This window comes from Spermophilus citellus, assembly GCF_964194105.1.
Source record: "Spermophilus citellus genome assembly, chromosome: 4".
In the NCBI taxonomy this organism is placed as follows: Eukaryota; Metazoa; Chordata; class Mammalia; order Rodentia; family Sciuridae; genus Spermophilus; species Spermophilus citellus.
This window is the reverse complement of record NC_138185.1, coordinates 219,042,108-219,186,286: the sequence shown is the minus strand read 5'-3', so window position 1 is coordinate 219,186,286 and position 144,179 is coordinate 219,042,108. Positions and strand designations below refer to the sequence as shown.

Genomic DNA, 144,179 nt, shown 5'->3' with positions numbered 1-144,179 from the left:
AGGCTAAAATTTGGTTGGACCATGACCCTTTGACACAATCACTGGATCAATCACCCAACCACCAGAGACACTGATGTGATCTGAAACCTTAATACCAGCCCAGAACCCCAATCAAAAAACACAATCTTGCTCAATATTTCCCAGTCTCAGGGCAAATCCAGCCCCTCTGGATCATACATATCCCATTTAATTATGCACCGTAATAAAACTCTGACATTAAGCTCAGGTGGTGCATCTCCCTCCTGATCTACACCCTGCTGAGAGCTGGTATTTTCACCTTTCACTTTCCAAGACAGTTCTTCCTCTCTTCAATAAAGCCTGACTCATAGATTCTTTTCTGCAATGGATTCAAGAGCCTGGAAGTTCTGAGTGAAGGTCTCCTCCAGATGACCTCCAGTACCCTTATGGCGACATTATAACTGGCACAATTTTTTCTTCCTTGGTAATAGATAAACTATGAGTATCCTTTAGTATTTCATATATGGTGAACTATGGAAACTCTCATTTCAGAGTCTGTGTTCAACAGGCTAGAATAATCTTTCAATGACTATGTAAAGCCCCAAACTAAAGGACTTTTCCAAGTTATTTTTACAGAGATGCCTAAATCAGGTGGTCTCCACTTTCCTTTTCCATTCAAGATCTTGAGGCTCCAAGGGGACCCAAGAGGTCTCCAGCCCTCCTTACCAGGGCTTTGATTTTAAGGCTCTTACTTCGGTGTTAGTTGCACATGCTGTTATTATTCAACAAACTCACTTTTCAAACACAAAAGGACTTACATCAGAAAGATCAAATGCTAAGAAATCTTAAAAAAAAAAAAAAAAGGAGGAACAATGATAGAACCCAAGCAGAAGATCGCCATTAAAACTGAGTTCTAGAATAAACACCAGAAAGCTAGAACAATTCAGATTAAACAAGCTGGAGGTTCACTTCCATGTCCAGTGAAAGAAGACCAGAGGGTGGCAATTCCAGGCTGTAAAGGCAGTTCTAGAGTCATCCAGGCTCCTCCTAGCTTTCTTACCCAACCTCTGGGCGCCTCATTTTCACCCTCGGCGTTATCTCCTAGTCCAAGATGGCTGCTGGAGCTTCTGTCACTACGCCTTCCCAAACCGAAGAGAGAAGAAAGGCTGCTGGACAAGACAGCGCGCCTTCCCGGCCTTTTAAGAAGACCCCACAGAAGCTCCGCCCAGCAACTTCCGCCTGCATCCCATTGGCCAGCACTCTGTCACGTGACTGACTGAAGGCGCAAGGGAGCCTGGGAATGTGGCATTGGCAGGTTGCAACTTTGCAGCCTCCGGTAGAAGAGGGTTAGAGGGAAGCTGGGTGCGAGCGTGGGGCAGGATAGAAACCCAGTCCGGGATGATTTTCTCGGGCTTACCGAGAGCCTGGGGCCGGGAGTTTCACCAACCCCCGGGGCGATCACGGAACCCCTCAGCGAGGTGCCCTGGCCGCATGCAACGGACCCAGAGGGAGGCCGGGGTCAGGGTTCCGGTCCTATGGACGCAGCGGGCCTCCTTCCACAGCTGCAAGTGAGGACCTTAGGCCCGGTCTCCACGATAGGAGAGCGGCCCGAGGTGGCAAGCACAAAGCTGTCGAAAGGCGCTCTGCTTTCTTCTCTGGACATGAACGCGGGCTCCCGCTCCGTGGCCTGGCCTCGCACGCCCATTAGCACGCTCGCGGCTGCGGGAGGCGAGTAGGCCTGGTTATTAATGCACTTTCCAGGCAGGAGTTCCAGAGTGGGCCCTTTTCATGGTCACTGGTGGTCTCTGCGTCCCACCAGCTGTGCAGGAATCGGGCCACTGCGAAATGTTCTTAAAAGAGGAAAATTACCCAGAAAGCGTCTCCCAAAGAAAAGTGGGCTTTCAAAAAGTTTGTCGCGCGTTGCAAAGCATTATCTTTAAGTCCTCCAGCTAGGCTAAAAGCCTATCCCATTCCTCCCTGGGATTTCTAGTGAATTAATAATGCCACTGATGAATATTCAAAAGTAGGCAGCTATTGTGCCTCCAAGCACATAATTAATTATTCATTACACATTTTTATTCACTGAATTAAAAAACACAGGGTGCTCTGGGAAATGAAGTGTACTTCACTGCAGGGGCATGAAATTCCACACTGCCCCTTTAAGGACTATTATTCTCTATTTGTGGTTACCAAGCAACATAAATGCTGGGCAATTAGATCATGGGTTGTCCCTGAAGACTGATGGGATAATAAGCAGTAGTTAAGTATTAAGTTGACCCAGTGAAGGTCCCATATGAATAAACCTGGGTAGGACCACAGCTGGTGTCTTTTAAATGAAACTTTTACATTAATACCATACAAAGGTGATTTTGTTCCAGGAACACGTGGTTGCAAAACTCACTCGTCCTCAAACCCTGCACGGGTTGAGCATGTCATCTCTCTGACACTGCTACACTTGCAAAGTTGTGCAGGGAACGTGCTGCCCACTGCCAATGGGCCAGTGACTGACCTCCAGGGGCTGACCCATTTGAGAAGTCACATTCAACCTGGCTGAATCAGTTGAGGGACTTGCAAATAGAGTGCAGGTGAAAGTGAGGAGAACCGTTTCTCTCTGGGAGGAGCAGAAGTCAGACTGAAGCCCAGCCCTGACAGCAAAGGACCGCCCAGGAAGGCACTGGTGGCTCCCTGCTCAAGGGCACTCACTTCTGGATTTCAGCTACAGAAGGGCCTCCCTGTCCTTGACCCCAAGGCAGAGTCCCAAGTAGGCCTTAGGGGAGCTGGAGCTCCAGCTCTCTGCAGCTGCCTCTCTCCTAGACTCCAAACCCCTCAGGGACTGAATGCAGATCCAAGTTATGTCTGTGTCTTCAGAGAACAGCACATAGAAAGCAGTAGACAAATGATTGGGTTTGGGGTGCTTTTCTTATTAGTTGCTGTTTGATTGTAAAGCAGAGCTTGGGCTAATGATTGCAGTTAGCTGTTTCTTTATGTACTCCAGTGTTTGCAAATGTCTCGGTGCTTTTCTTAAATGTTTATAAGTGCTGCGAGCAGAGATGCCATACATGTACAGGATGTGCATGGCACGGGGGGGGGGGGGGGGGGGGGGGGGGTGAGTAGATCCTGAAATCCAGCCTGTGGTCCAGTCATGCACCTCTCCAGGGGAACACCTTTTTTCAATTCTCACAAAGATATTGAATGGGCTGAGAAGGGCCCTGGCTGCAGTTAGAGTGTGGATGTAGCAGAAGAAGTCAATGGCTGTGAGGGAATGGAACCCCAGGTCCTGCTGAGGAAGAAAAACTGAGCAATCAGGATAAGCAGAGGCCTCAGCCCGGGAGACTGTAGGCTTCACTAGTGTAGTGTGAGAGAGAAAGGTCATCAGGTAGAGCCCGCTGTCTCTCCTCTCAGTCCCTAGTGGGTGACTGTGTACAGCTCAAGGACAAGCCAGAAGCCCTCAGATTATTCTCACTGCTGATTGAGGGATGTGAAGACACAGCATGAGATACTGGCAGTGAGACCTGCTTAGAGAGAAACCGGGCTATTCTTATTAGTTGAATCTCAAAGCAGCCCTGTGCGATGTACATCCTCACTTGCAGGTGGGGAGACTGGGGCTTGGAGAGTTTAAGTAACCAACCCATCATCCCCAGAGCTGGAGGGACAGGGGTTTCCACCCAGTTAGGCTGTGTATCCCGGATCTTAACCATGCTGATACTGAAATAATTAACACTCAGTAGGATATTAGAATAGGCAGCATCGTTGGGCCAGAGCAAGGACTTGGAGGCCCCTGCTGGCCAGAGTTAACCCCTCAGCCCCTGGATTATTGGGTGGCCAAGGTAGTGGAAGAGGGTCTGCCAGGTACCAGGCAGCAGCTGTCTGCCAACTGGGATGCAAACATTTCTGTGTTTAACAAGTGGGACAACCATGCATGTGTCCACCTGTCCAGTGTCAGCCCACCCCACAGGGTCCCATGATTCTGGAGAGAAGCATAAGGGGGGTGGCCGGGAGCAGAGTCCTGAGCAGGGGTTGGAGTCTGGCTTTAACAGGTACAGATTGGGCAACAAGAGTCAGCTGGCCTGGGGAACTTCAGCGAGAGCTGGCTGGTACCTCCTGCTCAGGTGAGGGAGTAGACTCACTGATGCAGATTTGAGGAATGGAAGCCAAGGCTGATGATGGAGAGGCCAGGTCTAGGACCAGGCAGAGGCAGAGCCAGCACCCTTGGACACACCTCCTGTCTCCCCACTGGCAAAGCACGGGCTTTGAGCTAGAAAATCTCCCAGGAATGCTCCAACAATATTTTATGATTCTATATTTCTAACAAATGCAAATGCTATTGAAGGAAAAGAAAAAATAAAAACATCTTCACTTTCTGCCATTGAGGTTTTGTGTTATTGGATTTAAAAAAAAAAAAAAGCTCAAAATGTCCTGTGATCCCCACTGGTGACAGGAGATGATGGTTTTATTGTAGTTGTGGATCATTAATTTTGTAGACAAAAATATGAAAACACAGCTTATCTCTGTCTGCAGACACTTTGCTATGCCAGAGCCTGAAACAGTTCTCAGTTGAAGATAAAGAACTGCTGTCTAGAGTTTTGTGATATAAAGCAGGGAAGACAGTCCCCCCAGAGCAAGTGGGCTGCATGTTAGACGCGAGAGATACAGCTGCAGGGTCTCTAGGTAAGGACGGCAGGGTGTCAAGCAGTAGCAGGGACAGAGGTTGAAGAAGCCACAGGAGAGGCTGGAAAAACGTCCCTCTCGGCGGCACTTCCACCAAACCCTCCCCTCCTACCCGGTCCTGTGCAGCCTCTCAGCGCTGCTGTTGGGCCACTGTCTCCACAGCTTCCTTCCTCCCTGTGCACGTTTTCTGGAGAGTAAAGTTATTTGGTTTTGGTTGTGTTCTCCGAACTTCCAGAAAAGTGCCCGAGATGCTGAACGCTCGATCAAGTTGTGATAAATGAAAGAATAGATGGAGGGAGAGATGAATTCTTTGTAGCTTTCTCTCTCCGTTCTCAAGGGTCAGCATTATGCAAATGTAGGGGCTTTACTGGAAGGTTCCGTGTCATACTGTCCTCCAGGTCTTTCTATGCCTGCACTTTTACCTCTGAGCCCTTAGAAATCAAGGCCAGCAGAACTTTCCGGGATAACAGAGTGAGGCGCCATGATAAGACTGGATGAAATTGTCAAAAACAGCCATTGCGGAGATCTGTAAATCAACCCAACTGCACACCCAGTTGAGAACTGGTTATTTATGATGAACTCCCCTGCCAAGGTCTGTTCTCCCAATGTGAGGCAGGTCCTAAAAACCAGGAGCTTTGATGCCAGAGAGACCTGGTTGATTTGGGAGTGGAGCATTAAGACCCCCCACACCCAGTGGCCTTGTCAGTAACAGTCACATTCTCCCTGGTGAATGATCAGGGAACAGCATCGGTTAAAGCAGCCTGAGGTTGTGGTTCTGGTTGGGACAAGTGAGATCAGCAAACTAGCCAGAGGTGGAGCAGGGGGATGTGGGAAATGAGGCAGCAACAGGGAGACTTGAAAAGCTCTCAGCACATCCAGGCAGGAGACCCGAGAGGGCCAGGCTCTTGGGACATTGCAGGCTGACTGTGACCCCACATGCGTGCACTGAGTAGGGAAGAAAAGGCCAGAATAAACTTTAAAACTTGACAAAACATTCTTCCACCTGTACACACTGACCTCTCAGTCGCCGAAGCAACCCTTACTTGCTCAGGGTGTTGGAACACATGGACCAGTCACTGGCTGGCCAGCAGACTGGAGGGCAAGCCCTGGGGAACTAGCCTGCAAAACAAAACTAACGGGAATCCTTTTGAACTGAGTGGAGACATCTGCACCAGGTGGAGCTTGAATGAAATAGGACCCACTTCTACCCCATCCCTGGCCCACTTGACCCTTCAGCTACCACAAGACCAACCCAGCAGGCAGTGCAGACAGACGTCCTATTTCTTTATTTAATGGGAAGGGGTCAGGACAGTTTAAGAATGAGAATTCCAAGTCAGAAAGGGCAAAGGGTAAGGTTGAAAGATTTGGGGATCTCCTTTAGACTTGCAAGAGACCCACACCCATGTCCCCCAAGTGCCATTACCCCTCTCCCCCGCATGTGGTCTTCCTGAATCCTCAGTGCTTCCTTCAGCAGCTGCCAGGCCTTGTCCCAAGGGAGTCACCAGAGCCAGGGTGGACCCAAGCTCCAGATCTGTAGGGAAGGTCTGCACACCTTCCAGTTATGCTGCCCCTAATCCCTCTGAGAGCTGGGACCTGTGGCTTCCTTTTCCAGCTGACCATGGCAATATGCCCAGTTCCCCAGGGCAGAGGAACCTCAAGGGAAATCCATTCCTCCTGTTTGAGGTACAAGCCAACTCTGGGCACCTTTGGATCTCACCGTGGAGCTCAGAAGATGCGAGGTTCTACCTCCTCCTGGAGACTCACCCCGCAGGTGCCAGCAAGAGCCTGCCAGAGAATGTTCGTGGCACTGGCCCCTGCGGGTGCTTGACCAAGGAGCCCAGGTGGAAGGTTGGAAAAGGGAGACTTTGTTGAGTGTACTCAACCAGAGTGCAGGGCAAGGACATCAGAAGAAGGTGCTGCAGGATGGCTCTGGGAACTGTGGCTAAACAATGCCCACACCAAGTCAGGCTGGAACACCAGGACTCCTGTGGCCTCTCACACAGGGATTGGAAGGCTGAGATGGGATATGCTGGAGGAGGTGTGCTGTAGGAGGTCAGAAAACGCACCAGATGGCTATGTTCCTCGGAATGTCCTGGGAGACATGTCATTTACCAAGGCCATAGTAAACGGGCTGCTGAGGGGAGCCTCAGCATCAGTACAAAGCTCGCAGGGGACTCCCCTCTGCAGGCCTGGGCTGACGGCCGTAGAAGATGCCATGACAGGTCTCCGTTCCCAGGTAGATACAGCTGCTGTAATGAACAATAGGATCAGAATGGGGATGCCTGCTGAAACAGATGGCAGATCTATTACAAGGAGGCCAGCTACAGATTGATTACAGCCCACTCGGGGTGGCTTCAAAAGTCAGGTGAGAGAAAGGCCACCAAAGAGGCAGTGCTCAGGTGGAGGACCTGGCCATTCACTCTGTGGCCTCAGGTTAGACCATAACCAGTGATGAAGGGCAAACCCGGTAGAAGGCTGGCGGGGGGTCAGAGAGAGAAAGATCAGATGACCCAGCTGGGGAGGTCTGGAAGAGACCTGTGGATGGGCAGCTGGGAGTGGGCACCAAGTGTGGGGGTACAATCATCACCCACCACAGGAGCACTACACACCTCATGCCTTGGCCGGTTGGCATCAGCCAGACTCTGTCACCAGCCACCCAGGGCTAGCACAAGGGCCACATGAGAAGTGGCCACGTCCATGTGGCTGGCAGAGACTCTGTGTCTAGTCACTGCCACCACCCAATGTCCAACCCAACAGAAATAGACTAATGTTGAGTCCCCAAAGCAGCACCAAGTGGCACTTGGCAGATGGGCCTGGCTGGCCCTTTTCCTGCCTGCAGGGCTTAGCCTTCGCCTCTGTCCAAGAGCAGATGGCGTGTCAGAGCCATGGGCACAGGATCCAGGTCCCCTTCATCAGACGAGAAACTTGCTTTATGGCCAAGGAGCTCCAGGAGGAGCCACGCTCATGGATCTGGTGGTCACATCGCCCCCACTCAGTATTCAAGCTGCTCTTGAAGGCACAGCTAAAGCCCCAGATTGAGTTGGGCTTTCCAAACACGGGGTGTCCTCCTCCAGGATACAAAAGGCTGTTTAAACCAAAGGCCTTTGTGTGGTGCTGGGTCCCCAACAGAAAAAAAATGCATGGGTCAGTTCACAGCTAAGGGATGGAGGATGCAGGAGTCTGTTAGGGACTCGGTTGTGCTTCTCAGCCAAGTTCATACGTTGAAGTCCTAACTTCAGTACATCAGAATGGTCCCTGTATTTGGAGACAGAGTCTTTTGAAAGGTGATTAAGGTAAAAATGACATCATTTAACCTTACTAAGGAGGTGGTAAGCCCTACTCCAATGTGACTGATAACCTTATAAAATTAAGATATGGATGTACACACAGGAAAATACAGGGACAAGGAGGCCATCTACAAGCCAAGGAGAGGAACTCTCCCTTTGTCTTGGACTTAAGGAAATTCATTTCTACTGTTTAGGCGATCCAGTCTGTGGTACTTTGTTATGGCAACCTAAACAGGCTGTGCCTATTGTGACTTCTATGGCCTCACCTGCAGAATTTGTGCTTCCTGTCCCCACAACTTTGAACACTAAACACAAAAAGGTAGAAAAAAGAAAATTTCTACCAGGGGATTGGCAGGAATCCTGTTCAATTACAAGCTGCACGTGCTGCCTGGAGGCTTCAGGGTCCCTGAACCAAGAAGTGGACTGGGCTGTCCTGGCTGAGCTGATTAACCCTAATCAACAAGAAAAGTGGGGTGGCTGTCACATATTGGAGGGTAGGAGGAACACATTTAGCTCCCAGATGGACCATTCTGGGGACTTGCCCAGCTATGATTGTAAATGGTAATGAGCAGCACCCTGGACCCAGGAAGGGTGTGGTGGCTAGGAGTCAGACCCCTCAGGATGAGGGTCTGGATCATGCAACCTGCTAAACGTAGAAGAAGTGCTACCTAGAGCGAGGTTACCTAAGGAGCTAGTAGAGAAGGAAATGAGACAGCAATTTCCCTGTAGTGGCCCCAGAGGCCAGCTGCGGCCCAAAGGTCAGGGTCCCATGGCCTTCCTCCACTCATTTTCTCCTAAGAGCAGGGGTCCACTGGGGGCCTCGAGGAGGGGCTTCCAGGACAAAGAGGCGGATCCCAGCAGTGCAAAGGCAAACTGTACTGGTCACTGTGATGCACCATGAGATTTCCTTCCACAGGACTTTTGACCCCTTGGGACTGCCATTGCAGACAGACTTCAGCTCTCAGATCCTGCAGATATTCTCTCAGCTGCATGAGGCTCCCAACACAAGGTCTCATCTCTTCCAAAGCAGCCCACAATCAACCACTGATCCATGTGGAAATACGCACAGCCTCCCCCTCGGCCTAGCTCAGGACAACTAGGAAGGGCCATTCTGGTTCAAAGGTCACCGCACTGTCCGTCCATGGGCCTGCACCAGAGCCTGACCTCTGTGCCCGATTCTGTTCCTTTCTTTCCCTCATAGGTTTTGATTGCTTTCTCTATAAATGTATTTAAACAGTCATTGTTTATATACCCAAGCATTGTTTTATAATTACAGATAATAATATAATTCTCCCTTTAATTCAGAATGCACACCAAAGTTCTAAGCTTTATCCACCTCTGTGCCCACACCCACTCATTCCCCCGACTCCACACTCTAGATCTCATCACTCTGGGAATTGACAGTAGCAATGTGGCTACCGTGTTTGAGTGTGCACTTTATTCCAGGCATGTCTCCTGCGTTCTCTCATGTTCTCACACCACTCCGAGGTAGATCCCCGCTTCTTTCCCTTTCCATGAAGACCCTGGAGCTCAAGGCTCAGTGGCCACCCAGACACCTGCCTCTGCAGCTCCCCACCACTACTCCAAGTCCTACTTCAAAAGGACACCTGCATGGTGGTTCCAGCTGGCAGGAGGATGACCAGTGGGTGGACATGGCAGGAAGACAATTTTAGGTCAATGAAAGGAGGAACTTGGGCAATAAAATGGGCTTCTGAGAGAGACAGTGAAAACCCTGTAGTGGGAGAAATAGTGACTGGGCAACCAGAAGGGCCCCAGGCGACCCTCAGAAGAAAGAGTGATCTCATTCCACACGTGACATCAAATCCCCCAGCACCAGGCTCCCTCGAAGGTTCCAGGAGGGGCAGAGCTCTGACTGACAAGCCCCTTCACCCAGATGAAAGCCCGAACTGGCTCTGGAACTCTGCCAGAGATGGTGGCTGTCCTGAACAGCCCCAACACAGGAGGCCAGTCTGCATGACGACCAGAGGTCCCTCCACACCCTCAGCGTCCTTGACTGTAGTCGGCCAGGTGCTTAATGGATGCTATGGAGGTGCATGGGGGTGAATGCCAATCAGCCTCAGCGGGCAACCCCGGTGGAGATGCCAGGGAGGGGCACCATCTTCAGCCCCTCCCCTCCCATGCTTTCTTCCCAGACTGTAAGGGCATGTGGGCCACATCCCAGCAGGCTGCGTGTCACCTGCCCATCAGCACCAGGTTCCGAGCATTATCTCTGCTCCACACTCCTCTTTGACTCACCCCTAGGCATCAGACACCCAGAGGCCAGGGGAGCCTCCTGTTCCCTGAGTGGTGACCTACTATTGCCACTCCATCCTGGCCACAAGTCTGGATTCTGGAGCCATTCACAGGGGTTCCTGGAGGAAAGCTCGGCTCTCAACTCAATTCCCATTCTCTTCGCCACCTCATCCAATTGGTGTGAAAACCAAGAGAACATCAGCCTTCAACCCAACACTGGATTCACTGGGAGGTCATACTGGAACCCAGAGTGCATTTATTCAGTCAATGAACAGGCACTGAGCCAGGCCCTCTGCGCGCCCAGGCAGGGTTAGCATGCTTTCTGTAAAGGGCCAGATGGCCGATTTTCAGGCTCCGTGGACCAGTGCTTCCCTGTCACCAGCACCCACCCTGCCGTCCACAGACAGGATGTGAGCAAAAGAGCGAGGCTGCATTCCAATAAAACTTTATTCACAAGCCATACAGCAGGCAGATTTGATCCCCTGCCTTGTCTTCCAAGCCCACTCAGAGACACACAGAACAGACACATCTGTGGAGGGTGGCGTGGTGGGGGGATGGCTCTTCCTAGTTTCTGAAATCTTATGAAACTGGGAACACAAGCTTTGAACTGACTGACGTTGACATGCTGCAGCAAAACCAAGTCACTGCCAATGAACGACCTTTAACCCCAAGCTCCTGAGAGCACTGGACAGCCCGGGACAGGAGATGGGCTTGAGTCTGCCGTCAGCCATGTACCAGCACCAATGCCACTCCCACCATCTTTCCATTTCCTCCTCTGTAAAAGGAGACTATTAGTACATATGTGCATCCTGGGATTATTATGAGGATAAAATCAGATAATAAATGTGGAAGTGCTCCATAAATTATAAAAAGCTGTGGGACTATAAGACATTGTCATAATTCCCCCCCAGCCTCATGCCAGGCTTACGATTTGGACGGTCCCTGTCCCTGACGAGCTGTCAGGGGGGAACTCTGGACCAGCCTTCTTTCCTCTCTTCACCTCAGCTTCCTCGGTGCTGGATGCTCAGAGGAGACCAGGGAGGTGCTGTGGATGGTGTCGGATGGGCACTTTCTACCCTGTGGTCTTGATCTCACCACTAGATAATACCGATCATAATCAACATTTGGTATCATTGCAATTGTCTTTGTTTTCATCAGAGCCTTCCCTAGATATTTTTGTCACCATGTGTATGTATACCTTACTGCCAAAGCTTCTGAGTACAGTCGTTCCCCCAGTCTCCACAGGGGACTGGTTCCAGGACCTCCCACAGATACCAAACTCTGCAGATGCTCAAGTCCCTTATATAAAGTCTGCATATAACCTTTGCATATCCTGTGCACTTTAAGTTATCTCCAGATTACTTATAATACCTAACACAATGTAAATGCTATGTAAATAGTTGTTACACTGCATTGTTCAGGGAATAATGACAAGAAAAAAAAAAGTCTGTACATGTTCAGCAGAGATGCAATTTTTTAAAATTATTTTCAACCTGTAGTTGGATGAATCCGTGAATATAGGACCCATGGGGACAGAGGACCAGCTTGTAGTTTCTTTGCCCCTTTCACGGAAGTTGACCCTCCTTATTGCTTCCCAGCCAGGATCAGGACACTTCTCTATTCAAAAGAGCATACAGGGACTATCTGTGTCTGTCCCTCCCCCTGGACTGTGAGCTCCTTGGATGGGGGAGGGGAACCTCCTTGGACTCACCCGTGTACCTGGCACCTGCCCCAGGGCCTCCTGCATGGCAAACCCTGTTCAGTCCATCCAAGGAGAGCCTCTGGATCCATCTGGCCAGGATTTTCTGATCAGTCTCCTGCCGGCTGTCCAGGAAGACGGCCCACACCCACCACCTGCCTGAGGGTCCCAGAGGGAGATGTCTACTTTCCATGTTATTTTCTTGTCAGGGCCAGGTTGCCACAGTGCTCCTGCCTGGCCTGGTGCTGTAGCCAAACCTGTCTCTCAGATCACTCACAAGGACAACCTGAGGGCCCTGCACCTCACCTCTCACCCACCCCAGACCACCTCTGATCCTGCTGGAAGCACCTGGAGGTGGCCACATGACTGTAGTGAGCCACTCACAGGGGCCCACAATTCTGGGGCTTTGAGCTCATGTCTGACGGCAGCTGCTGGAGAATGTGGGCAGTGTTCCCTGTGAAAACTGAAAGTTGAAGGCCCTTGGGGCAGAGCATCACCACCAGGAACGAGGCTTGGTGGACTAGTTCTGTTCCTTCCCCAGGACACACTGTCCAAAGCTGCAGTAGTTCGCAGGTCTCCTGAGAGACACCTGCAAGGACAGGTGGCCACAGAGCTTCTCTGGGGCTCATCGCCCCCTGCCTTAGATTTCCTCTGCCTGATCCTTCCCTCCTGCTTCCCGAAGAGCCTGCGCATCAAGCTCATGTTTCAGAACGGATTTTCTAAGTCAACGTGGGCTACAACATGAGAGCCCGGGAAATGCCCACTTGGTTAACGCCATCTGCTCTCCACCCTCTGGATGGAGCCGTCCAGAGCCTGAGGACAGGGAGGGAACACAGCCAGCATGTCCAGCTCTTTCTGGAAGCTTCATCACAGCAGGAGAGGGGACAAGAAGAAAGTGGCTTCTGGCCACAGATTCCACAGAAAAGAGTAGTTCTTAGGGCCTCCCGCCCTCTCTCTCCTTCCCACGCAGCCTAGACACCCCCAGGACCCCCTGAGCTGTATCCATCCTCAGACTGTAGGGCTGTAGCCTGAACCCCATCTTTGTGCTCCCCCTCATCGCTCCGCAGATTCTGGCTGTGCAGGCAGTCTGGCTGTGAGTCTCACACACGACGGAGCTGAGGTCTTAAGATCCATCCACACATCTTCCCCTCAGACCATGGAGCCTAACCCCCACCCTGAATGTGGGCCAGACTTAGTGACAGAACGTGGTGGAAGTGGCGGTGCATGACTTCTAAACTGGATCTCACGATGCCCCGCAGCTTCCTTTTCTCCCTCGGGCACTTGCCCTTGGACTAGCCCACTGCCCCGACCTGTGGAGAGGCCCAACTGGCAAGGAACGGAATTGCAGCCCGAGGCAGTCCCCACGACACCTTGACTGCAGTCCCACGAGGGGCCCTGAGCCAGGACCCCCAGCGAGGCCACTCAGATTCCTGATCCCAATTCTGTATGTTGCTTAAAGCCTCTGAGCTTGGGGGTAACTGGTGATCCAGCTGAAGATAATTAACATGGAGGCAACCCGTCCTGTCCTCTGCCTGTCTTCAAGGCTCCCCTCCCAGTTCCCTCAGCTAACCTCTACCTCCTGGAGCACCCCCTAATGCCCACCCTTCCGTGCTCAAGGAAGAAACTTGTCTCCCCGTGTGGGGGCTGGAGGGGGGGAGGAGTGGCCCTGAGGGTGAGCCCCCTGTTGCCTGTCCCATGCCCTCCATGAGGGAGCCTGCTCCACAGGGCCCCCTGGACCGCCTTCAAGCCTCTCCCTTGGGAGGAACCCGTGACCAGTGGCACTTTCTCCTCGCCCCCTCCTGCTGCAATGAAGCACCCAGAAAGAGCAGGACACGCTGTTCCCTCACTGTCCTCAGCCACAGAAGGTGGCGTCTGCCCCTCCTCGCCAACATTCCTCCAGCCCACCACCAGGTGCTCCCGGCTGCCAAGCCCAGAGGGCACCTTGTGACACCAGGCGCTGCTGGCCACTCCCTCACCCTCCCTCCTGCCCCCTGCCTTGGCTATGTGCTCCCTCCTGATCCCCTGACGGTGAAGGTGCAGTCGTTGCCTTGGTAGACCCACCTCCTGGCCACTGCTCAGAAACCCAAGACCCTCAGCCCATCCTCCTCTAGGGGAGGCCAGTGTCAAGTTTATCCCAGAAGCTCCTCCCATCACCCTGTCCAGAAAATGTAACGCTGCGTACATCTCACCTAATGGCACCTCTGCCCCCTGACCAAAGCCCCAGAGCTGGACTCAACCTGGCATCCTTGCTGTCTTGCAAAGTCTCATCAGGTCCTAGCTCTCTCTCCCCAGATGGCTCTTAAGTGTTCCCTTTGCTCTGCCCCCAGGGACTCCCTGTCTGTGCCACACCTGGTCTCAGACCTGTATCACTGCTATGGCCCGCTGCTTGATCTCCTGCTGACTACAGACCAAAGAGATTCAGATCAGTTGCTGCATGCTGCAGCCACAAAGAACCTTCCAGAACGCTGATCATTTTGCCCTTTTCCTAAAACTCTTCAGAGACCACCTTCACCCTGGGGACCCTCCCCGTGTCAGTCCAACCATCCTCAGCTCCCGCTGCTGAGACTCGCACTTCTAATCCGTCTTCTGTTAGTCACATCCCACGAGGGGGACCTGGGCCTTTCCCTCATCCTCCGCCACCTCTGCCCTTGCACCTTTCTCCACCAGCTCACCCTTGGGTCCCCCAAACCTCAGCACCATCCTCTCCCAGCTGTACTGCAATATGACCACACCAAGGTGCAGCCTTGGACAAACGGCAGTCACCAGGACTGACCGGAGGACAACAGGGTGCTCCACATGGGGCCCGGCTCTCCCTAGTATGCCCTCACCACCAGGGCCCAGCCCCCATGGCTCTGCACTGCTTCCTGCCTTAACAGGGAGTTGGCATGGCAGGATGAGGTGGCCTTGCCCACCCCGGAGCCTGCACAGCGCCTGGCTTAGAGGAGGTGCTCAGCAAACATGGGCTGAGCAGGATGAAAGAGCTGAGGACCGAAAGGCAAGGCAAGAAGCACCTGTCCCCTTAAGGAGCAGTGTAGATTCATGGTCCACACGCGGGTCCCCTCCAGCTCTGTCACCAGTTACCCAAGCGCCCTGGTCAGATGATTCTGCTCTCTAGGCTTTGGGTCACCTGTCCTAAAGATGCAGGTACTCCTGGTGCACAGGAGGCTGTGCACCGTGGACACACTTGTCCAGGCCACCAGGAAGGGGCTGCAGGGGAGGCCCTGTGCCGAGGCCTGGACCACCCTGTCTGGGCTGCCCAGGCACAGCGGGCTCCTCTCCCTCTCCTCCTTCCAGGCTGGCCAGGCGGCTGGGAGGCCCCGGGGCACACATATGGCCTGCAAACTTGCTTTCTTGGAAAGGAGGCGTCACTTTGTCCTTGTGGTTGCCCGTGAGTGCCTGCAGACAGACTGTCTGGCCAGGACAGGGGGCTGGGGGAGCTGGGGCCGGGGCCACCCCCACACCAGGGTGCCCACTGGCTGCAGTGCTGCCTCCGCCCCTGTCCCCCTGTCCCCCGGCCCTCTCCTTTCCTCTCTTCCATCTCTTCTCATCGCCTCTCCTTTCTCTCTCTCTCCTCCCTCCTCTCTCTGCTTCCTGTCCTCCACTGTCCCTGTCCCTCCTCTGTCACTTCTGGGTCTCTTCCTCTCTCCTCGGCGACGGTTCCTCGTCACACATTCCCCTCTCCACTCGCCATCCTGTGCAAAGAATTTTTCCCCTGCTGCCTCCAGGCAAAGTTGGTGGAGAAGAATGAATTTTTCATTTTTTTTTTCCATTATTCTGCTCCTGTACCCAAGAAAGTGGGACTCAGGTGCCTCTGTGTATGACTAGAGAGATGACACACCTTGATCTCTGTGTTTTGTTTTGTCATTTTCCATAAAAGTAAAACCCACTCAGAAAGCCAGGTGCCAGGCCCCGGGAATCAGAGCAGCAAGCCCGGGGGCACTTCCCTGGCCTTGGCCCTGCTGGCAGCCCTGGGAGAGGGGCAGCTCCCCTGACTCTAGTCCCCAGGGAGAGGACCTACTGGAAGATCTTCTCTGAGTGTCTGGAGATGCAACAGCTGACAGTTGTTTCCAGCCAAGGGCGCCAGCAAAGGGACAGAGTCGAGCAAACACATGTCCCCGGTCCCTGCCCTTGGGGACGTCCTGTGTAGATCTCACCCACACCCTGACAAGAAGACTTAGTGGCTCAGAGTCTGGAGCCACAGACTTCCCGGGTGAGCTGGCCCTTGCTGCAGTTGCAGAAGAGACAGAGTCAGGATCCGGTCACCGAGGTGTGTTGACCTTGAGGACGGCATGTCCCCTGCTCCTCTACTTCCCATAACATGGCCAGGTTGGGTAAGACCAAATCTGTGTCAGACAGGACTCCAGGGACACCCAGAGCTACCCAGAGGGACATGTCACCCTCCTGGTCTCGCCTTACCTGGCTTCTCCGGTGGAGAGCCTCCTGGGCCTCTCCACCGACCTGGGCAAGGGACTGGCCTCCCCGATGCTCTCCCTCCACTTAGACTCCAGTTTGTTCCCTTCTTGGCCCCCTCCCCCCATCAACCTATGGCTGTTGGAATCTTTGTGTGACTTGTTGCTGTATCCTCCCCAAAACACAAGCCCCGCCAGACAAGGGCCTGGCCACTGTTGCCACCATGGCACAGTGCCTGGGAAGGGCAGGCCCCAGCAAGCATCCACTGTGTGAATAACGCGTGGATGGATGGGTGGGTGGACTGCCTTCTCCAAGCTCCTGCTGTTACCTCTGATAAGATGGGGGAGGCAGCAGAGGGGGGTGAGGAGCTATTGGCCCAGGATTGCACATCCAGGTGGGCACCTGGGCAGGTTGTGAGCTGTCTCCAAGGCCCCTCCCAGCACCCCCACCTGCACCGCAGCTCTGAGTCCTGGGCTTCTCTCGGGTTCACCAGGGGTGCTTCCACAGAGCGTCTCACCTACCGGCCAGCTACTCGCTGAAGCCGGCCCATATCTCCATTGGAGTAATAATTAAAATAACATATTCACCAGCTGTTTTTTTTTTTCTAGATGTAATCTGCCCAGGCTCTGATTTGCATATTAAAAGCACTAATTAGCCCCTCCGAGTGCTTGGGCACGGAGAGTGCAGTAACTGGTCACGTCGTCCCGGAAGACCCAGCCCCAGGGCTCTGGGCGAGGATCCGGATGGCGGCCGGGCCCTGGGCACGCGGAGGCAGCCTTTGTTTCCCGGCATTCGGGGACTGGGGTGTTCCTCAGCTTCGTCCTCCTGCCTCGTCTTCTCTTTGAAGTGTCGTGTTTGATCTGTTCCCTGGTCTGTCAATTTTTGTTTTAACTCCTTTGCAGTGTCTGTTTTAACCCTCCTGGCCACACAGGGGCTCAGAGCCCCAGAAAGTGTGGGCAACCTTCCACCGGTATGCAACCATGAGCCCCAAGCCCCCTGGGGGAGTGGTCCTGGGTCCCTCCCCAAGGTTCCCCCCCCCCCCGCCCCTGCCTCCCAAGAAGGAGAAGAGGCGATTCCAGCCTGCCGGTCCCTTTAAATCATTCCTTTGCTGGAACCATACAAAGGAATAGCTAATTGCTGTTGTTATTATTTCTTTAAAAATAAAATCAGGGAATGTGTGTGAGGGAGGACGAGGGGGGCCGCCCATAAAAGCTGTCAGCCCGTGAAGTGGGCTTCTGAGTGTGCTTCCAGCAGACGGGATGCCCAGAGGTAGCATTCAGCATCCCCCACGACAGCTCGGATCTTCTGCTCCCCCTGGGCGGGGACACTAGATGGGGACCTGCCTGCCCCACTCACAGCTCTGGGGGGGAAACCGAGGACTCAGTCTCACAGGAGCTGGCAGACGCCACCAGGGACCCGGCTGGGGAGACGTCCCAGAATGTCAGACACTGCAGCCTGGCATCCCACATGCTGGGCCCCAGACCCCAGGCTCTCACAGGCAAACAGCCCCTCCCGGCAGGCCTGGGAGCGGCAGGGGCTGGGCCAGCACAGAAGCCAGATGGCGGCTGTGGGAGCCCCAGGGGGCAGGGCCGAACCCTGCAGTGGGGAGCATGCGCTGGCAAGTGCACCTCTATGTCTGAATCCAGCTCCAAAGCCTGCAGCGTGGGGCTTCTGGGGAGGTACTGGTGTAGAGTCCTGACCACAGGGCCCCCTGAGGCTCCCCACCTTCCCAGAGGGATCCCAGCCCTTGCACCCTCACCCAGGCCACTAGAACACCCTGCCTCCCTCTGGGTCAACCAGAGATGCTCACAGGTCTCTGGTATCCATCCCAGCATGGGCTTCTAGGTGCCCTCAGGGCATCTCGCCCACTTTATAAACATGAGAGCCAAGATTGAGACAGACATCCAGGAAGGAATGTGACCTTGACTCTGTCTCCAGCCACCAGCTGCCCAAAGGAGGCAGCCTAACTGGGAGGCTGGCTGGCTCTGAAAGGGAAGTGCCAGGCACATAGACAGGAAGCTTCAAGGCCAAGTGGACACCTTACAACCAGCACCAAACTATGGGGAGAGGAAGGAAGGCGGAGGCGGCGCTGGGCTGTGCTCAGAGACAGAAGACAAGACCGGCTCTCGGCTCTGGGGAGGCACCGGAAACCCAGGGGAGCGCGGGGTCCATTGAGGAGTCAGGTCTGGTGTTGCAGACAGGGGTGGGAAGGGAAGAGCCAGCAGACAACAGAAGCCTTAGGTTAGGTGGCAGGAGAAGAGCAAGGCAGGAGCCTGGGGAGCCAGCTCCACCTGCAAGACAGCCTCAGAGGCACAGTGCTGGACACCAGGCTGCCCGGGCACAGGGCAGCTCCCCAAGGGCAAGGAAGAGAGACTGCAGGAAGAGACACATGGCAAGGGGAGGAGGGTTCTTTGGGGGCCTCAGGATCCAAATGCATGGAAGACCTGCAGACGGGCAATGCCGAGGTCTAGCACAGAAGCTGGACCTGGAGCGTGACCACACTCTTCCTTGACACACTCAGCCCCTCCCAGATACACCTGCTAGAAAAATCTATTGTCTATGACCTAAGATCTGTACCACCTCCCACAGTGGATCACTCGGGGATGCCAAGGGCACTGCTTTGACCTGAGGACCAGTTACCCGGGGCCACCAGAAAAGGTCAGCTACCTGCCAGGGGACCTCTAGGCTCTAGGAACTGGTGGTTATTAGGGGATGCACATGGGTAAGTGTTCTGAAGGGGCCTGAAGGTCCAGGAACCGTGAGGAGGTGGGACACAGGGACAATGGTGAGGGGGTGGGCATTGCCCTTCCTTTTGGACTTGTTGCAGAAGCCAGGTTAAGAGGAAGCAGACTCACACCTCATTTGACCCTCGGGAGAGTGGGGGTCTTCAGTTCAGAGAGAAACAAGAAGGCCCGGCCACAGGCAGAGGCCCAGATGAGCACATTTAAGCATTTAAGCTTGTGTCTAAGTAAAGCGTGAAGACCGGGTGCACAGGAGAGACACTGAGTCATGATTTTAATTTCTTCAAATCAACTTCAGAAAGTAAGAGCTCGACAGCCCCGGCTGACTTCCAAACAGAAGAGAGCTCTGAGCGCCCTCTTTGCCAGGCGGGCAGATAGTTTGGCGTTTCATGCTGTGAACAGTGTTCTGCGCAGTGTCACAATTACCTACTGTAGACGATGAGACCTGGGTTTTCTTGAGGGGACACCTGGCCAACATGGGGGTGGGTGGAGACCTAAGCCTAGTGTCTCATGGCCTTGGGAGAATGTCCAATGGACACAGCCTGGTGGGTCTCAGGGCTTCTGGGGCAGCACTGAGCTGCACATGAAGGGCCCCAGGGGCTGCGCTTCTCGTTGACTTGGACCATGATAGCTTTAAGGAGCTGCAGGAAGGTCAGAATTTGGACTCCCAAGGCACATGTCCTCTGGGATGCCCCTGGCCTCCCTCACCAGAGGTGATTTATCCCCATGCCTGACTGATTCCTGACCTGGTGGCCCAGCAGCTGTGGGGACGGTCGTTGTGGTCCCCTCCCCAGCTTTCCCAGGGAGCACCGAGACATCAAGGACTTGTTTGCAGAGAGACCCCCTCAGGAGCAGAAAGGCCTGGAAGGCCTAGGAAGGGTGGAGTCCTTCCCCCTTGACGGCCTTTGCTCCAGCCTTGCCCACCCAGGAGGAGAGTGCACGGGAGGAGACCCGACGGGCTCACAGAAACGGTTTTTCTCTTTGGGCCTCCTTCTTCAGGTTAGATGGTTAGTCCCAGGAGATGCTGCAGGTCCCCTGGAAGGGACCTATGGAAAGGAACCTGGAACACAGCCAAGAAGAAAGGACTCCATTGCAGGAGGCTCTGGTGGGCCGGGCTGGTGACTTGCTTGAGACCACATCATTTGACACAGCTCCTGTCACCTACTGGAGGTCGATTTCCCATAGGTGGGGATGGGAGCTTCAGGGCGTCCCTAGGCCTGGATCCCCCGAGTTACAGGCACTATGTCTGTCACATCTGTCGGTCAAAACAGGTCACAAAGTCAGCCAGGATGCGGGCGGTGGGAGTGGCTCTGCCTGTCCACAAGAGGAGCAGCAGGACCCTGTGGCCATGTCTTCCATCCCCACGTGTAGGCCTCAGCCCAGCAGTTGCATGTCTAATGTATATTCCAGACCTAGATACTCTCATGCAAACTGACAGGTACAGGAACGTTCATTAAGCACCACTGTTACAGCAAAGCCACAAATAAAAATAACCATCATCAGGAGAGTATATAGATGAAAAGTGGCAGGTGTGCGCTTTGGAAAACTAGAGAGCCATTTATTACCAGAACTAGATCTTGCTTTGCAACTTGGATGAGCAAAAGGTCATGTTGAATGGGGACACCTAAGTTGTAGACGCAGACAGTATGATGCAATTCTAAGGAAGTTTTATTGCTAATGGACACAATAATTGTACAGATTTGTGGGGTGCCACATGATGGATCATCAGCCCATTTCTGTGTTGTGTAATGATCAAATCAACATCATTAGCATATCCATCACCTCAGACGGCTATCATTTATTGTGGTGAAAATGTTCAAAATCCTCCCCTCTTGCTATTTAAGAAAGACAGTACATTATCGTTAACTGCAGTCACCTTGCCATGCAGTGGGCCACCGGAAGCTCCCATTCCACTGTAGCTTTGACCAGCCCCTCCCCATCCTAGCCACCCCCTAGTCTCCCCACCTCTGGTAACTGCTATTCTACCCTCTATTTCTGTGAGATCAACTTTTTTCGATCCCATATATGAGTGAGACAGTGCTGTACTTGTCTTCCTGTGCCTGGCTTGTACCAGATGTTATTTGCACATGCATATGTATGTAAAATGTAGAGGCCGACTGAGGGGAGCCACATGCATGAGATGAGCTTTAGTGCTAAAGGGAGTGGAACGGCAGGGGGGTGGGATTCGGGACTGGACCAAGGATAATACTGAAATCTCTAATGAAGAGAAAGATGAGCCAACAGCTCAGCCCCATTCATGCCCCGAGATCCAACCTACATAGAATAATTTCAAAATAAAAAGAGACACTTGAGAAGAAGGAGCCATGATGGAGGGAGATCAGGGGAGCCACCCATCAAGGGGGATTGGGACAAACTTAGTGACGCCCGCCAAGAGGGAACCCAGATTCCCACGAGACAGCCCACAGGCCCACAGCTCAGTGCTTTTCTCTTTTTAATTGTTCTCATTTCTGTTTATTCTTTCAGTGTGTCTGCTTGGTTCCAAAGGCCAGGCTACTGGTCTCCGTTAGCCAGAGAAGGTTGGTGTTGGCCAACCGAACCGTGGGAATGGTTGACTTCAAGCAGTTGCTGTTGTAACCCAAGTGGGCGGCTCGGGCTAAGTCCATTCACTCACTCAAGGAGCATGGACTGGGCCTGGCATGTCCCTGGAGCCATCCTGGCCTTGGGGACAAGCCCATGACCAACCGTCATGGCTCCTGCCACCATGGAGCTCTCACACCAGTGAGAAGTTGCTCCTGAGTCTTCCACCCCTCTCCTGGATGATTCCGTCTGCTGTGGCTTTATGACCATCCTATCCTCCCCACGGGCAGGGTCAGCACCCGAGGGCCTGGGCCCCGCTCACAGCAGGCAGAAGTCTGGGAGGTCAGCCGGCCTCCTCTGCTGGGCCAGGCCATTCCTGGGGGTCTCCCGCCCACTGCCTCTGACCTCGTGGACCCTGAGCGCACCTGGCCGAGAGCCACCACAATGATCAGGCTCTGCCTTCCCTTTTGGACCCCACAGCCTCAGGAGTTCCTTTCCCTGTTGTTTTTCTAGATCGTTCTGAGGGTGGGATTGTTTTCAGTCATTCTCTTAATTGGCCTCTCTCCAGGGACCTTGAACTGGGCCCTGCTCTGGGCTTTCAGAGGTGCAGGGACTCTAAGCAGGATAAAGATCTCAGGGAGGCCAGACCCCCCTGCCCTGACTACACTCTTCTCTCCAGTCAGACCCCTTGGCCCTGCCCCTCCACGCTCTCCCTCTTGGGTTTTGGCCACTCTGAGCAAGTTAAAGGAATTACTCTCCACCTCGGAAACTAAGGCCAAGTCTGAATGAGCCTCCTCTGAAGAGCCTCCATGACTCATGACCTTCTCCCCAAGCAGATCCCCCCCACCCCGTGCTCCCCAGTGCCGGCACACAGCCCCACTCCTGTGGCTCTTGGCCCAGCAAGATAGCAGATGGGCCTTTTGGTCCCACAGGTCACTCCCCCCATGTCACCACACAGATGCAAGGAGAAAGGGCAGAATTAACATCTGGTTCACAATGGAAGAGGGAGGGGGGAACTGTGGGGAGAATGAAAAGGGGAGGTGACACTGGCTACTCAGTGCAAAACCCTCAGGAAAAGATGTGACTATGCTGGGCCCTCATAAGTCTCAGGAAACAGAGAGGAACCCCATGACCATGCTCACACCAAGATGGCCCCCTAGAGCATGGCAGACTGTGTGACTATCAGCAGGGCTGTCTTGGTCTGTTTTCTGTTGCTGTAACAAATCTCCAGAGATTGGGTACTTTATAAAGAAAAGACATTGATTTAGCTCACAGTTTGGGAGGCTGAAATTCCAAACAGCATGTCTCCAAATCCCATGGTGGATGGCATCACAGGGGCAGGAGTGTGTGAGAGAGATCACATGGTGAGACAGGAAGCCAGAGAGCCGTTCAGGGTGCAGGCTCACTCTCTTCTAACACGCTCACAGGAACCAACCAGGGTCCTGCAAGAACTACCTTCATCTCTTTGGAAAGTGGAGCCCCAGTGACCTCATCCCCCAGGCCCCACCTCTTACATCTCACACTGCCCCCAGTGCATGCTCTCTTGGAGGACAAGCCACCCCAAGGATGGAAGAGGCCTGTAGCAGAGAGGGATTTCCGTGTGGACCCTGTGGGGGGGCAGTTCTCCCTGGATGATGCTGTCCGGCTTCCTTCTGTGCCTTTGCTGAGGGACTAGCCATGTCCAACAGCGGCAGGGCCAGGACCCTGCTGGGTTCCTTCCTACAGGTCAGTGCTAGGGCTGCAGGTAGGCGACACCCAGGTTGTGGAGCCATGGACGAGTTTCCTAACTTCTCTGAGCCTCAGTCTCCCTCTGGAAAGTCAGAGGATCCCTTTGCCCACCCTCTGGTGACACTGAGGATCAATAAAACCCGCGTCACTGGAGCTGTTTGATCTCACTGAAGAGCCAGGCTTTGGTCCCCACTCTTCTGTCCAGCCCTGTGGCAGCCCTGTGCTCCGCCACCCACTGCCATCTGGCTGTGCCCCACCCCGGCCCAACCCACAGCACACACACACTCAGGCCACCTTGTTGGCCAACCCAAAGCCTGCTCTCAGCCTCTGCTGAGCCCACCAACCTCGGGCTCCTGAGTCACCAGGACGTGCACCTGCTGTTCTGCGGCTCTCCAGCTACTTCCTCAGGTTCCCTGTCACCTCCTCCAACCCTGAAGGGCCCTCCCTCTTCTGGGCCCCACCCTAGCCTCTCTCTGGGTGTTCTCAGCCATGCTTACCCACGCCCGACGCCCACATCACTCCAACCTCGGCACCTCTACCAGGATGCTCACGGCATCTCAGCAAAGTACCGGCCCCCCCTCCACAGAAATCGGCTCCCCCAAAACAGAAATCCAGAACCACCCCGGGTGCTTCTTTCCTTTTGTCTCACATTGGAAGAGTGGCCAGGTCCTGCTGATCCTCCTTTCTTGGTGCCTTCTCTATTCGTCACCTCTTTTCCCTTTCTTCTCCTCCACGCTCCTCCACCCTCTTCTCTTGCCTGGATCGTTGAATTCTGATCCAGTGTCACGTCTTGCTCCGAGCCCCCTGCCTCCAGTGCTTTCCCACCCGGGGGTTGATGATCCAGGGTGTCTCTCCCTGTCCTATTCCGTGAGCACCCACTGAGTGTGTGACACGTGGCTGCTGTGGGGTCGGGGTATCGACGAAACTTGGGTCTCCCGAGGAGCGCCACGTCTCACGGTCACAAGTCAAAACTGAACGGCCAGATCCACTGGGGATCACAAACCCAGAGCTGATAGGGGACAGCCTAAGCAAGGGCACATGGGGTCACTTGGCATTCCCAAGGGGTCATGCCAGACTTTTTGGAGGGACTGATGATGGAGAGAAGTGAAGTCCCCCTCCTGGTCACAGGCTAGAATCCAGCCTGTGCAGTTGGCCCTTAGGCACCTCCTCATCCTACCCGTCCCCAGCTCACACACACAAAGAGCTCCCTCCAACTGTGCTCAACACCACGTGGCCGAGGTCGGGGGTCCATCTCCCTCCCATTCGGCCTCCGTACAACATCTTGCATCAAGGATTGTGTCAATTTGTGAGCTCGCCAATCGGCGCTTAGCTCGCGTGCCAAAGTCCACAATCCTAAGTTTCAGTGGCAGAAAGACATTGCTGAAAATAATTGTGCCTGGCAGCATTGGGGCCGGTTCCAAAGGCCGCGCGATGGCCTGGTGCCTGCTGCATCTCCGACGCTCTACGCTGCAGCCAGATGCCTCTCTATCCTGCCCGATTAATCTGGGACGAGTTGGAGTGGGATCGTGTGCGTCCACAACAGCCTGCTTCTGAAAGGAGGACCGCAGAGCCGCTCGGGGGGACCCTTCCCCTCTCCACTGCCTCCCCCTTTCCTTCGCTCACCTCCAGGGCCCTGCTGCCTCCAGCCCCTACAGGTAGAGGCACCAGCTTGTGGCAGCGAGTGACAGCCCCACTGGCGAGCTGGCAACAGAGACCCCTACTCCACCAGCCATTAGCCATTGACTACAGTCCCGCTGGCTCGGGCAGGCAAGAGCTGCCGACTCCTGCCCGCGGCCTCTCTTGGGAGCAGGCTGCGCGCTGAGCCCTTCCCTGGAATGTGGCTCTGGCCCATGTCGTGCGGATGGAACTCCAGAGGCATTCTCCAGGCCTGGCTTCTGCAGGCAGGGGCCTGTTCCTGCCCTCCCCAATGCTCCCCAAAGACCCAGGGAGTGGGAGTCAAAAAGGTGCCCAGAAGCTGCTGGAAAGGAAGGAGGAGATTTGGAAGAAGGCACCCGAGTCCCGGCTCTCGCTGGTTACCAGCTGCAGCCTCTCAGGGTCTCTGTTCCCCCTTCTGTTTCCCAGAGGAGGTGAGCATGTGTGCAGGGCCACCAGAGCTCAGGTGAGGCCCTGACTCCATCACACCTCCCTGCCCGCATCCTCCAGGGCCCCCATCACCCTGTCCCTTCACCAGCGGGGCAGACCAGACCTCTATGGCCTGATCAGGCTCTTCTTCCTGTCTCCCCAATTCCTTGTCCCCTCTGTTCCAAGACCCCACGTTCCCCTCCTTGAGATCTCAGGGTCCCCTTCTATGACATCCCAGTTCCCACCCCCCTCTCCTCATCCATCCTTGGCTATTCTTGGAGCATAGGGATGCCTGGTTGCAGAAAGGCCTTCGGGGCCCGACAGATCGCTGCCAGTGTCCCACAGCTTGCAGGAGAGTTGTTCTTAGAAATAAATGGCCCAAGAAATTTAATGTGGTGCTTGTCTTGGGAACTCGGAAACATCAGTGAACTCTCCCTCCTGGAGAGGCTGTGACCAGGGCTGTCTTCGGGTTCTTCCCTTTCTTCTTTCTCCCCTGACCCTCCGGGGTCAACACCCAGACCAAACAGCCCAGGGCAGCTTCCTTCTCTCCACGCCCACGTGACACGTGAGGCCGCACCTCTGCCCTGGCCACAGCACATGCCCACTCCCCCACCCTACGGCACCTCACTTTCCAGGGAGAGCCTCTGTCTTTCGGCACCCACCTTTTGACCCAGAGAAATACCCCTGTCCACCTCCCACAGCGCCTGGAGTCGCAGGATTTTCTGGGCTGTGCAGAAGTCAGGAGCAAGGAGGAAGCTGGGAGGGAGGCAGAGAAGGAAGGGAAGGCGATATTTAATTGTCCCCCAAGATAAACAGCATCAAAGTCAAGCAAGGTTTCAAAGTCCGGACCATCAGCTGGCTCTTGGCCGCCCGTCAGCCATCCAAGAGCCAGGGGGCTGGCCCATGGCAGGCCGCTCTGGCACGAGGACTCTCCACTCTCGCAGAAAGTCACTCCAACAATTAGGCTTGGTCCCTTTGTTTCCCCTCCCCTTCTTTTCTCTCCCTCTCTCTCTCTCTCTCTCTCTGCTTCCTGCAAATGCCATGTCCCACTGTGCGGGGTACTGCAGCCACCTCCCTGTCAGGCCGTTTCGCAGTAGTACTGCGGCGCCGTGGAGAGGAGCTAATTGGATTTGTTGTCACCTCCTGAAGCTGCCAGGAGCTCACGTCTGCTCTGGTTACAGATGAAGACATCACGGTGACAGGCTCAGAGACAGCTCAGCTGGCATCCCAAGGCCACTAATAGAGCCATGTTGATTTAATGTCCGAGCGGAGAGGTGCAGACAAGCTGTTCAAGTTTTCCCTTCCAAACAAAGCAGGGATACACCATCCGTCATCTGTGGATCAGTAAATAAGCATCCGTGTGCCTCCAGGAGTGCTTAGCCATTGCCACCAAAGAATGACAAACTATTTTAAACGGGAGACGGGACTCTGAAACGGAGCATCTCTCTGGTTTATGCTGCCCTCAGGGAGCCCAGCTAATTCCACCAAACGTAAATTTTACTTAACTATGTAATTATGAATGAATCCTATTAGCCTGAGCGTGGCTGGCTCGCCAAAGGTGGGCCCCGTGCACGAGGTCCTGGGTACGGGTGTGCAGAGACACTGGCAAAGTGAGGAGAACCATGTACTTTTGGTGAACTCATTCATCCCATCAGTAGACACTTACTGAGCACCTACTATGCACAAGGCACTGGGTGATGAGATATGGGCTTGCATAGGAGAGACTCATGATGGGGTGCAGATCCAGTGCCAGCCCAGGACAATGAGTGCTGTGAAGGGGATAAAGCAGGGACCAGGGGCGCCCTGTTCATAGTGACAGGCTCCCAGTAGAAGCACCCAAGCCCAGGGTCTGCCTGCAGAGCAGTAGGGGGTGCAGACACGACCCCACCAAACGGACCCTCTTTACCTTTACCGTGTGCAGTGGGGTCTATGATGGGGGACACCTGGGCAGCCACTCCCTTTGCTCCTCAGTCTGGTCCATTGAACCAGGGATGGACAGTCCCTTCCCTCCAGTCTGCTAATGGCCCATGGACCCCCCTTGGGCTTACAGATGGCTGAGGGATGCCAGGAGGTACCCTCATAGGGTGGACAGGAGATATAGTTCATGAGGTCTGGGGGCACAGGGAGTGGGTAAGCCCTGCACCCTGTGGGACCCGGGTCGAGAGCTCCGCCTGCCCGTGCAGCTCACCACCACCCTCTTCCCCACAGCTCTGCACATTCACACCACACCCTCCCAGGAACTCTCCTCTCAGACCCAGCACGTGCTGGCACCCACTCGTCCCAGTGAGGGGCCCAGGCAGGGGCTGTTGAGTCCTCTAACAGTCAGAGTGGGTGATGGCCAGTGCTTCCCATCAGCTGGACCTCACACTCGGGCCCAGAGACCAACTGCCCATCCCTAGCCCCTTCCCCATCCCTGCCCAGGCCCCAGGCTGTCCCCCGGAGCCCACACGCCACCTCCTTGTGCCCTGGTCCTTAACAGCCCATCAGCAGCAGAGTCAGAAGGAACCCACAGGGCCAGGGAAGGACACTTCACCTTGGAGCCAACGGAAGACCATCAGGGAAGGCCTGCAGCCCCAGCCCAGGGCCGACGCTGGCAATAGACAGACGAGTGGGGCCCTGCATCCTGAACTGTCCCCCACACGCCCTGGCCACCCCTAGGTACAGAGAAGTGGGCAGAATTCCACAGACCTCAGAAAGAAGACAGACTGACCTCAGGTATGGTGGAAAGGGAGCCAGGGGTCACCCACACACCGCGGGAGGACACCAGTCCATCCCAACACGGCAGGGAGGTCTGGCTAGAGCTCCCACACCAGGAACAAGAGGAGAGAAGGGGCGAGGCAGAGGCCAAGTCCAGTAGAGGGCCTGACCACAGGGTGAGTCGGGGCATCTCAGCTCCCCGGAGGGAAGACAACTCCTCGCCATCCAACAACCAACGGCAACTCATAAAACAAGAGCCAAACACAGGGAGCGAATCCATGGAAAGACGGAAGGGAACTCGCTCAGACCTGGGGAGCGGCCAGGGCGTGGTGGCAAGAGGTAAGGGGGCTGGGGACATTGCTCAGGTGGAAATTGATGACATACGGAAAAGCCTGAGCAAGTGAGTGGACCCAGAGGAAGCATAGAGGTTGAGGCCAGCAGGGGTGAGGGACCCCAGAGAACTGGCCGGGTCCCTGACGTGACGAGGCCAAGGAGCAGCTTGCCCTTAAATGGAGGACTTCCCCCACAGGTCAAAAACATGTGACAACTGCGTTCCAGAAAAATGGACAGTCGTCAACACCGAGACGCCACCTGGTTAGAGTATAGGACACCAGCACTCAAAATGAATCCGTGGAGGTCCAGACCGAAAAAGCCAATCACCCACAAGAAAATCTGCCGTTGGCCCAAGACGTCCCTGCAGTGACCATGAGCACCCGGGAAACAGCTCCAGAGTCCCAGAGTAAGAAGGTGTGACCAAGAGCACTGAACCCCAGAAGGTGCCACCCGGGTACAAAGGCAACAGAAGATGTTCTCAAACATGAAGCCAACCCAGGAACACAGCACCCAGGCCCTGAGGATGTCACTGGAATCAGTAAGTTCCAATGACGAACCACTGAAGAAGAGAAGACACAGGGCTGGGATTGGGACCATTTGGTATGGAACTAAAATTCAACTGCTGTGGAGTTAACATTGGAGAAGCGACTTATATCATCAAGTACTCAGATCTGGGGGGTGAGGGTGGCAGGAGGCGGGAGCCAGCCTCAGGGCCAGGAGTCCATTGGTAGCAGCTCCATCCACAAAGGGCTTCCGGGAAGCAGGAGAGGCGAGACATGGCGCCCTTCCTCTGAGCTCAGGAAGCCCACCTCAGAGAAGGGAACAGAACAAAAGAGCTATCCACCCGGGAGACAGAGCGCTCAGGGAAGACAACCCAGCAGATGAGAGATGTCAACAAAATTTTGGAAGATGGGCAGTTAATGGATCAGTGGTAATTGACTTGGCAGAGCAGACAGCTAAAGCTTAATTGATTTCAAGGGGTGCTGAGGAGGGTGGGCAAAAGGAAGCAAGCCAGTGCTCCCCTCCCCCAATCATAGAAAGGCTGAGGAGCCAGGACCAAGGACATCAGGAGGCTGGAGGTCAGAGTAGGGCTGAAGATGAGGATCGGTGGAAAGGTGGCAGGAGGAGCCAAAGACCACCGGCTGCGAAGACCCACCCACCTGGCCTGCCTGGGACTGGGACTGCTGGGGAAGCAGGACTTGAGGCTTTAGAATCAGGGCAGTAGCACCAGAACGAGCTGGTCACCTAACACCAGGGCCTCTCCTGACCCCAGTTCTGTACTCCTATGACTTACACCTCCTGTCCCAACTGAAGATGGCAACAGAGTTTACTCAAAGTCAAATGCGTATTCTACAACCCCAGCATAGGGGAGACCCTGCCACAGACAAAGGGTCAGGAAGTCTTCACACATAGAACAGGGGGGAGGCCCCAGCCCTGCCTCCCGGGGCTCAGGACACCTCACCCACCCGCCCCCCCACCCCAGCCCCAGTAGGAGATGGGGAGATCCTCCTTGGAGGAAGCAATTTGGGAGAGGACTCCTGAGAGAAACAATTAGTTATAGGTACTGACATTTAGGGGACCCCAAGGCAATGACCACCAAGTCACCCTACAATGAGAAACATCAGTCCACCAGCCCTGCCCATGAACAAAAAGTCTCCTACTCTGGGTTTCAGTGTCTTGCTGTTAAATATGGCGGGCAGCCCAGGCTCGCCAGACTCCATCGTCAGAATTGGAGAGAAGCCTTTCATAGAAAAGCAGAAAAGAAGCCTGGATTTAGATGAGGTCCTTTTTCCTTCAGGTGCACAAAGGAGAAGAGCCACTACCCGCCTGGGAGCCACCAGGAACTAGATGGTGGTCCCTTCACATAGCAGGGGAGCACGGTGACATCTCCCGCACTCGGGGAGGGTTTCAGTCCAGAGGCTCAGCCGGGCCCCTCCCCTGCGCCAGGCCCTCGCTAGCACTGGACAGGGTCTGATCAGTAAGAGCAGAGCACTGGGTCAGACCGTCCCCAGCCCCCACGTCCGTCCCCACGGGCAGTGGGACCCCGGGAACCCGGTGGAGGGGCTCCCATTTCACTGATAATTCTCTGGTGAGAGGTATTTTGAAAAGATGACAAAAGCAGAGGACAAGGATGACCGTGGTCACCTTGAATAACAAGAGCCTGAGGAAGACAAAGTAATGGTGGAAAGTATTGGTGACAAGAAGGCCTGTGTCTGTCAGTGTGCCTGCAGGACTCTCAGCCTCTCTTCAGCTCCCAGCACCTCTGCGGAATGCACATCCTTCCCACCAGGTAAGGCTCTTGCTTCCCGCTGGACTCCCAGAGCCTCCTCACTAGTCTCCCTGCCATGGAGACACCTGGACCTCGGGATTTTCTTCCACCTGACACTACTGGCTCTATCCAGAGACCAGAGCCCATTCCCAAGTGGACTACACACAGCTGTAAATCTGAGACAGAGCAGAGTCAGAAGATGGCCAACCCCACCCTGACCAGGGTCCCCACACCTTCCAGCTCACCACAGCAGCCTCTCTCTGAGGTCCTAGCACAGACGCTCAAGAAGAAAGAGCCCCTTAAAGTACTAGAGCAGAGGGTGGACCAGATCCTCTTCCCTCCTGACAGGACAGCGAGGGGCTCCCTGCGCCCAGGAGGGAGGAGCAGGAAGAGGGGGTGGCCTCCTGGGGGTGCTGGCCTCACCCAGGGTGAGATGTCTTAGACATCTCCTTGCCTTCTAGGTGACACCATAGAAGAACTGTCATTGTTCTTCTTGGGGACTCAGTTTCCAGCTGTGGTCAGCTCACAGGCAACATGGCTTCTGTTCCCAGCCATCTCCCTCCCCTTCTCCTGACTCCTGAAGGCTCCTCTGTAGACGAGCTGCTTACCCCAGTGCGTGGCGAGATTTGGGGTGGTGGCCCCGGGGCAGGAGGGCTCACAGTGCTTGGCTTCCACTGTGGCCCAAGGCCCCGTGTTCCTTTCCACTGGCAGCCAGAGCCCCCGTGGTGACCAGGATCCAAGAGTGAGCGTCCCAGGAGAGCCCCACGGAAGCTCTATCCCCTGTCAGCGCAGGCTCGGAAGGAATGTCCTTTCCACCAGAGTCACAAGCCACCCACATTCAAGGGGAGGAGACACAGACTCTGTGACATGTGAGGAGCATCAGGGTCACACTGTGAGAAGAGCACGGGCACGAAGATGTACCTCTGGTCAGTTTGGGAGTGGATGCTGCCCCACCACGGCAGGTGGCAGTGTGCCGTGGAGATGACATGGCTTCAGGGACAGTTTAGAGGCCACCACATGTGTGGCTGGGTAGGGGGTAGGCGGGGGCGAGTAGAAGCAAGCAGGAGGGTGCAGTCGACTGGGGGTGGGCTGCCCTGGCGCAGCGGTGGTGGGGAGCGCCAGGAGATGCTCATTTGGGCTCAAGAGCACTTACAATGGCCACCTCTGAAACAGGCCCAGGTGGGGCCTGCAGGGCATGCTCTGGGCTCTGGACTTTGTCCTGGGGCTTCGGGCACCCTCTGAGGGCTTCAAAGCAAGGAAATCACAGGACCAGGACTGTGTTTTAAGGGAAACCCTCAAAAAATACCGAATTCAGGAAAGATTCGCCATCTGACCTGCATAGTAACGGCCCCCGAGGCCACAGTAACCAGGTACTGCCTCAGCAAGCGCAGTAAGTTCACCAAAAGCAAGGTACCGTGCACTTTTGCGTAAGCCCTAAGCCAGGCATGGGTTTTTTGTTGTTGTTGTTGTTGTTGTTGTTGTTGTTGTTGTTGTTGTTTTTGAATTCACAGAGCTTTGGGGGACTTACCACCTGGCTGCCTCTCTGGGAAATGAATTTCGTGTCTGCCTCACCAGAAACCACTCCCTGTGTATCAGTCAGCATAAGTGTGGTGTGGGAGAAACAAAGAGTTCCCACAGTGAACGACGGCAAACACAGCTCTGGCACACACTTCATGGTGACTTCATTAGCTGCAGCTCTGCTCCAGGTGACTTCTTCATATTTGGGTCCAGGCTGAAGGCGCAGCCTCTGTTTGAGACCGTGTCTCCTGGAGGCAGAGGGAGAAGAGGAAGAGAGCTGCCAGCCCCCTGGGACATCACCTGATCTCAGACGCAGAGCACACCACAATGGCTCACTTGCCATTGGCAGAGCAAGTCCCGCACCAAGCTCAGGGTCAGTGGCCCTGCCAGTCATGCAGCAGGGGAGGAGAGGTGTGGTCCTCCCACAGGGGAGGAGATGGAACCTCCGAGCAATGACGCAATCTATACCCACTTCGTCCAGGAACCCCCTTGGCACTGGTTTTAGACCAGGGATTTGCATGTGATCCAGCCAGGCCAACTGAGTGCATGAAACTCAGTTCTAACCCTTCTGCTTAGGCTAAAGGGAGAGAGAAGCTTGAATACCCACTGGTGCTTCTGAGAAGGTGGATGTGAGCCTGAAATCTCCAGCAGCTGTCTTGGCACCAGGAGGAGGCAGAGCCCTCCCAGAGACAGTAAGCCCAAAGCCAAGCCCTCAAGACATCCCTTGGCCCCTTTAGCCAGTGATGGCAGAAATCAGATCCCTTGGTCCCTTGATCTATTTGCTTACAAGAATCTGCTCAAGCCATTTGAGTCGTGTTCTGTCTCTGGCCACCCAGAGAGTCCTGACGAACACCATGATGAACAGACTGAATGCCCCAGGGATGCTTCGCCTCCTCCACTAGACAGACGCTCTCAGGATAAAAACCCACAGCACCTGCTTCCAAGCACCCTGCGTGTCCAACGCACCTTCTGGGACACAGCCATTCACCAAGCACCTACTGTGTGCCAGGCCTTGGGCTGGGTGCCTTTACACGCACAACGCCATACCCTGAGGGAAATGTTATTGCCAAGATTCAGAAAGGCGAAGCTCTGTCCAGCGTCACATGGAAGTTAGTCCCGGCTGGAACCAGAGCCCACGTTTGCAGGGTTGTTCAAAGGATTATGTCCTCGGGCTTCCATACCATCTCCTAGGTTTTAAGTGCCTTCAAGGACAGGAAGGTGGGAACACATCATCTACTGGTGACCAGGGCTAACATGAAGGGCAGCTGGGTAGGTCTGGGATGCGTCCACAACAGGTGAGCTCCCTGCCTTGGCCAGTGGCCCTGTTGCTCCACCTGGTTGCCCGGCCCAACTGGACCTCAAAAGCAGGCACTGAAACCCGTGTTCTCCCAATTCCACCACCTCTAAATCCAACCTTGTCCTTGTGCAGCCTCTCCCCTCCTCCCACAGGCCTTCCAGGCTGAAGCCTCCTTCCACCCAGATTCTAAGCCTGTGCCAAGACCCCAGACCACTGTGCCCGTGCCGCCCAGAGTCCTCTGCCTGCCTCGAACTCCCTATCCCCTGCACCCCACCCTCCTATCCAGAGATTATTAAATATAACCCCCATTTGCAGGAAATATGCAAAAACTGTTTATCTTTGGAAACTAAAATATATGAAACTGAATCATCAGGCAAATTATATGCACCAGTAAGTGATAAATGTTCGGGGCCAGCAATCCTGAAATAACCAGGAAAGCCGTTCTGCTGCCTCTCTGTTCTGCCTACAGAGCACTTTTGAGCAAAGTTCAAAGCTGGCAGGACAAAGTCGAGGCCCAGAGAGGCTCCCACTTCAGTCCTGCTGGGGGCTCCAGGGCGAGGAAACCCTAGAGGGCCCTGTCCCCGCCATGGTCTCTCATCTGCAGGGCTCTGGATGTGGCCCCAGGACCCCTACAGTTTGGCAGCCTGGGATTCCAAGTCCAATAAATGCTCCTCCTTCCCAATATCTCAGCACACGAGCATCTCCTCCTTCGATATGGCCCCTCTCTTGCTCTGGCCCAAAGAAGGGGCACAGGGTAGCCAAATAGCCCAAGATCCTGTCCCCCTGAGAGGACACAGCTCTGGAATCTCCCTTTGCAGACGGAGTTCTCACTCTCCCTTTCTTATTCCTTCCCTCCCAACGCACACACCCAGCACCTCCTCCCCTGGCCACACGGCTTCTGACCATGTGGGGGTCCTGCAAATAAAACACAAAGACCCTGCACCAGACCTGCACTGTCAGGAAGCAGTGTAGCTTTCTCCACCTGGAACTTGTAAGGCCTCCATTCGAGGCCCCTGTCGGCCCACGATGGATCCTCTCTTCCTGAACGATTGCTCAGGGGAGCCCAAGGACAAATGCTCACTCATTCACTCAACATACTCCAGTGCAGCGCTGACCGACAGCCTGGTTTGGTGCTGCCGGAGAAACTGAGGCAAAGTCCCACCATGAGCTGCTGGTAGTCCAGGGCCTGAAGCAGCACCTGGACAAGGTACCTGCTCAGCTGTGGGTCCACATGCTGCCTCTCTCCTGAGCTGGGCAAGAGCTCTATTCCATGACCTTTATTAGTTTCCCTTCTGGATGGAGAGAGCATAACTTTTAATTCAGAATAATGATTAGAACCAAATTCCAATTCAGATGCCCCACCTTCTTTCCTGTGCCCCGGTCTCTTCACCTGAGAATGTGAATAATAGACAACAACCTTCTAGGGATACTGTAGCTATTGAGGTCAGGCATGTGTTTGGTATACAGTGAGTGGTTAATATATGCTGGGGTTGTCTTGAGAGTCCTCCCCGTGACACCCCTCCCACCAGGGCTGACCGTGGGACAGCAGCTTGGGAGTGGCTTCAGTTTCACTTCCCAGGTCAGGGCCCACCCCATGCTGCCCTCCAGCCCCACTCCTGAGTTTGGCTGTCAGCTCTATTCCCCAGGTTGCTCTCCAAGTCTGGAGCAATGTTCACTCCTCCCCAGCTTCAGAGCAGCTTTGGGGTCCCAAGCAAGAGCACCGGAGCCTGCGGCCTTCCTACGGTGCCCATCTCCTGTAAAAGCAGCCAGCCATTCTGCACGTGCAGACTCAGCCAGACGCCCTGGGCTGCAAGCAACAGAAACACCAACCGGCCAGTTTTGCACATTAAAATGTTTGTTTGCCTTTTCTTCAGAAGCAGGGTAGGGAGGGAGGGGTGAGGTTCCCATATACCCTTTCAAGAGCACATCCCCAGTGACCTAATTTCCTTGCACTAGGCCTCACCTCCTAAAGGCTCATCATCTCTTTTGCTTCCCAGCAACAAGAGGTGAGCAGCTCCTTCTCCATGAGCTCCCATCATGAGGTACTACATTGCCACAGGCCCAAAGGCAACAGGACCAATCAATCATGAAACTTTAGGAACCATAAGCCAAAATAAACCTTCTCTCCTTATAAGTTGAGTATCTCAGGTACTTTGTCATAGTATTGGAAAGCTGACTAACACACATATGCAAACTTCTGTGGCTGCTATTTTCAATTAGCATATGCTTTCAAGGTTTAGGAACTCTGTATTGACTTTGCAACTTTTCCGTAAATCTAAAATTATTTCCAAATAAAAAATTTATTAAAAAAAAAAGAAAAAAAGAAACACCACCTGGCAAGATGGAAACCATGGGGGTTTCTGTGACCTCTTTCACACAAGCCCCTGAGGTGGGGCAAGCCTCAGACCAGCCCCAGCAGCAAGGACAAAGGGAACCTGAGACCCACCACCTCTCACTCCTCAGAGCTGGAGGTGGAGCCTGCCCTGAGCCTTGGCAGCTCACCCTCTGCAGGTGGGGAGGGTGGGGAGTGTCTGCCATGCCTGGTACACAAGAGCTTCCAGTGAAACCTCAGTTAGGAGAGCCCAGTCCTGACCTCAGCACTTCTCACCAGAGGCACAGGCTCAAATCAATCAAAAAAAGTAGCGACCATTGGTGGCCCATCATCCCAGGCCTCTGTCCCTCATGGAAAAGGCCAGCCGAGGATTACAGCTGACTGGCAAAGGCGTGGTGCATGGAGGGGGCCCAGGCACTGGGGAGGGCAGATCGCCTAGTTGGACCAGACCTTCCAGGACCTCCCCGCCTTCCTCACACCCCATCTGCTCCTGCTCTGATCCATGCCCACAGCACCCTCTTGACCCAAGTTCCTGCTTGCAGTCTGCCCTGAGGCCCCTCTGAGACCCACACTTGCCAGGCCTTGCTGGAATCCTGACCTCAGTCAGAGGACAGGGGTCAACTTGGTGTGCTGGGGCTCCATGGCGGGGTAGGAACGCACAGCCCAGCCTTAGCCTCAGGAAACCCAATCCTCATCCCTGGGGTGAGCCACAGCAGCTGTCACTAAGGCCCCTACTCTGCAACCAGCACCCAGCGGACAATCTGGGAGGCTACAGGACTGGGCACCCAGTAAGGACCCAGGACCTAACTGGTCACCATGGTTACAGAAACGGCAGCTTCCCAGGGCAAATGTAGACTGCACTCAGGTTGGGCTCCCCAGACCCGGGGCCCCTGACAAGCACTGTGGTGAGCATGGGGGCAGGGGCAGAGCAGGGAGGTCCGTCCTGGCCTCAGGCCCTCTGGGGACAGGTGCACATTTGTACCGCACAAAGCTGCAGTGAGCACACTGTGGCTGGCTGGCTTTCTATGACTCCTCGAGAAGTAGCCCCCCATGTAGGGGCAGACCTCGAGGACCCCCACTCCCAGGAAAGACTCCAGCTGGTTGGCCTAAGACTGCACCCGATCCTGGGAGGGGGCACGTGGTTTTACCAGAACTCTGGGTGGGGGGGGGGGGGGGCTGGAGTTGAAGGCCAGGCCCAGGAGACAGCCAGCAGCTCCAGCTGCCCAGTCCCCATGGTGACCAGCTACTGTCCTTCCTGTGACAGCACCCCCTCCACCCACAAAACACCTCATTTCCTGCCATTCTCTGTTGTCAGATAAGACAGAGTCACTTTCTGTTGCTTGCCACGGAAATAATCTGAGTGACGCAGAGGGCCTCAGCCACACCTCCCTTACAGGCCTGTGGTCGAGGCCCTGCGGCCACGTGACTGCCAAGTCAGCCCAGGGACAGGACTGACAGCCTGAGAGAGCGGGCCCCTGGGCATCACCCGGTCCTCTTTCTGACAACCCTCCTGGTGCTTCCTAGACCCGTGGGACTCCATCCTTCCCGTGACCTGGGCTCTGGCTTCACGGAGTTCCCTTGCCCAGCGACAGACCCCGCTGGAGAAAGCAAAGGCCACGTGCTCCCAGCAAGCCAGGCATGAGATGGAGGCCGGCGGGGAGACACGCCCACTCCCGCTTGGGCACGTGTGAGGCCCAGGCTGTGGGGCTTCGGGATCTGCGGGGCCTCAGCTCAGCTCTGCCACGTCCCTGGCTCGCAGGGACGTGGCCCCCAGATGGAGTGTGGGAGAAGCCGGGCGAGGCTCAGGGCGTGTTTGCGGCTCCCTTCGCTGGAGGAGCGATCCCGCTCGCGGTAGTACATCAACTCTTGGCAAAGTTGGGTTTTCCATGCTTTGCTGAACTCCTGAACACAGATGTCCCATTTGTGTTTCATTAGTGCATCAGCCGCTCTGCGGCTTTCGACCTCTGCACCAGGCAATAATTACCTGGCTCGGGCCCATCCCCGCACCAGCTGGCCGGGGACTCGCTCTGCCCGACCAGGGCTGTGTCTGCTGTCAGCCCTTTCCAGGCAACTGGACAGCTCCATCGTCACCAGGGTGTCTCAGCGGGCCTGCGTTGGCGTGGGGGGGGGTGGGGTGAGACGGGGCTGTGTTAGCTCCGTGAATGAGGGGGCTGCGGTAGCATGGGGGTGGCCTATGTGATGGGGGCTGGGCTGCGTGAGATGGGGAGACTTTGCAGCCCAGCTACCCGTGGGCAGGCCAAGCCAGAAGGAAGGGGAGAAGCGAGGGGACAAGGGGCCGAGCTAGAGGAGAGGGAAAGAAGGGGGAGGAGGAGTCCACAGAGGGGGACGCAGAGCGGGAGGAGGCCAAGCAGGCCCTGGAGCAGCAGCCTCATGTCCACGCTGCTCACACGGGGGGGGGGGGGGGGGGGCTGCAGGCTTAGCCTGGACCCCATTCCACATGGTTTGGCTTCAGCCATGGGTCAGGTGGCCTCCGCCCTTGGCAGAGGATGCACAGGGAGGCTCTGACAGGAGTCTGAGAGCAGCCTCACCAGCAGACCAAGCTCTTTAAACTGCTCTTTTTTTTTTTTTTAAAGTGAACATATACAAATGTATTTATATCAATAAATCCAGTTTCTGGGGGTGGGGGCGAGGCTCAGTGGTGGAAATCATGTTTTGTATGAATGAGATCCAGACAAGGGTGCTGGGGCTCAGGACACCCATCCTTTCCACCTCCACCCCCACCCCCACCCCACTGCATCTGCAGGCTCCGCTCCTGTTGCTTACAGAAAGCCAGGAGGGTCCCACGCAGGGGGCTGCCCGGGCCCTGAGGCACACAGATACTGTGGCCCCCACGCCCTGTGGGTGAGGGTGGATCAAAGGGGAGGTGCCACCCAAGCTTCCGGCCTACTAGAAGGTGCAATTTTGCAAGAGGGTGCCCTAATTCTACAAGCTCCAGGATCCCCCAAATTGGATCTGGCCCTGACATCAATGTTTGGCTTAAAACTTGCATCGGCACCGGGGATGGCCTGCGTTTGTTCGGATCAAGAGACACCCTGTGTCCTGACCAGGAAGACATGGCCTGTGGGAGGACCCATGGGGAGAAGACGCAGGGGGCCGAGGTGGGGAGGGGGCAGGAGGAGGGCCCACCTTTACCAGGTGCCTGCCGTGTGCCGTGCCAGGCCATGACCTCATTTCATTTTCCAATAATCTGAGGAAAGACTGCTCTCTTGTTTTGAAGATAAGAAGGATTCAAAGAAGTAACTGTCCCTGGAGTGGAGTCGGGTTCACATTCAGGTCCCTGGGCTTCCTGGGCCTCGCGTCCTGCTCAGGGTGGGCTCTATGTACGCAGGGGCCCCCAGGCTGGCGGTGTTGGTGCCGATGGTGTCTTAGGACAGTTCAAGTCACTGTTTTTCCACTTGAAAGCAAATTTCATTCAGTAGAAAACAAACTTCAGACTGAATTTAGGGTGCTCTCTGAGGCTGGTGATATCGGCTTGATCCCCTCCTTGAAGGTGGGCATTGGCAGAGAGCCGCAGCATCTAGTCAGCCCGTGATCATGAGGGGACACTGCCCACACCACAGCAGGCTAAGAGGTGAAGCTGAGACCCTCCATAGCGAGGTGCAGGGACACCCTAGGGTGTCTGTGATTCACAATGGACTTACTGCACGTGATGTCATAAGTGGAGGAGCATCTGGGTAAGCATTTTGTGGATTTAGTTGAACATTTCTCAATTTAAATGAATTTGGAAATTAACTGAGTGGTACCCTTCGCTACTTATTTACATTTGAAATGTCTTTGGTCGTCTCTTTAAACTGCTCTTTTTTTTTAAGTGAACATATACAAATGTATTTATATCAATAAATCCAGTTTCTGGGGGTGGGGGCGAGGCTCAGTGGTAGAAATCATATTTTGCATGAATGAGGCCCTGCATTTGATTCCCAGCACCGAAAAAATACGATAAATAAATACATAAACAAGGTTTCCTATACGATCTTGCAGACTTAATCTTGCAGGTTCTTCATCCACAAATCCTCTCTTTAGGGGGCTTTCAAGACCAAACCACCACTGTCAAGGAGAGAGCTGACACAGCTCGGATGACATTTCCACTTTTTTTGCACCAACTCTTGTAGGTTAGCAGCCACTTCCTGAAGCTTTGCTGGTAAGTGTTGGTCAGTCCCTGGGAAATCAGAGAGGAACTGGAGGGCAGCCCTACAGCCACAAGATGAGTGGGGTGTGTGGTGGGGTGGTTAGACTGAAATGCCCCCCACCGTCCAGAAGCGGGGTCCTCCTACCACACAGGCCACAGGCACCTTGTTGAGCTGGGACAGCCCTGGCCACCCAAGAGAGATGCCCAGGGAGGATGGAGACAAAGGGTTCAACCCTGGACAGCATTGGCATCACACCCTGGAGGAAAGTCGGCAGGCTGCCTGCCATGGTCAGGGGTCGTGGACAGGGGCTTATAAAGCAAGACTTTGTGACTCCTGCTCATGCAGCAGATTCCAGAAGCTGCCTTTCCCCAAGTCTAGAGGAAACATGGGCTGAGGCCTCCGTTCAGGGAAGGACAGGGGTCTGCGGGGGGTGGGGGGCCGTTGCAGCAGAGCAACAGCTCAGAGGGCTGGTGGTCCTCCAGGAGGGTCCTCGGGAGGCACACTCACTCTGGGCACAGGATGGAAAAGGGGCCAAATGCAGGACAAATTAAGATTTCAAAGCAAAAAAAAAAAAAAATAGAATGGGACGAGCCCAGGGCTGGGGATGTGGCTCAAGCGGTAGCCCGCTCGCCTGGCATGCGTGCCGCCCGGGTTCGATCTTTAGCACCACATACAAAGAAAGATGTTGTTTCCGACGAAAACTAAAAAAAAAAATAAATATTAAAAAATTCTCTCTCTCTCTCCTCTCTCACTCTCTCTTTAAAAAAAAAAAAAAAAGAATGGGACGAGCCCATGGTACACACAGTATTCACACCTCAGGGAAAGATGGGCCTCGCTGATTTTCCCCTTGCCTTGGGGTCCGTTATGGCTTGGTGTCATGTCACTGATCCTGTATTTTCTAAAAATGTGGCTATTTTGTTCATCATGGTTTTTTTTTCCTATCAATTTTGAGTTTTAAACGATGTCACTGAAATACTGTTCTCTTGATGACTGATGTCTCCGGCACCCCCCCAGGGCCTCCCTCTCCTCACCCAAGTCTCCGCTCGGGAGGCTTCTCCTTCCTGTCTGCGCCGACCCCCCTGCCTCTGCTCCCAACCTCTGTGGGGCCCTCAGAACTCGTCCTCCTACTTTCTCACAAGCCTTCCTGCACCTGCCTCCAAGCTCAGCGCTCATCTCCCAAGGCCTGAAACTGACATGGCTCTTGGCGGAGGACCCCACAGTAGCCGAAACAGGAATACACACGAGGGTCCCTGCTGCTCACACCAGGCTGGTCTGCCCGTCCCTGCCACCACGGAGGAGCCCCACCAGCCCAGAGGAGGCAGAAAGGCTCAGGTCCTAAGAACTGAGGGGCTAAAAACCAGTGGCCACTACACAAGAGCGTGAGCTCAGGTGCACACGGCCATGGGTGAACTGGGGAGGAAGGTCACCTGCACAGCTCCCGTCCCCTGGGTGGTGACTGCCCGCTCCTCTGCTTGGCCTCTAAGAAGGCGTGGTAGACTCTGGGCAGGAGGCTGCAGGGCTCCAGGGGTGGTTGGAGGATGAAGGGGTGGAGGAAACCCTTCTTGCCTCTGCCCCTGCAGCTCCACAGACCCCCATGAGCTGAGGTCAGCCGGGGAAACAGGTCTCAGGTCACTGAGTGGTTGTCTACAGTTAGTGTTTGAAGTTTCCACCATAAACTAACAATGACGACGATGCATCAGCTTCCTTAACCCAAGGCACTGGGAAAAGAACAAGTTAAAAATCTTGTTTTCTTGTGAATGAGGAATAAGACCTGAGGGCCTGGCTCTGGGTCAGAGCCAGGGGTCCCAAGCCAGGCCCACAGGGCCAGCCAACAGTGCCCCCGAGGGAGTGGCAGGTTGGGCTGGGGCTAGTGAGATGCCCGTGCCCAGCCTGATGCCTGGTGCAGAGGGAAGTGGAGACCCAGCTTCTCAGGTGACAGGCCCTGGTTGTCCAAGGTGGACAAGAGACTCAGAACTGTGAACCACTGTGCTCACACAGATTTGCCTCTTGCAACCTGCTGCAACCTCCCTGTCCCTCCCGGGCCTCCTGTGGAGAAGGGGAAGCAAAGCCCAGGACAGGAAGGAGCCTCCAGGGCCCGGGGCAGGTCAGACCCGGCTCTCACCAGGTGCTGTCCCCCTGCCCTGGCCCACTCCGGGCTTTTCCATCCCAGAAGTAGAAGAACCACTCCAGAAGAAGAGCCAATGGAACCAAGAAGAGCAAGTGCCCAAGGACAATTTCTAGGAAAACCTAAGTTGTGCTTTTGAATCCAAATTTGGTAAGAGACATGGGGGATCAAAATTTGGAGTCAAATGTTTCACCTATGGCTTTGCTGTGTGGGTTTGTCTGGCAAGTTTTTAAAGTCAGCTTGGCCTCTGTTTTCTCCTCTGTAAAATGGGATCATACAATTAATTTGCCATTTTCTGCATAACATCTTGTACATGGTGATCTCAGAACGTGTCGCCTTGGACAAGCAAGGAGATGCCCCAACGTGTTGCAATAACCACTCTTCTGCACAGTGAATTAAACGGAAATAAACCAAGCGTCCAGCATCCAGAGCTGAGCAGTCTGCAGGCCTGGGCTTCTGAATCTCTGAACTTTCAGAGACATTTTCTGAAGTGAAGAACAGAACACTGAAACCTGGGAAGTGATGGAGAAGACGCCCGGTGGTTCCAGTCCCATGCAGAGGTGGAGGGTGCTGGACCCTGTGCTCCCTGCGTGGGCTCCAGGCAGATCAGGCTCTCCTCCATCGGTAGCCGCGTCCCTGACACCCTGGGACATGTGGGGGTTCAGAGCTGCCAGCAGGCCAGTGAGGGGGCAGAGCCCTTCCCCTCCCCTGCTGGCTCCCTGGGCCAGGACTTCCGCAAAATGGGAATCGTGAGGTAGGACACTGTAACAAGGGTCCAGAAAACGTATGGAAACCTGGAGGAATTCTCAGAGGCTCATAATTTGCCCAAGGTCACACCGTGTCCAGGCTCAGCCCAGACCTGGGCCTTGGGTTGCCAGTGTGGCGTCTGTCCCTAGGGTTGCTCTCTTTGTGGACTGACCCCATCGCTGTTTGATGTACTAGGAGGACAGTTTTGGTGACAGTTTTCGCTGCATTTCAATTGTTTGAATCTTTTTTAATGGGAAGTTTCACCTGGAATCATCGAAGATCTCAGGCTCCCTTGAGATGTCATGACCTCTGCTCATGCTGGGCTTGACCCACACGTCTCAGTCCCACCTCAACTTACGCAGGGCCTCGTCACCTGTTCCTCCCCTAGCTGGCCTTGTGGGCACTTGGCCGTGGGACCTGTGGCCTTCAGGAGGGAGCCTCGCAGCCTGAAGACGGCCTTCCCTAGGCCACAGCAGGCAGATGCCACAGCACCCCCTCGAATCAGGTCCTCAGTGTCGAGCAGCTGGGGACGTGATCTGTGCAGAAGGTGAACACAGGCAATGTGTTGAGCTTGGCCACAGTGGCTTGGCAGAGAGGCGCACCGTCCCCGGGCCTCAGGAAGGAGCAAGCTACGAGAGGAGAACGTGGAGCCACTCAGAGAAGCCAAAGCTGAGCCGTGCAACATTCCTGCTGGATTATCGGTGGAGGACCGCTAGGGTGTGGACGCCTGGACAAAGGGAGGGCCAAACACCTCTCCTGTTTCTGCCTGACCCCCCAAAGGGCACCTGTCACCCCTTAGGTACCTGCCACACAGCTGCTCTTGAGCACCAGAGGAAGTGGACCCTGGCACAGGGGGTCAGGTCACCAGCTGTTTGGTCTTCAGAGCAAAATCAGGTTCCTTGGAGCCCCATGTACCCCGACATCAGGGATGGCGGGTCAGGTCTTGCAGAGGGCACCGTGGCCACAGCCCATGGACAACGGGATGGTTCTGGAAGCAGACCTGCGAGATCCTGCTTTTGGAAGGCAGACTGGTGGGTGGTGTTTTAGTCAGGACTCTGGTGCCTGTGACAAGGACAGCAGTGGGCCTCCATAGATGATGGAGTCAGGAGCAGTGCTGCTCTGGGCGTGGCTGGATCCAGGCGGGCAGCCGGCCTCATGGGACCTGGTCACCCTCCACCCTCTCACTCTGCTTCCTGGAGGTCAGCTGCGCTCTGAGGCAGACCCTCCTGTGTGGTGGAGAGATGGTCAACACGCGCTCCGTGCTCACCTCCTGGGGACCCCGGGACCAAGGAGACACAAATCGCTGCCCACGTTCCAAGGTCGACTCTTACTAGACCAGCTCTGGCCCACACCCCACGCTCACAGTAACTGATTATATCTATCCGGGGGGTGTGATGCTGGGACTGGCCACCAGTGTACTGGGCCCACCCATGGCACTCGGGCCAAATGAGCTGCCAGCTCAGGAGGGCTTTCCACAGGAAATGAGCACACTGTCTCCAGGAGTGGGAGGGGTGGGAGGGGTGGGTGGGGCTGGGAGGGCGACACACAGGGCAGGCTCTCCCAGAGTCCCTGGGGCACTCGGTGGGGCCCTGAAAGACAACCAGAGGCGGCCAGGCCTCACGCTGGACCTCAGGACCCAGAGCCCCAACTGCCCCGAGGCAATGGGACTGTTTGTATTCTGGTCACTTGGTAGGGACCTCGTGAGAGCAGCAGGAGCCTGCAGCTTAGAGAGTCAATGCCCATGGCCCAGGAGCTCGGGGGGTCTTAATCCAGAGTGCAAAACCACATATCCTGGGCACTCGGAGTGTCGCCCTCAGGGAGGAAATGGATCCCATTCCCCTGGCCAGTGACTGGCACAGGCATTGGTATGTGATTGAGTTCCAGTCGATGAACAGGGAAGGGAGTTGAAACGGGAAGAGGCTGGACTTTCAGAAAAGGTTGGTCTGGTTTATTTAAATTTAAAAAAAAATGAAAAGAAGGTGGGGTGGGGAGCAAGGTAAATTTATTTGAAGAAATTGTCCATTTCTACATGTGGACTTCATTATGTCTGGATAGCATGCCTGAGCAGAGGCACCCACTTTGCCACCATGAGGGGAGACAGCCTGTGGATGAACTGATATGCTTACACTGGCCAGGGAGAGCCAAGTAGTCAGTGTATTTAAAGATGTTGCAGAGACACTGAATTAGCCAACCTGAGGCTGTCCCCACCACCACCGGGGAAATCCCATCACATGACACACTGTTCCTACTTTCTAAGCTAGAGGAGCTGGGGTTCCTGTCGCCTGCAGCTGTAAGCAGCTGGCCCCACACCAGGACCCAAGGAGGCCCAGGGCAGCGTAGCTCTGTGTGGCTAGGGACCTTGACCATCGGATGTGCATTCACTGGTCAGTTTCTGCTGCGAGAACTGCTTTCCCCATCATCCCCACCACGAAGGGAAAATTGATGACTTTAAAGAAGTCTTGCTTTAAAATGGCCAGAAACTGACATCTCCTTTTCACAGTCAAAAAAGAAAGCTCCCCTCCGAAGTGTCCATCAACAGGGGGTCATTAAATTCCTTCAGCTACGGCCATCTGATGGCTGCGTGCACAGCCACTGGATTGATGGTCAAATAATGCCGGCCGACGGAGAGAAGCTCGGTGGGCACCGCTAAATGGAAAACGAAAAAAATAAACAAAACTAAGCGCGGAGCAGGATCCCAGTTCCACATCTATCTCCTGCTGCCTTCCGACCAAAGAATCACGCGCACTCGCACACACACACATACACACACACACACATACATACGCACACATACACACACACACACACACACACACGTAGAAAAAGACTGGAAGGAAGTTCATAGGAATCCGGGTGAAAAGTCAGTAGTAAAAGCTCCGGGTGGCAGAGTTGGGATGAGTTTAGCTTCAACGCTGTCCTTCATATTTTCTATAATGAATACGCGCTGTGATCACAACCCCCCAAACGAGAGCAAAGACCGAAAGGAAGCACTTGGCACCACACTCCAGGGGACACAGGAGAGGAAAGGGAAACTGCCCACATGGCCCTCAAGGTCCCAGCAGGTCCACAGGGTGGTCAGCCCAGGTGTTCCTAGCAAGGAAAAGCCAGAGGGGCACAGGACCCTGGGCCAGGCCTTCCCTCTCCCCCTGCGTCCAGTCAACTCTGTCAACTCCACCTCCCAGCAAGTGTCTGGGGTTCTGTCCCTGAGACCAAGAACAAGCAAAGCCCCCAGAAGTGACCAGGTATCCAAGCCTACCTGCACAGGCCGGCTCCTTGGGAGGCACCACACTCGGGGAGTCTGGCATGTGGGAGGTTAATTCTCTTATCAAAACTGTACAAAATCCTAATTTTGCAGAGTGGCAATTTGGGGGGAAAAAAACCTCAGCTATGGGAGAATGTTGGTTATGCAGCACTAGACATTCAGTTCCCAGGGGATCAATTATAAAAACACTCATTCAGCTATTTCTATTCAAATGAACACCTGAAGAGGAGGCCTCAATGGTTTTAAAAGTGTGTGGATATTACTGGATAAATGTTAGTCCAATAAAAGAGATCATCATCCGCTATTTGTGTACATTTAAGTTGACACTAAAAAGATCTTTGTGGAGGATCTGCGGCGGCTGCTTTTCCACATGCATCTTTTTATCTCCTGTTCCTTAACACTTTAGCAACTGAAGAAAGCGGACCAAATGTGGCTGGTCACGGTTGGGGTGTTTGTGGGTTTTACTCCCATCTTCTTCCTCCTCCAGGATGAAGCAGACCTGGGTGTTTCCCGTGGCCGTGAGAGCCACACCTGAAGTGGGCAGCCAGGGTCCCGGCACTGATGAATATGTAATGTCCTGCTTGGGGACTAGTCACAGACTCCTAATAAGAATGCACGAATCTGTGTTTGAAAACAGACATTTGCATTTGCCCTCGGTCACAGTACACGGACCATTCTTATTCAAAAATTTATTTTTCTTCTTTTTTTGAGGTCTGGAAATATTTCAGACCCCAGCTCCCCATCAACGCGCGCGCGCGCACACACACACACACACACACCTTTCTATGTTCTCTTTAAACAGAAATTAGGAGAAGGAAGCCCAGATCTCAGGGAGCCCTTTTCCTGTAGCAGCTGGGACCTGGGCCGGACGGGCAGCTCCAGGAGAATCCCCACCCAAATCTCCCAGCAACAGAGCCCTGTTTGCACCCAGGAGGTTGCTGGGTGAATGAAAGACAACATTTGAAGAAGGGGAGCAAATGTCGCTTACCTGCCCCTGTGACCAGAGTCAGGATGGGGCCCACGCGGCAGCTGCAGGAATCCCCCGGCCCAGGGCTGAGGGCTGTCCCCCCGTGGTTGGTGTTTCCCGCCCGGCAATAGGAAAGATGACCAGGGGCTGTAGTGTTACAACAGCACCCAGAGGGTACTTTCCAAAACAGCTTCTAGAGGGGCCTTTTCATCTGTAGCTCCCGAGCCTTTGAATTGCTATCTGTGTCTAAAGGGGCCAGGCCCCTGCCCAGAGTCCCCACCCTCCCACAGGCCCAGGCACTGGCCCAACTCCATGTGCGCCCCTTTGAAGGCCTCCCTGGTCCTCCCTGGGCCCAGCCTACGGTCAGCGATCAGCGACACCAGGCCCGCCCCAGCTCCCGCCTGGGTGGTCACTGAGGTTAAATGCAGATCCCACAAACACCCCCAGTTTTGAGCATTTCCCATAATTGAAGTCATGCGGAGAGCCACTTGCTCTCCTAGTGAAAACGGTGGCTCAGTATTATCTTTATCTAGGGACAGGCGACCATCATTGGGCTGTGGGCGGGCAGGGAGACAGTGGGAGAGAAGGTAGCAGAGGGACCCGACGGGGGTCCCCTGCGGCCCTAGCCACTGAGCTGGGTAGGCTCCTTTGTAGTCGGCCCAGGGCCCAGCAAGGAGCCCCCACTCCAGGGCTAACAGTGACACCTGCAGTCCAACCTAACACATGTCACTCTGTAGGCCCACCACCTCCAGCAGGGGCCGGGGGGCACCCAGCCGCTGCCCCGCTGCAGCCAAATGGGCCAGGCAGGCTGCCAGTGGTCCCCAGGGATAGAGACGAGGACACCCCCTTGTCTGGGAGTGCTGCTGGAGCCAGAGAGGCAGAGACTCAACTGCCCCCCTGTAAAAAGTGTGCAGGTCCACGGTCTGAAGCCTCCGGGACAGAGTGCCAGCACCGGAGCCCCTACCTGCTCAGCCACCAGCTTGGCAAAGCCACGGTCGGGAAGCAGCAGGGACCAGGATGCCAGATGCCACAGCAGCAGCTACCACCGACCACCCGCTGAGATCCTATTGTTTTCCACCTCCCCCAGGCCCTGTCCACCACTTAGCAAGGTGAGACCACCTAGGTCAGTGACTCATCTTACAGTCCAGGAGACAGGATCACAGAGGGGAGGCAGCTTGGTCAAGGTCGCCCTCGGCAATGGCAAGGCTGGTCCCCAGTGCTCAGGACTGCCATGGGCCCCTCAGCTCTTGACCAGGAGACCTGCCCTTCCCGGGAGAATACACGACACTTCTCCATAGAGCCTCTCCTTGACACCACCCCCACTCGGTGCAAAGACACGCAGTGCCCAACGGGCGCCCACACACACGCACGCACACAGGCAGGATGGTGCACCCCAGGAAGTCACGGCCAGAGCAGAGCTCCTTTCACTCCTCGGCACCCGGCTCTGGCGCTAGAGCCTGGGCTGCTTCCCGAGTACACTCACTTGCAAATGCCTGCGAGCCAGGACACAAGGAAAATGAACCGATGCAAAGATTTCTTTATAACTTTTCTCAATATTCTGCTGATTGCTAGCTCAGTAGCAGATGTGGTATGCTTAATGATGCATAGACAAGAAGCAGCCCCTAATCCCTAAATGAACTTCTCATCTCTAAATATATACAGGGGAAGCTATATAAACTCGTTTCAGTCCCTCTGCTCTTTCAGCTCTTGGGATCCAGAGGGAGAAGGGGGTGCCTAGGATCCCCGGCAGGGGTAAGGGGCAGTGGCCGCAGCGACAGCCAGGTGGAGCCCACCTTCCTGTCCATTTCCCCCTGAGGATCTGAAGGACTTCCTCCCGGGACAGACTCCAGCAACAAAATCCTACAGCCGCGATCTCTCTCCCTGTTTGCTGGTTTCCCTTACAATGGCCTTGACGCTCCCTAATGTTGGCCTTTCTTCCTAATCTCAGTCTCTGCAAAAACGTGCCATAGAAGATGTGGCACGTTTTTCAGTTTTTGATAAAGAGGGTTAAGAGTGCAGTGGCTCTGGGCTGTCCGCACTCGGTAGCCACTGCGTACAGTGCCCAGGGCCCAGCAGGACAGACATGACCTCCAAGGGCAGGTGCACATCAGAGGCAGAAACACTGCCCAACAGGAACGTAGTGGGGACCCTGGACCCTCCTGTCTGTACTGCCCCCTCCCAGAGTACCAAGAGGGTAGAAGGAACAGCAGGTGCTGAGGAGCCAGGAGGCAGGTCTGGGGTGATGGAGGCCTGGCACAGAGAGTGTGACCTCCATCCTGCAGGGAGTGAAGGGGACCCTCACCTGTCCCCGCAGGTGGCTGCTGACACAGAGAGGTTCCTGCTGCCATACTGAGGGTGCGTTTAGGTTCAAGATTCAAGTCCCTGAGATACCAAGACACTTCAAGTAAATGTTCAGCCCAGACGGCCTATGAATCTTGAAGGAACCCCCAAAGAAGCACAAAGAGACACAGTGAGAGTGAGATCTTCACCCACAGCAGTTGAAGGAGAGCTCATGTATATGCACGAGGGCCCACTCAAAGGCCTTCCATTAGCCATGTGGAGAAGCCGTGGCCGGGCTGGGGAATCTACATTCCACCTTAGGTTGCACACAGCTGGGTTCAGGCTGGCACCAGTGCTAATATGCAAACAAGGCCGTATCTGTATTCATCAGGACTCTGGGAAGCCAGAAGGGCCAGGATCCTTCTCTTCCAGAGCCAGCAAAGACAGGTGGGTGGGGTGTGCCAGGGGTCTGGCTGGTAGGCCAGGGCTGGGTGAAGAGGCCACTGGACAGCAGGAGAGGCCAAGTCTTTGTGAAATCGGTTTCGGGAGAAACATTCTAAACAGGGGAAACTTGGCCCCCAAAAGGGGCTTGGGGCTGTAGGTTCTTCCAGGAATCTAGCTTAATGGCCTCATTTTACTGATGGAAAAACTGAGGCCAAAAGTAGAAATCCGAGAGCCACACCCCACACTTGTAGTTTCTTGTTCATATGCAAACATGGTTGTTTGATTTTTGTTCACACAGGTGCAGACAGATCCAAGAGATCCTTAGACGGCCATTCACACCCAAGCCCTGAGAGCTGGGGCCACTCTGCATGGGGAACGTACCCAAAGGAGCCTGTGGCATAGCCCTACCTTCCAGATGTGTGCAAAGACCAGCTCCTGCTCCACACTCCGCAAACAGCATGACACCACAGGGAATGAGAAACCAAAGGATGCCACAGCACGCGCTGGAGGGCAGCAGCACGGGGAGCGAACCCCACAAACTGAGCTGGAGCAGGAAATCAGGTGCGGGGCCATTCCCTCAGAGACGCAGAGACAGCCGCCTCTGTAGGCCTGCACCTTCTTTGGTTCCACTCGGAGACCTGTTCCTGGATCCCCTCCCCAGATCCCCTTCTTTAGGGTTTGGGATGCTGTTTCTCAGGCTGGACGAAGTTCCAGTGAATCAAAGTGTATGGCTCTTGAGAAGTCAGTTGAAGGCTGGGGTGGGGCTCAGTGCTGGAGTGCTTCAGTAGCATCACAAGGCCCTGGGGTTCCATCCCCAGAAATGTACACACACACACACACACACACACACACACACACACACACAGTCAACTGAGGCCAAAAAGCAACTCTCCTTCCACCCCACCCTAATTAGCAAATTGATCAGCAATGCACTATCTACACTAGACCTTTGCAACCTTCAAGCTAGACCCCTCTTATCTGAACTAGGTTCCTAATTTGTAAAATACAGTTAACAAGGCCCATTTGGGGGAAGACTAACTGGGATCATGTGAGTGAGGACATTTAGCCTCCTACCATATACATGAAGCTAGCTGAAGTTAAAGGCATGTAGAGTAATCTGCTGTAAACTATGAAAACATGAATAAACTGGAGCTCCCAGCCGTGTACCCGAAGAGGGCATATTTGACCTTGGAACATGGGCTGTGTGACATTGCTTCCCAGAGCCGCTGGCCCTTCCATTGAATGCTCCATTCAGATTCGGAGCTGGTTCCAGAAGGAGAGACTCCTGCAAGCCAGACTTCCAGATAAATGTGCTCTCGCCTGGGGCCTAGCCTGTCTGTCCCCCTTCCTGTGTCTTCCCTTCGCCCTTTCAAATGCCAACTCCATTTGTACCCATCATAGGAGTTACTCTCAGGTCGGCCTGCGCTCGGAAGGACAAACTGTTAAAGCTGAACGTGAATTTGGCACTGCTCTCCCTTGAATTCTCTTAGCAACCAGCTGAAGAAATAAGAATTGGGGCAGTAATACCATATTCGTTTTTTATCAAAATGAATTACAGGCCAAGATTGGTTTCTTGAAATCCCATGAGCTACAGCTTCATCTCCTGGCCCAGCCTAATGCTGCATGTGCTCTGGCCGCACTCACAGGTATGCCCCGCCTCTGCTTTTTATCCACAGCACTGGCTTGGAAAGCGAGGCATTGGAAGACTGGGTAAGCAGCAATGAGTCCTAACAGAAGGGAGGGGCTTTGTCAGTGACCACTGAGATCAATAAGGACCTAGCTCCCAGCTACATCCCCATTAGCTGAACTCTGTGTCATAGTTTATGGATAACAATAAGAATTGGCACATCAGCGTCTCTTCCCAGCAAAGTGGGACAGACCACAGGCAGGTAGCTCCTGTCTCAAGGCCTCTTGGTATTCAATCAGCAATACCTGAATCCTCCCTTCCTGTCTGCTCAGATCAGGTCAGAGGTTTCAAATCCTGGTTCCACTGCTCCCTAGCTGGTGCCCTTGGACAAATCCCTGACTTTCTCTGAATTCTTCAGCGCCAGGTAATGCCACACCCTCTCAGGGCTGTTAGAGAACTGAGACAGCAACTCAGAAAGTGCTGAGCTGGGCCTCAGGCTGTCAGTGCCTTCCTTCTCTCGACCACCCTCCAACAGTCCTAGCAGAGCAACTGGCTCCCAGGCCTGGAAGGTGCGGGGCTTAGCAAGTGTTGAACTTCTCTGGGCCTCAGCTTCACCAGCTCCAAGATGGGAAACAGCTATTTCAAAGGACTGATGGGGGATGCAATGAGACGGTCTATGAATGGCATTAGGCACCTGTCTGGTACTTGAGTCTCAAAGTGCACTGATATCCTGCGGTGGGTCGGGAGTTCCTGGGGCAGGGCTTGGTCCTTTCTTCACTCTGTGAACTCACTGCCAAGCGTCTACCACACCCCCTGCCCTGTGGCTACAGCTGCAAGGCACAGGCGCAGCTTTCCAAGCGCTGTTTGGCAAGTGCTTGGAGATGTAGTCACAGAGTGCTCCAAGACTGGGGGACTCTGACATCAGACCCCTCAGAGATGAAATGCAAATGGCACCAGTGGGTTGAGGGATGGGTATTGAGGAGCTGGGCACGGGCTTCCAAGTATACCCAGGACACGCCATGGCCCACAGGCGGCGGGTGGCCCACTTACTCATTCATTCACCCCAGTAGAACTCAGCCAGGCACCAGGACCCAGGGGTGCTGAAGGAGCGAACGGCATACCTGCTGTTCCTGCTGTCCCCCTCCCTCCCTGTGGCTGCAGCTTCCTGGGAAGAGTTGTCCACTCCCTCAAGCACATCCTAACCAGCTCAGGGGCGGCCTGAGGAGCCAGGGGCCGCAGTGCTGCCGTCTCACTGGACACAACTGGCCAGCCTGCCAAGGAAAGCAGTGCCAGCCTGGGGACCCAGAGCACAGGCTGGAGTCCCAAACACTGCTGCAGAGTGTTTTAGGCTAGGTCACTTAGCAGGAGGGGAAAGGGCACCCACCCCTGCTCTGCTGGTTCTGAGGATGTGGGGGCCAGGAGGATACAGGCCATACTCCCCTTGCCTCTTTCTAGCAAAACTGTCCCAAATTTGTGCTTGTTTCTTCTCTTCCCCTGCTCCTGCCCCGCCCCCAAAACTCTGCTCCCAGCTGAGTCACTGGTGCCAGCCTGTGGTTCAGAGCCACCCCTTCTGCCTTCCATGAGGCTGTAAGCAGAACCAGCAGTCAGGAGTGGCTACTTCCCTGAAGCCTGCAGGTTGTCTTCTAGAGGCTTCCACTTGGGCCACAAGGGGTCAGGGGAAGGGACAGGGGGCGCCTGTTGGTGGAATGACAGCCTCTCAGACAAGGGGAGGGCAGACGCGTCTCACTTGGCCTCCAAGTGAGAGGCGTCTGTGCTCGAGTTTGTGAGCACAGAGCAGAATCCAGCCTAGTCTTCTGAATGGTGGGTGGGGACTGGGGGTCACAGCCTGAAGATGGGTGGGGGCTAGGGCAGAGAGGTGGTGGCAAGGCCATGTAGGGGGGTGACTGCGCAATGAAAATATAAAGAGGTTTCTGGCCTTACTGAAATAAAGACTTTTACACACTCCGCCCAACGGTGTTGAGCCCCCACAGTGGTGGCTGTCGGGCTGGGAGGCTCTCTGTGGGAGGACTCTGCAGAGACATGGCCCCACAGGTGTCAAAATAGAAAGGGCACACTGCTCACAGCCTCTTCTGGCTCTAGGGACACACCAAAACCAAATGCACTTGTGCATCAGGGATCTGGGCCCGTGGCAGCCAGGACTGAAGGGCTATTAGCACAGTGCAGGGGTCCCAGCCAGGTGGCCAGGTAAGTGGGAGGGGGGGTAGCAGGGCAGAGGAATAGAGCACAGGCCCGGATGGCATGTGCAAAAGCCCACGCTTGGGCAAGCGTGTTGGCACGCTGGATGGACCCCCACTCCACTAGTACCCCAGGATCTATGGCATCCACCCTCAAGGACTGAGAGGAGCTCTGGGAACACTTGGTTCAAAGCTGGCACTCATGGTTGGCTTACTCTACATTACAGGGCAGGGCGCTTTGTCTCCAAACATCCAGATCACAGGGAGGTTGGGAAGGCGGGAGAAACCCAGAGTGGAACCTATCACTGCTGAGTGATAAGTGATATGCACAAGCCAGGGGCACGGTGAAGGGCCCGCAAGCAAGGGAGTGATCGGAAAACCCTAGCACGTGGGGTGGGGAAGGATGGGGGTCCCACACACTAGCCAGGGAAGCCAGTGCTGGAAACCCCTGGGTAAGCAACAGGGAGTCCTGACTTAAGGGGGGCTTTGCACACATCTTGCTCAGGATGCCTGAGGCTGGATGGAGCAGGATCAGGGAAAAGCTGGAGTGACTGAGCCGCGTCTGGTCGCTTCCCTTTTCTCTGCTGGTTTGTAACACCATGAAGAGCTTGGACCAGGTCTTGGTCAGGGTGACCCTTACAACCCTTCAGGGTCGAGCTGTGACCTCTCTCTGGTCAACCTCCCTATCACTGCTGTCACTTCCAACTACCCCTCGCACTAGCCTGGCCGCTACTTTGCACTCGGTCCTTACATGTTCCCATCTGCCTTCGTGGGCACCCAGCACACCACCTGGAGTGCTGTCCCCAGCTCCTCCAATGCCTCAGCTGTTTCAGAACCATCACCAAATTATCGCCGACTTCAGGCATTTTCAAGGCCACTGGGAAGCTGCGAGCTCCCTCAGCATCTCGGGGTTGCTACCATCACACTGTGCCACGACCCCAGCTCCCAGCTCCTTCAGGAAAGGTCATCCCTCTCTCTGGGAACCCTGGACTTACACAAGGTGCTATTGCCAGTGTGGCTCCCCACCGGTAGCCAGGCCTCGTTATGACTGCGTGTCCTCGAACGCAGCTTCTCACAACTGGGAGTCGGACAGGTCCAACTCATGGCTGGACCCACTGCTTCTTAGTGACCAGTCATCACAGCACCTGAGTGTGATGGGCTCAGCACGAGCGCATGGCAGATCAATGACCATTTGTTGAATGAATGACCCCTCATGGGAAGCAGAACGGGGCCTGCTAGGATTACTAGGCTTCCAGAATGTTGTTTCTTGTGAGCAGCTCCAATTTCAATCTAAGCAGTTGCTACAGTGAGCCTCCATGACGGGCCTCCCCACGTCCATCCAGGGACCCCACCGTGCAGCCTGCCCTCCTCTCCACACCCCCCTGGGCCAGACAGCTCCACCACCTTTCCTCAAGGCCCCAGCGGCCCTCCAGAGGACAGGCTGCCAGCTTACGGAGGCCCACCAGGATGTTCTGGAGGTACTCACTTTTCCTGTTCCACAGACATGACAATTTCTGGGGAAATGATTGATATAAAAATGACTTAGTACAACCTCAGCTATGTATTTTTTTAAAAAGGGGTATGAAAGAAATAGAAATGATTTTCATTTCCTTCTATTTATATTGCTATTTTTCAAGCACTAAAACGAGTCTGTTTCTACTATAACCAGAAAAAAAAATCAACAAATTTAAGGTAGTTTCGTATTTGTTTAAAACAATTCAAATAATGATTTACAAAATAGCTTTCACCCACAATCCACATCTTAATATCTACAACTTGAATGGTATTTTATAATATAATGGATGAAGCCCTCCCCCCAAAATTCATTTTTAGATACTTTGATTTTTGAACATGAAGTATGGTTTTCATTCAATTCCTAAAGCATTTCTGCTTTAATTTCTTGTTTTTAGGGGGCTGGGGTTGTGGCTCAGTGGTAGAGCACATGTGAGGCCCTGGGTTCGATCCTCAGCACCACATGAAAATAAATAAATAAAATAAAGGTATTGTGTCCAACTACAACTAAAACAATAAATATTTTAAAAATTTCTTGGGCTGGGGATGTGGCTCAAGCGGTAGCGTGCTCGCCTCGCATGCGTGCGGCCCAGGTTCGATCCTCAGCACCACATACAAACAAAGATGTTGTGTCCGCCGAGAACTAAAAAATAAATATTAAAAAAAATTCTCTCTCTAAAAAAAAAAAAAAATTAAAAATTTCTTGTTTCTAATGAAAACTTATCAAAACCAATACCTTCAGCAGGTGCAGTGGAGACACTCGTAATTCCAACAGCTCAGGAGGCAGAGGCAGGAGGATCACAAAGCCAGCCTTAGCAACTTAGCAAGTTCCTAAGCAACTTGGACCCTGTCTCTAATAAAATACAAAAAGAGACTGAGGATGTGGCTCAGTGGTTAAGTGTCCCTGTATTCAATTCCCAGTACCAACCAACAAACAAAAAACCCCAATATCTTCCCATGTAAAACAGAGGCAAAGCCCCCCCCCCCAAGCAGAGCAGACTTAAGGCTTTTTTGTTCTATTTCTATATGCTCTACTCTTGAGCAGGTTAAAACTTTTGGGTATTTTTTTTTTTGTACCAGGGATTGTATTTAGGGAAACTGGACCACTGAGCCACAGATTCCCCAGTCCTATTTTGTATTTTATTCAGAGGCAGGGTCTCACTGAGTTGCTTAGCACCTCGCAGTTGCTGAGGCTGGCTTTGAACTTGTGATCCCCTCTTCTCAGCCTCCCTAGCCACTGAGATTACAAGCATGCACCACCACCCCCAGCCAAACTTTTGGCATTTTTGAAGGCATTATTTAGTCTGTTTTAATTGGCTTAAAACATGCTAGCAAGTACTCTACCTCTGAGCAACAACCCCAGCCCTAAAACTACATTTTTAAAAAATCCACATCTTTGGCAAATCTACTGCTAGGTGAATTGGGTGTAAGGTCAGTTCACTCCAAACCAGCAAAGGCCTGAACCTTCCAGGACTAATAATACAGTATTCAAAGTCTCGCCAAGTGCAGCTGCCCAAAGCCATTCACCATGTTTTTGCAAGCCTCTCCCCCTCAGCTCTAGCAACCACCTATAAGGGCATACAGACAGGAAGGCTGCATTTCAGCTGCTGCAAAACTGTGAGCACACACAAAGAACTACCCTGGCCTTCACAATGACAGCATCCAGAGAGACATGAAGGTGCACCACCAGTGGAAAACACAAGGTCATAGTTCAGCATGAAATTTTATTAGAATGAAACAGAACTTGACTAAAATCCAATTTAGTGTGAGACCTTGGGCAAGATACTTTGCCAAACTAAACCTGCTTCCTCATCTGTAAATGGAGACAGCATTTACGACGTCAATTAGACCTACTGCTAGACACCCAGAGTGGGCTTACTCATCCGAAGTGGTGCACTGCAGGTGTCTTGGCAGTAAGGCAGAGCAAGCTTCCTGAGGAGGGGTTAGCATGCTTCCATCCCATCTTAATTTTTAAAAAGAAAATAAAAGAGGGCTTTGCCTGACCCACTACTCTTGTTCTGCCCAAATTTCACAGTAGGAAGGTAGCTCTGAGAATTAGCAGGGGTGGCTGCCAGATGTTCCTTTGAGGTGAGCAATTTGCCTCTTCTGCCTACTCCTGACAAGTTCAGACTAGGTTTATTCTAACACTTAAAAAAGAAAAATCTAATTCTCTAAACACATTGTCTACTTTCTAATCCACATAAAGTCTCAGCAAGAGAGCTTTGTATAGAGTAGGAAAGTGTTGAACAACTTACTTATGGTCACTAGGCCCTGAGTGGGGGGAGGGGATCTGTCCTTTCTGAAGGCCAGGGCTTTTTCTTCAATCTGCTGGACTAGACCTTCTTATCACTAATCAACCGCTACACCCACTGCAGTGGCTTCAGAAGCCAAGGCTCAAGACTTCATGAAAACTGGAATACAATTAGCTAACATTATCCAATATTCAAATGATAAATCAAAAGAAATTATCGAACAGTATTACAACATAGCCATAACGTAGAACAATGAAATTTCTCTTTCCAGTTGCGCTGCATGCCACCCCACACCCCACAGCTGGCTCATCTGTGGCTCCTTCTCCCCTCTCCCTCCATCTTTCTTCACTGACATCCTGCAGGAGTCCCCCACATTATCACATCTTCTGCTCCTTGGTTGTCTTTTCCCTTCACTTCCACTATTATCTAGAAAACTTCAAGTGGGGAATCTCTCCAACTACAGATACAAAACTTCCACAACTAGTTGGTGACAGTCTTTGGCTGAGTGTTTACAAATAAGACCATCAGGTTGTCCTGTCCGACAAACTTCTCAAGCTCAAATCGCCACTGGTCATTTTGGCTAACTCAACTGAGAAAGAAAACTTTCACACCAGTGAGCACTGCAGGGTAAACACAAAGAGCATCATGTAATAGTGGAATAGAGCTACCTCAAAGCTCCTTGCTTGCATTTGGTCCATACAATAAAGGAATGAACCTTAAAGAAGGTGAAAACGGCACTACACCAAGAGCTGAACGCAGCTCTGACTTGGAGATATTCTTTCCACTACACAGTCGTTGGCTCAAAATTTTAATTCAGTCAACATGTTAAGATGGATGCTTGATGGGCAACTTTACTGAACACTGTTTCTACCATGTGGCAGAACACTGTTTCTACCATGTGACAGGGATGATAGTGTGTCTCATAGAATTCAATTCTTACACCAGAAACTACCCCCCCTGCCCCCGCACAATGCCATTTGCACCAGTAGTAAGCATCAGCTGTTCCTGGGACCAAGCTTAGACATTTCATTTTCTCCCAATAGGCACCGTGTCTGGCATGCTTCATATACCAAGGCCAGACTGCTCCTGCCATCTTGTGAATTAAAGAATTTTGCTAAATTGTATGGTTCAGCCACTGTAGCACACACCTGTGATCCCAGTGACTCAGGAGGCTGAGGCAGGAGGATTGCAAGCCTGGGCAACTTAGCTGACACCTTCTCTACCAAAAAAAAAAAAAAAAAAAAAAAAAAGGAGCTGAAGATGTAGCTCAGTAGTAGAGCGCCCCTGGGCTACACTCCCAGTACACAAAGAGGGGAATAACAACCAAAAAGAATTAACTTTCATTGTAATCTAACTTCCTCCATGTCAGCAACTAGAAGTGTCCAGGCAGACAGAACCTGAAAACATCTGATGAATAAACATGTTCCTTTCTCTAAGATTTGGCCTCAACTTACCACCCCTCCATTTCAGCTGCATTACCCTTCTAAAACCTTCTATATCGGTAGTTCAAACTTTTAAGCCATTTAAAACCCTTGTGAGATGAAATAAGATTTTTACACTTTCGTGTTTCTAACCTTTTGAGGTATCATCAGCCAAGTCCAAAGTGCTTCACAAAAATACAAAGTCAAAATGGAGCTTTAAAAACAGGGGCATCCTTGCCGACTCACCTTCCTTCCACCTGTCCCAAATGGGTAGATATTATGGTTTGTAGTCTGTGGTGAGAACATCCCATTTTGAAAGCCAATTCTGCAAAAGCGTGGCTGAGGAAATGCTCCTGTGCCAAGGCCACCTTCCTCTGGAGAGCTTGGAGGACCAGTGCCAGGCCTCAGAGTGCACACCCTCCCTGCAGCAGTCAGTCCCGAGTGCCCCAGGGTATTGCACGGTCCACAGCCAGGGCTTGCTGTAGCCAACAGCTACTCTCGAGCCTGGCAGATTTGACTCCTTAAGGTTTTAAGGCAGCCACTGTCTAAAATAAATGTTGGCTCTCTACAAAAACTGTAGTCATATTTTCAAAATAAAACTTTTAACTTTACTAAGCCAAATTAGGACGAATTATGAGTACGTATAAGAATTTGCAAAAGTAATTATTTTACAGTTGGGAAGCGTGTGTCATATTTGCAAATATATTTGTTCTGAGCATCTCGTGAACTTAGGATAAAAACGAGAATTTGAAGCAAGCTCAAATTAAAGGGAGATGTAGTCATCTAATAGTGCAGTGAAGCTTCTAATAGTCTTGGCACAGTGTCCCGGCACGGCCGGTTCTCGGCTGGGGGCGGCTTTCTTGGCTGTGAAGGCAGATCATGCCCTCTGTCACTCACGGGGAGCAGTTCTGCCCAACTGTCTCTTCTCGACAACTTTATCATCAATCTCTTTATTAACAGCTCCACTGCAGTCACAAAACGCAAACAAGGACCAATTCTCATGCCAGATTTCTGGAAATCACACAGCACCAGGCACTACACAGTGTGAAAGTTTGTGAGGAGGGTGTTGTGCCAAGAGACAGACAGCATCCACACGGAGTAAGCACACAGTTGGGACATTTTACATTATTATGTTAAAATATATATACCTACTTCTTTATGCCTAAAATTGGAGAACCCAAATGCCCACCCTTTTGAATATGGAGATGTCAGAGGGGCACAGCACTTTACTCTCTGGAAATAACTTTTGTTATTCTGTACTTACAATTCTACAAAAATTGTATTAGACTCCTTCCAAAAATTTCAAGCTTTAACTATTTTAGGACTACATGACATTATTAGAAAACACACAAGACTGAGATAAATGTCTGTAATGAGTGTTAAGAAACCCAAAAAATTGAAATGTTTGAATTATTCAAGATACATATTTTCAGCAAGAAATCTGTTGGATCAAAAATAACGTCTTATAAATTAATTAAAGGAATGTTTCTAAAGGCTTGTGAAATATTTTTAAGAGACTCATTTATATAAAATCAGGTCATAATCACACAATATGAACCAAAACCTATCCATGCTAAATTAAAACCAGGCATATTATGGAAAGTTCAAAGTATTGGGAGGAATAGTACTTGGCCTACGTTAGACTTCATCACTTTTACTGTTGGTTACATAAAGTCAGGATTTATCCATAATACTCTCTCTGTATTGCTTTTGTATTTCAACCTATTATCTTAAAAAGAGACATGTATCAAGGGTACATTAAGCAGGGTGTGAGTGGTACATGTGTGTAATCCCCAAAACTTGGGGGTCTGAGGCAGGAGGATTGCCAAGTTCAAAGTCAGCTTCAGCAATTTAGGGGGGCCCTGTCTCAATAAAAAGGGGGAGCTGGGGTTATGGCTCAATGGTAGAGCACTTGCCTGGCACATGTGAGGCACTGGGTTTGACCCTCAGCATCACATAAATATTGGGTCTATCTACAACTAAATAAAATATAGCTCATTGAACCTGGGTGAACTGGATTCAATGTATTGCTCCATGACTATAAATAAAACATGTGCCGAGGCCTCTGATATGCTGAATATACACTGTTCCAGAATTGCAATTTGCTGAGACTGTGTGGACTGAGATACCTGTGTTCAGGAGGAAAGGCCCATTGCTAGGACCATTGTTGTGGTAGTGGCAAGCTCTGGCTGCTAGACACACTGTCCATTCCATGACAACAAATGAAACCAGCACAACCTCGGGCTTTCCCTAGCCAACTTGGGGACCAGTGAAGTGTGTGCAGGGTTTAGCATAATCCACTCTCACCACTAAAAAATAAAACACACAAGACATTAGGCTAGGTTGCACAGAGCATTGTTCAGTATATACAATGTTTTGGGGGCTGGGATTGTGTCTCAGTGGTAGAGCGCTTGCATAGCACTGGTGAGGCCCTGGGTTCAGTCCTCAGAACCACATAAATAAATAAATAAATAAATAAATAAATAAATAAATAAATAAAATAAAGGTTGAATTCTTAAACAACAACAAAATAAATAAATAAATAAATAAATAAAATAAAATAAAATAAAAAAAACCCCGGGCTGGGGATGTGGCTCAAGCGGTAGCTCGCTCGCCTGGCATGCATTCGGACCGGGTTCGATCCTCAGCACCACACACAAAGATGCTGTGTCCGCCGAAAACTAAAAAATAAATATAAATAAATAAATAAATTGTTAAAAAAAAAACCCACAAAAACAACACCCCCCCCCGAGTGTTTTGATTAAAGCACACACACACACTGTACTTGTCTTTATTTGAATACATTTCTCATCCTACTGGTGAGATGGGATTCAAAGACACCCAAATCAGAGGGAAAGTGATAAATACAGCCGTATTTACATTAAAAATGAGTATTTTGAAAGTTAATGTTTTAAATGGTAGATGGTTAAACTCCATAAATACTGTATCCTTTGTATATATGATTTTTAACTACATAAAAATATGAAGTGTAAGGAAGGATAATCAGAGAAAAAAGGGTAATAATTACAGTGATGACCTTCCACCCATCTGTGAATTTCTGAACTGTAAACTTGAGCGTGGCCTTAATTCTACCTTTTCAACAAAGATGTGTGAATTGGGAGGGGATGAGTAAAGAAAAAAAGAACTTTAAAATTCCATGCCTTTCAACAAAATACTTTTGTGGTTTCCTCAGCTGCTAGGACATTCCCAGAATACTGAGACAAAAGCATGTCTCTGAGGAAGAAAAGCAGAGGCAGAAATGATTTCCCAAGTATGTGAAATCACTTCTAGAATGAAGTACAGTCACTTCTAAAACACATGGGTCAGAAATATTTATGCCACCTTTCTTACCTGGTGCCAATAAAGCTATATGGAATGTAACAAAAATTTTTAAATGGGTAAAAATAGAGAAAGGATGAATTGATCTTACAAACATTAGAAACACAGAATTAAACAGTCCACTTCTCTCCGGTAACAGAAGGTCATGTTTATTACAGAACGTAATACTTCATTTACCAAGTTCAGCATCCATTTGTGATTTTTGGCTTGAAGAAAAGCTAACAGAAGAGGAATAATGTGGAGAACTAAAAAACAAAACAAAACATACAATTCAGGATAAAAGTTAACTAATTTTCCTTATTCTTCATTTTTTATTAGACTTAAAATGGGCAAAAGATCCAAAGGATTATTCAACGCCTTTCTAGAAAACAGTTTATCTTCCTACTTAAATGCTTCAAAGTGCACTAATGCTATTTCCAAGGCTTGGTCTACAAATTTGTGTATATTAATTCATATATCAAATACTACATGGAACTGCTGATCATTTATTGCTATCTTGAATGCTGCTGGAATTAATATTACACTGAGCTTTAAAACATTTTTTATGTACAGAAAAAAAGAAGTGTTAATTAGAAAAATAAAAACTATTCCAGAGTTTTACCCAGAGTCACAAAACACACAACTTTCAATAGTCATTTTACTAATTCAACAAGATGCATGAAATACAAAAAGGCAGTAAAGCTGACAAAATTCAGAAATAACATTAAGTCCCATGGTTAGTTCTATCAAGGCAAAAGAAGTATAGCAAGCTTAGTTCTAGAAATGTCAAAATGGAGGCAAAGATAATTTTTACAATGTTTTCCCTCTTGCTGAATAAGCCCAAAAGTTGAATTTTACTTTAATAAAAAATAATCCCACACTGCAGTCATACATATATTGAAAGCATTAGAAATCTGAATCTTAAGAATGCAATGTACACAGCAGTGTGTCCCTTAGAATAATGGATTTTACATTAAGAGATCCATCTCTTCAATCAAAACACTGAAGACAACCATACCCAAGAGCTGGCCATCACAAACACAGGGCAGCTCCCTCCTGATGCATCAGTTACGTCTGCAATATCAAGCAATTGGGGGTTTGAGAAAAGCAGTATCTGATTTGGACTTAGTAAAATAAGAAACATCCTGGCTGGCTGTAGTCTGTAATTCTAAATTTACTGAAAAAACAACAGTGCCACCTTCTGACGTCAGAGATGAAGTGCTCTGAAGAGGCAGCACAGAGGACACTGTCCACCTGCACAGAATAAACACACAGATGACGTATGGTGTCTACAGAGTGACTATTTTAGGACAGGAGAGCCGAAAGGGAATTATTAGTAACTACATTCATGCTTTCCCCTCTAAAGATCAATTATATGGAAAAAGAAAAAAAAAACACCAAATAGCTGATTATGACATAAAAAAACAAAGAGTCAAAAGAAATCAGCCAACTTTGGGATTGTGCTGTTTTTTTTTTTTTTAATTTTATTGTGTTTTCAATGGAGAAATACATCATCTGTTTACAAAATAGCTCTTGAAAAATACAAGGAGTACAGATACTATAAAACAAAGCAAACTCCAGTCATGAGACACTACATATATCATGCGAAAGCAACAGTCTGATCTCCAGGTTATGAAAACTAGAATTAAAAAGTCACTACACAGAAAAGGTCCAAGTTTCCAGCCTGGCAAAACTTGGATGCAGTTACATGAAACATTTAATAAACTGATTTTTTTTTCCCCCAATGTGTAAACAAAATGACAAGACTAAATCTGTGCCTGGCAATATCAATCTAACTCTGAAGCTACACAAAACACAGACACCTTGTACACTTCATCTGTTAGTTGACCATCTTTTTCCCTTAGGTGGTGGGAGGAAAGGCCAGGTGACTGTGCAGAGCAGAGATGTGGGAAGTGGAAATGTTGTCTACTAGACATTATAAAGTCATGGTGAAAGGAAAGCCTCAATTAATGCATAGCCTAAGGGCAAAGACTACACTCCAACTTTGGAAAATTAATTTAGAAGGACAAGGGAAGAGTTTAAGTAATTGCGATTTAACATGAAAAATGCACATGTGATAAGATGGAGCACGACGGAGGATTCATGAAACATGCTCATCAGAAACATCTGTTAGACTGCTCTGTCCAGATAAGAAATCGGAAGCTTATCAACATCCGGATCCCTCATTCTTCATAAAGATGGATGTTCTGCTGCTCAATTATGAGAAACTATTCTTTAAAGGAAATTTCTAATCTTTTGATACAATAAATCAAAATAAAAAAGGAGTACAGGGCTGACTGACTAGATGTCAAGTGCTTGCTAGAAATGATTTTCAAAATGTTTCTGTATGTAAAATTTACTGACAAATTTTGATAAACCAGTTAAAAATAAAAATCAGTTAAAAATCTTGAAGAAAATGCCTTTTTGCCCACGTTTAAAATTGAAAATCAATTTACTATAGACAGGAACAGGAGAGTTCTGTGGAGTGTACAAAATTCCTCTTATTTAGAGATCGAACAGCCATCCAAGATAGATATCATGTTTCACAGGCGTTACTTTTAGTCAACCTAAAGTTTTAGCCATGGGACCAAAATTTAGTGTTCTGTGCCATGTAGCCACAGGGTCACTGGTTTCACATCATGGCTTAAGAAAATACTGGCATTTTGGTTTTTGTGAATTAAGCCCTACTTTGTGCATATAAGCAAAAGGAAAAATAGAAAAGAGGGAAGGCTTAAAAAGCTTTTTAAATTTGTTTTGAAGACAACAGATTGAAGGCAAAAGAATACAGAGCTTCAGAGTAAGCTCAAAGAAATATATTTATTGGCTGATCGCTGATTTGTATGCACTATAAAACAATTCTATAAATAAAACCAATATCATTTCTTAATCATAACCCCATCAAAGCCAAGTATTTCCTCATTATTCTTTCAATGTCAAATGTATGCCCTAGAGTTGACATTTCATTGTTAGGGTCACAGCTACCTCACAGGGACTGAACTGGATGTCCTCCTGTTCTTTCTCTGAAGTATGATGATACACCACTGCACAATGGTATCCAATGTGAAGATTAATGTTAAAGGAAATTCTTCAGGAAAAAACGAAAATCCATCAAGCTGAAAAATCTAAAATTAGTTCTACTTTCTAATAAAAAATACATAAAAGTGCATCATCAGAATAAGGAATTATGCCAGTTTGTATTGCAAATTTTCCAAACAATGCATCAAACATAAACCCAATCCAGATGTCAATTATGAATACAAATATAGCTTGAGGTGTTTTTTTTTTGTTTGTTTTTTGTTTTCTTCTTTTTTTTTTTCTTTTCTTATTTAAAGGCAGTAATTTTTTTGGAAATAGTTAATGCAACTGTTGCTAACACAATAATAATAGTACTCCTGGCTTCACATACTAACCTGGACTTCGGATCAAGTGCTGATTAGCCCAGTAAGGGAGGTCACCAAAAAAACCTAAATCCATTTTCAGTCATGTCTAGTCTTGTACCCTCCATTCTCCTTTTTTAGCATTTGAAGACAACAGGTTGAGTTGGCAGATATTGTTTATGGACCCCTGAGGTTGTTTTTACCGATTCAATCTCAGTTTTATTGAATTCTTGATAACAGGAATAGGATTTGCAGGGAGAGCAGGGATATCAGAAAGGTCTGTACTTGATGTTTTCTGAGAATGAAAGCAAAGAACACATCATCGTTCAATGTACTACAATTTAGCAATGAGATGTACTTTCCACTGCTTTACTTCCTAAGAAATGATGGAACCTTATCATAAGAAAGTATTAAAAATGTAATGCTCAGAAGTGCTGTCAAAATGCAATACAAATAAACACAACTATTATTATCACATTATTCTATACTCAGGAATTTTCAAATAAGAATATTTTTTAAAAAAATTTTTATCGATACATAGGAAACTCAAGTAAATTTCAAATGAAACTCTTAAAAGCATATTCCTCTAAAAAATCACCTACTATATAATTATAAGGTAATGTTAGACTGCATTTACTTGTAACACCCATAGCAGTAACATTAATTGGTGCTGGAGCACCCCCATGTGGGAGAATACTTAAAGTTCACCTTACACACAGAAGCCAGCATTCGTCCATAAACTTACTATTTTCTGACACTGTACATTAAAAAATGAAATGCATACAAATGAGCAAAACTTTATCTGAAATTTTATAAGTCTTTTCTTATTACTTTAAACAGATTAAATCACAAGCTTTTAACATTTGAGAATAGACCAATTATTAAATGTTTTATTCTGAAAAATTCTAAAACATACACAAAAGTAGAGAGCACTACATAATGAACCCTGATGTATTCATTATCCAGCTTATCCAGTGTCAAAGAAAGCCAATCTACCATCCTCCCACTGTTAGTCCCTAGATTATTCTGAAGCAAATCTTAGAAATCCTATCTGTAAATATTTCAAGATTTACCTCAAAAGAATAAAAAGACTCATTAGTTAGATATCACCACCTCACCAGAAATAAGTATATCACTAATATCAAAAAATAGAAGAATGTGTTTCTTTTTTAAAGTCAACATCATTTGTTTTCTAAGTGCTTTTTCTTTTATTGGCTTTAAAAATTTTTCACTAGAAAAAAAATTCTACTCAGACTAATACTTTAAAATGGCTCCTAATTCTATAGAAATGAACTCAATAAGACAAACTATGAAAATATTTCCAGAGAAAGTATCACAGCAAACCAAAAGGCATGTAATCACAATCAATGTATACTTTGAGCTTGATAAACAAGTCTATGTATCAATATTAAGTATACCTTCTAAGGTTGTTTTTATTTACATCTCCCAAAAGTTTTTAGATAACAATAAAATTTCAAAACTAAACATAATATGTAGTATATGTGTCTTTAAAGACTCTGGAAATTAACATCCTATAAAAGTACATTTTTAAATGATCACATTAAAACAACTGAACCACAGAGCAAAGCATCATCATGTATCAGTACAGCAACATCCCTTGGCAGCAACTGTCCAGTTACCTTGTAGAAGTTATTCAGTTTAGTATCTACTTAAAGAAATATTAACTTTGTGTCAGAGTTTGACCTATCTGGGATTGATTCAATTCAAGGAATTCAAGAGAATAGTTATTTCCCAAGCAAAACGAAGGTTTGCAAATCAATGAAAAAAGACCCCAGATGCCTACGTACGTAAGGAACTGTCACAAGGAAAATTAATGGTAAAATTGAAAAAATAATTCTAAAGAAATACAGATTAAATATCAAGTAACTGAAAATCAGTACTGAACACAGAAACAAGTTTTAAAATTATTAGTCTAACAAAAAAAAATTTGTTTTTAGTTCTTTTCTGGCTTAAATTTCACTCTTTGACCTTTACACAAACCTATGAATATGACCAGTGAGGATTCAAGTGATTTATAAGAGACAGAGCTATAGTATCTCCCCCCTACCCCCATCCAAATGAGATGGGATCTACCTCTTGCTCTGTTGCCCAGGCTGGTCTCAACCTGAGGGCTCAAGCCATTCTCCCACCTCAGCCTCCTGAGAAGCTAGGACTACAGGTGCATGCCACTGTGCCTAGCTAGTTATTCTGGTAGCACAAAAGCTCTGTTCCATCACATCCAGTGCCCTGTCTTTAAACTACAATAAACACACCCACAGGCTTGCAAGTAATTATTTTCACAAAGATAATTTTAATAGTCTAATATGAATGCCCACTTTAATTCAATAAACCAACTAATCTTAAGAACATGAACAAAATTCTCCTTGCTTGTTGTACTTAGTACCTGAGAGGCCAACAGAGAAGACGCTGTCTGAATAGTTTCTGATTGAGTTGTACTTGTCTCTGTATCAAGTTGTTCCTGTGAGACAAAGAGGATGGGGAGGGGGGAAAAGAGACTTAACAAAGAATAAAAGAACATAACTGGGTTTGGTGGCTAATAAAGAAGACAAACTGGAAAACAGGAGGGATCAAGAGAGAGATGTGACTATATTATAAAATCGTTTATTAAGTCTTGTTATAGGTTATTTCACCATTTCAAATGTTCATAAATTTCTATTTGCCTACTTAAATCTTCTGAGGCATGGTTAAAGTATCTCCTGACTTCAAATAGCTCCAACCCGGACAATTTTAAGCAAGCAATAATTGAAGACAGTGGCCTATTAAGAAATGTTGCCCAGGCAATAATTAACAAAATATAAACCCAAAGAAAGCTCTTAGCTATATGCAAAAAAATAAAAATTAAAAATAAAGAAATAAAAAAATTCATTATTATTTAAATTGTTCTACACCTTTAATTAAAAGTAGAAAATATGTCTCTGAATGAGAACTGATTCTACTGAAAGGCAAGGCAAACCATTCGATACTTTTTCAAAGCAGTGCACAAAAGAAAATAATACATGTGTGCACATATAAATGAAAATAAACTTAAATTTTTAAAAAACATGCATGCAAATATAAAACCATGAAATATCAGTTTTCTCCCAAGAATCTGAGAAAGGCAAATAGGATGTAAGACTAACAATGGAGAACACACAGCCTTTCTGGGCACAACTTGGTGTGTATTCAGAGTTAAAATCAAAACATACTATTTGCCATAATAATAAATCTTACGCTAGTTTATCCTAAATAAATGGGAATGGGTGGCAGGTATTTATTTAGTTTTAGTCAATGCTACAGCAAGAAAGTTCAACTTTTTTTTTTTTAATGGAAACAAGTGCTAATGACAGGAAACTAGTTGAATAAAATAAGGCAATAAATAGCCTTCCATGAAGTTATAACAATAATTTTGTAGATTTTTAGTAACATAATGACATGAATATGTTTTCTTGATTTACAAAGTGAATTAAAATTAGGAAGCAAAAGGCATTGGTATATGCTTACATGAGGGCACATGCGAAAGATGCCAAAAGAACACTTGTTAAATATCGATCATGGGAATCTGAATGGGAATTTGGGGAAAGGAGAAAACTTTCTAACTTTTCTATAACAAATAGGAATGACATTAATAGCCTTCAGAATTTTTCAATTTCTGAAGAAGTAACATTCCAAGTCTTTAATGTTTGGAAAAAAAACAAACTCTCCACCCTACCTATTTCATCAAAGTCTCATATACCCCAGGTTCTAGCCAAAATCTTCTGTCAAAAACAAGTCCTCTGTACTACACTCTTAAACCAATAGTGAGATGGCCTAATAATGGAAGACAGCCCCAAATCCTATACATCACCCAAGGACCATTTCAAATTCTTCCATAAAGCCTTTTACTATCTCTGGGGTCCAAAATCAGTACCTTACTCCTCTTGACCCTTCGCCCCTGGCCCTCAATTACTTTAATTTTCTTTAATAATATAATTACTTACATCTACCTGCATGTCTCACTCACCACTATATTCCCTTCAGCTTTAGGCATTAATTAACATTAAAAAGGAACAAATACTTTACTAAAAACAATACTGGAAAAAAAAACTAGCACAAAATATAATACATTATTCTACAGACATTTCTATCACATCTTCTGTACTCTTAATTGTGTATGTATTCTAAAGGCTAAATTAATATACCTTTGTTTCTGTTTTATCATGTCCACTCAAAGCAAGACAGTTAGCATCTTCGCTTGTTTCATCCTGTTTTTAAAAAAAAAAGCTTTATTCTCTAAAATGAAAAAAATTTAGATTATTTGCCAATCAATGCTTCAATTTATTATTTTTCCAAAACTATAAAATAATCAACCTATAAGATCAGCTATAGCCTTAAAATAGATTCAGGACTCTGTATGAAAAGGATTCTTTGAGATTAATTAATTTAATGTGGCTTCAGTAGTAAACACTAATTTTTTAAAAGCATGAGGAAAACTGTTTTTGCAGATAATCACCATCTAAAGTACATTCCCCAAACCACTAAGTTTCTAAAATATTTTTTGTAAGGAAAGAAAAAGCTAGTTAATCAAACAAGTTTAAGAAGTTGGAGTACTGTCCTTCCAGCTGGAGGAAACTCACACATGTGTGATCATGTAAAACGTTGATGAAATCCTGAAGAACACCACATCAACTTTCCTTGAAAGGATGATTAACATCACAAAGAATGCAAAGTTTAAAATCAACATGCCCTCCTAGAGTCTTAAAAACTGTATTGAGACTATTTTCTCAGTTGTGTTTACTGAACAGAAAATTTTATTTTTTAAAATATTTTTTAGTTGTAGATGGACACAATACCTTTGCATTTATTTTTATGTGGGGCCCAGGATCAAACCCAGGGTCTCACGTATGCTAGGCAAGCGCTCTACCACTGAGCCACAACCACAGCCCCTAATTTTACATCACAGCTTTTAAAAAAAGACATAGAAGCCACAGGCTAAATTATAGATTAAAACAGATTTAATACAAAAAAAAATCACTAATTTTAATAAAAACATCAGTTGCGTTCTGCAAATAATTTTAAAAATACAGATTTATGTCACAAACTCTGCAAACATGAACACTGAATATGTGAACACTATAAAATTAATAACATTAGTGATAAATGTACTGCAGTATGTTTTTTGAAGTATTTAATTTTTAGATACACACTGAAATATTTCAGGCTGAAACAATATGCCTAGAGTTTGCTTCAAAACAATGGAGAAGGGAGTGAGATAGTACTCACATACCAAAAAGGCTGGCTGGGAGTTGAATGCTGAAGATAGGTGATGCAAATAGCAAAGCTCATCATACTTTTGTACGTGTTTGAAATGTCCCCCCACAAAAGAAGTTTTTATAATATAGACAGCCTAATTTATCCATACAATCCAGAAGAAAGAGCAAACTTTTCTTCTAATTTTACTTTACATTATCATTTCTATGTACTGAAAAAACTTCAGAATATGATACTTTTTCAACTGCAGTACCATGAGATTTTGGGCTCAATTCTAAACCTGCCTCTGACTAAAATTAGCTTTATATCTGGAAAAGCCAATGAGCCTCAAGTTCCTCTGCTAGGAAATGCAATAAGCTTATGAAATAAACTAAGATTCATTTCTTTACCTTAAAATTCTGTATTTGTTAATCAACTCCATGGAGATACTATAAGCAAAATCCTAAGAAAATTATGCAACAAAAATATTACATGGGGGAAAAGAAAGGGAGAATCTGTATTTTAAAGGCTATCTTAAGGGGCTGGTGTTGTAACTCAGTTGTAGAGTACTTGCCTAGCATGTAAGAGGCACTGGGTTCGATCCTCAGCCCCACAATAAAGGTATTGTGTCCACCTACAACTAAAAAAGCTATTTAAAAAAAAAAATTTAAGAAATAACTTAAAAAACATCAAATAATTTTAACACAGGAATCTTATTTAGTTCCATATTTAACAGAGACTATTAAAAAAATCAAGTTGATCAAAGACATTGAGCAGTCACTAGATAGATATTTGATGATATTAATGATCTATTAGTTTTGGAAGAGTGACTCATTTTGTTTATGCATTCTTTTATAAATGCACGACATAAAAAATTCTATTAAATGATACCTGTCAGACTTTTGTTTCTAAATAATTCAAGGACATAGGGGGAAATGCAAATGTCTAACAGAAATGAGGGTACAGAGATTGGCTAAGCATTCATTATAACTGTAACTAAGTAATAGGTATATTAAGTGAGCGTTACTTTCATATATATTTTAAATTTTCCATACTAAATTTAAAATTTTTATATTCCTACAGCTTCTCTACACTTTACAGGAAACATGATCATTATTCTACCAATAGAAGTCTTAACAAAATTACAAACATTGTGCCGGTATACATTTATTTACTAACAGCTCCTTGGGTGCCACTTACAACATTAAGGAAACCAAATGTTCAGTCTAGAGTTACACTTATCCTTTACTAGGGTATAAAGAAACTTGCATTCTGAAATACACTGACAACTCCAAACAGCATGAATAGGCAGAATGTGTAATTTACGCCAAACTAGTACATGTAATCCTGAAGAACACAACATCAACTTTCCTCTTAGGTTGCTTCACAACACAATCATGTGGTAGAGAGGCTTCTAATAAGATTCCTAGGCCTGATTCCTTCAATGGTTCTCATTCAAAGTTATCTGGAAGAGGCCTTAAAATCTCTACTTAAGGGGCTGGGGCTGTAGCTCAATGGCAAAGTGCTTGCCTATCATGTGTAAGGCACTGGGTTTTGATCCTCAGTACAACATTAAAAAAAATATAAACAAATAAAGGCATTCTGTCCATTTGCAACTACAATTTTTTTAAAATCTCTAATTAAAAAACAAAACAAAGATGTGTGTTGTATAAAAGAATAAAAAAAAAACCGAAAAAGTAATTTAACAATAAAAATCATTGTCTTACTAATGACAAAATGCACAATATTCATTTTTAGTTGATCATTTGTCTTAACATGTCTATTTCAAGACAAGGGTCAATTAGAAACAATTAAATTTTCACTATTACCAATCAAAACACAAAGGAAACCATAAGAAACTCAGATTCTTTTTTCCATTCTAAAAATCCTTTCAATTAAAAAACATTTGATACATATACACACACACACACACACACACGTGCAGATAGATAAATATATCACAGTGAAATTGATATTTTATCCTATCATCTCCAGGGCAATGGTGACTGCCTCACTAATATGAAAAGATGAGAGTAGCTCAAGAGAGATGAAATTGTTTAACAAGACAACTTCTATTGTCTTGTTACAATAGAAGGGGCTAAGGGTGGAGCTCAGTGGTAAAGGGCTTGCTTAGCATAACTAAAGGCCTGGGTTTAGTCCCCACCAATGCAAAAAATAAAAAAAAAAAATGGAAATAAAAGACTGTTGGGGCAGGCCCCCAAATGGCTGTAGTTAGGCTCCCAGGCAGATACTTTCAAAAGGCTTTGTTAATGTTTTAGTGTGTAGTCAGGGCTGGGAACTAGCTATGTTATGGTTAGTCAAGGCCAGAAACACTGTGATTTCACGGATAGACATTAACTTCTGAACATGTACCTCCCTACCCACGTGTAAGCTGCTGGTAGTGTACCTTCTTTGTCTTGCATATTAAAAAAAAAAGCCTATGGAAATGGGCTAGAAAGGGCCTAAAATGGAACTGGCTGAGAACTGGAGATGAAGCTGGGAGCCAGCTAATGGCTGTGGCCACCACTGAATACAACATGTCTACTGTCTTAACTGTCTTCTTTCACCTGTTGAACCCTGAATCTGTTTCTTGAGTCAGAGCCCCTGCACAACAAAGACCAAATCAATATGCACATTTGAGAATGCAATATAGTAAGCCAACTACAGTTGTTATTTTTAAAATAGAAAAAATAATTAATGTTAAAAAGCTTCCTGAAGGTTGTAGGAAGTAATCATTCAAGGCTGCAAAACTAATGTGACTTTGCAACTTTGCTCTATTATTAAATAAGAAGCACCTGAGGACTGGTGGTGTAAGCTAAAGCATGCACAAGGTTCAAATTCCATACAACTGCCCCAAGAGGCCATGAAGAAATGAGTACAAATAAGAGAGAATAATAAATGAAGATAACATGTAATTCTGTGTTACAAACTACAAACATGCTTAAAAAGTTTCATGGACTGGGGTAATTATAGCTCAGTGGTAGAGGGCTTGCCTGTCATTAGTGAAGAGAGGCCCTGAATGCAATTCAAAACACAGGGCTCTCCTTACCCCAACCCCTGCCCCAAAGTCCAGGCTTAAACAGAAGAGATAGTTACTAATGAGAAGGAAAAGGTAGCACTAAACCAGGAAATTGTAGCACTAAACCACTACAGACATACCAAACGCTTTTTCAAAGCTTCAGAACTCATTTTTGGCTAACAAATGATTTTTTTCCACTGCATTTAAGAACAGGCAACCTTGTGTTGCCACAGCTAACTAACATGTACATGTCTGCATGTGTGTGGATTTAGGGGTGTATGTGTGTGTGAGAACAGATAGACAGATATACCTCTTCTGTTTTGGTTTTCTTGGGACTCTCTTCTTTATGAGGTGACGATGTCCTCTTGACTCCTACTATAGGGTTAGGTATTTTTGTTGTTGCATTTCCTGAAGGTCTAGGTGGTGGGTTTACCAGACGTGTTGAGGAAACAACTCTGGAGACCGTAGGCTTTGGTGGTGGAGAAATGGCTGGTTGTGTGGCAGTTTGAGGAATGCTTTCACTTGATGTACCTAAACAATAAATACATGAATACATATAAATTAAAATAACATCAACATCAAGTTCAGGGAAAGCTTTTATCTCTCAGAATTTGATTTCATAAATAACTTTACCTACAAATAATAAAACAATATTGAAACCTGAATTCAAACGATTTAATCAACAAACTCATTTTTCTAAAATGAAGACTAAAACTAATTATAATGTAAAAGTTCTCAAACTTGTCAAATCAATCTCCTTACCCCCTGAGCTTTCACTGGAATTTACTTGTGGCGTAGAAACTTCAGTAGCCTGTATGTTGGTCACAGATGCTGCTGTCACAGCTGGAGCAGGACTGTTTCTGCTAAACAAACAAAAAATTGAATATTAAATAGTCTATAAAGCAATACTGACCAACAGACTTTTGTGGAACAACAGAAATGTTCTTTCATTTATGCTATTTAACACTGTTGCCACTACAAACATGTGGCCATTCTAACCTTCAAATATAGTCAGTGAAAACTGAGTACTTAATGTTATTTCTCTAATATTAAATATTAGTTAAATTTAACGCCACATAAAGATAGTAACTACCACAGTGGATGAAATAGTTCTAAAAGATCTGTTCTTAAGTGATGTGGATGCATCAGGTGCTATTAAAAAAGAATAGGAAAATGGTCTGATAAACAGAAATAAATTTCTGCACATAAAATCTAAGGGTATACAAAACCCTAAAAGCCCATCCAGTGGCCAAGTTAGCAACAAAGACTCTCAAGTAACAAGAGGATATTTTAATATTTTACTTTAGAAATAAGTGATTTTAAACCCTCCTTTGTGCCTCCTCAAAATTCTCTCTGGTGTTTCCTCTGTTTTCACAGGCCAGTCTTGGCAAATGACCTATTTCTGAACTCACAAACAAAGCCATCAACAATAAGGAATTAACCAAAATTTCAAGTATAAATATGAGACATACCTGCTTCTATCATAACCCCTCTTCTTTCCTATTCAATGAGATTATATTCATTGTCTCATTATTTATCAAAGCCCAATCCATTCTTCTACATTCTGGACCCCAGTACCTCTTAGAAGTAAAGAAAACTCACCACTTCTTTATTCTCCTATATCCACTTTTCTGTCTCTAGTAATTATCATAAGGACATTTAAATAAGCTAAAGTTTTTACTCTCTCCTGAAAGAAAAATAAAAGCAAAAAATGCTCTGGTTACCTACTCTCCTTCGGCCATAGCTCACACCCTGAAGCTGAGGAATTATGGAGCCATGAGGACAAGGTGGGCAACACTTGGAGCACTTTTTTGGGGAGGGGTTTCTGGTATTTACATGGAACCATAGAGCAGTCCACTTTTTTAAGCTATGGAGCTTACAGTGGTGTGTGATGGCACACACCTATAATCCCACAGCTACTCTGGAGGCTGAGGCAGGAGGATCCCAAGCTCAGGACAGCCTAGGCAATTTAGCAAGACCCTGTCTCAAAATAAAACTTTAAGAAAGGGCTGGGGGATGTAGTTCAGCAGTAGAACATTTGCCTAGCATTCCCAAGGCCTTGGGTTTGATTCTCAGCACTGAAGAAACAAAAAAATTTTGGTGTTTGTGAGGATATGTAAGTAAATGGAATTAACAGAAAAGGTAAAACCACTTCCAGAGAGATAAAGGACTGAAAATAGAGCCCTGAAGGGGATATTAAATGACTAAAAATTTTATTTTCAGACCTGGGGAGTGTTACCTAGGATGTTCAAAAGTCCTGAAGTTCAATCCCCAGTATTACCTACCAAAAATAAATTTTTACTTTCAGAAGGAATTTAATATTACTTTAAGAAACTAAACTGCAAGACTGAATTTGTGAATTCATGTACTTGCACTAAACTCAAATTACACAAGATTCTTATTTTAAATATTTGCTTCTTCACCCCTCACCAAAAAAAAAATTTTAAATAATGTAAGTATGAAAGTTAATGCTCTAACAAAATGAAATTTGTTTTATAACTCCAAAATTTATAAGACATGTTCAGGGTTGAAGTCTTTGGATTATATATAATTAGCTTAAGCTTTAAAAAACATGCGTGCCAAGTCAAAATGAAAAAAAAACTCCATGAACTCATCTGTGCATAGGCATTTTCTATTTCACAGTTTTTCAGAAATCTTCCCCAAACTGCACCTCTGCCAATGACTGCATATTAACTGACACTCCAACTTTTAAGGTTTCAAGTTTGTCAACTTATTAAACATAAATATGGCTTTACTGTGTTCTAATTTTCACTACCACAGATATGTTCTTCTTTCAAAATATTTTAACCGTTTTAAAAGAAGTAGCTCTTCTTAAAAAGGTTTTTCTATCTGAAACCACTCTATGCTGGACCTTTACCCTCTTCAGAAGTTCACAAATGGATTCACAGATAAGCTCTCCTGTTCCAAATAAGCAGCTCTAGGATAGAAAGGTAGTATCCCTTTTGTCTATTCTTCTTAGCATACCATATAGCATCCTCTATCAGTAGCTGTCTAAATATATAAATCTAGAAGGATGAAGGTGCTATATTCATTCATAAATCAAAGACATACCAGTTCCAAAAATGAAATGCAAATATACGCTAGGTCAAAACTAAAAACTGTCTCACAACTAGGGAGTTAAATTGCTATTTTTTAAAAATTAGGGAGTAAACATTAACAGATTACTTTAATGCCACAAGAGAATACATTTTAATGTGTTCAGCAAACAGCTAATCTTTCCACTTCTACTTCCCTTGTTTCCTTACCCCTGAGAGCTGCCAGAACTGTTCAATGGACTGGTCTTCATAGCACTAGTAGGTGAAGGCACAGACATGCTGTTATCACTGTCCATAGACAAGTCAAGGCTGCTGTCATTCAGAGCTGATAATTTGACACCTTCTGTTGAATGCTGCAATCAACAAAATATTTAATTAAATATATCTTTATTTCACCCAGATCTTTGAAACATGAAAACTCTTAACTGACATACTTTCTACTAAAAAGCATAAAGCAGCTAAGTCTGTAGAACTCTTAAGTGTCGTGCCGAATATAAAAGGCAAAGATATGGAACTTATATATGCCTTGATTGAACTATAGTTCCATGTGATAAAAGAGGAGAAAGGAATGCTACATTAAGCATGTATACTAAGACCTAATGCAACTTAAATCACTATAATATAAAAATACATCAATTTTGAATCAGGGGACTATAAATATGAGGAAACACACATAAAGAAAAAATGTCTTAATAAATATGATATTAGCAACGACTATCTGGCTAGTGGATTTAAAGTGATTTTTCTTTTTTGCAGTACTGGAGATTTAACTGAGGACAAGCAAGGGCGATACCCCTAGCCCTTCTACTTTATTTTGATACAGGATCTCACTAAGGTGCCCAGGTTGGCCTTTAACTATTCGATCATACCGCCTCAACCTCCAGGATAGCCAAAGTTACAGGCAAATGCCAGGCTGACTAAAGAGGGTGGGTTAAAATAATTAATTTTTAAAAAGTGTGTTTATATATGTGTTTATATGTATATAAAATAAAATATCTATAGGTATATATAGATATAAAATATTTTTAGTTTTAGATGGACACAATAACTTCATTTTTTTTTCCTGTTTTGTTTTTTGTTTTTTTTGTGGTGCTAAGGATTGAACCCAAGGCCTTGTGCGTGCTAGGCAAGCATTCTACCAACTGAGCTATATACCCAGCCCGTTATTATTTAGTGTTTATTTTTATGTGGTGCTGAGGATCAAACCCAGTGCCTCTCGCATGTGAGGCAAGCGCAGTTCCTCTGAGCCACAATCCCAGCCACTATTATTTAGTTTTTTTATGTGGTACTGGAGAATGAACCCAGTGCCTCACATGTGGGGGCAAGTACTCTACCACTAAGCTACAAGCCCAGCCCCGGTTTTTTGTTTTAAGATAGGGTTTCACTATGTTGCTCAGGTTGGCCTTGAAATCCTGGACTCAAAAGAGCCTCCTGCTTCAGCCTCTCAGTAGTTGGGACTATGGGCATATATACAACAATTTATTGATTTCTAATTATTCCATAATGAACATAAAAAGTACACAATTTCAAACAAAAATAAAATCTAGTATAATTTACTGTCATTTACTATTTTAAAAAAAAGGAACCCTCTAAAAACAAAGAGTTCAGCTGCTGTAATTGTAATTTAGATTTTGATATGGTATATTTACTTTTGTATATAAACTGTCCTGAGAAAAATAAAAGCAAAATTAATTTTCTGAAAACTAAACCCAGTAACCACATATAGAACCCCAATGTTGGTTCTGCTTCTTAAAAACAAAACAAATCCATCAAAATCCCTCTAAAATAGATAATGTGGGAAAAAAGCAAAACTAAAAACAGTTTTATGGGATTAAAGTTGATTCCTGAGTGGCAAAGTTTTAAGTATTGCTAACAAAGCTTATTCATTAGGCTAGTTCACTCAGCTTCATTTTTCCCCCCTTCAGATACATTAAACCTTAGTGTTCACTTATTTACAGGAATTTTTTTTTAAATACAGTGCTGGGATCAAACTCAAGGCTTCATGCACACCAGGCAAGTCTCACCAGTAAGCTATATACTCTGCTCCCAAAGAAACATTCTAATGAAAATAACTTACACTGTTGACAAAATCCAAAACCAAATATATGTATGTGGGTGTGTATGCATGCTCTGCTCTCCAGTTCCCCAAATGACAAGACATTCTAATCTTTGATTTATTACTAAGAAAACAACTTACATAAATAAGTAAAAATGGGTCAAATGGGGAAGACAAGATCTTATAGTAGGGAGAAGAGAGTGTAATGCCTTTTGCTTATAAAACCAATTGTGAAACAAAAATATCCAGTATTCTAAATGAGTATATTTCCATTCAAAGATACTCCCAACCTTATTCTACCAGACACGAGAAAGATTTGTTCAGTAAATAAATTATATTCAATTCCATGTAGTTACCTGCCTGACTAGGTAACCACACACATGGTAACCCACCACAGGATAATTTGTGAAAGTGAATATTTTAAGTGGCTGGTCTGACACAAAACAGTATTAAGCTACTTTTCATTTACATCAAGTGTGATGGCAAAACACCTCAAAACCAAATAATCATAAATATTCCATCAAAATTTTCTAATAAAATATAAATAAGACAAGAGGATACTACAGAATAAATACATGTATACATGTCAGTCAGATCTAGATTTAATTCACATTTTATACAACATGAAAAGTTATGTTGTATAAAGAGACACGTTTCTTAACCACTCCATTTCTTCTATAAGAGACAATATCTAGGAGTTGCTGGAACAGTAAATACAGAAAAAGACTGGTACAGTGCTTTGTAAACAGAGATTAATAAAAAGAAGCTATTAGAGTCCAATGCAACCATTAAAGAATTCAATACTCCCAGATACTTATAAAAACAAGAAAGTACTACTTTAATAAAGGAAATTAGTAAAAATCTAAATGAATTTAAAAACAGGATGGGTTTAATCAAACTATAGTCATACAAAGAAATGTTAAGGAGCCACTAAAAAATAATTTGGGTGGATGGTCACAATATACTAAGCTCAAAACAAGGCAGATCATAAAACGGTAAGTTTTATAAAAAAAAAAAAACCTGAAAAATATACATTACATAACATGTATAATGAATAATATCTGTAGAAATTAACTGTTACCAGTTATTGCAAGATAAATTGTAAACACTTAACTTCATTTGTAAACAAATAAGTTAGTGATCATAATTTTCTCTGTTAAATAGTTCTAGAGAAATACTACATAAAAACATAATAAAAATAAAACATCCAAAATTCTCGTATCTATACACTAGTTATTCCAAATATACTGTTATCATTTAACAGTAAGTTTAAAAACTAGTATGAATCTAGGATAACAGACAATCTAATTAACCCTTATTATAAATATTTTAATAAAAGGAATGGTAGGCTATTTATATTCACTTCTGAAAACAATATATATATTTATTCAAACATAATAATATATATATTCAAACATAATAAATTTACATTTAAGTACAATTTAATTCATTAATTATATAATATCAGGGCTGGGTAGAGCACCTGCTATATGCATGAGGCCCCGAGTTTGATCCCCAGCATTATAAAAGAAAAAAACAATAATATAATCTCAAAGAATTAGAAGACAAATGTTCTTCCTGACAATATAAAACTAAAATTGCTTAGCAATACACGCATATTTTTGTCACTTTCTAGATTAGGTAATTCATGGTACAAATAGATTAAGAGAATGTCTGCAGTGCTGGGGAGAGACAAGCAGTTTATAAAAGTAACATCAAAGGTTGGGAGTACAGTTCAGTCACAGTGTACATGCTCAGTAAGCATGGGACCCTGGGTTGATGCCCAGCACTGAGAAGAATATAAAGAAAAAGTAACATAATATTCTATTTAATTCCAGAATTTCATTTTAGATTTCTTCCTCCCTGTCAAAATTTATATACCTATCCCTAGATTATAAATGATGATGGTGATGATAATAACAAGTCAATATGAGCATTTACTGTGTGGCTGGCACTAGTCTAAGCCACTTTTTACACGAATTGATTTAATCCTCATGAAATACCAAATGAGACAGGTAAAAGTATTAACCTGATTTTAGTAATGAGAAAAATCAAGAACAGATGCTTGTCATATAACATGCCAAAGTGTCACAGATGGGAAGCAATACAGCCTGAATTTGAACCAAGGAGTCTGTTACACATTCCTTAGGCTTAAATTCAATGAATGCCTTTTACCTTAACATGCTCTAGGTTTTTTGATTTTCTATTTTTCTTCCCTATAAGGGATTGAAACCAAGGGTGATTAACCATGGGGCCAAGTCCCCAGCCTTTTAATTTTGAGATACAGCCTTGAACGTGTGATCCTCCCGTCTCTGCCTCCCAAACTGCCGGGATCATAAGCATAACCCACTATGCCCCAGCTCAGTCTGTTTTAAGAAACAAAATATTTTAAAGTTCAAGTCTTTTGTATATTAACTATACTGTTCTCCTCCCAACCCCAGATGTAGATAAACAACTATTACCATGAATACGAAGATGGTCATCATTTTCTAACATACACTTTTGTTTTGTATTCATCTCCTAAATGTTGCTTTACAAATTCTTAAACCTGTAAACATTACATCACAGTAGCATGCTGTACAGATTCATCTGCATCCTTTTTATTAACATGTGATTCTCCATATCATTTATTTTCACTGCTGTCAAACTATAAGTGATTCCACTGTAGAAATAAGCCATCTTTTTTTTTTCCCTTTGGCACCCAGGATCCAACCCAAGAGCACTTAACCACTAAGCCACATTCCCAACCCTTTTTTATAAAGATAGAGTCTCGATAAGTTGTTTAGAGCCTCACAAAGTTGCTGACGCAGATTTTGATCTCGAAATCCTGCCTCACCCTCCAAGCTGCCAGGATTATAGGCGTGCATCATCACACCTGGTAAGCCATCTATTTTTGGAACCACTTAAAAAAAAAAATTGTTATCACGCTTGTTATCTAAAATTCTAAAATACGTGCTGTAAGTCCAAGGAAGGAAAAAAATGGCTCCAAATTAGTCAAAAGGAAAAATTAACCCCACAACATACTGCAAAAATTTAACCTCTGGTGGTATGATCTCCTTTATAACCAATAACTTATAATTCTTAAGTAATATACATGTACTTTTATTGTTCTACACTTACCAAAATAAAAAAATATAATTTCTTGCCTCCCATTAAATAAATAGATTGAGCAAGTGCTGCGGGGAAAAAAATAACAATTTCTTAGTCCACATAACTTGACTAATTTAACATGGTTCACTTTAAAAGAAAAGGAATTGAGACACTAATGTAGGACTTTAAATGGATAAGAATAAAAGACTTTATAAAAGAAGAGAATCTGGATGTATAATAATAAGAATATGCAGCATTACCACTTATCTCTCTGAAGTCTGAGGCAAGTATGTCCAAGAAAACTGATTTGAGTAGGATTTCACATGAATGGAGTTGCTCCACATTAACAGACTTTTTTTTTTTTTTTAATGCTGCCACCTATTTCAAATATGATCTATTAACTAAATCTAAATTCTGAAATACTTGCAGGCTGGATGCACAAAACATTATGTTAGTAATGCTGTTGTAAGTACTTTCTAAATTTACCTTTTTCTTTTTCTGAAGCACATGATTAGGTAGTAGTTGATGGAGTTGCTTTCTTTTTACATGCATTGCAGCAATTTTCATATCCACCTCAAACATCTTGCTGTTTATTGCTTGCCTATAAACTACACAATTAGAAATTGTTACAAGAAACAGAAACATTTTTTAAAAGTCAGATTAAACTCACTCAGGGGAAAGTATTCTAAGTAGGAATCTTTTTTTCCACCAATACTGCATATATATAAAATTATCAGATCAAGACCTGTCCCTAATCTGACAAAATTCATTGTCCGAGAAAATTTTTTTCTGTAAGGTAAAGACCTGTCCCTAATCTGACAAAATTCATTGTCCGGGAAATTTTTTTTCTGTAAAGTACACATAATGAATAAAAGCACTAAGTATATTAAATCTTCCAGCATAGTAACTCTTTTAAGAAAACACCAGAATTGAAGAAAAAGGATTTCTTAAACCCATACCCTTTTGCTACTAGTATAATTAAAATTTTTACCCTGAGTATGTAATACATGCAACAAAATAAAAGTCAAACTTATTAAACTATTTTCTTTGTTAAATGGTTCCAAGGTAAGATACTTTACAAGAATCTGCAAGATAAAATTTTAAGTAATGACATGTTTTTTATTATAAAAATAAATCAAATAACAGGTCACAGATATAAAAAGAAAATGCTACAAAGAAATAAATCCAAATTATTTAGGTCCCAGGGCCACAAAATAATCAAAATATTTAGTAAGTCACATGACAAATACTGATTAAGCATCTATACTGAGACCTCACTCACAATGTTGCACAATGGAGATAACAGTAAAGAAAGGAGACCAAAAGAGAATCGGAGTCAACATGCTACACGTGTAAGGAAAAAAGAGGAAATATGTAAGATATTTTGTGCCTGATGGAGGTAAGTACTATGTAGAAAAACTGAACAAAGAACAGGACAGGATGCTGAGCCTGGAAACTTAGTAACACTGACTGAAGATTAAGAGTACCTAGTAGAATGGCATTTCAGGGAAAGCAAACATCACAAACCACATTCCCTGAGCAGGAGAACAAGCATAGAATGTTCAAGGAATAACAAAAAAGACAAAAGGAAAAGAGGAGAAGTGGAACTCCATAATCCCTCCTCTGGAAATAACTCCCAACACAGAAGGCTTTCTTTCTAAAGACTGACATCAAAACTCATCTAGAAACAAACTCTAATCTTAACTCTTTATAGCTATTTGGCCTTTATTTTTGCTAATGTGAATAACAATGGTTCCCTGCAAAATGTTGTGATTACCAAGTGCTCCAGGCTGCTGGGATCTTATGCAATGATTTTATTACTTTTGTAGACCCAGACAAACGGACAAAGGATTATGAACTTATAATAGGAGATGAGGTCAAAAAAGAGAAATAATGAGAAGATTGCATAATTTACGAACATCAGTTTAGGACTTAAGACTTTAATTCTGCATGACATTGGTGGCCAGGCAACACATGATTCTGTCTTAAAAATACCATTTGGGTGCTAAATGAAAATAGTAAGGTGGGCAAGGCAGAGCAAAAAAGCTGAGGCAAGGGTAGTAATCCAACAGAGCAATAGCTGCAGCTTGAACTAGCAGTAAGTATTAGAAAAAGCAGTAAGTAGCAGGATTCTTCATGTATTCTGAAAGAAACATCAAAAAACTAAGTAGAGGAAAAAGTGGCATCAGATGTCTCCAATGTCTTGAAAAAAAAAAGCTGGGAGGAATTAAGGATGAAAATCTGTTGTGAACATGTTAATTTGTTATTAAAAAAACATTACATTAAAAATTTTCAATAACAGAAGTATTCCCTTTTATAAACACCCAAAAGATCCTTGAAACCTAGTTGATTCATGAAGATCTTTAATAACAGCTTAATTTGGATGCAATGTACAAAATAAATTTACTAATTCAAGCATGTGTGCATACCTTGTTTTTTCACAAACAGATTAGGTGGGCATCAAAACTTTTACTTCAGAAAAAAACACATCTGTGGCAGGAGGAGGAATAATGTCCTACAAATGACATCTTAAAACCATCTAGGGATGTTTTCATTTTGTCACAGTGATTAAGTTATATCCTTTAATGTAGACTGTTCCACCCAGAGAACGGTAACATGGTATATCACCATTTCTAAAGATGGAAATTTACTAATTATTTGAATCAAGAAAGTGATTCAGTTTTACTTAAAAAAAAAAAAAAGTTTTTTTAACACATAACTGCTTACAGCACAACCACTATGTATATCAAAAATTAGTCACTGGGCTAATAAGCATACAGCCCAGTGGCAGAGTGCATGATTAGCATGCGTAAGGCCCTGGGTTCAACCCCAGCACAAAAAAAAAAACCAAAAAACATGGAATTTTTGCATTATTTCCAACTTTTATTTCTATCATGTTACAAATTTCAACACTGCTGAATATCAATCAGAATAACCACAAACAACACCCATGTCAGTCAGAATTCCCAGATACAGCACTGCCAGTGATTCTACATAAAGTATAATCATTTGACTTTTCTAAAATATGTCTTCTAGTGTCACTGTATTTGAGCATTTACATACTGAAATGCACACAACAGTCAACGGTTATCCACAAGCAGGTATGTTAAAAAAAAAAAAAAACAGTGGATGGCTGAAACCATATGTACTGAACCCCATATATACTTTGTTTTCCCACACATACATAATTAAGCCCAATAAGAGGTTAACAAAAAGAACCAATTAAAAAAAAACAATTATAACAACGTATTGTAATAAAAGTTATACAAATGTGGTCTACCAAAGTATCTTAATTTACCAATTTACCGTACTTGCCTTTTTCTTCTCATGAGGAATAAGAGGTCAAACATGAATGAATCAATCTTGTGATGTAGCACTAGGCTACCATGTAAAGGTTACTTGAATACAAACACTTCAATATGGCAACTGATAACCTAAGTGGCTACTAAGTTGACTAACAGATGGTTAGTGTACACAACATGGATATGCTAGACAAAGAGATAATTTGCCACTTAAGCAGAAAAACGTAGGAGGGCACAAGATGTCATGCTTCTCAGCAATATGTAATCTAAAACTTGTCAACTGTTCATTTCTGGAATTTCCCATTTAATATTTATGAATCACAGCAGACCTACAGTAACAAAAGTGAAACCACAGATGAAAGGAACATAGTACAGTAGTCCCTTTATTTCTCTTTTACATTGGAATCAGTGTATGATACTGATGCTTTAGCAAACTGCCACCAATCTCTTTCCTTCTTTAGTTAAGTAGGCAAAAAAAAAAAAAATTGTAATATTAAACCTTAATGTTCACAAGAGAAAACTCAAGAATGGAGAAATGAAAATGCCACTTACTAATTTAAAACAAAGGTGGAGAGATACTTTAAAGAGAACAGAAATAGTCCTTAGGGAAGATGTACAGTTGTCCCTGTGCACATGCAACATTCCCCTAAAAAAAAAGTTATACATCTACATAATGGTCACACATCCATCGTTTTGTCTTAAGTTAAATAAAACTACCCTTTATCTCAGGATACAAGTCAAACTGAAATGTACACATAATCACTCTATTCCCTGCCTATGAATTAATACTTCAGTCTACATTTAACACGTGAGAAAAATGCCTTCAGATTACTAGAAGTTCAGCTGCATCAATTTCTAAGGTTCAAGATGATTAAAGTAGTCAGATATAGTCAGTTTTGTAGACAAAACTAATATTCAGGTGGTTTCTAATTCCATACAGAATTGTGGAGAAATCAAATTTTAAGTAATTCCATTTAACTTTAAGGTCTGTCACAAGAAAAAAAAATCAATTATATATTAGACAGTACTGAAAGTAATCCAAAACCATTAAGATCATTATGATCACTGTGACATTCTCAGGTCATTTCAAGTTATTGGCAATATCACTAATTATCATGTACATCAATAAATTTAAAATGCAAGCAACCTGAATGCTTGATTTCCAAGTAGACATACCTGTATCGGTGAAAGACTGAATGTCATAGGTAAGATCAACACTGAGATTTTCAGAGTTTTCTGTTTTTTTAAACACTAACCCAATCACCCACATTGTGCGAAATTCTTCCCTGCAAAAAAGAACATTACCACTGTTTATCAGTATTCATGAAAATGTATTTATCACTTGGTTAACATCATGGAGAACACAAGGAAAATTTTATAACACAAACGTATGAGCAAACTAAGGTCTACATTCAGAGTTCTATCCCAAACATGTCTTCTATGTTCTTTTAACTATGTAAACAATCAACTCCCAGGACAAATATACTCTGTGCATATGCACTCTACCACTGAGCTTTTAAATTTTGTAACAGGGTCTTGCTAAGTTTCCCATGCTGACCTGTGACTTGCATTCCTCCTGCCTCAGCCTCCAGAATAGCTGGAATTACAACCTGCACCACTTTGCCTGACCTGTATGATGTTCTTGATAATGATGACCAAAGGCACTAGACTCAAAAAGAAATACTATGTTCTAATTAATGAGGAAGAAATAATACTGCTTTTTAGAAAAGTATGCACAAAGATTTTCTGAATATGAAGATTTAACATATATATTTATTAAACTTTAAAATTCATATAAAAAGGCCATAAGCAAATCTGACTACAGCATAATTAGTGAAAAAATTGTTGACTCCACTTCTTTTGAACAATGAACCAATGGTTTATCTGCTGAATGAAACATGCAATCTTTAAATAATTAAGACTGCAGTAACCAAAAATGTGTAAAATGTTCAAAGAACTTCTTTACATGATTTCAAAAGGGAAAATAATCTATTCAATCCATCAGAATAATTATCCTATGCATAAGGCCCTGGGTTTACAGAATAATTATCCTATATTAACAATCTTAACTAATTCTTTCACCTATACTCCCCCCCCCCCTTCTTCTTGGTAGTAGGAATTTTTGTACCCAAGTGCACTCAACCACTGAACCAAATCCCAAGCCTTTTTTTTTATTTTGAGATAGGGTCTTGCTAATTTGCTTAGAGCCTTGCTGAGGTTGGCTTGCAATACTCCTACCTAAGCCAACCATGAATCTTACCACTTAAAACTGATTTATTTTTTGAAAGTATCATTAATACTCCCATAATCCTCTAATTTTTAAAAAATACAGTTATAATCTCATAATAATAGCAAGAATCAAACCAACAACTGACCTACTCAAGAACCTTAAATGAAAATGTGAGCCCGATTTTATTTACATGTCTTCCAATGATCCAGAATCCATCACAAATCAGATACTTGTAAGGTCAAACTTCTATGAATAAAAGAGGGAAGGAGTACTTTTATATTAAGAGTGCTTACTTGTCAGGATTTTCTTTGGGTGCTGGAAATGACTGAGGATTCACATGAGCCAGTGTAATAAATTCATTCTTCTCCAAACTTCCAACCAAGATTCGAATTTTTGATTCCACCAAGCCCACCCTGAACAAATGTCACTTAGTATTAATGAAAGTTTTGGTTGACTTTATTTACAACAGCAAATGCACAAATCAAATGCTTGTGTAAAACAGAAACATGAAGATCACATAACTTAAAATCCATACAAAGGCAATTCAACTGAATGAATTATCCACCCATACTCAAAAGCAAAAACCCTGAGCTCTTCCCCAAAATGCTGAACTGAGGAAGAAAGAGAACTGTAGCACAGTTTACCCACATCAGGAAGGTTACAAAAGATATTCCAACAAATAATTAAAGAAAAACCAGAAAGCTTAAAATATAAAATAAAAAGCTTTAATAAATCAACAGTTAAAAATGTAAATCTTTATAAAATAAGTAATTTGCATATGGATTCTCTAATTCTTACACTTCCATCAGAAGTAGTAAAGCTCCATGTGCGAACAACTCAAACAAACTTGATGTGTTCTGGGGCTGATTCATTTTGAAGTTTATTTTTCTGACAAGTCTAATCTTATTACTCACCATTCTAGGCGTTGTTTTTCCGTTGGTGCACTTGCTAGAAGTACAATATAATGCCTTTGAAGATAAAGACAACATGCTTTTTATTTTATTTACATATTTTGTTCTGGACATTAAAATGATAATGTAGTAAGTTTCATTACATTTATAGATCAACATCAATTTACCAAGGAGGGGGGCTGCAATCTCAATATGCAAATAAAATTACAGAAGCTAACTCTACACATTTCTAAGTACAAATGAATTTAATTTTTCTGAAAAACAATAGTGATTTTTAGGAATGACGACAAAAAGAGCAGCTGAATTCAAGGAAGCTAAATAAACATTAAATGATAGTTTTTCACAATGATTCCAGTGAAGCGTTCAATCTAAGCTGCTCACTGAAATATATTACTAAAAGAAAATGTTTTAGGAAAAACAAGCAGAGTGGCTTTCGCCTCAAAAATAATCACTAAATACTCATAATACAATAGTAACTTCAAAATAACAACAAATATATCAGGCTTCTTAATTAGAATAAATGGTAGTTAATATTAAACAGAATGCATAATTTAAATGAGACTCCAAGACTTTAATATAAACTTCTGTGACAATAAAAAAAGACATCATTGGGCTGGGGATGTGGCTCAAGCGGTAGCGCGCTCGCCTGGCATGCGTGAGGCCTGGGTTCGATTCTCAGCACCACATACAAACAAAGATGTGTCCGCCGATAACTAAAAAATAAATATTAAAATTCTCTCTCTCTCTCTCTCTCCCTCTCTCACTCTCTCTTTAAAAAAAAAAGACATCATTATCCTGGGAGCAACAAAAAGAAAGCTGATTTCTATCCAGAATTCAATCCCACTCAAAATAGAGAAAATATTTTATTTCAGAAAATACCATCACTAACAAAGTCTTCTTTTTTAATCTTTTCAAAACTATTTGTCTCTAAAGTATTCATTTTCCTCCAACTAAAGAAGTTCAGTCAAACAAGCCCTTCCCCAATACTTACTATTTAGTAAGAACTAGAAGATAAATTTCACAGCTAATATAAATACTGGTTTTAAAAATAAAAGTGTAAACAAAAATTTCATTTCATTCTCCAAAAAAATCTAAAATCTTTTTGATGTGTTCACTCACATTTTGTGTTGTTACTCCCGCCCCCCCCCCCAAAAAAAAACCACTATCAACAAATTTCAAATAAAATGTCCACTTTCTGGACATTTTAGCAAAGGTTAAAGAAAGCCTAACAAATTTAAGCATTATTTAAACCGTACTACCATAAAATAGCCCAATAAGTTATTTTATTAATTATGCTCACAATATATTTGAAAAATACTGTAAACCTAGACTGTTCTAAAACTTGCATATATCATCTATAAAGTGGGCTAACAGTACTTATCTTAGTGGCAGAAATATTGTAAATTTCAAGTAAATTAATTTGAAGTAAACTTAAAAGTAACAGGTAGGGGCTGGGGCAGAGGGCTTGCCTAGTATATGTGAGGCACTGGGTTCGATCCTTAGCAACACATAAAAATAAACAAATAAAGGCATTCTGTCAAAAAAAAAAAAAGTAGCAGGTAATTCAAAAGTGAGGTGTGCATATGTAAACACATAAATATAGGTCTGTGATATAAGTATATGAAAATGTGAATGCAACTATATACAAATATAGTCCAAATACATAAACTTAATACTTCCTTTCCCATTTGTTTAGTATTATTTGGGAACAAGCCGAATACATAGACCAAATTTTAAAAAGTCACATAAAAACACTAAAATCTGGGGGCTGGAATTGTGTGTGGCTCAGTGGTAGAGCACTTGCCTAACATGTATGAGGAACTGGGGTTTGATCCACAGCACCACATAAAAAATATTAAATAATCAAAATTAAAAGTATTATGTCCATCTATAACTAAAAAATCCACATATACATGTAAATATATATGAAAGTAAAGTTTACCAAAAAGCTCCCTAGCAAAAATTTAAAATAATAACTAAAATCTGTGGATTTTATGTAGAGAATACTCACACTCAAACAAAATCCTAACAACCTCAGGTGACCTGATTTCTAGATTATCTAGGTTTCCATTAAAAAGATTCAACTAAGCTGTGCACAAGGTACAAACCTTCCCCAGCAACTCAGGAGGTAGGAAGATACAAAGTTTGAGGCCAGTCTGGGCAACTTAGCAAGGTCCTGAAAAACTTTAGCAAAACCCTATCTCAAAATAAAAAATAAAAAGGGCCAAGGATGTACCTCACTGGGTTCAATCCCCAGTTACCTCCTTTCTCCCCCACAAAAGAAGAAAAAGAAGAGTGAACTGATTAAAAAAAAAAAAAAATAGGGGGTGGAGGATAGATGAAGAAAGAGTTCCTTTGCCCAAGTGTAGCAACTCTGAACAGCAGACAACAAAGCATCAAAATCAGGTTTAACTTAGCTGGCTTCACCCAGCAGAGGGCCAAATCACCTAGTTTCTAAGTGATATAGTACCATGTTCTCTATTTACTAAGATATAATAGATAATTCATTTGAACATAATTTTGTTGGCAATCCAATTGATCTTGATACTTCCTACCTCCTGAGTTTTATAGATTATGACTTCAATTTTAATTCTTATTGAAATAGGGAAGTCTTTTCATCTCTGTACAATGTAAAACATTAACTCAAGTATTAATGATGAAGTTAAATGTTCTTTACTCAAATTTATGCAACATTTGAATTGGTGTGAAATGTAATAATAAAAATAAGTTGCAATTATTTTACATCAGTCATTAGAAAAACACTCACCCAAGCAATAAACAAAATCCCAAATTCATTCTTTAAACCTACATAAAAATCTTAAAAACCAAAGTTTTTGATGGAAAACAAACAAAAGCAATCCTAATCTAGAATATTTTTTGATCCTGTTTCACAATCACCATGTATCAACAGTCTCAAATGCCTTCGTGACACACTTTAAAGTCAACAGCCATTACCTTTTCCCAAAATTTAGAGACATGGCTTCTAATAAAAATTTAACTATGAAAATGTATCCTGAATGTATTTAAATCTATGTGGAAAGGCCTAAGAACACTTAAATATAGTTGTTATACCACCTAACAGTTATTTATAAAAAGCATTTTGGATGGTTCCCTTGCTATTTCATCCCAATACTTAAAACAGATGACAGTTCAGATATGAACACTGATGAAAATCTTAGTCAAAAATCCTTCAACAATTCTACCTTTAGGTATTCAGAATCAAAAGTTGTATTTCATCATCCTAAATTTTTTAAACAAATGTTAAAATTTAAATAATTTTGTACATACAACTTCATTAAAACTTACTCTGGCTTTCCTAATTGGTTTCCTTCCTTACATCCCAGCAAAACAATACACATAAGTATTCACATTTTCTTTACTGCTAGCTTACTTAATAGCTATGTTTAATATCTTAAAGAGGAAATACAGAAAATATTTTCTTAGAACTCTTTACAGAAAATTACTCCTTTCTCTCAAGGTAGGCATTATTTTCTTTTAGAAGATTAGCCATTTTTTTTTCCTTTGTGGTGCTGGGGATTGAACCCAGGGCATTGTCCATGCCAGGCAAGTACTCTACCAACTAACTACATCTCCAGCCCTAGATTGCTTTTTAAGACAAACAAAATTCCATCTACAGTTTCTCCCTCTCATGAAGGGAAGACATATATAGAACTGTACACCTACCAAATAACATATCTTCAGGATATGCTTCAAATAATACTTAACCAACTTTCAATCATGGAGAAAATGAGGATTTCAAATTCAGTCATACAGCTAATCATCAAGGCATTTCATATAAAGATGATTTAAATTCAATCTGTGAATACCTCCAAAAGCCTAAGGATAATCATCACTGTACCTTGAAGAGGACATTTTTGGAAAAGACATAAAAATATACATGCAATTTGGTAAAGATAAAATTAACTCAATGAACTATTTTTAATAATTAATTTTCCCAGGATATTCAGGTGAAACAAATTTTTCTGAAATAAACTTTCTGGTATTTCATCATACCTATTTAAGTCTTTGTAAATACCCTACAAAGGATTTGACTGCTTCAAGATTTTTTTGGGGGGGGGGGGGTGGTGGAGGGAACACTAGGATGGAACCCAGAGGGACTTTACCACTGAGCATTATCATAGCAATTTTTATTCGAGACAGGGTCTCATTAAGTTGCTTAGGGCCTAAGTTGCCTGGCCTCGAACTTAGGATCGACCAGCCTCAGTCCCATTAAGTCAGCAGGAATACAGGCATGCACCACTGCAATAATAATCTTTTTATCAAAAACTTTATAGGTACTATTGGGCACATAATAAAGATTAAAAAAATTTAAAGAAATACTAAGCAAGCTTTTAAAAAAAGCACCAAAGTTCTAGTAATGTCAATTTATTCAAATGAAATAACAATGGAAAGGTTTGTTCAATTTTGATGTTAATCTTTCTTCAAATGAAAGAAACAGCTTAAGTAGATATTTTGAAGAACCCCATCCCATCTACCTCTTATTCACATAAGTAAGTTAGATAGGAAAAGAATTCATGCTTGGTTCTCAGCAATTAAGAGGTGCTGATATTATCGTTGATTTTCTTATACAATTGTCTCATATTGTAGTTTTAAAAACTATCAGTACATACATTTATTTCATGTTCAAAGGTGGCTTCCTCAACATTAGTTAAAATACAAAACAAAAATTATCTGCCAAATGGAAAGCACAATATATGGGGTGTAATAAAATAAGATTATTAAATAGTAAACTATTTAAATTTTTACTAACAACATAGTGCTCACAGAATGTAATAATTAAGCTGGTTCCATTACTGCTTTTTCATTCAAAAGATACAGAAAACACAGAGGCATCATGAAGGTCATCATTCTTCTTTTTAATTGGGGAAATAGCAACAAGTAATTTTGTTTAGATTATTACAAAACACAATCCAACATCAGGAAAGTTTCAAGCATTCAAAAAACATTAAGGGGACTCTGGCAAATTTTCAGCCCAGAGCAAATAAAAGTGTAAGTCCGTGTAGTTTGTTTGTTTTAAAAAATGTTTATAAAACACAGTTTTCACCAACACAATTTAATGAAGCTTTTAACCTAAGGTATTGAACCATTATATTCAAATCAGTACTAAAAATTATTAAACCCATTTAGATCCCAAGAAAACTAATTGTATAAAGACTTGAAAGTGGCTATTAACTGGGAGGGAACTGTTAGGATAATACTAATGTGCTCTAACTACTGAAAGCACTAAAATGGCTACATATTGGCATCTTATTAGCTAAGTCTGTGTTCTAAAGAATTTTAGTGATAAGTAAGTTTCCAGAATTAGATAAAAATACTTCATTTTCTAATAGATAAGTTCAATTACAGATGTTAACAGTTCCCCAATTTGCCAAAGTATATGGATTTCCTATTTGGGTCAGGGTTAATATAGGATGACCAAACTCTTGCTGCGGCAAAACTTTAGGGGCCACATATTACACTGAAAAACAGATAATAAGCAGTTTACTAAAAAATGGTATGTCCTATGTAAGAGGAAGGAAAATCCAAAACTACATTAGTCTATGAAGAAAAGGTATCATATATGCTGCCATTAAACCATTACTTAAAAGAACATGTTCAACATGCCTTAAAATACATACTTGTACTTTTGAAAGAAGTTTGGAGCTTCAAAAAGTTTGGACCACTCTGCCTTACTCAGCAAAATTTCATCTGTGATAGCAAGACCTAAATTAAAAACATATTAAAATGTTTGCATGCTTCAGTCTAACAATCTAGAATTTTATATAATCTTAAACATAACCACATGCATTCATTATAATTGTAAAACTGAAAATTTAAAAAGATTTAGTTTATAGCTCATAAGCATATTCTTACATATATACAGATTTTTCAAAAAAGTTGGCATGTTTTCTGAGAGCCAGGTTTCAAGTAAAGCACCATTATTCTAAGATGGCATGTTCATTATGACTTTCACAAAACTAAAGCACTGAGTTATGTGAGAAGAAAAGTTGTCCACATAATTTGTTCCTTACATTTCTAAAAATCAAGTTAGCTGTTCTCTCTAAAGGAATAAAAGCATCTTCCCTTGAAGGAAAGAATTTTGAACTTCTAAAGGTAAAGCTGATACTCACAGATTTTTCACTACTTCCTCAACTGCTTCCAGTCAACCAAACAATCCCATTTTAGCTACTTCTCTCAAAGGCCAGTGGGTAGTACTTTAAATTTACAGTAAAATTAGGGTTCCAAAAGGTTAAGTTCCCCTAAAATGAACAGTTTGGTCCCAATCCTGCTGAAAGCTATTTGCCAAGAGTAGGCAGCTTCCTAAGCATCCCTCAAGTCTCACTGGACAAGCAATTTATCATTCATAATTTCACAAGGCAACAATATAGGACAAAGTCAGCTTATTAAGGGGCAGCAAAAGATTTGGTTTTAGGTGTTACTTAATCTTCCAACATAATAAAAAATACATTACCTAAATTTAAATTTGTTAGTCATTCTGATATACACGGTAAACAAATATAAACACCAAAATCCACTTCGGTGAATGGTTTCTTCAATTTAATTTTATAGCGAACTACTGGTTCTACAATGATACGTAAATCCTTCACGTATAAAGGAGAGCATAAGGATAAACACTTACCTTGTTTAAACTCCTCAACCATGACCATCCGTGTTGAAACGGACACATTGTACGTGGAGTTCTGCTGTGGGTATGCTGGTGTAATTATAGGCATAAGATGGTACCTATCACTGGGGTTTACCTACATACAATAACAGCCAATCAGTTTCTTCAAGTACATATGCAACAGATACTTGGACTTTTTACCCCTTGTTAAACTGAACCAATGATTAAATTTTATTTCATTCACAGCTGGAGTTGAGAAAGAAAAACCATGAAAGGAGACACTGTTTTTAAGGAATTCCTTACAGAATCAGGGGATTTGGTCTAAACTAATGGTCTGTTTCAATCATATGGGCATGACTATTTGGGCAAACATATTAGAAATTATGTGCCTGCTTAAGCAAAGAAAGTTCTAACTGGGAATATATTGATATTTAGTTTTTCTTTATTCAACAACAGAAATGGGGATGTGCACGCAATTACACTTGAAATGTCATACTCTAAGTTATTCTGTATAAAACTAATTTTAAACAAGACGGAAACTTAAGTTTTGAATATACCCTTAATTTATAAGGAGTTTAAGGCTTCCTAACACATAGTGAAACTACAATGTCCTTGTTGATATCATTTTAAGATATGGGAATAATTTAATAACTGCTAATTTACATAATGGTAAGTGACATATTTCCACAAAGGAAACTGTAAATTCCTATCCTCCAAAATTAAATTTCTCGAGGTTTGGAAATACACAGCTTCATGTAATTCAACAGAACTTATTAAAAAGAAAATTTTGGTATAATAGTAAGATAGCAAATTAATTCAGAAAAATAGAATTTCATAAACCTAGAGTCACAATGAAAACCTAAATTTCTTATCAATAAAGTTCATGTTATTAACATTTAAAATGTATAAGCAGTAATGTCATAACTCCCCAAACAAAATGGAAGCTATCTTCAGCCCAACCATGTTTTTATAATCTGAAATATCTAAAACAATTTTTACATTTACATCATTGTTATTAGAATGATATTGCTTAGAAGTTTTCTACCACATGTAAACATTAAGCAGTTTCCCTACAATAACCCCATTTTTAACAAAATATTTAGATCAAATAAAAAAAAAAAACAGGGATTTTTAGTATCCTTTTATTATTTTTTTCTTTTTTTAAGCACAAATGCCCACACAACTTTGCTTACAAAGTAGTTCTATATAAATTAAAATGTTAGTGAAATTTGTATTAAAAACTATGTACAATTAAATGTAGTTTACAGGGTACATCATTATGCTTCTCACATCAGAGGACAATTATAGATGAGGTTATCTAGAAGAAAGTGTAATACGGACATGTCCACTCATACGTAAAATGCTGGGAGGTCTCCCTGAAGTTTATGCAGATGACTTTTACTTGTTATTGCACAGTGTGAATTTGTAGGGGAAAAAATAATACACTAACCCTTGGGTCCCATACAGGCAAATTAAGATTGCATTCTTCAGGCTGTTTCAATAGCACTGGATTTGGCCATTCCCTGTTTAAAAAGATTGTAGCACTTGATAAGACTATTGGATATTATCATCTAAACGTATTTTGTTAAACATACAGCATTTGTGAATGTGATCCTTCTTCATTCATTTTGGTATATACAACCTTTCATTCCTTTCTGTTGATGGTAAAGACTACTTGAAATACTTCTGTAACTATAAAATTAAACCATTTGGTAGCTTTTTTCAAATTGAAGTCAAATATCTTCTCTCTTAAAAGAACTGATAAAGCACCATGTAAATTAAAAAGCACCCGCAAGATATTTGATGCTTTCACCTAAATCTTGAACAGGATAAAACTTTTTGAAAGACAAAAATCCTGTCTTCATACTAGTTCCATCCAAAGAAAAATGAGAAAAAGTTACTTCCAATTATAGACAATGGGGTATGAATAATTATACCAATTAAGACAAATTTTCTCCATCTCCTGACTTAAAAGTTGTTACATGAATAAATGTAGTAAAAGTCTGTGGTGTGAACACAGTGTTTCCAGGACGCAATCTTTAGTAAAATTAGCACACAGTCCTTAGAGTAGAAATTAAAAAATGGAAAACATCTGCCCCCTTCCTTAATAGCAAGGTTAGCTTCTTGAAAACATTTATATATGTGTAGCCTTAAAAGACATTCTGACATTCTTTAATCTTATTATACCTTATTATATGTAATTAAAATGTGCTATCAAATCCCAAAATAGCAGAATGTGCATTAGAAAGTGTGACTTGATTCTAAATTATAAAGTCTCCAAAAACTCTGATTTTTACAAAATCACTAGAAAACAATAATGTCTTTTGCAATGTTGGATGGGTATGAGTTGGCAGAAACTAGGAAGATTTAAATCTGATTAAAACCCAACAACCCTCATCTTTGGGACCAAAGTAACTACTCTGAAATGGCAATAATCTTAATTGCTTTAAATGAAACTATTGTTGACAAATGTGAACATCTTGAAATGGGGGGGGAACTCCCCAATATTAATGATCCAGATACTGCTTTTGTCCAAGCACTAATTCATTAATACATGAGCGTTAATTTGTTCATTATACATAACGTTATTCTTTACATTTTTTTACACAATTGGCATCTTTAATATTTTGCCAAAAATAAACAGATAGCTCAATGAAAAAAAAATCAAATATTAATGGTGTATGTATTCAAAAACATTCAAAAAGTGAAAAGTTGTATGTAGAAGTTTTATCCAAATGTTAACATATATGCCAACCTATTAATAAATTGGATTTTAGCAAAAGCTACAGCTACAATTCAGTTTATTTGGAGGGTAGGATTATGCAAGTTAAGTACAAATAGAATATGACTTACTATCCTGGCAAAGCTAGGGAAAAGAAATGGAGTTCAAGTTTGCCATAATATTCATTGTGATATCCAAGGCTATCTAAATGACTATTTCACGAACTAAAATTTGAATCTGAAACCAGCTGTAGAAATGTCATAGAAATAAGACTAAACTTCAGTGTCTACAATCAATTTTATTTTAATATAATCTAAACACATACCATTTAGAAAATACCAAGAAAAATTTATGTACAAGAGTTGATGCTATTGCATTTGGATAAAGCTGGCAAGTTCTTGCTACTAGCATAGCCCAGGAAACACCACCGAGGAAACCTAATATATTGGAATAGATGTTGTGGCCTGTTGATAAGGGAAAAGCAAAAAAAGAAGTTAGTGTTGAACACATGTTTAAATGTTTGTAATAAGCTAGCCAACAAATTCTGAACTCACGTTTGGCCCACAGTTTGATAGCTCTCAGAGTTAACCTGAAGTTGTCAATGTTTGGTACTAGGTGTAAAATTTCATCGGTTACCCTGCAACCTGATTGACAGGAGTAAAAAAACAGAACATAAAATCATCAAAGGCTGAATGGTAACACCAATTCTTAATTTTCTGAGACTGATAACAAATTGAGCAGAAACTTTGATTTGGTACAGCCAATAAGCTTAATCCAATAAAAAGACAAAACAAGAAAGCTGAAACATTTATCTCCTACCACAAGCAATGCTGTAAGCCAAAGAAATTGAACTAATCTTCCTAATCTCAAACTGCAACTTATAATAATTAAATTTTTTTCCCTGTCTAGATACACTGAGAAGAATTCAGTCCACTTAAGTTTCTAACAGTTGTTGTCCAAAAGTCTTATGTATAAATTTTTAAAAAAAGAATTTTTAAAATTTAACTGATACCATTACAAAAGGATATCAGGATCAAAATTAATTAGGGTCACATAGTAAAACCTAAATTTCTAGCCAAAGTACAAATCTCAGTATTTCTTAGCTTACAAGAAAATAAATAACAGAATAAGGAACCAATGAGTAAAACTATCAGCCACTTCTCTGTAATCTATTAAGTAAAGCACATTTGTAATCACTATGAATTAACAAAATGGCTATAAATGTTTCATTAAAGGTTTAAAAACAACTAAATACTTGATAAGAACTCCAACTAAGCAAAAGGAGATAAGGTTTTTTGACATACCATTAAGACTTCTTATGCATCTTATATCTAAATTTTTAAGCAGACTGTCATCTCGTAGGTCCAAATCTTCTGGAATAGTCTGCAGTGCTAATCTTGCAAACAAAATATCAATCTAAAATAAAAACAAAACTTAACATTCCATATCTGTCAAACTACTTTTAAAGCATTTCTGTAAAAAATAGTTCTACTTAATGCCAGCATCATCAATTAACAAACCTAACAGTAATACCCACAGAAGTGTGTAATATATTAATTTATGTTATGGGTTTTGGAGGGGTTTGCAACACTGGGGACTGAACTCTGAGGTATTTTACTACTCAGTTAAATCCCCATTCCTTTTTATTTTGATACACGGTCTAAGTTTCCCATACTGGGAACTTAGATCCTAGTAGCTCAGCCTCATGGGGTGCTACGATTACAAACATGCATGACTATGCCCAGCATATCATATGTATTTTAACTAGATGTTAAATCATGGTAATATGAAATGCAACTTGTACAAATACCTAATTATCATTTAATTATACTTAATAAATCTGAGTTACTAGGCTTGCTAAATGCATATAATGAAGTTATTTAAAATTCTTTATTCGTATGAACTGTCACCACTGATTAAAAATAGGTGCTAAAAAGAACAAATATCTTTATACTTATCTCAAAAATACCTACCAATAAAGACTGCCTTATATGGAAGAATTCATATGTCCATATTACAGTATTATTCTGTTTTCTTCTCATTTTACTTATTTATTTACTTACTTATTTACTTACTAGTATTTGGGATTAATCCCCAGGGAAGCTATATCACTGAGCTACATCTTCAGTTCTTTTTTAAAAAATTTTGAGAAAATCTTTGGCTGGCCTGAACTTGCAATCCTCCTATCTCAGCCTCCCAAGTAGCTGAGATTAAAACTATGTGTCACTGTACCCAGTTTCAAATTTTCGTTTTGAGTAAACACACACACACACACACACACACACACACACACGCACACACGCACACACGCACACACACACGCACACACACACGCACGCACACACAAGCACGCACACACAAGCACGCACACACAAGCACGCACGCACACACACACTAGAGATAACCCAGCTTAAAAGACCCAGAGTTAAATCTAATTCTGAAAAGCTTAAGAAATTCAACGGAATTTTTTCTTTGGTTTACTAAAGATTGAACCCAGGGCCCAGCATATCCTATGTTTAAAAAAATGTAAGACAGGGCCTGGCTAAATTGCTCAGGATGGTATTGAACTTGTGATTCTATAACCTTAGGCTTCCAAGATGATGCAATTACAGGCATGTGCCATCTCACCCAATACAGTTTGACTTTTGACTTATTTATTTTGTGTGTGTTGCTGGGGATTAAACCCAGGGCCTTGTACATGCAAGGCAAACATTCTACCATCGGAGCTTAAAAAAGCCTTTAATTTGACTTTTTTAAAAGATTAAGAGTTGGCATCTTATGCAATTCTAAAAACTACCATTTTTGCAAAACCATTAAGTTATCATTACTCCACTTATAAAATTTTATTATCTTCAGAACCATTAACATTAGAGACTTTCTAGCACCATTTGCACAGTAGAAGTACCATAATAAGTAACTAAACTTGTTTCACCACCTACTATGTTCCAATTATTTTCACCATATTTGTCAAAAAACAGCAAGAAATGTACACAATCTTGGACAACTTGAGCTCTAAATCCTACCAGAAAATATTTCAACACATACATATCAATTTACTTTTCTCCCCATTTTTAAAATATTTAAAGGAAGTTAAGGCAAAGTACCATTTGCAGATCCACTTTTATTGCCTCAATGAAACTAAAACAACATAAAATTTGCATATGAAAAACTACCAAGAAATTGCTTTGTAGTAGCACTTGGTCTTAAATTTGCCCATGTTTCAGCTCCTGGGTTCACTTGGCATTTAAATGAGAATTAGCCAGCATGGTTAGGTGTGCAGGGCTGTCGTTCCAAGAAGCATGAGAATGGCAAATTCAAGGCCAGCTTCAGCAATTCAGTGATGCCCTAAGCAATCTAGCATGATCCCTGGAGATATAGCTCAGTTGGTAGAGTGCTATCTCCCATGCACAAAGCCCCAGGTTCAATCCCCAGCACCACCACCACCACCACCCCACCACCCACCACCCACCACCCACCACCCACCACCACCACCCACCACAAAAAAAAAAAAAAAAACCAACAGGAGACCCAGTCTCAAAAACAGAGGAGGAGGGGGCGGGGCTGGGTTAAATCCCTGGTACCATAGATAGACAGATACATAATCTAAACATGTGAGTCACTCGTGTGTGTGTGTGTGTGTGTGTGTGTGTGTGTGTGTAAGCGTGTGCTAGGGAGTGAACAAGGGTGTTTAACCACTGAGCAACATCCCCAGCCCTTTTTATTTTTTGAGACAGGGTCTTACTAAGTTGCTTAGAGCCTCACTAAGTTGCTGAGGTTGGCTTAAAGCCTGCAATCCTCCTGCCCTGGCTTCCCCAAGCTGCTAGGATTACAAGTGTGAGCTACCATGGCCAGCTGTCACTTCCATTAAAAAACAAACAAACAAACAAACAAACAAACAAAAACTTGGCATTAATCTTCAACCAATTCACGAATGGGGCATGGCAGGACACACCTTAATACCAGCTTCTTGGGAGACTGAGGCAAGAGGATCAAAAGTTTCAGGATAGGTTCAGAAACTTAAGTGAAACCCTGTCCAAAATTTAAAAATTAAAAAAGGGTTGGGCATGTAGCTCAGTGGTAGACTGCCTGAGATAATTCCCAGTACTGCAGAAAGTAAAATAATAACCATGTCAACTTTTTAACCTACACTGTCAAGTTCAATAACACCACATAGCAAGAACTGTCTATTTGCATAACACCTTACCTCTATCCCATCAAAACAGAGTTTGATAACTGGTACAAACGCCTCTTCAACAGCCTGTAAGAAACAAAAAAAACAAGTTAGTCTCTAAAACTGCACTTTAGTATTTTTAAATAAATGTGAAAATTTACATGAAATTGCAAACGTAACTGTCTTAAACAATTCTTTCAATTTAATTGAAATTGCTTAAACGTAATTTAGCATGACACCTGGCACGAAGTAAGTTCTCAGCAACCAGCTTTAAGACTCTCTAGGCTCCAGGGTTTAAATCCTTGATTTCTGCTATTTCATCAGATGTGTGGTTGTAGTCTGATTATCTAATATTTATTTTGCTTGCCTCTATTTTCTAATGATTAAGACATCTTATACATCTTACATATATATGACTTTAGCATACTGTAAAGAATAAAATGCAAACACATTTTCAGTGCTTCAAATAGTACCATAAAATTCACTCAAATGACTAAATAAAATTTTATAACTCCTTCCTCTCACCCCAAACATTTACATACTCTTAAATCTTTAACTTCTTCTTGTAATTTCAATTTATCATAGAACGAGGTGAAAAAGTCACTTCGATCAACGTGTCTTGGTGCAACACACAATGCATCAATGTCGGCACCTATAAAAAAAATCCCATCAACCACTAATTAGCACTACAAGAAAATTATTTTCCACCTTTTTGAGGCAGTATTTGATGGACAGTAACTGTTTAACATTATACTGGCAAGCTCTTAAAACAAATCACTCCTTATTAAAAATTATCAGTCGAGACTGGGGTTGGGGCTCAGTAGTAGAGCATTTGCCTATCATGTGTGAGGCACTGAGTTCGAATCTCAGCACTACATATAAATAAATGAATAAAATGAAGGTCCATCAACATCTAAAATAATTTTAAAGGAAACATCAGTCACTAGAGGAAAAATTAGTTCTAATTTGTTTGTTTTGTTGTTCCTAAAGCATGCTGTAATATATACAGTGGGCCCAAATAAACCAGGAAACGGAGACAGAACTTTAAAGAGAGGGAATTACTGAAATACAAAATCCAATGCCTTGATGTCATGAGTCCAACCATGTTCATTAGTTAAACAGTGACTCTCTAAACACTCTATGATAGGCGTCTACTGGCTCCCATATGAAAAAGGAGGATAACAAATCAATAATCTGAGTCATAAAAGAGAGAAGGCAAGGTAGAAGTAGGTCAACACAGCCATTTTTCTAAAAGATGAGATGTTAAGGCACTCTCTAGAGGCTATTTATTTAGCACATTCACAAAGGAGGAAAGCGGTATATAGTACACAGGACATATCAGAAACAAATCTATTGTTACTGTGGAAAATTGGAAAAGAGAATACCACTATACAGAGAACTGGCAGATACTCTTAAAACAGAGGTCCAATATTAATGGGGATATATCCCAGACTGTGTGAGCTCTATTTTATTGGTTCTACCAGCACATAGCTGAGAAAAACTGCTCAAGTTCTTTTGCCTATTTAAGTCTCAGACTACCTATAATATGAAAATAAAAGTACTGTGAGGAATAAATAAGATAATGAGTATTAAGCACTTAACTCAGTGCCTGGTAAACAGAATTCAATAAATGTCCTTAGCCATGGTAACATTTTTATTGTGTATTGCACAGAGAAAATAAATAAGAAAATATTCAGTAATTATCAATAGATATAGATACATGCTGGGGTTGTGGCTCAGTAGTAGAACACCTGCCCAGCACATGTGAGACACTGAGTTCTAGCTTCACCACCACATTAAAAATAAATAAAAGTATTGTGTCCATCTACAACTAGAAAAAAAAGATATAGATACGCCAGGCACAGTAGTGCATGCCTATAATCCCAGCAACATAAAAGGCTGAGGCAAGAAGACTGCAAGGTTCAAGACCAGCCTGAGCAACTTAGCAAGACACTATCTCAAAATAAAAATTTAAAAGGGCTGGGATATAGCTCAGTGAAAAAGCACCCTGGGTTCAATCCCCAGTTAAAAAAAAAAAAGAAAGCCATGGATACATATCAGTTTGTTTAATGATAAACTATTTATTTGGAGTGTTTTTACTATAGAAAAAAAATAATAGCAATATTTGGAGTGACATACTATAGAAAAAAATAATAGCAATATTGGTCATGCATCTATCTAATAGACAAACAGCACTGGTGCAGTGGTTCACACTGTAATCCCAGCCTCTCAGAAGGCTGAAGCTAAAGGATCACAAGTTCAAAGCCAGCCTCAAAATAAAGAACCTGCCTCAAAATAAAGAATAAAAAGAACTAGGGATGTAGATCAGTGGGAAAGTACCCTGGTTGAAAGTCAACCTCCGGAAAAAAAAAGAAAAAAATAAAATTCCTCTGTGGAAAAATGGCCTCTGTCAGCACTTTCTAATGGAGTACTAGCCATTGTCTCTATGTAGCTATTCAACATATAAAACATAGCTAATTTCAACTGGACCTGTATTTTAATTTTACTTAGTTTTAGTACTACATTAGTCAGAGCAGATATGAAGGTATTATTTTACATTTTTAGTCTTTAGACTCCTTTAAGACCCTTTCTTCCATGAAAACCTAAGCTTACAAGATTCACAAGTAACTGACACAAATTTTAAGAAATAAAATTTCTGTATCATAAATTTTAAGAAATAAAAAATGCATTCTTTAAATAAAAAGCAACTACTATTTTTTTTACCTTTTGTATGTACGCCTAATCTGTATGATCCAAACGTAAAAATTTTTCCTCCAACATTTTCAATTACAGATTGTGGAAGATTCTGTTGAAACAAAAAATGGTAATCAGTGAAATACAACGGAAACTATTTTAAATGTAATTTTTAAAAAAAGTGTGGTAGTGCATGCCTAAAATCCCTGCTACCCAGGAGGCTTAAGCAGGAAGCTCATTTGAGCCTGGAAGTTTAAGGTCAGCTTTGAGTAACAGTGGAGGACTCTGTATCAAAAGCAAAACCAAAAACTCAAGATTAGCAGGGCTGGGGTTGTGGCTCAGTGGTAGGTGCTCGCCTAGCATGCATGAGGCATTGGATTCAATCCTCAGCACCACATAAAGATATTGTGTCCACCTAAAACTAAAAAATAAATATTAAAAAAAAGATTAAGTGCAAATGTATAGAGTAGTCAAACACACTTTTTTGTAAGTTCTTTTTGAGTTTCTTTTTTTTAAATTGGTTGTTCAAAACATTACAAAGCTCTTGACATATCATATTTCATACATTTGATTCAAGTGGGTTATGAACTCCCATTTTTTACCCCATATACAGATTGCAGAATCACATCGGTTACACATCCACGTTTTTACATATTGCCATACTAGTGACTGTAGTATTCTGCTATCTTTCCTATCCTCTATCTTTAAAAAAAAAAAAAAAAAAAAAAAAAGTCAGCCAGCCCTTCACAGATAAATCTGATTTGGGATTCAACCAGCTTTGAACAGAAAAGTGTTCTTTGGTAAAGACCCATACTATTTTTGAATTTTGCCACATTTCTAAAAAACACTAATAGAGGAGATCATGTGGTCCCACAGGAGCAATGTTAGAATCAGGATTTTTATTTCATGACAAAGATTCTATATGAAATAATTCAGTAATATTAGGATATAAAAACATATTCTAATTGTTCAAAGGAAAAGATTATTACATTCAATGACTAAACCAAAAATCTAATAGAACATTAGAGTATAATTTTACCATTTTAAAAGTGACTTGAAAGGCAATATTGCTAAACAGTAGGTTCAGGAATTTAAAAAAAATTATGATTTCCAATAGCGGTCTGGAGATATAGCTCAGAAGTAAGGGTGATGTTTAGTTATAAAACACTGCTGGGTTCAATCACTACTTCTGGGGAGGGAGGATTTTCTTTTAATAAGTGCCAAATCAATCAGTATTTCTTTTTATTTTATTTATTATTATTATTACTATTATTATTTTGGTGGTACCTAGGATTGAACCCAGGGGCACTTAACTACTGAGCCACATCCCCAAGCCCTTTTTATATTTTATTTAGATAAAGGGTCCTACTGAGTTGCTTAGGGCCTCTTACTAAGTCCATGAGGCTGGCTCTAAACTCAAGATCTTCCTGCCTCAGCCTCTCAAGCCCTTGGGATTACAGGCGTGTGCCACCATGCCTAGCTTCTTAATTTTTAATTCCTTGGTAATAAAGTCTCTATTCAGAATAAGAAAGTAGGAAATGACTCCCTCACCTCTCAAAAAATATAAATAACATAGATCTAGTGTTACTTACATTCAAAAAACTTTCTAAAGGGGAATTCTAATGGTTCAGGAACATTTATTTTATAGAATGAAGCATTATACAATCCTAGAACTGAAAATAAAAACCATAAAAGTCATTAAAATAAAAAGATTCATAGGCTGGGGCTGGAGCTCAGTTGCAGAACACTTGCCTAGTATGTATGAGGCACTGGGTTCAATCCTCAGCACCAGATAAAAATAAATAAAGGCATTCGGTCCATCTACAACTACCCCCCACCAAATTAAAAATAAATAAAATAAAAAGATTCAAGGAATTCTTTGTTTTTCAAGGACATTTGTAACCATCATGTTAGAAAACAGACAAGTTAGTGAATTGATTTTTTGGGGGTGGGCAGGTTGGGTTAGTACTAGGGATTGAACCCAAGGCATGCTACCACAGAGCTACATGCTACATCCCAGCCATTTTTAGTTTGAGACAGGGTTTTGTTAATTTTCCCAGGCTGGCCTTGAACTTGCCATCCTCCTCCCTCAGATCTCAAGTCTCTGGGATTACAGGCTGTTGCCACCATATCCAGCAACTGTTAATGTTTTTAAGAAGTAAAGAAAGTCTTTGTTTTGCTGTACTTAGATAATGAGAAAACTTAATTGTAATGCTGGCCTGATTATTTAAAATAAGCCACAAATTGGGCATCACATCTGTAATCTCAAGTGACTTGGGAGGCTAAAATAAGAGGATCAAAAGTTCAAGGCCAGTTTCACCAACCCTGTCTAAAAATTTAGTAAGACATGGTCTCAAAATTAAAAAAAGAAAGGTAGGTGGGTAGATTGACTGATTTAGAAAAAAGAAATTAAAATTGTAATTGCAGCAACTTGAAGTCAAACTTAATCAATTTAGCGAGGCCCTAAGCAAACCTGTCTCTAAATAAAAAATAAAATGGGCTGGGGATGTGGCTTGGTAGTTAAACACCTGGTACCCCCCCAAAAAAAAATTAAGTTAAAAAAATCAAATTTTAAAATAAAACAAGCCAGCAAGATGTGTGTAGAAATAGGCCTACAAAGAATTTAGAGAGAAACAATCTTAGAATACTGAACTTTGAACTTCTCCAGTAAAGACACAAATCTTCTGGACAAACACCTCTCCAAAACAACTTTTGGCAAGGACATAACATTCTACTCTTGCACCAACCAATACAGTAGCTACTATTGAGTACATAAATGTAGATAGTGTGATTAAGAATATGAATGCCTAATTTTGGTTAATTTTTATTTAAATGGTCACCTGTGGGTTAGAAACTACCTATGGCTACACTTCTAGACATTAGTATGTTTATAGCTATTGTGATCACTGTAACAAGATAATTCAGGTCATAGAATTAAGCCTTTTTTAAGATTTCCAGTATTAGACATTCAAACTGAATATCACTGTTAGTTTTTTTGTACTAATATTCTCTGAGTTTTTAATACTTTCATTATGATAGTTATACAACTGAGGAATCCATGGTTAGGCTTCTAGTTAAAGCAAAGGTATTTTTAATAATATCTAATACAATCTTCAATTGCAAAATCTTTTTTTTTTTTTTTTAACTAAGTCTTAGAAGTATTAGATGGCAAACAAAGTAGCCATCTAAAGTAAAAATCACTGTGCAGGGTAACACACACCTGTAATCCCAGAGAATACTGGAGAAGCTGAGGCAAGAGGATCCCAGTTTGAGACCAGCCTTACCAAAAGAGAAATGGAATCTCAAACCATAAAAATGGAAAGGATTGGGGATGTAGCTCAGGAGGCTGAGGCAGAAGGATCATAAGTTCAAAGCCAGCCTCAGCAACTTAGCAAGATGCAGTCTTAAAGTAAAAAGGGGGGCTGGGGATGTGGCTCAGTGGTTAAGTGCCCCTGGATTTAAAAAAAAAAAAAAAAAAAAAGACCCTCTTCTGGAAACAAAAACAATAGAATCACTAGTAACGGAAACAATACTCTGGGGTTGTGGCTCAGCGGTGGAGCGCTCGCCTAGCACGGATGAGGCCCTGGGTTTGATCCTTAGAATAATCAATCAATCAATAAATCTATTAAAAAAAACACCTCAAGTTCCAGGTTTACTCGAGCTCCAAACACAGAGAGAGACACACACACATACGTTTAAACCAGCTGTTCCTCAGCTCAAAAAACTGCCTTTCCAAAACTCTCATTTTCTATCAGAAACTCTATTAATGAGAAACGTTAACAGATAAAGAACATAATTTAGAATACTCAAATTACTAACGTGTTAAATTGTTTTTAACTATTATATCCATTGTTTTAAGAAAATATAAATTCAACTAAAGCCAAAATACTGAATTTTCTTCTAAGTTAACACTCTCCATCCTAATATCAAGTTTTCAGCTGTATTTAAAGCTTAAATATGCATTTTCTACTACTCCGGGAAAATTATCACTTTGGGGTATATTTTTTAAATGAATCAAATGAATTCCACACGCAGCTCTAAAAATACCTTTGCTTTAACCAGAAGCCTAACCAAGGATTCCTCAGTTGTATAACTATTCATAATAAAAGCATTAGAAACTCAGAGAATATTAGTACAAAAAAACCACCTCATTGTTGTAGGATTCTGTGAGAGACAACATATATTCTCAAATATAGTAAGCATTTGGGCTGGGGATGCAGATCAGATGTATAGCATTTCCCTAGCATGCAAGAGGCCCTGGGTTCAATTTCTAGCACTACAAAAAAATTTAAAAAGTATGTGTTTTTTGCTGGGGACCAAATCCAGGAACTAACACAGGCTAATATAGTAAACTTTTTTCAACCACTTCAGGGAAACATCTCTAAACAGTAAACATCTCTAAAGAGTATAAATTACTGAGTTCAGCTTTGAAAAGTTATAATCAAAGAGTACTTAGAGCCAGGCACAGAGGCACATCCCTCTAATACCAGTGACTTGTGAGGTTAAGGCAGGAGGATCAAATGCTCAAGGAAAGGGCCAGGGGTGGGGCCGGGACTCAGTAGTAGAGCACTTCCCTCACATGTGTGAAGCACTGGGTCTGATTCTCAGCACCACATGTAAACAAGTGAATAAAATAAAGGTCCACTGACTCACTAAATAAAAAAAAAAAAAAAATCTTTTTTAAAAGTTCAAGGCCAGCCTCAACAACTTAGCAAGACCCTATCTCAAAATAACAAGGGCTAGGGATGTACTTCTGTGTAAAGCATCCCTCGTTTCAATCGCTAGTTGTCCCCCACCCCCAGAGGGGTTCTTAAAAAAATTTCTGAGTTCAATTTTTCTTGCTTTTCTTGTTCAATATTTCTTCAAAATAACCAGAAACAAAATATGTGAACTTCGGTCAATAGTCTAAAATGATCTCTACATTAAACTTTAAATTCTCAAGTAAAACCAAGTGATATAAGACAACTGAACTGCTATGTTCAGTTAGGTATATAGAACAAAATTTCTTTATATACAAAAGAAGAATCTTACCTTGCTTTCACTGATTTCTCGTATCCACTCTTTCACCAAGTTATTTAATTTTCCCAAAATTAAAATCCTGTGAATAAAACAATTGTCAAGTATCAAGCTGTTTGTAATTCTACTTCACTACTGATTAAATGAAAAGATATTTTAAATAAGTGGTTTCCTAAGTTTTATGTTTTTAAGTGATCAGAAACATATACTAGTTAGCTATACGCACTGTTACACTGGGTAAAACATTTCTTCTGATAAATTTTGTACTATAAAAACCAAAAGCACAAAAATCAAAACTAAGAACAGAGCTCTATGTAGAAATAATTAAAAGGTGTCTCTCCTAAGTATCACTTTTATCTGAAACAAATATATAGATAACCCTGATTAACTAAGTAGTGAAGGCCTCAAATTAATTTCAACAATAAAACATTACAAATTAAAATATGTGTGAGGTGCACACTCATACCTGCGCTGCAGCTCCTCTTCCTCTTCAAAAACCCCAAAGGGTTTCAAAGTCTCGATTAGTTTCTGTGTAAGTATGCAGTCAGTCTCCTTGGGGGCTGCTAAGCTGATAGGAGAAGTAATGCCATAGTGCTTCTGCGGCGGCTGTGTTTGTTGTGATCCCTGCGTTGTAACTGGACTAAAAATGGAATTGGATAAAATTATTGCAAAAAAATTCTACAATTTGAAACCAAGCAACATGACTAGAAAAACTACTTTAGCAAAATATATTTCTAAACATAGTTTGCTTCCTGCCACAACTCCATTTTTTTTTTTTTTTTTTTTTTTTGTTCAAAAGACATTGTTTGGTGTAACAAGAGGTAACTCAAAGTAAATGACCAAAAAGAAATTACTTTTCAGCCGGACCCAGTGGCTCAAGCCTGTAATCCTAGTTACAGGTTCAGAAAGGAAGATGGCAAGTTCAAGGCCAGCCTAGGAAACTTAACCAAACTGTCTCAAAATAAAAAAAGGTTTGGGGATGCAGCCCAATGCTAGAGCACTTGCCTAGCATATAGCAGGCTTTGGGTTCCATCCCTGGTATTAGGAGAAAAAAAAAAAAAAAGAAAAATCATTTCTCCTGGTCTCCCAAGTAGTTTAACTTAGTCACATCCTAAGTATCTAAATAAATAAGAATTCATATTATTAGACAAAATGTGATACAGAATACAATAAACTTTTGAAAGAATCTACTCACTAAAAAGGAGACAAAATCCTTTACATTGTTATTTCTAAATTACTGATAAAACTTTGAACAAGAAATATTTTGACAACATAAGACTCCCCAAATGGAACATAACATAAAGCTCACACACAGCACAGCAAACTGTACAAAAAAGTACAACTTGTGAGGAGAAAACCATATTCATACTAAGCTTACTACTAATTTATTTTTAAAAAATTGTAGCTGTAGATGGACAGAATGCCTTTATTTTATTTATTTTTATGCAGTGCTGAGGATCTAACCCAGCCCCTCACACATGCTAGGCAAGCACTCTGCTGCTGAGCTACAGCCCCAGCCCTTATTACTGATTTTTGGAAAAAGAATAGAGGCTCAGGAGGCTGAGACAGGAGGATTACAAGTTCAAAGTCAACCTCAGCAATTCAGCAAGGACCTAAGCAACTCAGCAAGACCCTGTCTAAATAAAAGACAAAAAAGGACTGAGGCGAGGTACAGTAGGTGCACATCTGTAATCCCAGCAGCTCAGGAGGATTTCAAGTTCAAAGTCAGCTTCCGCAAAAGTGAGAAGCTAAAGCAAGTCAGTGAGACCCTGTCTTTAAATAAAATACAAAATAGGTCTGGGAATGTGGCCCCTGAGTTCAATCCCTGACACCAAAAAAGATTAAAAAAAAAAAAAATCTGACAATATTACACAGGTAAGTCGCATGACAAATTTACCAACAGTCACTAGGTTCTAGCCAACAATGTGACTGATTACCATCTTTTATCTTCTAATATTAACACAGATCAAATAATGCTAGGAAGCCCATACTGCTTGTTACTAACTACCCATTGGGCTGAATGTGGTATGTGTTCTAATCAACATTTTCTGTTCTCTTTATATGATGTTTCAACATTCATAAAGACTATAGTAACATTTCCTGAATAAACATAAGATTTATTGTCTTTGGCAGTAATCAATTCATGTCAGATCACTGCCTTGTACTCCTCTAAAAGAAACTGCCTAGCTATGAAAGGCTGTGATGCTAATTCACAAATTCATGTGGGATCCACATGAACAAGCACCAAGGATTTTCTGAAAATGGAAGAAAAGTTTTATTTTCCTAACTTATGCTACTATCATTAAAGTATACATATTAACTTATATATAACTAAACTCATACTGGCATCTTGGTTACTATATATTTTCATTAATCACCAACAGTTCTCAGAATTCCTCAAAACAAACCACAAAGGCAGCCCTCAAAACTGCCTGACCACGCTCTCCTCACAACACATACTAATAATTTCAGATAAAATATTTATATGCTTATTTTTTGAAGTTTTACTCTTTCCAGATTTACTAGGGTATAAATGGTATGCCTAAAAGGGGGAGGGAGACAATATATAAAATTTGGTGAGTTCAGAAATATGTACACACTTTTGTTTCCATCAACACCACAATCAAAATAATAAACATATCCATTGCCTCCAGTTGCCTTGTGTCCCTTTGTTTTATTTTGCTTTGTTGTGGCAGGGTACTACACATGAAATCATTGAATTTTTAAGTGCACATTATGTTACTGTTGAAGAATTTAATTGTTACAAAGTACACTTACCTCAAATCCTAGCATAACTGCATTCTCTTGTGCAAATAAACTATAGTTTTCATGATCATGCTGGAATTACCAGCACTTTTATTAATGATGTGAACATAAAGGGCAGAAATGAAAATGTAAAGTTCATTCTATCCAGGAGAGATTTGATTCAAGCAAAGAAAGCTTTCAAGTCAAATTTAAGTTTCATTAGCTTCAAGCAATAAATCTGTTTTGTACAAATAACATGTTTTTTCTATATTTTTCTCCATTCTGAGGGGTTGTATTCCTTATTAGTTCAGTTTGGATCATCAACAAAACATGAATACACATTCTTTGTGGAATTAAGATTCCTTTTTATCTTTCCCATTTTTCCAAATCTTCAAACGTTTCATTGTCTCAAACATACACACACACAAAAAAAAACCAAAAAAACCCCAATGTTCAGAAAACTCCTCTCTACTTCAACTATCTTGCTATAATAGCAGAATACAGATTCACATTTATAAATTCACACAAAATTAGCACAATTTGAAAAAATTACTGATATCTACATTAGTCTCCACACTTTAATATTTTGATGGGAAAATAAATCATATGCAAGTTAGAAATTTTCTCCCTTTAAAATGTAGTAATATCACCCAGCCTTGGTATTGTAAGAATATGACCATACCCATTTGTTCCGATTCAAAAAAATTATAAAACACATACCTATTTTATGAATATGTAAGTATACATACTGTAGAACATCTATATCAAGTAAGAACATGCATAAAATAAGTAAAAATAAACCCCCTCCCCCAAAAAATGAAGCTTAAAAGATAATTGTGGCTCCAATAAAGATGGTTGCTAGATACTTTGAGTGGCGTAAGGAGAAACAGTAACCATTGTTGTACTAGTAGAGAAGTCTCATTTCTTCCATTTATTTAATTTTTTTTTTTTTTTTTTTTGGTGGGGATTGAACCCAGGACCTTGTGATTCAAGAAATAACACATACCTAGAGGCAAGCACTCAACCAACTGAGCTATATCCCAAGCCCTCTTCCATCTAAATCTAACATTAGAAATGAGAATAGGTAGCCAGTTGCAGTGGACAGGTATACATACCCGTAGAACATCTATATCAAGTAAGAATATGCATAAAATAAGTAAAAATAAACCTAGCTCTAGCATGAGGGAGGCCCTGGGATCTATCTATTGGGGTTGGTGGGGGGAACACATACTAGATGTTAAATATAGAGTAATAAAAACAATTTCAGGAATCTTTTCATTGTTGATCTGTTTCTAACAAAGACAAAAACATACACTTAACACTGGACAACTGGGAACATAAGCCTCAGAAAAAGAAGGATTGTTTTACTTGTCTCCTGGAACCATACAGTAGACCACTACCAACTCCAAAAAGGCAAAGCTCCTCCTTCCACTTCTGCCCATGTCTATCTTTCTCTAGAAACACTTTTAGAAATCAACACATAAAACTACAATATGATGATTCACTAAAATTTCTTATTGGGGCTGGGTGCAATGTGCACACCTACAATTCCAGGCCAGCCTGGCCAATTGATCCAGATTGTCTCAAAACAAAAAATAATAGGCCCTGGGTTCTGTGGCACAGGTTTATAATCCCAGAGGTTTGAGAGGCCAAGGCAGGAGGATCACAAATTCAAAGCTGGCCTCAGCAACCTAGCAAGGCCCTAAGCAACTTAGAGAAACCCAGTTTCTAAATAAAATATAAAACGGGTTGGAGATGGGCTCAGTGGTTAAGTGCCTCTGGGTTCAATCCCAGGTACCAAAAATAAATTAATTAAAAATAAAAAGGGCTGGGGATATACAGCTCACTGGTACAGTACCTTTGGGTTTCATCCCAAGTATCACAAAACAATAAAAGAAAACAAGTACATATGAGCTTTTCCTGAGCATCATTTATTTTCATCTTATGAATGTGATTTGTATTTATGTCTAGGATACTGCTTAAATAAATACCTAAGAATGAAACTGGTGCCCATCCAACAAGTTCTATACTCTCTAAAAATCATACATTTCCATAATAACTAAAGTTTAGGGCGCTAAATTTTTGCTGTTTTTTTTCTCTACCCTCCTTCTAACTTTTCATCCATCTCTGATGAAAACATCTTTGCAGTTATTAAATATGTAACTAAAGCTTCTTAAGTCTTAATCCTTTATAGAGTAGAGTAAGATAAAAATACATACATATACTTATAGGGTTTCTTTTGTTTTTTTGAGACAGGGTCTTGCTAAATTGCTTAGGCTGGTCTGCAATTTGTGGTACTCCTGCCTTAGCTCCCAAGTTGCTGGGATTATAGACATGCACCACAGCGCCCAGCCCTACACATATCAATTTTGCCCCCTCAAAATCACATGACAGCCAAGCATTACATACACACATACACATAAAGACACAACACACGCACCCCTACCTCTTCTTTTCAGGTTCAGGACATGACATATTTTTTCAGAATTTTTCCCTCCTCAGAATATGGGCTATTCTCCTTATTTGTTCTATATAAAGTTGGCCTTTAAAATATATCACCTTTTTTAATAGTAACAACATTCTATGTAGCTAATGCATTACAACTATTCTAGTTCTTATCCTTGGCTATCTTTATGCCACTCCTTTCCTCTCCCTTGCCAGAGAGGTCCAGCACATACACTTGGATTTACCTAGAATTTATTATCTCTCTTTTCTACTTTGAGTAACAAATTATGAAGCTAAAAACTCTAATGCATTTATAACACTAAAGGGCTGTAACAAAACATGAGTTTTCCAATTAATGTTGGAAAAAAGGGTTTCCTTTAGCCATATTAGGTTGTTCAAGACCTAACTCTAATAAAGATACTCTAGCTACAAAGAATTACTTGACTTTTATGTAAAATTAGCATGACTGTTGGCTATTTATTTTGGCTAGATATTTATTTCAAATGTTTGGGCAACCAATTTTAATTAATATGCACAAAATGAACTATCAAAAACAACCTAGGAGTCAGTTATGGTGACCCATGCCTGTAATCCCAGGGGCTTAAGAGGCTGAGGCAGGAGGATCACAAATTCAAAAACAGCCTCAGCAACTTAGCAATGACCTAAACAGCTTGGTGAGACCCTGTCTCAAAATATAAAAAGGGCTGAGGATGTGGCTCAGTGAATAAGCACCACTGGATTCAATCCCTGGTACCAAAACACACACACACACACACACACACACACACACACCACCCAAACTTGGTAATTATAAAACTAACTCAAATAGTACAAATTCCTATAATCTGTTAATTGTAATTCAGCAGCCATGCATTCAAACAAAGTGTGATCAATGTCTGAATATATTATGATAATATTATACATTTTAAGTCAAATCTAAATTCCTCATTATTTCAAAATACTTAATAATTATAACCAGGCATGGTGGTGCACACCTATAATCCAAGCAATGTGGGAAGCGGAGACAGGAGGATTGCAAGCTCAAGGCAAGTCTCAGCAATCTAGTGAGAACTGTCTCTTTATTAAAACAGAAAGGTTGGGGAAATTGACCCTGAGTTCAATCCCTATACCCCCCCACACACACACACACAAAAGAAAAAAAAATTGTATAAGTACTAAGAGAAAATGAACAATAGTATTTTCCGTGCATAATTAAGACAAAACATAAAAGCCACACCCCAAAACAAATTGTGTTATACAATTTATGTAACAAAAAATACATCAGTAAGAAAGGTTACAGCAAATAATAGGAAAAACAGAATTGTTAAATAATTTTTTTAAAGTGTCACTTCAAATCAGGGAAGCTAATTAAAACCAACAAACTAGAGAAAAACAAAATTTTTACCAACTAAACATTCAGGGATAACAAGGAACGTTGTAAACCTCCAATGTTAGCAATGGTGTTAACAATATGCACTCCCAATGGAAGTGAACTTGGCATATCACTTAAAAAACAATCTGGCAATATTCAAATATTAAAATGCATATGCCAATTTTAAAAGTTTATGTCTAACAACCTCACCTATAGCAATTTATCTTTTAAAAACATCAGGACAAGGGCTGGGGTTGAGTGGTAGGCACATGCCTGGCATGTGTGAGGCATTGGGTTTGACTCTAAGCACCACATAAAAATAAATAAAATAAAATAAAGGTCTATCAACTAAAAAAAAAAAAAAAAAAAATTCTAGGACAATTTGGGCACTGGGATGCATGCCTAAAACCCAAGCAACTCCAGAGGCCAAGGGAGGAATATCACAAGTTTCCCAGGCCAGTCTCAACAATTTAACAAGACACTCAGCAACCTAGTGAGAACCTATCTCAAAGGGCTGGGGATGTAGTTCAATGGTAAAACACCCGTGGATTCAATCCCTAGTAAAAGATACTGAAGGTTGTTCACTGGAGGGATCCCTGTATGCAATACATTAAAAAAAAAAAAAAAAACAGGAAGCCGCCTAAATACCATCAACATAAGATTAATTACAGTACATGCTTACACAATAATACTATGCCATATAAAAAGGGGGTAGTCAGCACATGCAGTAGCATGAAAAGATGCACACAAAATGTCAGATAAAAAAAGCTGCAGAAAAATTTAAAACTACACTGAGATTCTATTTTACTCCAGTGAGAATGGCAAGAAACAAGTAACAATAAATGTTGAGGAGGATGTGGGAACATCATATTCATACATTGCTGCAAATTGGTGCAATAACTCTGAAAAGAAGTATGGAGATTCCTTAGAAAACTTGGAATGGAACCACCATTTGACCCAGTTATTCCATTCCTTGGTGTATACCCAAAGGACTTAAAATCAACATACTATAGTGACAGAGTCACATCAATGTTTATAGCAGCTCAATTCAAGACTGCTAAGCTATGGAACCAACCTAGATGTCCTTTAACAGATAAATGGATAGAAACTGTGGTATATACACAAAATGGAATATTACTCAGCCCTAAAGAAGAATGAAATGATGGTGTTTGCTATTAAATGGATGGAACTAGAGGCTATCATGTTAAGTGAAATAAACAAATTCCCCACACCTCCACCTCCACACACACAAAACAACAACAACAACAACAATGGCCAAAGGTTCTTTCTGATATGTGTATATGCTAACACACAATAGGGGGCGGGTAAAAGAAGTTCAGTGGGTCAGACAAAGGGGAATGAAGGGAAGGGAGAGGGGATGGGAATAAGAAAGACAATAAAATGAATAGGACATAACCTTCCTATGTTCATATATGAACAAGCACCAGTTTAACTTCACATCATGTATACTTCAAGAATGGGATCCTAATTTGAATAAGTTATACTCCATGTATGTATAACATGTCAAAATACACTCTATTGTCATGTGTATCTGAAAAAAACAAATAAAATAAAAAGTAAATCACTTTACTGCTCCAAAACACTTAACTCAATTTCCCAACAATCATTTTCTCACTTAAGTTACTTTTAACAGAAAAGTATAGTACTCATAACTACATATGAAAGACGATGTTAAAATCAGAAATACAGGGATGTTTAAGATAGTCTCTGTTCTGGATAACAATGAGAAATTTACTCTGGGATTCAGATCCTTAATAATAAATGCAAAATAAAAGCCTGAAAAAAAATAAAGAAGTATGGCTACGCAGAGAGAAAATAGGCAGTTTAGGCTGATAACACACAAAGGACAACATCATTTCCCCAGTGGCATTTTCCCAAACATTCAATGTTTTAAGCACTTTGCCTCCCCCCAATTTATACAAAGTTCGGACTATTGATGAATGAATCTCTGTCTCCTAATGTTGGCATTTGGAACAAGTTGTGGTCCATGCTATCAACAGGGTCAACTTGTCTAAAAATTTATAGCCCCTACCCAACAGAAAATAATTTTATCATTTCTATGATAAAGTTAAAATTGAAAGCTTAACTTGCTAGATAGTCTTGTTTAGAAGCAATCAGATAAACTAAAATAACTTCTCGTATATAGGTAATTTGCTGCCCAAAGGTCTGACCTTAAACATAATATGTGCATTCAGTTAAGCAAAGAAAAAGAGTTTGGATGGAGAAGGAAAGAAGTATTTCTCTAAAGTATCTTAATGTACAAAATATATCATCCTCTTTCACAAGGCATAGCAAATAATGACAGAAACTCAAGAGTCAAGCATATAACCAAGGTAATCTATTTCCTAAGAAATTATTCTAAGGTTGGACGCACTGGCAGATACCTGTATTACAGGTACAACTGAGGTAGGAGGACCCCAAGTTCTCCAGCTAGTCAATCTAGAAAGACCCTGTTCTCAAAATTTATAAATAAAGGCCTGGGAAGTGGCTTCACAGTAGAGGACCCCTAGCTTCAATATCAGAACGAGGGTGGAGTGGGAAAGGTGAGGATAGCTGACCACTTGTTCTATGTTAAATTGTTCTAAGTATGTTTAGAACACAACTGTATTCTTGAAAAATATATTCAAGGTGGTTGATCCAGCCAATATTTAGTAGGCAGCATCAGAGGATCAAACAGAGAGGTAAATTTATGCTCAATAGGAATAAAACAGGATGAAGCACAAGGTCAAACAAGGTTGATTATGTAGGCAACAGGTACTTGCTATTCAATTACTACAATGGCCAGGTTACTATCCTCCCTTCCTAAAGGTACTTCTGAGGGCCCCACTGCCTTCTTTCTCCTAACTATCTAGGAGAAATTAAACAACAATAACCTCAGATTCTCAAATTGCAGTACTCCTGTATCAACCTGCCAAGTACACCTTGAAAATGAAGGCAATATAAAGAGAAGCTGAAAAAAAATATATTAAAATGTGTCAGAAAAGTAAAGAATATATAAAACCCCAAGGAAACCCACCATTCTATATAACTAAAATGTATTAATAAAAAAATTAAAGCATAGTTTTATATACATTAATGCTAGGAAATGCAATTTAAACACTTCAGGTGACCAAAATGACTGTGACACTATTCTTAACCCCAAACTGTAGAAACTAATAAAATACAATGAGCTGGTTTCTGGATAAAATATAGGTTAATATGAATTTGCAAAATAATTCCGATAGAAGAAAGAAATGACATCTAACAAATCCTCACATTTTTTACTTTCCCAAATCCTTAAATTCCAGGCTGGGGATGTGAGTCACTGATCCCCACAGCCCTGGGTTCAATCCCCAGTACCACCAAAAAATAAAACGCTAAATAGGACCAAATACTTAAATTTCCACAATTAAGAATGTGGAAAACGCTGGCCTAATACCCAAAATTCCCACAGAAGCATCTACACCCAGTCACTAAAAATACTTGCCAGGTACTGTCCATAGTCCCAGGTACCTGAAAAGCCAAGGCAAAAGCTTCTCTTGAGCCCAGAAGTTCTGAGCCAGCCTGGGCAACAGTCTAGGAGCAAAGAAGAAAGACAATGGAAAAGGGAAAAAGGAAAAGGGCTGGGGCGGGGATTACCTACGAAAATCTTAGGTTCTACAGAATATATTACACTGTGTGTATGTAAGTATATAGTATGTTTTCTGTAAATAGTTTGATATTTAAATTTTTTTCTATACCAAAAAAACCTTGAGCTTGAACATTTCTTTTTTTGAGATGGGTATCCCTATGTTTTCAAGTTGGACTCAAGCAATCCTCCCACCTCCTGTCACCCCAGCACTAGGACTGTAAAAAGGACTTCCTTTTGACTGAAAATGTCCAATGGATGGCTAAAAGCAGGATTAAAGACTTGGCATCTCTGCCTGCATTTTGCATTCATCTTCTTTGCTCCTAGTCACCTTGGATTCCAGGAACAAGGTCTGATAGATAAATATCTTTTGATGAGTTCAAGTTACCCACAGTTAACAGCAATTTCTTATCCAGGACAAGGTCCTGCCTGCCCAATCCTGAGATAACAACAGACAGACCTGATCAACTTCGCCTGCTTTGGCAGCTGTGCAATCCCTCCAGCTATGCAGACCCCTCACCATTGCCCCTATTCCCCTTTCTATGAAACTTCAAAGTCATTTTCAGTCTCTGGAAGACACAGCTAAGGGCACCGGTCTCCTGTGTTCCTCATATGGCCATGCTGATAAAAGTTCCTTTCATGTTTTTCACCATTACCTTTTCTGTTTGGTTTTTGGGATGAGTGATCTGATTTGATTTGTTGGATTTTCAGTCTGGGCTCTGGCCTAGGACTCTGGTATCAGGACTACAAGTTAGCACCATAGCACCTTGGGAAAAATGGGTCTTAAAATGTAAACTGACTCCAGCTGAACTGATCAAACCTGGTTCTCAACAGAATCCACAAAAGATGGGATAAGCATGGAAACCAGAACTAATTTAAACACCAATCTACAACTTAGCACCCTCAAAAACTTGGCCAAGGGGATACTTTCAGCCTCACTTTAATCTATTTTAAGAGGAACCAATACTTCCAGCAACACTACTACCTTGTAAATCATAAGCCAAGATTATGCAATTATTTAAAAGCAATTGAATAGGACACAGTGGCTCATGCCTAAATCCCAGCAACCAGGGAGGATGAGGCAGGAGGATCCCAAGTTTGAGGCCAACCTGAGCAACCAAGCATTAAGAAATTGTCTCAAAATTTAAAAGGGGCAGGGGGAGGCTGGGGTATAGCTTGGTGGTAAAGCATCCCAAGGTTCAAACCCCAGTACCACACCAAAAAAAAAAAAAAAAAGCAGCTACAATACTTAAAATACAGAATAAAAAACAAAAGAAATGAGAAACAGCTAAGAATCCAAATGGTCTCATTTTCTAGGAAAGTATTTTTTATAAATGTGCCTTCATGCAAATGAAGGTGATAAATTTAAGTGAAATGGTAACATAAAGTTGACTTAGTTACCAAGGAATGGAATGTTCCGATGAACTAAAACACTTTGAAATTTATGTTATTAAATAAGAAGGCTTTCACTTTAGGAGGAAAATCAAGAAACAGGAATTGAATAAGCTCATAAACTTACTCAATCTACCATCTTCCATCTCAGTTTCTCTACTAAAAAAGCATGAACTGAAAACACTCTTAAAGATAAAAACACCCCACATTCCAAAACCATTCACTGAGTAGCAAGCAATTCACTACAAACGCTCCAAAATCTTAAAACAAAGAGTCAGGGGCTGAGGATACAGAAAAGTGGTAGTCTGCAAGGCCTTATGTTTAATCCCTAGTCCTGTCCTCACCTCCCCAAAAAACTAGTTATGATAATAAAGCTAAAACAATCCCAAACCCTGTGTAATCTGTTGCATTAACGTCTAGCCTACCATTTTCAGCAAGATAAGTAAGACCCATAAAGAAAAGTATCATGTTTTCTCATATATGGAAGCTGGGAGGGGAGGGGTAGAGATGCAATGAAAGTAAAGGGGAGATCATTAGAGGAGAGGCAGACAGGGGAGGGAGGAAAGCTGGGAGATACTGGGGAGTAAAATGATAAAATTATGTTTTTATGTATGTATGAATATGCCACAATGAATTCTACCATTCTGTATAACTAATATGTAAATAACAAAACTCTGACCTACTTTGTACTCTGAATGTACCTTTTAATCAGGTATGACTTTATTACATCATGACTGTCATTTGGAAAATAATGAATTCACTGAATTCCAAATACTAACACACATTATGCAACATCAAAAAACCTACATCCATTAATACCATCACTACCTGGACACAGTGGCATATGCCTTTAATCTCAGCAGCTTGGGAGGATGAGGCAAGAGTATCCAATGGTCAAGGCTAGCCTGGGCAACTTCGAAAGACCCTCTCTCAAAATAAAAAAATAAAAAGGGCTGGGGATGTAGCTCAGCATCCTGGGTTCAATCTCCATTGGAGGGGATTCATCACCAATATCATCTTTTAAGTACTGGGAAGGTGTCACATTCACAATTACAGAAACAAGCTTTCCAAAATTCCAATTTTTGCTTAAAAGCTCAATTGTTTTTACTGGCTACAAATACTGCGAGTTGTTCTTTTTTCTTTGGGGGCACCAGGATTGAACTCAGGAGCACTCAACCACTGAGCCACATTCTCAGCCCTATTTTGAATTTTACTTAGAGACAGGGTCTCATTGAATTGCTTAGGGCTTTGCTTTTGCTGAGGCTGGCTTTGAACTCACCATTCTTTTGCTTCAGCCTCCAGAGCCACTGGGATTACAGGTATGAGCCACCACACCTAGCTAGCTGTTTTCTTGAAGTGACAGGGGAGGTTCAAAGTTCCTGCTAAATATTCAAACTTGAATATCAACAATTCATCACCAGTTCTGGTAAAGGAGCGCCATGGGGGAGGCTGGGGGGAATAGGTTAAACTGGGTGTGGTAGCACACACCTGTAATCCCAGCAACCTGGGGGAGGCTGAGGCAGGATTGCCAAATTCAAGACCAGCCTTAGCAATTTAGTGAGGTCCTAAGCAACTTAGCAAGACCATCTCAAAATAAAAAATTAAAAAGGCTGGGGATGTGGCTCAGTGGTTAAGCACACCTAGGTTCAGTCTCCAGTACCAAAAATTAAGTAAACAAAACCACTAGATTAGCTTAGAAGACAAACCAAACAAGTACTCATCCTCAAAAATCACTATTCTACTTTCTATTATCAAAGCATATTAAAAAGACAACCTCATGGGCTGGAGTTGTGGCTCAGTGGTAGAGCACTTGCTTGGCATGTGTGAGGCCCTGGGTTTGAGCCTCAGTACCACATATAAATAAATAAACATATAAAATAAAAGACCCATTAGTACACATATAAATAAAAGACCCTCAGTATCACATATAATTACATAAACAGAGAAAATAATGTAAAAGACACTTTAAGGATGAAAATTTAATTCTTTTTCTTTGTAGAGCTAGGGAATCAAATCTAGGAGCACTCTACCATTGAGCCCCAGCCCAAATAAACTTTGTGATTTTTGGTACTGGGAATTTAATCCAGACACTGCCACCAAGCTACATACCCAGTCCTTTTTATTATTTTCTTTTAAGTTTTGAGACAGGTAGGGTCTTGTAAAATTGCCAAGGCTGGTCTTGAACTTATGATTCTTCTGCCTTAACCTCTAGTGGCAAGCCCCTACATGCCCAGTAAATTAACATTTTTTAATGCTTCATCAAGAACCTTCTGAACTGTGTAGTAAAAAAATATGACATGTACAATATGGAGCCACCTCTGCCTTGACTGATCCTAAGGCACTAGCAGCATTACTCAATTACTCACCATTACTTTCACACTATCAGTGCAAATGCCAGAAGTAAAAGACATAGTATCTCATTATTATTAAAGATCTTAGGTACCCTCTAAAAGGATCTCAGTGACAACCTCCACTCCAGGCATCCACAAATAGCACTCAAGAAACACTGCTATAAGTATAGTTACTAACCAGAAGATCCCAGTTCTACCTTTTATGGCTACATGAAACTACCCTAATTCCCTTTCTTGTGACAGCTTCCACAATGTTTGGGAGAAAATCTCTGGTCTCCCCTTTAGCAAGACTTAAATGTCTTTTCCAGTAATTTCAATATTCTTTGTGGCATGAATGCTTGGTCATTGATGTTGATTACTCTCCTTTATGTCCTTTTATTTAAAGTATGATAGCCACAACTCAAGTGATTTCTCTTTTACATTTATACAGGGACTATATTAATCTTCTCTATATTATTCTAGTTTTCATATACTCATTTTGCTGAAGTGAAAATTTAATAGAAACTTATACCTTCCTTCCTCAAAGAATGTTAGAAAAAAGCAGGTGCATTTAGATTTACTTGAAATTTTTTTAAAATCTTTAATATTTATTTTTTTAGTTTTCAGCGGACACAACATCTTTCTTTGTATGTGGTGCTGAGGATCGAACCCGGGCCGCACGCATGCCAGGCGAGCGCGCTACCACTTGAGCCACATCCCCAGCCCGATTTACTTGAAATTGCTCCATGAAACCATTTTCTTTAGAGTATACATTTCCTCCATCTTTATTACTGACATAATTATCAAAAATAGGAGTCCCTTTTCAAAAATAGCAATGAACTGTAAGCTAACACTAAATCATCACGACATCATTTGAACATTTATCTGAATTCCTTCTAAACTGAAAAACTGCCACAAAAAATCTTGTTTGATCTGGGCTCCCCCCAGGGCATCTTTTTCCAATTCCATGATAATACCAATCAACAGAAACCTCACCAATTTTAAATCTTTGCTAAAAAAGTATTCTAATTACAAAAATAATCTGAGAGGTCTCTAAACAAAATATCAGGGGTGAGTGAGTGAGGCTGGGGCACAAGAGGGAGTCAGAAGATACTTTTTTCAAATAATTATGTAAAATGCGATAGATGTCATTAAAGGCATGTGTCAAAATTAAAGTCTCACCTTTAAAGACACACATATATTTACTTAACTTTTACATATATATATATATATATAAACTTCTTTTTTCTAGTTATAAATTATATTTGCAAAAACGAAATTGTTCCTACTTTCACAAAGTTAAGCTGACTTAACACTGGGTGCCTAGAAACCATAAAATCTTTACCTTGAATTTGATTTAAACAAAACGTCAACTGTCAATGACACGCTTCGTTTGGAATGCAAAGATGAAGAAAACTCAGCCTTTCGTCTTTTTAAAAGGGGCACTCTATACACCTCAAAACTGGAAGGAATGCAGTCTCAAAGTGGAGGCCTCTACACTGCTGAATATAAGGCTCTAATCTACTTTTTGATCCCAGAAACAAGTTTTCAAACTGCATCTTGTTCTTAGGAAGAAAAAAAGAGGGAGAGAAAACTTTTTTAAAACCTTGTAGGGCTACGTAAGTACCCGCTGTAGGACTAGCGGATCAGAAGGGGTCAGGGAACGAGCTCTCTCTAATAAGGGTGCAATCGGGGGCGGAGAGGAGCGTCCGTGGGCAGCGAGGGCGAAGGACGCCGAAGGGAATCCCGTGACCCACCCGGACGAGACCGAGCACACGCACCGGGGGCACCCCGTACCGGAGCACCGGGAGGCCGCGGCGGGGCCGCAGGAGCGGGCCTGGAAGCTCAGACCCGGTCTCACCCGCGCTCACGCAGGTTTGCATAAGGGAAGCGGAAGTGGGTAACTCAAGCGCACGACAGGGGCGCACAGAGAACGGGAAGAACGGAGGGGCCCGACAGAGGCTGACGCGCCGGCGGCGGCGAGAGCGAGGAGGCGCGAGCGCAGAGGGCCCGCCAGCCGCGCTGCCGGGCGCCGTTCCGTACCCAGCGCCGGAGGAGCAGCGGGAGCAGCCCCGGCTCTTCCGGAAGGGGAAGGCCCCCGGCCCGACGGCCGCGGCCCGGCCAGGAAGGGGTGGGAGACGCAGGCACCGGGCGGCGGCAGCGGGCCCGGGCGGCCGTCCGCCGGCAGCGGGCAGGGTGCGGGCCCGGCTCGCGCCGCCCCTCCCCCTCCCCGACGCCCCCGAGGCCCGGCCGGCGTGCGAGAGCAAACAGAACACGAATCACTTACAACGGCATCGTCTCCTGCGCCGGCACCGCCCAGTCACTTCCCCCCCGCAACCGCCGCCGCTGCCGCCCTGGGCATGATCCACTGAGGCGGGAGGGAGGGGGGGGCCTGCCTCAGCCCTGGGTCCAACCCCACTCCCGCAACCGCTCCCGCCGCTTTAAGCGCTTCTCCTCCTTCCCCTTCGTCCTAACATGGCGCCCGAGCGCTACCACAGCAACGTTCTAGAACCGCTGACGCCGCCACGCACGCCGTGCGCGCGCCTGCGCGCCAGACACCCGGCACCGCGCCGCCTCACGGGAAGCGTAGTTTGCGTAGCGACCGTGGGCCCTCAGTTCCCACCTTGATCCTCCCACGCTTCCGCGACGGGTGTCGGGGGACGGCGCGGTGTCGGAGGCTCCGGACGGCAGTCTGCCCTCAGGCGGGGATACCCTAGTGGCCGAGTGGGGGCGACGCGGTTCCGATGGCGCGGGAAGGTTCCGCTGCGACCCCCGGCCCCCGAGGCGCCGCTTCCGGTGCACCGTGCTGACCCGCCCTTCTCGCCTCCCGAGGCGCCGGCGCGTGAACCATGTGCTGCTCGGGGGCGCGGGTGGGTCGCTGCCGTGGGTTATGACAACTTTCTCAACCGCACCGTAGTTTACCGAAGGTAGGAGTCATGCTTACTTCATAGGGTAACCGAGGCTTTATGCGGTGAAGCCAGAGAGGTGCTTAGCTCGGAGCCTGGCTCGGCGCGCCACAGCGTTGCTAGGACTCGCTCTCTCCTGCGCTACTGCGTTCCGCCGACGGAGCCCCTCGTCCGTCTGGTCCACTGATGTTCCTGATGTCTGTATGCAGGCTCTCCGCAGATATTTATTGAGTGGATAAGTTTTGCTAGATCGGATTGTGATGACAGCCAGTTCTGCAACACGAGCTACTTGATAAAGCTGTCGGTAACTACTGAGATTTTAGCAAAGGCTGTTTTGAGCCGAATTTCCCCCCAGGCTGTGTTTCCAGCCCTTAATCTCTTTGTGGTGGGACCTAGAATTCGACCTTCTGCCTTGTCACCGGTAAAAGCTTGAAAAGGTGCCTGAGGCGGCCCCTGCACTCTGACGTTCTTTCCCTCTGTAAATTAGAATGGACATTCCAAAGTGTTGCACAAGTTAATAGGGGTAGGGTGGGGGTCAAATGAGTAGGGGAAAGCGTTAGCCTGACGTTTCAAAACTCTAAATATTTTTATATGCGCTTATAAATCCGCAGAAGATCTGACAAAGGACTTATTTTCCTTCTAGGACTAATGATTCAGAATGCGAAAAGCACAGGCTGTAAATCTGTATGCCACATTTGGCTGTTAACCACTTGAAATGAGGCTGTTCCATTTAATCTGAGCTGTAAATGCAAAATACACACGGATTTCGGAGATTTTAGCACAAATTAATAATGTGAAATACTGTAATCAATTACTTTATATTGTTTACATGTTGAAATAATGTTTTGGTTCTGTTGCATTAAAGAAAATGTTATTAAAATTAATCTCACTTGGGGGGCTGGCATCTCCAAAAAATTTGAGGATATGAGATTCAGAGAAATCCATAACCTATTAAGGCTTCGGTCTTAAAAGTGGTCAATGGAGTGCTGGGATTGTAGCTCAGTGGTAGAGCCTAACATGTGTGAGGCCCTAGGTTTGATCCCCAGCACCACATAAAACTAAATAAACAAAAGTATTGTGTCCATCTACAACTAAAAATATATTTAAAAAAAAAAAAAGTGGTCAGTGAAGTCCTAGCCCAGGGTCCTGACTGGGGAACTGTCAAATGAGGTCTATTTGCCCCAAAAAACAAGAAGAAAAGGTAACATTGAAAAACATGAAAGGAGCTTTACTCTTTAAAGCATGACTGTACTGAGAAAACAAAGGCCCTTAGCCCAGAGACTGAGAATGACTTTGATGTTTTATAAGGGAATAGGGGCAATGGTGAGGGGGGTCTGCATAGCTGGCCGGATTTCATAAGCTGCCAAAACAGGTGATCTTGACCAGGTCATTATCTCAGGATTGGGCAGGCAGGGCCTTGTTCCAGAGGAGAAAGTGCTGTTGCCTGGTAGGGAGCTGGTGGTAAGGTTGACTCATCACATGATCATTATCCTATCAGACCTTGTTTCTGGAATCCAAGGTGACTCAGAGCAAAGAAGATGAATGCAAAATGCAGGCAGAGATGCCAAGTCTTTAATCCTGCTTTTAACCATCCATTGGACATTTGCAGGAAAAAGTAAAGAGTCTTAAATCCTTGATACTGAAGTTGCTCATAATAATGTGTCTGAAGGTGTTGAAAGGAAAGTGAGGAACGAGAGACAGGTAAGCAAGAAATGAAAGACAGAGACCAGGCAGACATAAACAGGAGAGTTTATTTGTCAGAGCTGTCAAATAAAGGCCATCTCTCTATAGTGGAAAGAGGCAAAACAGGCTTGGGTTCCAGGACTTTTATGGGGCAGGCTCAGGATCCTACTGTAGGTGGTTAGGGGTTGAACTGGTATGAGGGAGTGGGAAAGCGAAACTTTTCCCTTAAAATGGTGACTGTCACTTAAGATGTCCTTCCAGATGCTAAGCAAGGATCTTGTAGTCCCCACTTTTTTGTTTTTTATTGGGCCTCTTAGGAAACAGGGATGTAGGTCAATCTTCTATATGAGTGCTCTATATGTTGGTTTTGATACACACACAGACAAGACAGTACACAGAATAAATGAGTGAAGGCCTTATCACTTTTAAAACTTATTAGATTAAGAGCTGAAGGGAAATCAAGAAATGAGAGGTAAGTAAGAAATGAAAGGCAGAGATCAGGCAGACATACACAGGAGAGTTTATTATTTTTCAGTGCTGACAAATAAAGGCCATCTCTCTATAGTGGAGAGGCAAAACAGGCTTGGGTTCCAGGACTTTCATGGGGCAGGCTGAGGAATCAGAGCCTAGCTGCTGGTGGTTAGGGGTTGGGTTGGTATGAGGGAGTGGTGAGCCTTTCTCAGAAATGCCCTTGGGCCGGAAAGTGAAACTTTTTCCTTAAAATGGTGGTTGTCACTTAAGATGGCCATCCAGATGCTAAGCAAGGACTTTTAAGAGCCAACTTTGTAAACTGGTCTCTGAGCCAAATGGAGTTTTAGTTAGTCCTAGGAAAAAAATGATATGACCATTAATTACTTCATTAAAGTGATATGAGAGAAAGAGATAGGGAGGAGGGAGAGGGAGAAAATTTTGAAGTCATTCTGTGTTGTAGCCAAGGGAAAATTTAAATTGACTTTTTTTTTTTTTTTTTTTTTTAAGTTTTAAGCCTTTTATCAAGCCTGCTGAGTCTGCCCTTTGTATTTCAGTGTTAGCTTCAGTGTGGCCTTGGCCAGGGACATTGCTGCCCAGGGCTTTACAATGTACTGTGCCCATAGAAGCAGGGAGGAGGGTTCTGCGTCCCTTGTTTGTCTACAAGTAGGGTCTCTGGAGAATCCAGAGCTTTAGTGGCAAGTAGAAGCTGGCGGGGCGGTGGGCAAGAGGAGCCCAGGGAAGGCTAAGAGTGAGAAAGGAGAGAGCTGCACATAAGGGGTTTCCTGCCATTTTCCTGAGCGCTTGCAAACGTTATGAAGATTAAGGACCCAAATGAGGCCAAAGTGTAGATGAAGAAGAGCGCCAGGTGAATGGCAGAAGGAGTATGGTCACTGTCCTGGGCCCTTAGGCCAGGATCCCAAAGCAGCCCAAATCCCTGAGGGGAGAGCAAAGCTGATGGGAGAACTGATGGAGTCACCGGCATCAATGAAAGAAAAGTGGCACAGAACTAGTCACACACCCACCTGGGGTAAGAAGCAGGTTTATTGTCAGGAGCCTGACAAGGCTACTCTGCAAAGAGAGAGCAGCGGCAGCAAGGAGGGACAGCAGGTGTTGTGATTGGGCCAGAAAATGGAGGGGGGTTTGAGACGACGTGAATGGCCTCGTGGTGTGAGGCGATCCCAGCCGGTAGGGTCCACCTGGGAAGGGGTAATGGGAAGGCACTGGCAGATGGAATAGAGGACGGTCCTAAGGTGAGGGTGAGGATCAGGGGAGCAGCAGGTGAGTCTCGATGGAAGTGTACACCAGGGGAGAAGGAAAGTGTCACCTCCAACTTTGTAAGGATGTCCCTTCCCATAGGGAAACAGGGCACTGTGGAATGACCAGAAAGGAGGGGTAAAAATTAGCCAAAAGCGCAAACAAGGCTGAGTGTCTGTGAGGGTTGTAAGGTTTGCCCTCTACCCCACAACAGAGGTCATAGAGCGAGTGGTAGCCCCAGGACTCCTTGAGGACTGAATATGTAGCCCCAGGGTCTAGGAGGAAGGAGACAGGCCCACCTGAAATGCACAGTTACCCTGGGTTCCCGCGGAGTGAAGGGACTGGTCAGGTGATGGGGACCTGGGCCTCCCCAGTCCTCTGCAGTCAGTCTTAAGAGTTGGAAAGGGGAGCCAGAAGGGCCGGGTGGCTGGGAGCCACAAGAGCTTGGGGACAGTCAACGGCCCAGTGTCCCTCCTGATGGCATTTAGGACAAGGGCCCATAGGCTTGCAAGGCTTGGGACATGTACAAGCCCAGTGACCCAGCTGACCACATGTAAAGCAGGGTCCAAGTGGTCCTGAGGGACCCTTCCGCGGGCCAGTGCAACAGGGACAGATGCTGAGGCTGGTCGGACAACTTGGGCAAGCATCTGATATTTCTGCTCCCAGGCCTTCTCCTCTCTCCCGTTATACTCCCCAAAGGCCACTCCCCCACCTCAGCTTGGGGAGTTAGGGGCCCCCTCTCGAGGTGCCTTAGTTTGGCCTTAATATCGGGGAAACTGGGAGAAAGAGCAGTCATGAGAGTTGTCTCCCATCTGGAGTCTCAGGGTCCCGATTAGTATGTGGTAGTGAAGCCTTGGTCAGGTGGTCTAGAAATGCTGAAGGGTTTTCACCCTTATCTGGGAAGATTTCCTGGAGCCTTTCACAATTGACAGCCTTTCTAAGTCCTGCCAGGAGGCGAGTAATGAATTGGTTTCTACTAGTTACTCCTCCAGGCGAATTACAATCCCACTGGGGTCCTGATTGGGATCCCGTCAGTGCCGATTGGATGGGCAGCGGAGGTCTGATGTCCCCGTCAGCATAATTTCTAGCTTGCTCCCAAACTCACTGTGCTCCTCGGGCAGGAGGGTGTTCGACAAGATCATATGGACATCAGGGAAGGTCAAATCGTGATTGGGTCAGATACTGAGACTCTTTGATATGTGTACTTGAAGTATCGGACCCAAGCTCCTTTTCTATTGTGAAAGATTTGACAAAGAGAAAGGCACCTGAACCTGGATTACACCATCTACCCAGCCACCTCGAGAAGAGGACACAGAGATGCAGGCTGGGCAGCGGCAGTCCATGAATGTGTGGTAGGAGGACAGGAGGGCAGAGGGGCCCAGGGGACAGTGGCCCAGAGGCTTCATTAGAAAGAGAATCGTGGTATGGCAGGGGTTCATCCGCTGGGTCGAAGGAGAAGGAGTCCTGGGTAGGATCTTCTGTCCCTTTGGAAGCAGACTTAGGGGAGGTGAGAGCTCAGAGGACTTGTGCAGGAGAGCAGGAGTTGCAGAGAGAGGGCTTGGAATGCAGAGAGGAGAAGACTGAACATAGGATATCTCTTTCCATTTTCCAGAACGCTCACAATAGTTGAAAATGCCTCTGGTAATATTGGGATCTAGAGTGCCGTTAGGTGGCCACTTAGAGTCATTGTCCAAAGGATCTTGAGGCCAGGTCTAATTGCACAAGCGGATAAGTTTTGGGAGGTTTAGGTTCAGGGTGAGAGAGACCCTAAGTTAGCAAGGAGGCAGCCTGGGGGACTGTGGGAGGGAATGGATGAGGAGCTGCCCGTGGTGAGTTTAGAGGTGGAGTGTCCCCCAATCTCTAGTATCACCTAGTCAAGAGGAGGGTTACGCTCAGGGGGTTGTCACCACCGCTGGGTAAGCATTGGGGCAGGACCCTGTAGAGGCACTTGGGCACCTGGCCAGGACTATGTAGAAGGGGCAGAAGCCCATGGAGATTAACCCAAGGCTGAGAGATCATCTCACCAGGATTAATTCCCAATCACACTTAGTGGTTTTTTCTCAAAACCCAGAACTCAAATAAAAGGCCAGCTATAGACCTGGTCAACAGTAGGGATCAGCCATAGCTGTGAAAGTTGTGGGTGGGGACCACACAGTAACCTTGGGAGTCCCAGGACCTGTAGGTCGTTTAGGTCAACTAGAGAACAGGGTCTTATCTGCAATGTCCAGTGGTGGGTGTGGAGAGGACATTTGGCAGAATGGGGGGCCTGGTCTCCTGATGGAATCTGGATTGGGGCCCGGGGAATGCTCAGTGACCCTCGAAGAGGGGAGTGGGCACACTGGGGAACCCGATCTCAGGTTTCAGCACCAGAATGAAGGGAAAGCAAGGAACGAGAGATGGATACGCGAGAAATGAAAGAGCTGCGCACAAGAGTTTATTTGTCAGAGTGACAAATAAAGGCCATCTCTATAGTGGAGAAAGGCAAAACAGTCTTGGGTTCCAGGATGGGGCAGGCTCAGGAATCAGAGACCAGCCGGTCCTACTGCAGGTGGTTAGGGTTGGGTTGGTGTGAGGGAGTGGTGAGCCTTTCTCAGAAAGGCCCTTGGGCGGGAAAGTGAAACTTTTCCTTAAAATTGTGGCTGTCACTTAAGATGGCCATCCAGATGCTAATCAAGGTGTGCTTTATGAATTAAAGAATGGGAACTTCAGCTCATACTGTCCTTTTCCAGGCATCTCAGAAAATATTGAAAAAGAAACAGGTGGACATTAAACCTTTGTGTTTTTGGCCTATAGCTGTTCCAAATAAGCTGTTTCCGCCTTCCCTAGAATGAGAGAGAGAGCAATGTAGCAGAAGTGATGAATATTTATTTAGTACCTAGAATGTGCTAGGTATCATTCTACATGCCAGAGACATTTACAAAGAACTACACAAGGGGATGGAATCAAGGTAGATGTCACATGAGCTGTAACTTTTGAAACATCCTGATAGAAAAGTCAGGATTTGGGCTGGGTGTGATGGTTCACACCTGCAGTTCTAGCAACCAGGGAGGCTGAGGCAGGAGGAAGAATGGACAGACAGGCAAGAAGGGCACATTAAGTAAAGGAAACAATTAAAAAATAGAAAAGTGCAAATAATTTTACATTTATTTGGAGAAAGAGATTTTTGAAGTAACTCAACACGGAATGTCGTGGGGAGTAGTCAAAAGAAAGCTGAAAGTGAGAGGTTGAAGATGAGGGCCTTTCATTCAGCACCTGGTTGTTGTGTGCCTACCCTGTGCCATGACTATGCTGGGGGGGGTGGGTTGTTACTTTTCACTTTGAAAAATAAAATCACAGCCACAGTGGCACATACCTGTAATCCTAGACACTCAGGAGGCTGAGGCAGGAGGATCACGAGTTCAAAGCCAGCCTCAATAACTTAGCAAGGCACCAAGCAACTCAGTGAGACCCTGTCTCTAAATAAAAATATAAAATAAGGCTGGGGATGTGGCTCAGTGGTTGAGTGCCCTGAGTTCAGTCCCCTGTACCAAAATAAAATAGATTAAAAAAAAAAAAATCACAGACCCACATAGCCCTTACAAAAAGGGTGAGGGAGGACAAATAATAAGTTCATAAACAGACAAGGGAATTACAGAGTGTGCTAAGCGCCATAAATAAAACATACAAAGTGACAGAATGAGGGGAGATCAACTCCAAATAGTGTGGTCAAAGAAGTCAAGGCTTTTCAGAGTAGCTGAGACCTAAAGCTACCCTAAAAGATGTAGATTTTGCCTTTTTGTGAATAGGAGAGCCATGGAAGGTTTTGTAACAGGAGTGAGATTTCATTTGTATTTTTGAAAGTGTAGGAGGGAATAAATCTGAACAGGGGAAGTTTTGAAGGTATGAGTGAGTTCTTACCAGTTCAGGTGAGTGAGGGATGATGATGCTTAAATAAGGAAAAAGGGGACAGTTTGAGAGAGATTTACGAGGCACAGTTTATCCTGGAAAGGAGAAGACAAAGATGACTTCAGAGGTTCTAGGAAGGGTGACAACATGGATGCAGCTACCAGTAAATGAAATAGGAAGCAGGAGGGGAACGGGGTGAGTGCCCTAGTTTGAGTATCGATTTGGAAGTGTTGTGGGGCCTTCACAAATGGCTTTTAGGCGTTAAAATGTGCTTTGGGAGCTGAGGAGAAAAGATCTGGGCCAAAAATAGAGATTAAGAATTCCGAAGGCAAGAATCATAGGTTGGAGTCATGTTTCAGCTCTGGTAGGACCTTAAGCACACCCACCCACTACTCCAACTCAAGTTTCACACGTGAGTGATTCACAAGGTATTCACCTGTCACATTTAGGACCCAATTAAGAATACAGCTTTAGCCAAGGAAGCGAGGAGTGATGAGGCCAGTTACCAGTATATAAGAGTCGCTGGACCGTGACCCATGTCTCACTTGTCCTAATGTCCCTCTGTAACAGGGGTCCACTTTATGCTTTGAATATAGCCCTTGCTTCTCTGCCACTGCAACTTATTTTTTAAGTGAACATATTTCTTTCTCTTCCTCTCTCCCTGCTCCCCCCTAATCTCTCCCCCTCCCTAATCTCAGGGGAAACAGAGTCACCTTTCTTTCCCATCCTAGGCAGAGGTATCTGTCTCTGAGTATACACCACCATAGGAATAATCCAAACTCTGGGGACGGCACCAGAAGATCTCAGAAATAACTGCCTCCCAAATTAACCAGTGAGTTACAGCTCTAACAGAGAATGCCTGGAATGCAGCCTTTCAATCACCTCTTTAAAGCCCCCCTTCCTGCTGATGGGCAGAATCACAGACTTTGGGACAGGAGTCCCCAGTATTTCTCCTTTGCTATAAACCTTCTCTTTTCTTTTTCTCAAAACCGAGTCCTCCTCATGGGTTGGCATCAGAGACAAGGACTAAGCTTGCAGCAGTATCTCCAGCTGCTGGAGTGTACACTACCATGGGCCCTTGGCTTCATTGCCAGTGTTTTCTACTGACTGCTGAGAAGATGTATTGTACTGGTATCTTTTTTTGTTTTTGTTTTGAGCCCTATTTTGTATTTTTATTTAGAGACAGGGCCTCAACTGAGTTGCTTAGTGCCTCACCATTGCTGAGGCAGGCTTTGATCCTCCTGTCTCAGCCTCCCAAGCTGCTGGGATTACAGGCATGTGCCACCACACCCAGCCTACTGATATCTTAAGTATTATTCAGGTAGCCTTTTTTTTTTTAAGTTTTATATATATATATTAGTTGTAGGTGGGCACAATGTCTTTTTTATGTGGTGCTAAGCATTGAACCCAGTACCTCACCTGCACTAGGTGAGCACTCTACCACTGAGCCACAACCCCAGCCCCTATTCAGGTAGCTTTTTTTTTTTTTGTACTAGAAATGGAACCCAGACACTTTTTTTTTTTTTGAGAGAGAGAGAGAGAGAATTTTAATATTTATTTTTTTAGTTTTCAGCAGACACAACATCTTTGTTGGTATGTGGTGCTGAGGATTGAACCCGGGCCGCACGCATACCAGGTGACTGCACTACCGCTTGAGCCACATCCCCAGCCCAAGGGACACTTTTGAGACAGAGTCTCCTGTGTTGATTTGGGCCTAACTTAGTTGCTGAGGCTAGCCTGCAACTTGCAATCCTCCTGCCTCAGGTAGCATTTTAAACAGAACAAGGTCATAAAGAGATGAATTCCAAAGCTGGTTTACAAAGTCCACAGTGTATGAAACCAAAAAAAAAAAAAAAAATGTTGTTGAGAGCAGAACCTCCTCATATATCGGGAGCTACTTGGATTGTAGCTGGTATCATTTAGGAGATAACAGTCCGAGATACTGTATGACTTGGAGATTTTTATTAATAATAAAGTTTGATGGTTCACTTGGCCAATACTTTACAAAATTAATCAGAAATTGTATTTAGAAGTTACTAAAGCAGTGCTCATAGCAGCAGCAATATACTAAAACTGGAACAATACAGAGAAGGTTAGCATGGCCCCTGTCCGAGGATAACACGCAAACTCACGAAGTGTTCGATATTTTTTTTAAAAGAATTGTTTACTGATTGGCAGCCATTATGAAGTCAAACAACAACAAGTGCTGGCGAGGATGTGGAGAAAAGGGTACACTTGTACATTGCTGGTGGGACTGCAAATTGGTGCGGCCAATTTGGAAAGCAGTATGGAGATTCCTGGGAAAGCTGGGAATGGAACCACCATTTGACCCAGCTATTGCCCTTCTTGGACTACTGCTACATGGATGTTCATAGCAGCACAATTCACAATAGCTAGACTGTGGAACCAACTTAGATGCCCTTCAATAGATGAATGGATTAAAAATGTGGCATTTATACACAATGGAGTATTACTCAGCACTAAAAAATGACAAAATCATGGAATTTCCAGGGAAATGGATGGCATTAGAGCAGATTATGCTAAGTGAAGCTAGCCAATCCCTAAAAAACAAATGCCAAATGTCTTCTTTGATATAAGGAGAGCAACTAAAAACAGAGCAGGGAGGAAGAGCATGAGAAAAAGATTAACATTAAACAGGGACGAGAGGTGGGAGGGAAAGGGAGAGAGAAGGGAAATTGCATGGAAATGGAAGGAGACCCTCATTGTTATACAAAATTACATATAAGAGGATGTGAGGGGAAAGGGAAAAAAATCAAGGGAGAGAAATGAATTACAGTAGATGGGGTAGAGAGAGAAGATGGGAGGGGAGGGGAGGGGGATAGTAGAGGATAGGAAGGGCAGCAGAATACAACAGTCACTAATATGGCAATATGTAAAAACGTGGATGTGTAACCGATGTGATTCTGCAATCTGTATTTGGGGTAAAAATGGGAGTTCATAACCCACTTGAATCTAATGTATGAAATATGATATGTCAAGAGCTTTGTAATGTTTTGAACAACCAATAAAAAAAATAAAATAAAATAAAAAATTTAAAAAAGAATTGTTTACTAAGAATAATAGCAGAAGCACTTCCATCTAATGAGTACCATATTATTGAGTTGTCCTTTCATTAAATTCTCATCCCCCTTTGTTAAATAAAAGTTTAAGGTCATTGTTTTAGAATAAACTCCTGTAGTAGCCTCAACAGACTAGACTAAAACCCAAAATGAAGGTGCTTGCTAAAGTTCCACCAAAATAAACAATTATCTGACTTTCCCAGGAGTCAGGAAAGAGATGCCAAAATTACCAACAATCCAGTTCCAGCAGCATGAAATTGAAGTTCCCTCAGCTTTCATCTTTACAAAACAAAACCCCCCAATCCTAAACTAACCTGGTGTCAACCAATCAGTTGTCTGTTATTCTGCCTTCTTGTTCCTTGTTTTTGCTTTCTTAGGCTTTTTCTGTCTATAAAACCAACATCTAGGGCCCGAGGGGGTAACTCAGTGGTGGAGCACTTGCCTAATTTGGGTGAGACCCTGTGTTGCATTCCCAGCCCCTCAAAAAAGGAAAGTTGCTCAGCCTGAGGCAGGACAGAGAAATCAAAGGTAGGTGGAGAGGAGACAAAAGACAAAGATAGCATTTTTTTTTTTTTTTTGAAAGAGAATTTTTACTATTTATTTTTTAGTTCTCCGCGGACACAACATCTTTCTTTGTATGTGGTGCTGAGGATCGAACCCGGGCCGCACGCATGCCAGGCGAGCGCGCTACCACTTGAGCCACATCCCCAGCCCCAAGATAGCATTTTTTTAAAGATATTTTTTATGTGTCAATGGATCTTTTATTTTATTTATTTATATGCAGTGCTGAGGATCGAACCCAGAGCCTCACACATGCCAGGCAAGTGCTCTAGCCCTGAGCCACAGCTCCAGCCCCAAGAGAATTGAATTTTAGTCTGAGGTTCTGCATATCATTCAAGGCCTGTCTTTCCTCAGTCTGTTTGCCAGTACTATCACTTGCAAATTTTGGGGAAATCTATACATTCTATTTTTTTGGTACTGGAGGTTGAACGCACTCTACCACTGTTACAACCCCAGCCTTTTGATACAGGGTTTCACTAAAGCTGGCTTCAAACTTACAGTCTCCTTCCCCAGTCTCCCAAATCGCTGGGACTACAGGTGTGTGACATTGCACCTGGATGCAAATCTTAAAGTTACCCAGATCTACCCACTTATGAAAATTACCTTGTGCACTGTTAATTATTCACTAAACACATTAAGTCGAGAGACAATATATAAAGAAACCTAACTTAGAGTTTCCAGTGTTGTCTCCATTATCGGATTCTCAAGACCTGAGAACCACCAGACTGATGTCATCCGCACATACCTCACCATGCCCACCCCTCACTTGTTTCATTTAAAAGAGGAGGTTCCACACATAAATCAGTTGTTCCTATACACCACTGCTGAATTGACTGAAAGAGAAATTAGGAAAACTCTCCCACTCACGATAGATTCAAAGAAAATAAAATACTTGGGAATCAATCTAACAAAAGAGGTGAAAGACCTCTACGATGAAAACCTTTGTAGAAATAGAAAAAAAGCAGTCATAAAATTCAAATTTGTTGAAATAAGAGGCCCAGAATAGCCAAAGCAATCCTTAGTGAGAAAAACAAATCAGTAGGCATCACAATACCAGACTTTAAGTTAGACTACAGAGCTATAGTAGCAAGAATATTGTGGTATTGGCACCAAACGACATGAAGACCAATGGAACAGAATAGAAGACACAGAGACACTCCCACATAAATACAGTTCTCATACTAGTCAAAGGCGCCATAAACATACATTGGAGAAAAGAAACCCTCTTCAACAAACAAATGGCACTGGGGAAACTGGGAATTCACAGGTAGCAGAATGAACTTGAACCCTTATCTCTCACCCTGAACAAAAGTCAACTGACAGTGGATCAAGGACCTAGGTGTTACACCAGAGACCCTGAGCTACTGGAAGAAAATGTAGGCCCAACTCCCCATCATGTCGGCTTAGGAACTGACTTCCTCAACAAGACTTCTGAAGTACAAGAAGGAAAATCAAGAACCAATAAATGGGATGGTATCAAACTAAGAACTCCATAGCAAAGGAAATATTCAAGAATATGAAGTGAGAGCCTACAGAATGGGAGAAAATCTTTGCCACCCACACCTCAGGTAGAGCACTGATCGTCAACATCTTCTAGCAATTAGAGAAATGCAAATCAGAACTACACTGAGATTCCATCTCATTCCAGTCAGATGGCAATTATCATACAAGTAAAAATAAGCGTTGGTGAGGATGTGGGGGGGGAAAGTACACCTACACTGTACACCAAAGTAATCCCCCCTGAGGACTCCCCCCCTTGAAGGGGTAGAGCGCTTGCCTAGCACATGTGAAGTACAAATTGGTGGAACTACTCTGGAAAGCAGTATGGAGATTCCTTAGAAAACTTGGAATGGAACCACCATTTGACCCAGTTATTCCACTCTTCCGTATCTACCCAAAGAACTTAAAATCCACTTACTACAATGGTGCAGCCTTATCAGCGTTTATAGAAGCTCAATTCACAATAGCCAAGCTATGGAACCAACCTAGATGCCCTTTAACAGATGAAAGGCATAAGAAAATGTGAGATATATATATATACACACACACACATACACACACACACACACACAATGGAATATTACTCAGCCATAAAGAAGAATGAAATTGATAGCATTTGCCAGTAAATGGATGGAACTAGAGACAATCATACTAAATAAGCCAATCCCCTCAAAAATCGAAGGCCAAATTCTCTCTGATTTGTAAATGATAATATACAATAAGGGTGATGGAGGGGAGAATAAAAGTTCATTGGATTAGTCAAAGGGGAATGAGGGAGTGGGGATGGGAATAGGAAAGACAGTAGAATGAATCAGACAACTTTCCAGTGTTCAACTATGAATACACAACCAGTGGAACTACACATCGTGTACAACCTCAAGAATGGGAACTTCATGTATGTATATCAAAACACATTCTACTGACGTGTATCTAAAAGAACAAAAATTTTGAATTGTATGTGGACACTATATCTTTATTTTTTATGTGGTGCTGAGGATCGAACCCAGTGCCTCACATGTGCAAGGCAAGCGCTTTGCCACTGAGCTACAGCCCCAGCCCCTAAAAAGAACGAATTTTAAAAAGTCATATTAGGGCTGGGGCTGGGGCTCAGGGGTAGAACGCTTGCCTAGCACATGTGAGGCACTGGGTTCAATCCTCAGCACACAATAAAATAGGGGTATGGTGTCCATCTACAACTAAAAAAAAAAATTCACATATTAAAAGAGCAGCCTGAGAACCCCTAGAGAGGCTCTTGAGTTTCTCTTGAATGTGTGTTCCCTGCTTTCCTAGATAAATCTCTGTTGCTCCTACTGACACATGCTGAAAGTAACTTCCATTGTGTATGTTAAGAAACCCACTTCTCCTGAGTTGAGATCCCCCTTCTGCAGTTCCTTTGGACCCTCTTCTGGTGGTATCTTGTCTCTACTGACAAACACATGAGAACACTTGTTTCTGTTTTGTTTTGGGGGGTGTTGGGGATTGAAGTCAGGGGCACTCAACCACGGAGCCACATCCCCGCTCTATTTTGTATTTTATCTAGAGACAGCGTCTCACTGAGTTGCTTAACACCTCACTTTTGCTGAGGCTGGCTGAGAACACTTATTTTTGAAAATGAAGTGCCTGATTCTAAAATAAGCACATAAAGCCAAGTAAAAGCTTTACATTTATTGAAATTTATCACTTAACACCTCTTCTTTTTTTTTCCTTTTGGTATTGGAGATTGAACTGAAGGGATCTTAACCACTAAACCATTTCCCCAGTCCTTTTTATTTTTATTTTGAGACAGGGTGTCTCAGTAAGGGGCCTAAATTGCTGACACTGGCCTTGAATCCCCCCCCCCCAGGGGAGTACCATCGATTGAACCCAGGGCACTTAACAACTGAGCTACAGCCCTTTTTTATATTTTATTTAGAAACAGTCTTCCTGAGTTGCTTAGGGCCACACTAAAATTGCTGAGGCTGGCTTTGAACTTGTGATCCTCCTGCTTCAGCTTCCTGAGCTGCTGGGATTACAAGTATGTTTTACCATGCCTAGCAATATTATCATTTTGATACCTGAGATTGAACCCAGGGGCTCTTTACCACTGAGCTACATCTCCAGTACTTTTTTAAATTTTTAATTTTGTTTTTTTTTTAATATTTATTTTTTAGGGTTTTTTAGGTGAACACAATATCTTTATTTTTTATTTTTATGTGGTATTGAGGATTGAACCCAGCGCCCCATGCATGCCAGGCGAGCATGCTACCGCTTGAGCCACATCCCCAGCCTGAATTTTTTTTTTTTTTTTTTATTTTGAGAGAGGTTCAAAATTGCCCAGGTTGTCCTTCAATTTGCAGTTCTCCTGTATCAGCCTCCCAAGTCACCATGATCACCATACCTGGCTGACTTTACTATTATTTTGAGGTAGAATATCAGCTCTTTAAAGGAATTATTAAAGCACAACTTGTACAGTATTCAAATTGCAAGGCCTTTGAACTCCCCCTCATCTCTGTAATATTCTTTCCCTATTGAATTTTTATAGACATGCCCAAATAACTGTGAGATAAACCAAGATACAGTGTATCGTCAATGTCCAGCTACCCAACAGGCTTCCTCTTAGCTGATCAGCCTCTATGGACACCACCAAGCAACCACTATTCTGACTTTATCACTGTAGGTTAATTATCGTCTTTTCAACTTTATATGAATGGAATTATATATTATTCACCCGTGAATTTAACAACTTTTTTTTTTTTTTTTTTTGGTACTGGGGATTGAACTCAGGGGCACTCAACCACTGAGCCATATCCCCAGCCCTGTTTTGTATTTTATTTAGAGACAGGGTCTCACTGAGTTGCTTCGCACCCCACTGTTGCTGAGGTTGGCTTTGAACTTGCCATTCTCCTGTCTCAGCCTCCCAAGCTGCTGGAACTACAGGTGTGTGCCACTGTGCCCAGCTTTTTTTTTTTTTTTTTTTTTTTAATTTATTTGTTTTGATGGTGACACCCATGAGATATTGCATCCCTGGCGAACGTCTGTGTAATTTGGAGGAGGGCAGCCCTGGCAGCGGCACCTATACCCGGCATGGCTACATCTTTTCGTTACTTGCAGGCTACGTGATGAAGAGCAGCAAGAACAGTGCGCTTCCTGTGGTATCTGTGATGAGAGAAGCAGAGTCCCAGTTACTTCCAGATGTGGGAACTATTGTAACCTGTAAGGTCTCATGCTTTGCCAAAGTGCACATCCTATATGTGGGCTCCACACCACTGAAGAACTCCTTCCAAGGAACTATAAGAAAGGAAGCTGTCCGAGCATCTGAAAAAGATAAGGTTGAAGTTTATAAGAGTTTCTGCCCAGGTGACATTGTTTGGGCCAAAGTGATCTAAGTGATTCGGAGTCCAACTACCTGCTGATCACTGCCAAAAATGAGCTGGGTGTGGTGGTGGCCCACAGTGAATCAGGTGTCCAGATGATTCCCACTAGTTGATGTGAGATGCAGTGTCCTAAGACCCACACTGAAGAATTCCGGAAAGTGGCCAGAGTACAGCCTGAATTTTTGCAGACCTAAGATGGTACATTTTACCCCACGGAGGGGGTAGCTATTTCTAAGAGTACGTGATGAAAATAACATCAAGATGCCATGGTCTTTATTCAGATACCTGGGGTCAGCCAGTAACCACTTCTAGAAAAATCTTCCAGTAATTTATTATAGGTGGAATGTTATTTTTATGAACCTTTTAGTAAATTGGATTCTTGAGGATAAAGCTTCTCTTTGGGGGAATTCCAACAAACTGTGTAACTTTGGAGATAGCCTGACAGGCCTTTTAAGTATATATATTTTTGCTGCAACAAAGAAAACATTTTTATAAAAAGGAAAAATTATTTGTTTTTTTATTCTAATTTGTTATATATGGCAGCAGAATGCATTACAATTCACATTACACATATAGAACACGACTTTTCAAATCTCTGGTTGTATACAAAGTATATTCACACCATTCATGTCTTCATACATGTACTTAGGGTAATGATGTCCATTTCATTCTACCATCTTTTATACTCCTGGGCCCACTCCCTCCCACCCCTTAGCCCTATCTAGAGTTCATAGAATCCTCCCATGCTCTTCCTCTCAACCCACTATGAATCAGCTTCCTTATAACAGAGAAAACATTTAGCATTCAGTTTTGGGGGATTGGCTAATTTCACTTAGCATTATATTCTCCAACTCCATTCATTTACCTTCAAATGCTGTAATTTCATTCTCTTTTATTACTGAGTAATATTCCATAGTGTATTTATACCACATTTCTTTATCCATTCATCTATAACATGGCATCTAGATTGGTTCCACAGTTTAGCTATGGTGAATTGTGCTGCTATAAACATTGATGTGGCTGCATCACTGTAGTATGCTGTTTTTAAGTCCTTTAGGTATAGACCGAGGAGTGGGATAGCTGGGTCAAATGGTGGTTCCATTCCCAGCAATCCTTAGCAAGAAGAGTGAAGCAGGTGGCATCACTATACCAGATCTTAAACTATACTCCAGAGCAATGGTAACAAAAACAGCATGGTATTGGCACCAAAATAGACCAGTAGACCATTGGTACAGAATAGAGGACACTACCCCACATAATTATAGTTATCTTATATTAGTCAAAGGTGCCAAAAACATACATTGGAGAAAAGATAGCCTCTTCAACAAATGGTGCTGGGAAAACTGGAAATCCATATGCAACAAAATGAAATTAAACTCCTCTTTTTTCTTTTTTTTTAAGGTACTGAGGATTGAACCCTGGGCCTCATGCACATCAGGCATGTGCTCTACCACTGAGCTTCGACCTCAGCAGTGTATCTAAATTCTTTTACTAACATTATGTCTGTCACATTCTTCCTATTGTTGGAGGTAATGGTCTATTCTTTGCTCTCTTTTTGGAAGAGTGCTGGGGATTGAACATGAATGCAAAGCAGGCACTCTACCACTGAGATACATTCTCCAGTCCCCAATACCCTGTTTTTCATTTCTGTGTATAATTATTTTCTTGTGTGACTTGAACACAGTATGTATTTTTCCCTTTGGTGAATACTTTCTACGGTTTGGCTTTTATGAATAAAAGTGTTCTTATTCATGTCTTTTGTTGGATATAAGCACTGATCTCTCTTGGTTATAGAGTAGTTCCCCCATCTTAAGGGGATGCATTCCAAGACCCCTATATTTGTGTTAATCAACTTTCCAGGACTGAAACAAGTGTCTGAGATAGTCAACTAATAAAAGAAAAGGCTAATTTTGGCCAACAGTTTCAGAGGTTTCAATCCATGATCAGTTGGCCCCTTAGCTTCGTGAGCAT

At 43.9% G+C, this 144,179-nt stretch overlaps 1 protein-coding gene, 1 long non-coding RNA gene and 1 pseudogene across 8 annotated transcripts; 2 read left to right on the top strand and 1 right to left on the bottom strand.

Moving 5' to 3' along the window:
* Positions 1–61,583: 61,583 nt before the first annotated feature.
* Positions 61,584–126,007, bottom strand: PAPOLA (poly(A) polymerase alpha). 6 transcript variants are annotated; one of them, XR_014021887.1, is made up of 24 exons: positions 125,803–126,006; positions 119,653–119,741; positions 110,070–110,243; positions 109,619–109,685; positions 104,618–104,699; positions 102,436–102,545; positions 101,927–101,980; positions 99,027–99,138; positions 98,277–98,366; positions 98,048–98,186; positions 96,451–96,523; positions 95,016–95,136; positions 94,015–94,099; positions 88,379–88,432; positions 87,758–87,877; positions 86,411–86,520; positions 82,419–82,540; positions 76,997–77,139; positions 74,493–74,593; positions 74,041–74,261; positions 69,664–69,726; positions 67,890–67,964; positions 65,519–65,780; positions 61,584–62,374 (listed from the first exon to the last, which is right to left on the bottom strand). XR_014021887.1 is itself a non-coding variant. In XM_081293469.1 (23 exons), the coding sequence occupies exons 2-23, from the start codon at positions 119,664–119,666 to the stop codon at positions 65,685–65,687; spliced, it is 2,223 nt and encodes a 740-aa protein (XP_081149595.1). In that variant the 5' UTR covers positions 119,667–119,741; positions 125,803–126,007; the 3' UTR covers positions 65,382–65,684. The 6 variants fall into 6 exon arrangements, 5 of the variants coding, with proteins under 5 accessions (XP_081149595.1, XP_081149594.1, XP_081149598.1 ...); XM_081293469.1 differs by lacking the exon at positions 61,584–62,374 and having other exon boundaries at positions 65,382–65,780; positions 74,493–74,590; positions 125,803–126,007; XM_081293468.1 differs by lacking the exon at positions 61,584–62,374 and having other exon boundaries at positions 65,382–65,780.
* Positions 126,008–126,168: 161 nt separating this feature from the next.
* On the top strand, positions 126,169–143,947 carry LOC308648620. The gene is made up of 3 exons (XR_014021888.1): positions 126,169–126,442; positions 135,281–135,350; positions 143,610–143,947. It is a non-coding gene; the product is annotated as an uncharacterized lncRNA (long non-coding RNA).
* LOC308647064 (exosome complex component CSL4-like) lies at positions 141,831–142,796 on the top strand (annotated as a pseudogene). The gene has a single exon. The product of its transcript is annotated as an exosome complex component CSL4-like (transcript).
* Positions 143,948–144,179: the final 232 nt, after the last annotated feature.

Coding starts and splice junctions, on each gene's coding strand:
- PAPOLA (XM_081293468.1), bottom strand. Junction 77,140..82,418: donor TGCTTCAGAAAAAGAAAAAG/GTAAATTTAGAA, acceptor TGTTGATTGCAG/CATTCAACAGAAGGTGTCAA. Junction 69,727..74,040: donor AGAAAACCAAAACAGAAGAG/GTATATCTGTCT, acceptor TTTTAAAAACAG/GATGAAACAAGCGAAGATGC.